At 47.5% G+C, this 131,530-nt stretch overlaps 2 protein-coding genes and 1 pseudogene across 5 annotated transcripts; 1 reads left to right on the plus strand and 2 right to left on the minus strand.

The window, feature by feature from the left end:
* Nucleotides 1–2,463: 2,463 nt before the first annotated feature.
* Nucleotides 2,464–85,333, minus strand: COG7 (component of oligomeric golgi complex 7). 2 transcript variants are annotated; one of them, XM_013048893.2, is made up of 18 exons: nucleotides 84,947–85,333; nucleotides 79,463–79,611; nucleotides 79,178–79,294; nucleotides 76,316–76,484; nucleotides 57,622–57,704; nucleotides 56,771–56,893; nucleotides 48,501–48,699; nucleotides 42,609–42,736; nucleotides 41,290–41,444; nucleotides 35,490–35,606; nucleotides 27,798–27,863; nucleotides 23,200–23,386; nucleotides 21,555–21,695; nucleotides 16,675–16,758; nucleotides 12,927–13,041; nucleotides 5,640–5,783; nucleotides 3,021–3,121; nucleotides 2,464–2,672 (listed from the first exon to the last, which is right to left on the minus strand). In XM_013048893.2, exons 1-18 carry the CDS (start codon nucleotides 85,113–85,115, stop codon nucleotides 2,670–2,672), a joined length of 2,250 nt encoding a protein of 749 aa, XP_012904347.1. In that variant the 5' UTR covers nucleotides 85,116–85,333; the 3' UTR covers nucleotides 2,464–2,669. The 2 variants fall into 2 exon arrangements, with proteins under 2 accessions (XP_012904347.1, XP_004778381.1); XM_004778324.3 differs by lacking the exon at nucleotides 2,464–2,672 and having other exon boundaries at nucleotides 2,700–3,121.
* LOC106004274 lies at nucleotides 28,531–30,447 on the plus strand (annotated as a pseudogene).
* A 9,909-nt stretch (nucleotides 85,334–95,242) lies between the features above and the next one.
* On the minus strand, nucleotides 95,243–130,947 carry GGA2 (golgi associated, gamma adaptin ear containing, ARF binding protein 2). Of its 3 annotated transcripts, none has more exons than XM_045072727.1 (17): nucleotides 130,747–130,944; nucleotides 122,321–122,405; nucleotides 121,436–121,511; nucleotides 120,491–120,589; nucleotides 118,432–118,555; nucleotides 116,682–116,785; nucleotides 115,283–115,363; nucleotides 114,685–114,822; nucleotides 110,943–111,024; nucleotides 107,893–108,018; nucleotides 107,013–107,135; nucleotides 106,283–106,311; nucleotides 105,777–105,910; nucleotides 103,630–103,787; nucleotides 100,632–100,801; nucleotides 99,177–99,287; nucleotides 95,243–98,643 (listed from the first exon to the last, which is right to left on the minus strand). In XM_045072727.1, exons 1-17 carry the CDS (start codon nucleotides 130,847–130,849, stop codon nucleotides 98,533–98,535), a joined length of 1,854 nt encoding a protein of 617 aa, XP_044928662.1. In that variant the 5' UTR covers nucleotides 130,850–130,944; the 3' UTR covers nucleotides 95,243–98,532. The 3 variants fall into 3 exon arrangements, with proteins under 3 accessions (XP_044928662.1, XP_044928663.1, XP_044928664.1); XM_045072728.1 differs by lacking the exon at nucleotides 130,747–130,944 and adding an exon at nucleotides 128,843–130,642; XM_045072729.1 differs by lacking the exons at nucleotides 95,243–98,643; nucleotides 99,177–99,287; nucleotides 100,632–100,801 and adding an exon at nucleotides 106,719–106,753 and having other exon boundaries at nucleotides 130,747–130,947.
* Between the last annotated feature and the right edge of the window lie 583 nt (nucleotides 130,948–131,530).

The following is a 131,530-nucleotide window of genomic DNA, read 5'->3' on the forward strand; positions in this document are numbered from 1 at the left end:
CAAGCCAACCTCCCATGAAGTACCCACAGTGGCACCTGTGGAGGAAGGCGGTGCCCCAGACTTGGTGCCACTCCAGCCAAAGACAGCGCTGGGAAGCATTGTGTGGGGAGGGCCTGGGGGAACAGGGTTTCCCAGCTCGGGGCCAGGCGAGTCTGCAGGCTGGGGTCCAGTTCTCGGTGGCTGCCACACTAACTCCCACGACTACTACTTTTATTACTAGGGATAGTTGTCACCACACAATGATTATTTGTTGTGGTTATCAAACAATGGCTACACTGTATCAAACACCACATGCCAAGCACTAGGCCAAGTACTTTGTACGTCTTTTTTCAATTAATTCTCAGAATGACTGAGAAGCATTATCATCTCATCTTAAGGGTAAGCACATTGAGACTCAGGTGAAGTCAGGTGCCCCAGACACTTCCCCACTAGGTGACGAAGGTGAAACTCCAGCCTCATCCCCTCGCTGCCAGCAGTCACAAGAATACCCTTCTAGGAGTCCAGAGCTTTCCTATTTTCCGTCTCATCTGAAGCTGTGGGGCAGGCAGAGCAGTGGTTATTATTGAGCTCCTTTTGCCAGCTCTTGGGTCACACTAATTCGAGCTGACTTAAGCTAAAAGAGGAAGTCCATTAGTTCTTGTAATAAAAGTCCAGTGATTTCAAGTACGGCTGTTCCTGGGGTTCACCTAGATCTGGTGCTTTCCCCAGCTCCGGGCTGACTCAGGTGACTCCATGTTGATGTCCCTCGCAAACAGGTTCCCTCCACGTGCTGCTCTTCCCCGCACAGTTCAGGCTCCGTTCCCTCAGCTCAGCAACTACACATGGTGGGAAGAAACCTTCTTCTTCACAGTGTTCCAGCAAAAGCCCCAAGAATGGAGGTCACTGAATCAGCCCGGGACACACATTCATCCTGAGCTGTGAGAGGTTCTGTTCAGAGACACTGTGAAGCAGGAGTGGGAAGGGGCACTTGTTACATGCCTTACCCCTGCCGGACCTCACCAGTTCTTCAAATAACCCTGATTAGGTACTACTGTGGCTCCCATCTTTCACAAGAGGAAATGAGGCTCAGAGAGGGGAAGCTACTTCCCTAAGATCACACAGTCGGGAGGTGGTGAAGCCAAGAATCAAACAGGTCTCCTGGACACTGGCACAAAGGTCACCCCAAAGAGGTTTCCACTTTGCATAGTACATTCTGCCTTCCAGGTTTCCAGCTCTCACTTCTTCAAGGCAGGACCCAGGCTCGATCCCTGCCAGGGACAGCCCATGATCCACCACATGAGAAAACACAGTATTTTTCTTGGTGCGGGTTCTTTCAGGGCCAGTGTATGTGGACAGAACGTGGGGAAACCCTAGATGATAGGAACAGCACGGCACTGGCCCGGGCAGCCTGTGAGGGCCAGTTTCCGAGAGGCTGTGCGCACAGTGGTGCCACTTCGGAGGGCCAGCACAAGCTGACTGTCCTGGCCAGGATAGGTGTCCTGTGCTCGCCTTGCGTCCATCCCATGGTGAGGAGCACAGGCGCCGCGGGCACCAGGCAAGCCCCTAACCCGCCCACACCTTAATGCCTTTGTGTGTAAGATGGGAATAATCCCCGGGGCCGCTGAGGCATCCCAGAGAGAAAGAAGCCTTTGCTGCAGCAGGAACGCCTGACACATGAATTCCAACAAAGGACCCCACAGACACAGTGGTGCCCCCTTCTCTTGTTTTAACAGAAACCGGGCCTGCACATGGCATCAGGGCGCCCAGCCTAGGCAAAAAGTCCTGCCTGGTCCACGTCAGGATTTCCATGCTGGAGGGGAGTCTGGCCCTTGGGCACGGTCCGGAGACCTTTCTGGCTGTCCCAGCTGGACAGCGCCACCGGCGTCTGGTGGACAGAGGCCAGGGATGCCACTGAATGCCCCGCGACCATCCTGCCCAAGAGAACCCCAGCTAGACGTGTCCTGCTGCCCGCGCTCCCAGCCTTGCTTGCTGCTGGGAGGATGCCTGGTGGCCAAGAACCCACCAGAGCAAACGAGGAGACAGCCATGGGGGCCCCTCGGGAGGCCTTTGCCTCCAGGGTGAAGCGACGGTGTCCCTTCTGCCATCGTCCCTCCCCCTGGACCGCGGTGTGATGTCTGCGGCTGCAAGAGTCACCCTGCCCGGGGGAAGGAGCCGGCACGTGGAGGAAAGGTCAAAATCACAGGAAGTGCTGGTCCTGGTCCTGACTCCTCCAGCCACTGAGTTACTGCCCAAAGCTGGCGCCACAGGACTTCCTGCTCTTGAGAAAGCTCAGATGCTATTTTCTTGAGTCACTCAAATTACCTTTTTCTGTTCGTCTTAACAGAGAAGCTACTGGCAAAAACACCTGAGAGTCCCCAACACCCGCTGAGTTTTCGAATGAGACAAAGTAAAAGCTCGAATCCTCATCATGGCCGGCAGGCTGGTCCATGATCTGACCCCCAGCTCCCCTCTAACCTGATTTCCTACTTCCATGCCGCTGACCTTGGATGTGACCCAGGGCCTGGTCTGCGTCGGTCCCTCGCTGCCAGGCATGGCTCTGATCTGTGGGTCTGGGGGCTGCCCTCCACCCTGATGCCTCTTCCTCGCTGGTTTCTCTGGTGATTCTCCCCCCTCCTTTCTGGCCTGTGTCCCAAGGCCTGGAGCACAGCACATGGAAGGCACCCAAATATTCACTGAGCAAAGGAAAGAAAACAGCCTTCTTTCATTTCACGGTATTTATCAATCTTCAGATCGGATCATTCAGAAAATCATCTGAAAATCCTGCTCTAATAAATAATACGCCTCTAATTTACATCCCCCCCCTTTTGATTATACAAACGAAACAAGTCTTTTTGAAATGAACTGTGCCCAATCCCAGGCAGAAGTTTTGAACAAATCCATTCTGGAGAGCTGTTGTGACCCCGGAACCCCAGCCCCGGGCCTCTTCTCAACCAGGCTGGGGGACTGGGGGGCTGTCAGTAGTCCACGCTGCGCATGGTAGCCACTGTGGCGGCCAGGCGACGGGGCAGGCCTTTGCTGACCTGCCTGTAATCCTCCGGTTTGATCTTCAGGAGGGTCACGATATTCTGAAGGGTACGGGACGGCTGCAGGCCAAGGGCATCCATCACGTTGATCAGGTAGTCTGTACGGATGGGGAGCAGACACACACAGCTCAACAGACTGAGCACCAAGTGGGACGGAGACAGACATCCACCCTGAACCCCCCAAAATGCCAGGTGTCCACTCTGCCCCGAGCAGCCAGGCCTTTTTACTCTGAGCGGTTTTCCAAGAGGATTAAACCTACTGTCAGCTTAGGAGCACCTGGGGGACCCAACTAGTTGAGCATCTGATGCCGGATTTCAGCTCAGGTCCTGGGATCGAGCCCCGCGTCAGGCTCCACACTCGACACACAGTGTGCCTGAGATTCTCTCTCTCCCTCTCCCTCTGCCCCTCTTCCCTGCTCCCCTGCACTTTCTCTCTCAAATAAATAAATTAATAAACAAAATCTTAAAAAAAAAAAAAAAAAAAAAGAAGAAGAAGAACGGAAAAGAAACCCTGTCAGTTTGGCCCAAATCTGGGAGTTCTAATTGCATATAGGACTGGCCCTCCCCCACCACGCACTGCACACTCAGCTCTGCAGCCGGACGAGCCCACCCCCTACAGTGCTACACTGGGACTCCTGAGCTATTGACCACACTCCCCAGGGGACCCCACTGACCACATGGAGACCCCAAGGAGTCCGGGGACACACGGGTTTATACGCGCAGCGACTAAGACTTCCCAGCACAAGCTCCCCGTGTAGACAAGGACGGTGTCCGGGTTGGGGGCCTGGTGCGCTGCACGTTCCCACACTTCCCGTTTCACCCCTTGGGGCCCGAGCTAGAGACCGATTCCCGAGCCCGCCCCAGACCACATCGGTGAGAAACTCCGAGAGAGGGCCCAGGATCCTTCTAAGAGAAGCCCCACGACTCTAACCACCAGGCAAGCTTGTGCGACACTGGCAGAGTGCGGCAGGTGAGAACTGGTTTCCAAGGTTGGGGTGAGCTCGGTGAACCCCTCTCTCTGAGGCCCTGCATCCATCCGTCGATGCTGCACTGTCAAGAGGATGAAATGGGCCAAAGGCCACAGGAGCACCCGATGTGTCACAGGTAACAAATGAGTGCTGCCCTGACTTCCTCCCCGCAGGGCACATCTGAGCCAGACCTGAGGGGAGTGCTCTGTGGTGTCCTCTGGCTCCGCCTTCATCCCGTCCTCAAGGGCAGCGAACAGCACCCCCCCACCAAAGCCCCTGCTGCCCTTCTGTCCATGGCCGGCTCCAGCCACAGCCCACCGGAGGTGCCTGCTCTGCCCTGGCGGGCTGGCTGGCTCACGTCCAACTCAGGCTGAGCGGTGTCCCAGCACCTGTCACCCGCATGAGTTTATCTGTAAAACTGAGCTCCGCTCATCCGGGAGCCCGTCCTGGCCACGCTCCCCGCTGCGGAAGCTCAGTAAGCCCAGGGAGTGGCTAAGGCTCCAGGCTCTGTGGCTCACACGGAATGGAATGGCTGCTTGGTCAGTGCCGAGCGGGACCAGAGGTTCAGAGGGAGCTGAACACAGAGGGAGAAAGAACAGGGACCCCGGAACCTGCCGGCAATGCCAGCATCTCGCTCGTCCCGACTGGTTCCGTCCTCAGTGCGCCTGCCTGTACCAACAGGCGCCGCCTCCGGGCGCCAGGATTGCCTCATCCTTCCTCCCTAAACACAGCCCAGAGCCACAGTGAAGAGCTGGCTGCTCTCTGCGACTGCGCAGGGCTGACTGTGAAGTCAGGACACTGGACTCCAGGCCTGGCTCCGTCCCTAGTGGCCCGTCTCAGGACCCGGAGGAAAGCACCTCACTTCTAGTTCTTCTGTAGCAAAATAGCCTGGTTTGGCCCCATGGATGTCCAGGTCACAGCTCTGTCTGGGTCCCCAGGGAGCTGATCTCTAAGGCTCCTACGACCCTCTCCCCACCACCCCAAGAGCTGCTTCAGGTAAAGAGGAGACGGGTCCACGGAAGGATACCAAGACCCTGGGGAGACTCCCCTGCCTCCTGCCCACAGCATCCACAACCTCAGGGCCCCGCCTGCGGGGGGGCGGGCGCCAGCAGGAGCAGGTGGGCATGTGGCCCTCTGACCAGGGAGGCACACAGGCATCGTATGTGGCCTTGTTATTCAGCTGTCCTATGCCTCCGTGTCCTCACCAGCACTGGGGGCGGGGGGGACCTCCATTGTGCACCGACCTCACAGGGGGGCCCTGAAGGTGGCCTTCAATGTGGGTACAAGGGTTTGGCTCAGTGCCTGGCATGCCTGGGACACAGTGGCAGCCTAATCAGCACTGGTTCGGGGAATTATACAGAAGCAGCAGCAGGCCAGGCAGCAAAGGCAAGTCTGTGTCACTCACTTCAACCCACCTCATGGAAGCCCCCCTCAAGGGCAGCCTACCAGCATCCCCCAGGACGTTTTTCAAAATACAGATGTCCAGCCTTCAACCCAGACTTCCAGGTCAGAATCTCTGGGGACGAGGCCCAGAGAGTCTGCATTTCTAACAAGCTCCGCAGCCAAGCCCAGAGCTGGAGGGTGGGGGCACCGACCGATGCGATGGGCCACAGCCACCCCTCCGGCCGCCTGCCCCGGGGGCACCCACCGATGTCAGTGGCCAGCTGCTTGGTGGAGTGCGGGGTCAGCTCGGGGATCTGCAGGATCACGTCGCAGTAGGTCTGCATCGTGGCTCTGGCGATGGAGCCCAGCCAGTTGTCGGCCATGTTGTCCAGCTCGGGCGGTTCGTCCCCTGGGAAGGGAGGAAGGGCATCAGAAACGACCGTGGTCGGGAGGACCCCATCGGCGGCAGGTCTCGCCTCCAGGCGGCCAGGCCCATGGCGGGGGCCAAATACCCGCACACACCAGGGAGCTGCAGTCTCCGTGGGCAACACGGGGACAGAGAACAATTGGTGGTAAGGACGGAGTACGAAGATGATTCCGGAGAGGGCGCAGTCAGGTGAGGGAGAGAGATCTCCGCGTGCCTGAAGGCGAGGGGCTCTGTGCAGCCACGCAGGCCGGGAGGGGGGGCAGGAGGGGGACCCCGGGAGAGGACACGCAGCCCATATGAGCTGAGAAGGTGGGCGAGCCAGCACGGCCCACAGGAGACAGACCCATGGCAACGACTGACGCACAGGCACCGCGGCAGGAGGAGACCCGGACCAGGGCCCCCACCATGGATGAGCTGCGTGCTCCCCAGCCTCTGAGAGCCCAACTCTGCGGGACTGTGGTGAGAGTCACGTGACGCCTTGGTCTGGGCCTCAAGCATGGAGTGTGTGACACACTCCCAGTGCCGCACACGTGGTGACTCTCCGTGTCACATCACCTGTGGGGAAGGGGGAGGAGTCTGTATACAGAGCAGGAGCGGGCAGGGTTGGGGGAACAGGCCTGGGTCGATGAGGGCGCCCTTAGAATCGTAGGAACCCCATCTCAGGGCAAACAGACAATGACTGTAGGTCAATAGCAAGGTCGCGAGAGCCAGTCAGGCTGGGGCAGGGAGATGGGGAGAGGGAGCCGCCGTCCTGGCCCGACAGCCCTTGCACCCTGAGGCCTGATAGTAAACAACAAAAAAAAGCAGGCGGACAAGTAGAGAAAACAAATACATGTAGAAGAAGATAAGCAAAATGCTGCTATATCACCACCAATAACAACAGTAGTAATACAGAACACAAAGCTACAAGTCAAATACCATCCGCACGTGGGAAAATGGAAACCCCACGGTGTTCACCGATGGGATGTCATGGTTTTTCTTTCTAAAATTGTGACCTTGTTTTACATGTAGCATCTGTACAACAAACACAAACCAGAAAGTTAAAAACTAAAAATAGGATGAACATAACTGAGCACAAGGCTAAGAACACGAGGTCTAGGGCCTCCACCCTGGAAATGGACCGCTGGCCCGGTGGTCGTGTGGCCGGCAACGCAGCCAGGCAGGGTGGCTGGTCTGGGGCATAACCCTCCCTCCCTGAGACCCTGGCCCAGGAAAGGATAAGCCTACCAGGCCTGGGGTGGCTCTGTGGGGTGGGGAACGGGGCGCCCATGCGGGACCGAGAGAGTGGCAGGTACTTGCTTGCTTGCTAACTGGACGAGTCCCGTCTAAGGCCCTGCCAGGTCCACACTGCCCCCGGCCCCGAAGGCAAACTCTGGCCGGGGGACAGACAAGGCCCCATCACGCAGCCATGTCGGGGCTGTAGCCAGGGCGTCGCCAAAGACCAACAGGAGCCCGGAAGTGAGAGCTCATCCCCGGGCTTCCTGAGCACGAGGGACAGTTTCCCAGACACACGGGAGGAGAAAGGGCAGTCGGGCAGATAGCGCACACACACGGGTTTACAGAAGCGCGCGGGACAAACAGGGCACGTGGGAAATGGTCCTGCTGCTGACATGCGTGTGCACACAGAGCTGCAGAGAGAGGCGCCCCGGGCAATCACTCCTCGGATGCTAGTGGGACTCTCGGGGCAGGAGACTTTTACTCAGGAAAAAAAAAATCCTCTGAGTGGCTGGGGTGTGAGCACGTCGGGGCGGGAGATGGGGCTGTGCACTGTGGGATTGAGAAGGGTCTCCAATGCGGGCCAGGGAGGAGCAAGATCTCATCCCGTAGGTTCTAGGGGATCTGTGGGTTTTCAAGCAGGCAGGAATAATTAGAGGGCAAGGACAAGAAGCAAGATATGGGAGCAAGATACACAAAATGCAGGTGAGAAAAGAAATCTCAAAACGAGGGGCTGTTCGGATTGCTAAGGAAATGTTGAAAAAGAAAAAACTGGGGCGTCAGGCTGCCTGATTTCAAGCTTTACTACAAAGCTGCGATCACCAAGACAGCGTGGTACTGGCACAAAAACAGACACATAGACCAGTGGGACAGAGAAGAGAGCCCAGCTATGGACCCACAACTCTGTGGTCAAATAATCTTCGACAAAGCAAGAAAAAATATCCAGTGGAAAAAAGACAGTCTCTTCAATAAATGGTGCTGGGAAAATTGGACAGCTATGCATAGAAGAATGAAACTAGACCATTCTCTTACACCGTACACAAAGATAAACTCAAAATGGATAAAAGACCTCAAAGGGAGGCAGGAATCCGTCAAAATCCTAGAGGAGAACATAGGCAGTAACCTCTTCGACATCGGCCACAGCAACTTCTCTCAAGGCAGGTCTCCAGGGGCGCCTGAGTGGCTCACTGGGTTAAAGCCTCTGCCTTCGGCTCAGGTCGTGATCCCAGGGTCCTGGGATTGAGCCCTGCGCAGGGCTCTCTGCTTGGCAGGGAACTTGGTTCCCTTCCTCTTTCTCTGCCTGTCTCTCTGCCTACTTGTGATCTCTCTCTCTCTGTCAAATAAATAAAAAAATAAAAGAGATGTCTCCAAAGGCAAAGGAAACAAAAGCGAAAATGAACTTTTGGGACTTCATCAAGATCAAAAGCTTCTGCCACAGCAAAGAAACAGCCAATAAAACAAAGAGGCAACCCACAGAATGGGAGAAGATAGTCCCAAATGACACTACAGACAAAGGGCTGATCTCCAAAATCCATAAAGAACTCCTCAAACTCAACATCCAAAAAACAGATAATCACGTTAAAAAATGTGCAGAAGAACATGAACAGACATGTCTTCCAAAGAAGACATACAAATGGCTAACAGACACATGAAAAAATGTTCATCGTCACTAGCCATCAGGGAGATTCAAATCCAAACCACCTTACGCCGGTTAGAAAAGCCAAAATTAACAAGACAGTAAACAACACGTGTTGGAGAGGATGTGGAGAAAGAGGAACCCTCATACACTGTTGGTGGGAATGCAAGCTGGTACAGACACTCTGGAAAACAGTGTGGAGATTCCTTAAGAAACTAAAAACAGAGCTACCCTATGACCCTGCAATTGCACTGCTGGGTATTTACCCCATACAGAGGTAGTGAAAACAAGGGCCATCCGTACCCCAGTGTTCACAGCAGCAACGGCCACCGTCGCCAAACTGTGGGAAGAGCCAAGATGCCCTTCAACAGACGAATGGATAAAGAAGATACGGTCCATACATACAATGGAGTATTATGCCTCCATCAGAAAGGATGAACACCCAACTTTTGTATCAACATGGATGGGACTGGGAGAGATTATGCTGAGTGAACTAAGTGAAGAAGAGAAAGTCAGTTATCATATGGTTTCACTTACTCGTGAAACATAAGGAATAACATGGAGGACATTGAGTGAAGGACAGCCGAGTGGGCTGGGGGCAATCGGATGGGGAGAAGAACCATGAGAAGCTGTGGACTCTGAGAAACAATTTGAGGGTTTTGGAGGGGAGGTGGGAAGGGGGTTAGGAGGGCCTGGTGGTGGGTATTAAGGAGGGCACGTACTGCATGGAGCGCTGGGTGTGGTGCATAAACAATGAATCTTGGAACCCTGAAAAAAAAAAAAAATTAAAAAAACAAAAACAAAAAAGGAGGAGGGTGTTAAAAAGCCAGCTAGATGAAGCACCAGGCTCGGCTTCTGTGTCTGATTGTGGGAATGTGTAGTCCCGACCTTCCTGGGCCTCCCCATAGGGCCACTCTGTGTCAGGGCCTACCAGCTGTCCCCTCAGCCCGTAACCCCAGCCACACAGAAGGAAGCCTCCAGGGGGCCCAGCACCACACCTAGGCAGCACCTTTGCCCTGCATCCGGCAGGTGCGAGCCACCTCTGGGGGACCCCACCCCACGGCAGCCCATCCTCAGCACCCCCACCGAGAGCGCGGACGTGGTGGGCACAGGGACTGCAGTTTCCCTGCAAATGCCCCTGCTTTAGCACATGCTGTGTGTGACCTCTGGACACATCACTTCAAAGTTCCCAACATTCCATCTCCTTGCGGGAAAAAGACTTGTAAGGATTTTTAAAACTACCTTCTAACTACACTGATTATGAAAAGCCATTTATTCTAAGCCTCAAAGCTCCTACTGGCGGCTTACCATCTAGTTCTTAAAATGTGCAAATGTTAACATGCTAGAAATCCCCTGGGTAATTCTTCCCAGTTTTCTCTCTGAAATTTTGCACAATATGATGTTGAGAGGGAAAGGCTTAAAAAAAAAAAAAAAGGAAATACCTGGAAAGACCTGTTGCTGTTTTCCATCCCTGCTACAAGTTTACTTTATGGCTGGAGTTTCTTCCCTCCTGACAATGCCCCAAACAAATGCCCAGCAATTAGTAACAGTTTGGTAAGTGAATGAATGACTGAAAACAATTGCAGTTTAACTAAATGTGTATGTTATTTCCTTGCAGTGGGACAATAAGGCCTTCCGCTCACCCAGGTGTGCTGTAACAGACATAGACACAGCACCACTATTTTCTTGCCCAAGAATTTGAACTTGAACATAATCGGCATCAATAAGAGATACATGTTGGTGGGGCACCTGGGTGGCTCAGTTGGTTGGGTGTCCGATCTTGGATACATGATGGTGTATTTGTGCATGGAATAATAGGATGCGTGGGATTTGACTTAAATATTCTTGAAAAAAATATGAGAGGAACATAAGAAACAAGAAGCCAGGGGCGCCTGGGTGGCTCAGTGCGTTGAAGCCGCTGCCTTTGGCTCAGGTCATGATCCCAGAGTCCTAGGATCGAGCCCTAGGATCTCTGCTTGGCAGGGAGCCTGCTTCCTCCTCTCTCTCTGCCTACTTGTGATCTCTATCTGTCAAATAAATAAATAAAATCTTTAAAAAAAAAGAAGAAACAAGAAGCTGTTCTGGAAGCCAGACGAGCAGAACCTGGGACTCCAGTGTAACTGGTCTCACACCCGGCATGTTTGGGTCTGTGTGTAGGCATGTGCATGCACGTGTATCAAACTCCAAAAATCCAAACTGCATAATTTAAACGGCTCTCCTCCGTGCTTGCCAACATTCAGCGCAAACATACATATGTGTATATATATAAATCTGTATATATTTTCTACATAGTCAGTCTGATAGGTTACAAAATGGCATACATTCAGGGAGCCTGGGTGTTTCAGTCGGTTAAGTGTCGGACTCGTGATCTCAGTTCGAGTCTTGATCTCGGGGTTGTAAATTCAATCCCTGCACTGGGCTCCACATGGCGTGGAGCCTACTTTAAAAAAAATAAAGGCCTACATTACTTTCCTCACAGCCATTTGAGGATTACTAAAGTTACACATTTCTTCCTGTTTTGAGGTTATTTGAATGCCTTCATGTTACTTACTTATTTTTCCGTGGGGTGTCATCTTTTTCTTACTGATCCGTGGGCACTTTTATACAACAAGGATATGAACTGCCACTACCAGCCATGTCGCTGTTTTGCTTTAGTCTCTCACATTCAACTTTCAACTTCCTTTAGCTTCTAGCTCTCCTTTCAAAGAGTCTTCCCTTCCCTACCCCTGAGTTGCGATTCACTCGTACTGTAGCTAACTGTGAAATTTGTATACAATTATCCTTTCTTTCCAAAAATGATGAGTTCCCTTAATGTGTATGACCCTATGAAACTCACAGAGATTTTATTTGTAACATCTTCACAAATGATTTACAGAAATTTGACAAAGCCTATTCTCTGTGGGATTAAAAAGCCCAATGTACTGATGTGATCAAGTGTATTGATTATACTGAGTAATTCCTCTTTTAGCCTCATTAATTTTCCTTTCAAAGCCTGAAAGAGAGGTGCACGACATTCTCAATACTCACGTGGTTTTGTCTCTCAAAATCATAAAATTTTAGGATTATGACACCAAATAGTTTAATGGGATAGGAATAACCAAGTTGGCATAAAATGTATCAATAAGTCACTTTCCTTTTGTGTAATTTCCATCTTTAGTTTTAACTTTCTGTATTTCAATTTAATTCATTTCAAATTTTTATAGTTAATATAACTTGCTAATAATAAAAATTTTTGTCATATGGACAACATAATCAATAAAATGTAATGTATACCAAAATATAAAATTGATTTTTATTTTACATTCAAAAACAAAAGCAGCAAATCAGCTTTAATTACAACTTGGATTTCAAACGCTTATCAAATGTAATAAAATATGTTTGGCTGATCTAACCAAAAAAGAAAAAAAAGTTTCTCCTATTTTGGGTAGCTTCTCATTCACAGCGCTCACTGCTGTGCCACCTGACATGTCAGTGTACCTGACTGTCACAGGCTCACTGTGGGATCTGCCTTTTATCAATGTAATGACTCACTTTGGTCCCATCTGTTATCTTTTGCTCTGATTCAACATCACCTTCTTGATTTCTTTTTATTTGCATTTATATGGTATGCCTTTTAGCATCTGTTTAAACTTTTCAGTGTGATTTTATTCTCAGGGTTGTACCTTCTTGTAAGCTGCTGAAATCTCTTCTATACCATCTGATTTTTCTGTTTGCTCAGCCTTATGGAGGCCTATAAAATCCCTTATTAGGAATAAGAGGATTTTTGATCAGAAAGTATATGGTCTCTGTTCAAACGTGTCAGGGCCCAGATAATGGGAAAAGGAATAGTTTTAATTACTGTATCTTCTTGTCAGTTTAGAGATCCAGGAGCCTCGGGAGAGCTAGGAACAAGCTCCAACCAGAGGCGTCTGGACAGAAAACATCACTTCTACAGTGAAGAGTTTGTTTTTGTCCTAATGAGGAAAACTCTTCTTGCGGGGGCCATTTTACTCGGCACATGGTCCAAAGAAGGGGCTTGCACTGGCCAGGTGGGACCCTTGCCTGGAGCGCTAGCTATAGATGTACCTCCCGTGGGTACATCTAATTTACCCTGGGACCTCCTGCCCCTGCCTCCCCACCCGAGGGGCACTGCGGGAATTCCTCCCTAATCCACTCTGTGCTGCAGAAGTTCCCCAGGGGGATAACACGTGGGCCCCAGGGGGATAACACGTGGGCCCCAGGTTTGCATGGGGCTACAGTGAGCCTCTCCTGGCCTCCAGGCAGGCCCTGCTCACCTTGCTCAGGAGGAAAGGGCAGCTTCCCAGCGTGCAGAGCCAGCTCCAAGGCAGAGTCCTCCTGAGTCACAAAAGGCTCAAGATTCAGGGGGAGGGACATGATGTACTGCCCAATCTGAAACAGAAGAAAGCACTTTCAGCCCCACATTGCCACATACGGTCATTATTTCTGCAGCATGTTCGTGTGAAGGCAAACCGGGGGCAGACAAAAGCATGAAGCCTGGGGCAACCCCAACTCTGATCTTTCCAGCCTGTGCTAATACTGCCATGACAGGACCCTACAAAAATCAACGGCAATTTGCATGGACGTCACAGATTCACCCTCACACTCATGGCCCCACTATTCTTGGAATGCACTCAGTGCAATCTCTACCTGAAATGAGGTAATGGACACTGACAAGCAACTGTGCAAATAAACATAAATGATGACTATTCATGGGTGCAAAACCAGGAAAGTGCTAACACCCAGAGGTGCCCGGCCAAGCAAGAATCTGAATCCTGTCCTCTGAACTTGGCTGTGCGTCTCCCCTTTAGAAGGGATCTAAGAGAAGGAAGGAATTTTGTTGGGAAGAAATGCCATTTATAATTATAAATTAATTTGGAGGGAACACTACTGATTTCATAATACAGAGTCTAGAAATAAACATGGACAACGCCTTCTTGGCTGGTGGGGAACTGCAGAAGACAGGCGTACAAGACATTTGGGATAAGCCCACAAATACCACAATGTTTGTCACATCTGTCGGATGCACATGACTGTCACCACGGGTATACTTCAGACGCTAATTTCTATTCAAACTCCTGTTTTGTGTTTTAAGGTAAGTATATGTTTTTTGTTTCAAAATAAGGTTGATTTTCAGGTTACAACAACATACTGCTTTTGTTTTTTGTTTTTTGTTTTTTTAAAAAGTCTTTGAGCCTGGGTGGCTCAGTGGGTTAAAGCTTCTGCCTTCGGCTCGGGTCATGATCTCAGGGTCCTGGGATTGAGCCCCGCATCGGGCTCTCTGCTCTGCGGAGAGCCTGCTTCCTCCTTTCTCTCTCTGCCTGCCTCTCTGCCTACTTGGGATCTCTCTCTGTCAAATAAATAAATAAAATCTTAAAATTAAAAAAAATTTAAAAAAAAAAAGGTCTTTGAGCCTCTTGCTTTTTGTTTTATTTTGTTGTTGTTGTTGCTGCTGCTTTTTTTTGGTTCTATATTTGTTCCATACCTTTAAACTTAGAGTTGATACTGATTCTGTCAACTAAAAGCCTTAGGATTATCCAAGTAAGATCTTCCTGTCCTGGCCTCACACACACCCAGACTCCCCAAATCTCCCAGCCCAGAGGGAGATTCCAAACATTTCCAAACACTGAACGTGGGCTGACTCTAGTTAAGTCCCAACATCCTCTAGTCCATCATGCTAACGCAACAGGGTTAGTCTGCTCTTCCTTTAAGGAGGCACACGGATGGTAACATAAATCCAATCAGCATTTTTTCTTTGCATTTCCTTAGTATGATCCCCTACTCAAAACTAGGCATCTGGGCCACTTTCCTCACTAGTCACAGCTGTCACTGTACACGGCACCTCGAACACGGCAACAAATGCATCATTTCCCCACAAGGCCGGAGGAAGAGACAGATGCTGGTTTCTGCGCTTGGATCCCTCCATTCTAATTCCTCGTGGCAGGCGTTCCTGAACACCTACTATGTGCAAGGACCCCAGGCATACTCCTGTGTTTGGTACGGCTTTCCTCTGGGGCCATACCTTCTGGCTAAACCCACACACCCAGCTTTACCTGCAGTGAGATGTCAGGATCGTTATACCTTACATCTATGTTGTTTTTCATTTTTCAGAGTCTTATCTCCCATGGGGCCCCTCTAGAGTGCCCACGCGGCTCTGCGCGGGAAAGGGCATCACCGGCAAGGCAGAGTGTCGCTCGGGGGCAAAATTTCAATAATCTGACATCTCAAACTTCAGCTGCTTGGTTGAGCTTGTGGGGACCACTGTGGTTGCTAGACAGACCCCACGACTCCAGGTCTCCCTCGGGAATTCTGTGCACATTCATCTTTCTGCAGTCAGTGTGCAAAGGGATGCCTACCGGCTCAATGAGGCCGTTTGTCTGCTCTTCCCACGTATTCAATACACACTCCTTGCTGTTCGGTTTGGGTAAGCTCAGTGACACTGGGAGAGTGAAGAGCTCTGTGGTCAGACAGCCTTGGGTCTGAGTTCTGGCTCTGCTGCTGTGTGATCTTCCTGGGATCAGCATCTCTGACAGGAGGACAGTCTCATACTGACTTCAGACAGCTGTGCCAAGGACGATACATGCACAGAGCGCCCGGCATCCTAACAGAGCGGCCCCTCTCCATTGCCCAGAAGCTCACTGCTTGCCCGTGAACGCTACCGCCACCCAGCTCACATGGTTGCTGTCAAGATAAAAGTCTGTGTGGACCATGCACCACCTCACGGCGGTGATATGAGCCGCGCACTGTCCTTGCACACAGCGTGTGTCCGGTAAGTGCTCATTTCCGGAGTTCAGCTCATCAGCCCCCAGGTACAGACCTTAACTCATGGGGGGGTTACGGCAGGTGGACAAGGGCCCTGGCCTGGATACTAATCTGGGCCTCCCCTACTCCTCCAACAGCTCAATTTCCTCAACTGTAAAATCGTTCAACAACCTCTCCAGTCCCTTCCAGCAACATCATTTCCTCAATCCACTCCGACTGTAACACACAGCGTCTCAGTTCTAAAAATAAGAGGATTCCCATTGGTTGGAAGAACCGACGCTCATCTTCATAGTTTCATCAGTACAGCTTTATGAGGTCATGCCCTGGGAAACAGGAGGAGAGGGATTGCCATTTTGAACTCGACGCTGCTCCCAGTGAACAGAGCGAACAAGGCCATCCTCCGCGCCCAAGGGATCACCAGACACTTCCAACTGTACCACAGCTATTTTCAAAATCTAAAATTCCTTTGTACCTCTTACAATAGAACCATAACTTAGAAAGCAGTGGGTTCTAAGTGACAGCCTTAGGCAGAAGAAATTGCTTATCTCAGAATGGCCCTGGAGAAGTCCAGAAGTCTCCCACAGCGTGAGGTGCCCGTGGCTGGAGTCTTCTACTCCTACCTGGTATTTAAGAGCAGCCGAGGTGGATGCGGGAAGTTGCAACCAGAAAGGCCACGTGCAGGGGGACCGTTGCCTCCCAGGGGTGAACGGAGGAGGAGGAAAAGGACTCCAAGTGCCCGGCTCCCCTGTAGGGTTTATTCTGTACTTTGTTAATATGGAGTCTCCAGAACTACAATTCTTAAGAGATATCTTTCCTGTTGTGAAATTACTCAGGAGAACACTCCACACCATGCCTGGTGCACAGTGGCTGTCACTACACATTGGCTGAATTTGAATTCAGAACCACACACACATTGTTCCTCTGAAAAGTCGCGGAGAAGAATGTGGCCACCTGCTTCCTGTCCTCCCAAGAATCTCCTCTGTGCACTCACACTGGGATGCCCTTAGGTGCCAGCCACATCGCCCATCGGGGGAGGGGGAGGAGGGGTACGTGTTAGGTTTTGAAATCAGCCTGTGTTTCGTCCACTGATTGAATAAGCCTGTCCTTAAAGTCCTGGATATGGAAGGAAACAACCCAAAAGTGAAGGTTCACACAAGCACCAATGTGGTAATGACTGCTTTCCCCAAAGGCCCAGAATCCAAAGACAAGGCAAGGTCTGCAAGGTTACAACTGCCCCGGAGGAAAGCGCCCTACAGCTCTTACGTTGCTGATGTACTCCAGAGGCGTGAGACTGAAGGTGGGCAGGTCGTCGGTCAGGGTCTCGCCAATGCCTGCTGTGTTCCAGCTCTAGGGCGGGAAGGAGAGAAAGCGATCAAGGTCACTGAAACCAGGAGGCCCGGGAAAGCACCCCATGCCGGAAAATTCTCGAAGAATGCAGCCTTCCTAGAGGTGCCTTTGCTCAGTGACAGTCTTGGGAATCGTCACTATTCGAGAGACCAGGGACTTCTCTTCAAGTCATCAGCCTGAAGCCCGCCTCTCTCTCCGAGTTCCTGCAGACCCCTCCAACGGGAGCTGCTGCCTTCTCAGCAGAACTACCTGATGAGAACAGATCCCGTCTGGTGCTCCCACTCAGACCGTGAAGCGAAGAGCCAGTTACCCTGTGGTTTGAGTTTCTCTACTTGGGTGGGCACACCAGGTTAAGAGCTGCCTGGGTCCTCAGCACTCTAATGAGACTAGGAGTGCCCCCAAATCCTCCACAGAGACCCCACATAAATCCCACATTCCCCCACACTGTTTTACTGCTTTTATTTCTACTTGCCTTCCAGATCTATTTCTAAATGGATTCAGAGCTCAGAGGGAAAGGGATGGGGGGGAACCTCCAAACCCCACCAGCTGCCCCCTGTCCTCTCTGTGACCCCTCTGTCTGGGGAGATGCTCTTCCTTTCGACATTTCAAATACAGACTGTCTACGGTATCGTGCTGTGAGCCCTCCCAACGGGCTCTCTAGAGCCAGGCAAATTACCAGCATGTACGTGGTTCCAGAGTTCAGCCTGGCACACCTCACAGAAATCTAGTTTCTTAATTCCAATCTGAGTCACCCTAAAGCCAGCCTGGAAAACAAGGCCCTTGTTACCGGGAGTAACTCCCAGGTCACCCTGTAGCTGCCCTCCGCAGCCACCTGATGCCATCCAGCTGCCTGATCCTTTAAGCAACGTTCCGGGAATGTCATGGTCACGTCCACCCCTGGGCTCCCAGCCCAGCCTAAGCCTCAGCTTCCCTCCCCGTGTTCCCCAGCAGCAGCTCAATTCTTATTTTCTTTGCTTGAGACAAGTTCTTTCCTTCCCCACCTCCGGCCCTGGTTTTCTAAACTCCTCGTTCTTGTTCGAGAATCCTCCTCTGTTTCAAAATAGCCTACTTTTCATCAGTTAACTCCCACCCACGGAGAGGAAGCACTGTGATCACCCCCACACACTGCGTGCCCAGGACGCGCACAGCCCTGGGCCCCCCGTGGGGGAGAGGAGACCAAAAGAGGTAAGACTTGGTGCCTGCGCTCCTTGGGAAACCAAGAGCCGGTGACACGCTCCCGCGCTGTGCACCCCCATGCGTTCCCCCACGTGCACGTGCACAGGTGTCCACTTGGGAGTTCTCTGAGGCAGAGGCGAGGTGTGGTGCCGTGAGCACCGGTGAGTACAGGAGGAGTGGGCTGCAGGGTGCCTGAGGGGCGGAGAGGGAAGACCGGAAGGACGCGGCACAGCTCCGAATGGGCTAAGAGAGGGCTTGATTTTTAACAGATCCACTGCAGAGAGAAGGGGAGGGGAGGCGGCATGAGGAGGCATGAGGAGGTAGCCTGCACTTCACAGAACACACATGGACCAACCCCAACGTGCAGAACAAACCTGGATCCTGCCTCAAACAGTGAAATTATGACTTTTATGACAACTGGAAATTTGAACACTGATTAATGGTATTAAGAAATCATTTCTAACTTAGGGGTGATTTGGGTCCTGTGATTATTTTTAGCGTTGTTATGCTTTAGAGAAAGGATATATGTACAAGACGGACGACCCACTGACCATGTCGAAGGGGCGTGATGACGACGTAGGGTTCGTTAGACTCTTCTCTCCACTGTACGTTTGTGTGAAAACTTCCCTAATAAACTTCTGACAGACCGCTCTGCTGGGCCTGGGGAGCTGTAGGGATGGGGCAGACGTGCGGGAGGGGGGCGCTGCCCGTGAGAACGGGAGCCGCACCTCGGGGCTGGGCTGCAGGGAAGGAGCGGTGTCCCCCAGGAACTTGCAGGGGACGAGCACAGCGGGCAGGAGGCCCTGGGAAGGCTCCATGGGGAGGCAGGAGGAGAGTGGCCAGGCAGAGGGCGGCGGGGGCGGCGGGGGGGCGGCCACAATCAAAGGGGGTTTTGCAAGAAGGGCAGGTGGACAGTGGACAAACCAGGAGGCGCTGAGCAAGTAGGGCGACCGGGAAATGCTGCAGGGTATTTTTCAATTGTTCAAAATCTAATTGAAAAGTTCCTTCATAGGGGCTTTTCCGTCTCATCTGTCACCAGGTGATGTGAGCAAACGTCAACAGTCGATTCTGAAATGGACTGCAGTGTTGGTTTATATTCTTCAGCTGTGAAAGGGGAATACAATTCACCGGCAAACATTAAAAGCAAACACTGAATGACCAGGGTTTAATTTTCAAATCCTTACGGCCGAAGTGTTTGCGTTTGTGCTGTGTGCTTTCCCCCTGGCGACTCTGGGAGAGCTCCTCCTAATCTCTGAGCTGCCTGTCTCCGTTCCCAGGGTCCCGCGGTGTCACAGCGCGGCCGGAGTAAGGTCAGATTCAAGCGACCCAGAGCCCGAGCACAGCGAGGCGGTGGAAGAGCAGCGGGAAGAGCGGACCTTCCGGGGCGCCCGCGTGGCGCAGGGGATTCAGCCTCTGCCTTCAGCTCAGGTCATGACCTCAAGGTCCCGGGATCGAGCCCACCATCGGGCTCTCCGCTCGGCGGGGAGCCTGCTTCCCCCTTTCTCTCTGCCTACTTGTGATCTCTCTCTCTCTCTGTTAAGTAAATAAATAAAATCTTAAAAGAAAGAAAGAAAGAAAGAAACGACCTTCCAGTACAGAAGGTCACGACATTAGGATCTGGGGTGGGGGAATGGGTGACACAGGTGAAGGGAACCAAGAGCATACTTTTCGCGAGGAGCACTGAGCCGGGGACACTGATCACTGCACTGTACGCCTGACACTCACGTAACACTGTATCTTAATTACACTGCAGTAAAAAAGAGGTTAAAAAAAATATCCTGGTTCTTAACATTCCCATGAATCACTTGTTTTATCCTACAATCCACATGAAATCGTTTCAAAACTACAATGGCATTACTACTAGCAATAAAATGACTGGACAAAGTTAAAAATTCCTTTTTAAGCTCTAAGAAAAATAATAAAGCAGCCAGCTCTGGGGGCGGGGGATGGGAAGTATGAAGAATGCGAAGGGCCGCAACTTTCCCAGCAGCTCCACGAGCACCAGCAGCTCCGCAACATGGAAGGGTGACTAACCCAAAACAAGGACCCTGGCCTTTTAACAGTTTTCATAATCCTTTTCGTGCAACTTTGGAGAGAACTTCTGGGTGCTGATACCTTTGTCGGGAGGAGCCCGTTATCTCAGGCTCCACCACTCCTTTCACTTCCTGTCTCCCTTTTCTAGTCAAGTTCAAATAACTGTTATATTGTATATATTTTGGTTTTTTAAAAAACAGCACATGTAGTCCAGTTCCATTTCTTCTACAGATCTACCTGCCCAGTGGTGCCCATCCGGCCGTCCAGAAGAGGCGTCTAGGGGATAAGTACCACACGTTCGTGGCATTTCTACGTTGTGGGATTCTGAAGGGATTTACTGCTTTTTTCATTGTACTATCCTGTATTGCCTGAATTTCTGAAAAGGAGTGTGTGCAATTTTTACTTTAAAAAACTGTCATTCCTCTTAAAAAATGAGAATCACAGAGAAAAAGAAAACCAGCAATCATTAAGCATGTACACTGCGGCAGCTGTAGGGCTAAGTCCCATCGTCTATGAAATGTCATGTGATCCTCACACATCTGCATGGTCAGAATCAGTGTGTCCCCATCTCATGAGGCTGACACAGGAAGCCAGGCCCATGGGACCGTGTCAGGGACATCATTTCTCCAGTTTCGCCCACCCCCGCCACTGTCCGCCCCCCCGCCAGAAACACAGATCTGACTGCAGCAGATCGCATGGCATTCTGTGGGAAAATCCACTGTCCAACCCCACTGTTTCACAGATGGGGTTTCTGAGATCCAGAGAGATCCACAGACTGGACCCAGGTCATACAGTGAAGAAACGAGTGCCCCTTGAGCCCTGGTCTTATATGCTTTCCAGAAGGCAGCAAGAAGCAAAGAACTTGTAATGATGCCTTATGGCTTCTTGCTGCCTTCTAAAAAGAATCTCCCAGTTATTAAAGGCCCACAACTGGATCCTTCTCACAATCCCAGCCCAGAAATCCAAACATCAGTGAAGAGACCAGAGCCACAGGAGTTAGAGCAGGTAGAGATCTGACTGATGGGTAGTCCCTTAAAGGAGTCAGGACAAGCAGAAAAGGGTATCAGGTGAGGGAAGGGAGGCGCCCCGGGAACAGCCAGAGAGCAAAGCCATCAAGGACAGAAAACAGCAGCCCCCTCAAACCCCATCAAAATCACCAGATCAGATCTGGTAAGACACTCTCCTGGGCAAAGTTCCAGAACTAATGCTCATGAAAAGAATGCAATCTCACGGCACAATTAGCTCCTCTGACCTGCCCCAACCTATCCAGTGGCACATAATCTGCCTCACTTCTCCCGCAGAGGGCACAGCTACGCTGCTCCGAAAGGTGAAAGTTAATCAAGCAATAATAATCATCCCAGGAAGCAGGATGAAAATAAGGCATCACAGTGACTCCAATTAAGATAAGACATTCTTGCTAAGCAGTGAGTTGCAAGGGAACAGTGAGTCTGCACTGTGGGACTTCCAAGTCAGGAGAGTTAGAGAGCTTCCTCCTAAAGCTCCTGGGGGCCGGGCGGGGGTGGGGGGGTGTGGCGGGAGGAGCCGGGGCCCAACAGGGGGATGTCTGCGGTCCGTGGGAAACTCACGTCCATCTTGGAAACGAGTAGCAGCTGCTGTTTGATGCGCAGGAACACGGAATCGAAAGCCAGCTGGTGGGCCTGCTGGTTAAGGCGAGTCAGGGCCGTGCGAGACGCAGACAGCAGGTTGTGGTTACTGGACCCTTTTTCCTAAGACGAGATAATGCAAAAAAATATTAGGGCCTGGCTCTAACCAAGGCGATCAGCTCGTTCAACATTTTGAAAAGCCCCTGAAAGGAAAAAACTGAGGTGGTGGTTCAGTACAGCAGTGGTTCCCAAGTCCGACTATGCCCCAGCACCCCCTGTGGAAGATGCGGGATTATAGATGCACTCAGAGCTACTGAATCAGAGCCCAGCAAGGTTCTGGGGTGCAGGGAGCATTTTAGCTCACTTTTTCATGTAATTCTGATGCATCTGCTAACACAAGCTCAGGGACTGGCAGTTTAGGAAAAAATTAACTGGTGAGTGTCCCTCAGGGATAGAGGCAGAGGGAGAAAATGATCAGAAGTGTCAGGTATAAACAAGACTGAGGGACAGGAGCCTGACCTCCCAGCGAGGTCAGCTCAGTCACACTCGGTCGTACGGCAGACTACGCACAATCTACATGAGTTCCAAGGAATTCCAAACAGCCTGAGAAAATACAGAGGTGGAAAATGTAACCTTAGTTTTGCTATTATAAATGAGCCGATTACAACAAACTAAACCAGATCAGCAATAAAGATAAACAGAGTTGCTTTAACCTAATCACGGAAACACGGATGAATGAATCTGCACAACTGTTTTAAGTGTTTGTCAAGCTCTAGTGCAGCCAACTGGCGGGCCAAAGTGCATGGCGATGGGGAGACCGTGTGAGGGCAGATGAAGGCTCAGATACGTCCAAAGGCTCACTGGGCCGTCACCCCCAGAGCTCAAGGCCCACCAGGACACGATGAGATTGTATTTGGTTTCAAGGGAACAGCAATGTCTCCTCTGCCTATCACCAAGACAGGTGGGGGGATGGTTCTGGAAAGGATGCTACAGTCCACTTAGGATCTTGGGGCCATTCATAGGTTGTTGTGTGGTTCACTCCACATGTTGGGAGGTTCTTCCATCCCTGGAGCCCCAAGGGGCCCAGAGTTCAAAGAGCAGCACTGTGATAGGCATACCAAGAGCTTAAGCTAAAGGGATGGCCAGAAGGGAACACTTATCCTCAGGTCCTCCTACTGCCACGAGGAGGATCGATTTCCCTCCTGGCAGGGTTGGGGGCCTCCTTTGTGGGTTCTCCTCACTAGCGGGCAGTCCACATTGTAATCCCCTCTCTGCCGTTCAGTAACAGGGGCCTGTCCCTGCCCTGGAGTCAGGGGCTACCCAGCCATCCTCCTGGCAAATCTGACTCTAGAGGGCAGCACGGCAAGCCCATCACCACACACCTGAAGTCATGCTGTCCGTGAGGGCTCTACCGCCTTCCGTCAGTAATAAAGCTCCACTTCTCCAACTCCCACACCTATACGTCCATTCGTTCCCACCCAGTTTAGTTTTTTAGCTCCTTAAAACGCAACAGAAACGAGACCGAGAGGAGGCAGTAGGGCACACGGCAGACTGCGGTCCACATGCAGAGCCAAAAAGCCTGGATCAGGGAACGGGTGACAAGAATGCCATCAGTCTGGTCTCATACCTTGAGGGTATATAGTATTTCCATTAAACTGGCATATTCAGCAGGGTTATCCTTCTGGAGGTAATTATATTCTTGCCATGGGTTCTTGGCAGAGCTCTTCTTGTCTGTCAAGATGCTATCCTGAAACCCGGCCAGGCTCCGAGGGCTGTAGGAGTCAGAGAGATACTTGCCAGCTGTAGACAAAATCCTGAAATGAAAGTGATGACCATTATGCCCTGAGCTATTTGTATGGAACCTTCCTCTGGGAGCATTCAGTTTGCTCCTTCCTAAATCCCAGGATATCCTGATGAGGGAGACTGATTTTGGGTCCATTTGCTAATAAAAGGAAGACATCCCACACCGCTGAGGAACAAGCTGGACCTCGGGTGCAAAAGAGACCCCAGGTGCTTTTAGTTCCTATTTAACACTCAGTCCGCCAGCACCTGCCACCTTCCTAACGTGACAGACAGCCTACATAGGGGCCGTCGTCAGTTTATTACGATCTGGGACACTGTGCATTTTCTGTGCAGCACTTTCTGGCTCCGCGGGCATCACCATTTGGAATGAAGCCATGGGGAGCCACCGGCAGCGGGGGAGCCGGTCGTGGGAGAGTGGGGACAGCAGCTCGAAGCACGCTGCTAGCCACATGACTCACCGTCACACGACTGGGCCGGTGTGGGGTTCGTGTTCACCTGCCCTGTATAGTTTACTTTTGTGGTTTAGGTGCCACAGAGAGCTCTACTGTGAGAAGCCAGCACTGTCCCATTTCTCAGGAAGAAAAAACGCCTGGAGAACGTTCTAGGTGACGACCAACCTCTAGGGCTTGCACCTCTATCTTCTCTTTCCACCAAGGCCAAGGACAGCCTTCCCTGACAGATGCTGCAAAGCCTCTGCTGTCCTCCCTGAGCACAGGGGGACCGCCCAGAACCAGGTGAACATACGCAGGACCATCCCACGTGTGGCTGACTCCCCGACCCCTCCTTGACCATAACATGTTATGAAAAAGGATCGCCCTGGCAGCTTTCTGGCTGAACTCACTTTTTAAAAAAACAAGTCCAGTGAAGCCTGTCAAGGCACACGTTTACCTACAGACAAACGAACGCGTTTATAGCACCTTCCTGGGGAGCCACAGCCGACACAAGCGGCCGCCTGTCTCTGCCACTAAGCTATGGTTTTCCCTGATGCTTAAGCCTCCAGGTCGCTTCAGCTGGGTCTCTTCTCTGCCAAACCGCGGCCTGTTCCTGCCATCACCCTTTCTTCCAAGCCTTCACGATCTGTGAGGACCAAACAGGGTGTTCTTCCCGTCTAAATTCCAAGCACGGAGCACAGGGCCTGGCCCACGGGGGCTGACCCTGGGTTTAGTGAGCAAGAAGCTGAGAGCTGCCTCTGGGAAATCAGCTCCCCTGTTGTGCCTCCCCTGGGTCATCTAGGAGGAGACTGGACCCAGTATGCCATCCACGCTGAAGGAAAATAGGTATGTCAGGAATGGTTTAAATATTAAAGATTACAGTTTAAAATGTTAGAACAGTGTGCTCTAAAATAAGAACCAGGGCACCTGAATGGCTCCGTCGGTTAAGCGTCTTGCCTCTGGCTCACGTCATGATCTCAGGGTCCTGGGATCGAGCATTTCCCTCTCCCCCATGCTCGTGCTCTCTCTCTTGCTATCTCTCTATCAAATCTTAAAAAAAAAATAAAGTGAGAACCAAATTAAAAAAAAAAAAAAGGCAGAATCGGTTCCAACTCCCAAGGAATGAACCATATCTCTTCCTCCCTAGCCTCCTCTTAGATGAACTAATTATAATTAGTTCATTAGATGAACTAATCATCAGACTCAGATTTCCTAGGATGTGTGTTCACTAGTACTATGAGCTAAACCTTACTGAAATGAACACTTGATTTCTACACTCACAAAGAAATGTTCTCTCATTGCTGGAACAGGAGACAGCAGATAAGTAAATAGTCCTCACCCTCAAGAAGCTCACGGATTAAGGGGGGAATCCGACCTGCACTAATGTGCTAACGAGTGTTCGGGGAGACAGCAGTGAGTACACACAGAGGAGGGAACCCAATGTCACACTTACAACCACTTCAACTCATCTCCTTTCACGGGAGGTTGTTACCCACTTCTTTACAAGCCATGGAAACTTGTAAATTTACACTGGATCCCCCAAACCTGATTTTCCCATTAAACTGTCCCATGAAGACCTTTTCCCAGGGAAACCATCACTGTGCAATGAAAGTATAGAGGAGTCATGTCTATCTCTCTGTAGCTCACCCGACTTGCCCAGTGCACCAGAAAGTCCTCCAGTGGCACTCAGCCCATACATCACAAAACGATCTTTTTCTGCAAGGAAGTGATCTTAAGAGCCCCAAAGCCAATGCCACTCTTGTCGCCAAAGTAATCTAGAGTGTTCTGAGCTACTGCCTTTGTCACCTTGAGGGGTGGTGGGAGGCGTGGTCCTTGGGCCGAGGGAGTCTGGGTTCTGCAGGGGAGATTGAGGGGAGATTGAGAGGCAGATAAGATAAGCTTTATAGGCAGCTGCCACACCTGTGCCTCCCCGATGGGAACACAGATGGTGACTGTCGCCATTTTCCCTTTCCAGGCTCAGTGCTTCCAAGAATGATGTCACCTCTTAAAGAAGCTCCCCTGGATACGCCCCGTCCGTTCTCATCTCATGCCAAAGCTTGGGTCAGAGTTTCAGCTTCTCTGGGCTGCAAAATGCTGACAGAGAGGCTCATCCTTTACCACTACCGGGTCAACTTCCTAACCAGACCCCTCTCTTCCTCTAAGAATGTAATATTCACCTTCACTACAAGATTGAGGAAAGCCTGTATGTCCTGACATGGAAAGGTGTCTGCCGTACACAGGCAGAGGAACCCAAGTCCAGGGTGGGACACTAATCTGTGAGAAAGATGGTGTGGGCAGTGCAGGGCTGACACACTCTGGACGGCTCAGCTCACGTCCACGTTCAAATCCCTGCCTCGTGGTCCCGTGACCTCAGCTCACGTCCACGTTCGAATCCCTGCCTCATGGTCCTGTGACCTGAGACGCAGCTATTTCCACAGATCATTTCTTTCACTTGAATTACTACCTGTGCCAGACTTGATGCCTCAATGTTCCTTCATTTGTAAAATTACAGACGGATAGTACCTACCTCTTTGGTCACGGGGAGGATTAAAGATTTAATTCCTGGAAAGTCCCTAATATCAGAGCTCAATAAATATTATAGGTGGGGGCAGATGTTAATAATGTTTCTTCTAGAGAGAATATTGAGGGTGAGTGGTTTCCCTTTTTATTTCATACACTCGTGAACTTTCTCATTTTTGCCATGGGCTAGGGCCAGGCTAGAATTACTACTTTACTTGAGAAAGTAAGAAGTGGTATGCCTTTCCTTTAAACATAAATGTTACACTTTCAGCTCTTCCCAGGAGTCCTCGAACACTCGGGCCCACTCGCCGTCCACTACAGGCGCACTTCACCACGTGTGCGTTTTCGCACGTCGGCATGAGCGTGTGCAGGGGGTTATGTTCACGGCGTTTATATTATTTACACACACTCCACTACGCACCTGTGCTGCTTGGGTTCTACTCCGCCCGGCTCCGGAGTTCCGGACAGCAGCAGCTGCCCGTTCTACCCCGCAGCGAGACACTGCCCAGAACGGGAACCACTGTGGGACACGGTGAACCTGAAGACAGTCCCTGGGCTCCGAAATGAAAGAAGACAGAATGTGGCGGGACGGAGGAAGCGCTGCCGTGGAGCACTGACCGCACTCCTCAGCCACTCACCCCACCTTCCACCAGGCGGCTGTGTCACCGCGCACAGCCCACCCCACGCGGACCAGGGCCAGAAATTCCCTCCCCCCCACATCACTTTAGGACAATAAGGAAGTACCCAAGAAAGAGGCGACGGGGCTGCTGCTAGGCCCTCAGACAACCGTACAAAATGGACTTCTTCCCCCCAACTCCTGGAGAACACAGAAATCACCGGCTCCAAGGAATTGACAGATTTAGGTGGAAAAAGGAAGGAGGGAAACCTGGGAGGCTGGAGCCCTCTGAGGGGAAAACCGGTTTGAACGGGATGACCTCCGGGCAAGGGAAACCCCGGCAGGTATCAGAACAGAGAAAGGAGGGGAAGAAACTTTTCCTAGGGCTGACCCCAGAAATCCTCCTTTGACACAGACTGCCCTTGGCAGCACAGAATTCCGCTGCAGAACCCAGAAGGCTGGCGAGTGAATCCCGATTCTGCGGGCTGCCCCAGGGCCTTCACCACTACCTATAATGCTGCTTCTATGGAGAAACTTAAGAGTCCCAGTAATTCACTTACCAACAAGCAGTGGGAACGCAGCCCATTTATAATTTGGAGACAACGCGTATGGTCTCATTTGGGCTGCAACTTCCATATCTAACAAAAACTTTGTGACCACTGCCAAGGAGCTCAGAGCCTTATCCCTTTCAGGTGCTCAGTAAATGTTTAATGATGACATGATGACACTTTGTATCTAGGTACAGACAGTCCTTGGGCCTGTGACTTTCACATTTGACCGTATGTCGTCATTGTGTGCTGTATCAGGTTCTTCCCCAGCCAGGATCCCGGGGAATCGCCCACAGCTCTGGCCTACCTGTTTGCTAGCTGCTGCTCGAAGTCCCCACATTGCCGCAAGAGCTCACCACAGGTGGCTATTATCCTAAACAAAACAAAACAAAAGCACTTCAAGTTCAAGTATCTGGAATGTTGACATTTACCGGACAAATACTGTCTCATTCATAAACATTCTAACTATTCACTCCTTTTGGGGGTGCTGGGTTCTGGAGAAGTGGTTAACCATTGGACAATCTACCTGACATGTCTCCCTAATCAGTAATTCGTGGAGAAGGGAAACTCGACTTCGTTCTAACATCCTCGAGACCTCTCTGCTGGGAATCGGGAGTTCTGTGCCACACGTCTGAAATAATCTTACATTTCCCAAATACTGAGGTGTGCTTTGGGGCTTTGTCCTTAATAAAATGGGTTGGAAATAGTTCATATCTAAAATTGTAAACGGGCACCTGGCAGGCTCAGTCTCAGAAGAGCATGTGACTCGATCTTGGGGTAGTGAGTCCGAGCCCACCTGGGGTGTAGAGACTACTTATATTTAAAAGCTTTAAAAAAAATAAAATAAAATTTAGAAATCAGCAATACATTTAAAAAATCATTCACCACAATCAAGTGGGATTATTCCAGGGATGCAACAGTGGTTCTATACTTGCGAATCAGTCAACCTGATACATCACATCCACCAGAGAGAGCATAAAAATCATACAAGCATCTCAAGAGATGCGGAAAAAGCATCCGACAAAGTACAACATCCATTCATGACAAAAACTCTCAACAAAGTCGGTTTAAAGGGAACATACATCAACATAATAAAGGCCATATATGAAAAAATGAAAAACACACAGCTAATATCATCCTCAATGGGGCAAAACTGAGAGCTTTTCCCCTATGGATCAAGACAAGGAGGGCGGACGGCGGCGGCGCACACTGGCGTAGACACTCTTGGGCCACGGTGGTGGTGGCACCCGCGTAGAGCCCGGCCGCCAGGGCCCCCAAAGTGCTGCTTCTGTCCAGCAAGCCCGCTGCTGCCGCTGCCGCCACCACCGCCGCCTGAGCCCCGGCCGACCGGGCTCTGCCACTCATGGTGCTGGGCCCGCGAGGGGCCAGCCGCGAGGGGCCAGCCCCGAGGCGGCAAGCGGGAGTCCGCCCCAGGCACGCGCCTCACGCGCCTGAGCCCCGAGGAGAAGGCGCTGCGGAGGAAACTGAAAAACAGAGTAGCAGCCCAGACTGCCAGAGACCGAAAGAAAGCTCGAATGAGTGAGCTGGAACAGCAAGTGGCAGATTTGGAGGAAGGGAACCAAAAACTTTTGCTAGAAAATCAACTTTTGCGAGAGAAAACTCATGGCCTGTAGTTGAGAACCAGGAGTTAAGACAGCGCTTGGGGATGGATGCCCTGGTTACTGAAGAGGAGGTGGAGACCCAGACCAAGGGGAATGGAGCGAGGCCAGTGGCCGGGTCTGCTGAGTCCGCAGCAGGTGCAGGCCCAGTTGTCACCCCTCCAGAACATCTCCCCATGGATTCTGACAGCGTTGACTCTTCAGACTCAGAGTCTGATATCCTGTTGGGCATTCTGTTCAACTTGGATCCAGTCATGTTCTTCAGATGTCCTTCCCCAGAGTCTCCCAGCCTGGAGCAGCATCCAGAAGCCCATCCAGAAGGACCCAGTTCCTTACCAGCCTCCCCTTCTCCGTCACTGGGGACGTCATCAGCCAAGCTGGAAGCCATTAATGAACTGATTTGTTTTGATTAAGTATACACCAAGCCCCTAGTCTTAGAGATACCCTCTGAGACAGAGAGCCAAGCTAATGTGGTAGTGGAAATTGAGGAAGCACCTTTCAGCCCCTCAGAGAAAGATCACCCTGAATTCACTGTCTCAGTGAAGGAAGAACTTGGTAGAAGATGACTTCATTCCAGAGCTGGGCACCTCAGATCTTCTTTCATCCAGCCACTGCCTCAAGTCATCTTCCTGTCTACTGGATGCTTACAGTGACTGTGGCTATGAGGGCTCCCCTTCTCCCTTGAGCGACATGTCCTCTCTGCTTGGTGTAGACCATTCTTGGGAGGACACTTTTGCTAATGAACTCTTTCCTCAGCTGATTAGTGTCTAAGGAATGACCCAGTGCTGTTACCCTTTTCTTTTGACCATTATACTGCCTGGCAGATAGCAAAGAAGCCTGTGCTTCATTTAAAAAAGCCAAAGTAGAGGGTGTACAGTGCTAGGGAATTCCCTTAAAGTATTTGTCTGTTAAACTGTATAGGTCACCCCAAGTATTGTCTTTGTCATCCAGCAGTCCAAGATACTCAGATACATTACTACAATCCAGAATTACAGTTTTTGAGGTCATACCCTTAAGGGCAGTAGTCTGCCCTAAAATTCTTACGTAAGGGTCATCAGACAAGCATCTTAGACATGAAATTTATGAGTGGCCCTTTAACATTTCTTTTACTCCTCTTGGCATCCCAGGCTTGCCTCCAATTTTAAGTCCTTTAGTTTGCTTCTGCAAGCAGAGAACCTACCTGAGGGGGCTCCTTTCCCTCATGTACAGTTCATGTAAAGATCAAGAATCTTGTGTAAAACTATGGAAATTTACTGAGTAAATGCTTGATGGAATCTTTCCCTGCTACTGTAATTTTTGGAAGGTGCTTTCTCCATTTATTTAAAACTACCTGTGCAATTACAAAGTGCAATGCAAAAAAAAAAAGAAAAAAAAAAGACAAGGATGACCACTCTATCCACTTTCATTCAACATAGCACTGGGAAGACCTAGCCACCGCAATCAGACAAGAAATAGAAATAGAAGGCATCCAGACTGGTAAGGACAAGGTGAAGCTTTCACTATTTGCAGATGACATAATATAATATAGAGAACCCTAAAGACTCCACCAAAAAACCACTAGAACTGATTAATGAATTCCATTAAGTCAGTGGATACAAAATCAGTGTACAGAAATCTGTTGCATTTCTTGCACTAATCATGAAGAAGCAGAAAGTGAAAATTTCCAACTGCACCAAAAATAATAAAACACCTAGAACTAAAAACCAAACAGACAAAAAGACCTATATTCTGAAAACTATAAAACACTTATAAAAGGAACTGAAGATGATACAAATGGAAAGAAGTTTTATGCTCATAGTTGGAGGAGTCAATATTGTTAAAATGTCCACACTACCCAAGGCAATCTACAGATTTAATCCAATCCCTATCAAAATACCAACAGCATTTTTCACAGAACTAGAACAAACAACCTAAAATTCATATGGAACCATAAAAGACCCTGAAAATAGCCAAGGCAACCCTCAGAAAGTTGAACAAAGCTGGAGGGATCACAATTCCAGATTTCAAGATACATCAGAGTCATCCAAACAGTACTGGCACAGTAACAGTGACTAATCACCAGAACAGAATAGAGAGCTCAGAAATAAACCCACACATATATGGTCAATTAATCCTCGACAAAGGAGGCGAGAATAAACAATGGGGAAAAGACAGAATAAATAAACATCTTCAACAAATGGCGTTGGGAAAACTGGACAGCCCCACGCAAAACAATGAAACCGGACTACTTCCTTACACCACACGCAAAAATAAATTCAAAATGGATTAAAGCTTAAATGTGAGGCCCAAAACCATAAAACTTCCAGGAGAAAATACAGGCAGTGTTTCTTTGACATCAGCCATAAAAACATTTTTCTAAATATGTCTCCTCAGGCAAGGGAAACAAAAGTGAAATTTAACTATTGGGACACCACCACCAAAATAAAAAGCTTTTGCTTTTTGCGAAGAAACCACCAACAAAACATAAAGGCAATCTACTGAATGGGACAAGATGTTTGCAAATGATATAACCGATAAGGGGTTAACATCCAGAGTATATAAAGAACATATGCAACTCAACACCAAAAAAATGAAATAATCCAATTAAAAAATGAGCAGAGCAGATTTTTCCAAAGACGGACAAACGGCTAACAGACACATGAAAAGATGCTCAACATCACTATCATCATCAGGGAAATACAAATCAGAATCACAAGAGCTTTCACGTCACACCTGTCAGAATGGCTACGATCAAAAATAAAAGAAATAATAAGCATTGGAACACCGGGGTGGCTCAGTCAGTTAAGCATCCAACTATTGATTTCGGCTGAGGTCATGATCTCAGGGTCATGAGACTGATCCCCGCATCAGGCTCTGTGCTGAGCCCAGAGCCTGCTTAAGGTTCTCTCTCCTCCTTCTGCCTCTTCCCCCAACTCACGCTCGCTCGCTCTCTCTCTAAAAAATAGGAAGGAAGGAAGAAAGAAAAGGAGAGAGAAAGAAAGGAAGGAAGGAAGAAAGAAGTATTGGTGAGGAGGTGAAGGAAAAGGAACCCTCTTGGGGCGCCTGGGTGGCTCAGTGGGTTAAGCCGCTGCCTTCGGCTCAGGTCATGATCTCAGGGTCCTGGGATCGAGTCCCGCATCGGGCTCTTTGCTCAGCAGGGAGCCTGCTTCCTTCTCTCTCTCTCTGCCTGCCTCTCAGTGTACTTGTAATTTCTCTCTGTCAAATAAATAAATAAAATCTAAAAAAAAAAAAAAAAAAGGAACCCTCTTGCACTGTTGGTGGGAATGCAAACTGGTGCAGCCACTCTGGAAAACAGTACGGAGCTTCCTAAAAAAATTAAAAACAGAATTACCATATGCTCCAGTAATGTCACTATTGGGTATATATCAAAGAAAACAAAAACCCTAATTCAAAATATATACCCATCCCTAAGTTGACTGCAATGTTATTTACAATAGCCAAGATACAGAAGCATAAATGAATGGACACAGTGTGTGATACATAGATCGACAATGGACTCAGCCATAGAAAATGAGATCTTGCCATTTGCGATCACATGAATGAACCTAAAGGTATTATTCTAAGTGAAGTAAGTCAAAGACAATTGACCGTATGATTTCACTCACACGTAGATTTTAAGACACAAAGCAAAACAAAAGAAACAAATAGACTCTTGAGTACAGAAAACAAATGATGACTGCGGGGGGGGGGGGGGGGGGGGGGGGATGGGTGAAACAGAGAAAGGGGGTTTAAAAAAATTAAGTTAAAATTTAAAAACCAAAAGTCATTACTTAGTATTTGTTAGATGTCTGCTATTTGCAAGGCAAAGAAAACTGGTTTTAAGCTGTGTCTCTCTCTGGTCCCATGAAAGGCAGATGAAGAGTAATCTATTTGGCTTCTCAGAGGTAAGACTGAATGACCGTCATGCCTTTACTTAATAATCTTTTAATTTTCAAGTAATTTTATGCGAGGCCCTAAAGTCCAGCGACCGAGTCCTTCAACACCAAACTATAAATGTCAGGACAAATCCAAGGATTAAAAACATCTTAAGTCTAGTTAATTTTTAACTTCTCTACAAGTGCCTATCCATCACCAGGGTATCTAGGCATTCCATCATAAGAAAGGTTTATGAGAAAATGAAATATTCCACTTTCCACTTGCCTCGAGTGCAACAGAATAACCTTGTATGTAGTATTTTCCAGTGTACCAAGCCGCCACACATGCTAGGGGGATACAGTTAGCATCGAGAACATTAAATTTCATCCCCCAAAATTAGAAGTCCAGATCAGAGCCATGAAGAAATTATCCGAATGGCCCTGGGAGGTGCTGGATCTGCTCTGATTAAAGACAGCTTTCAGGGGCGCCTGGGTGGCTCAGTGGGTTAAAGCCTCTGCCTTCGGCTCAGGTCATGATCCCAGAGTCCTGGGATCGAGCCCCACATCGGGCTCTCTGCTCTGCAGGGAGCCTGCTTCCTCCTCTCTCTCTCTGCCTGCCTCTCTGCCTACTTGTGGTCTCTGTCTGTCAAATAAATAAATAAAATCTTTAAAAAAAAAAAAAAAGACAGCTTTCAGGGGTGCCTGGGTGGCTGAGCTGGTTGGGCATCTGACTCCTGGTTTCAGCTCAAGTCATGATCTCGGGGTCATGGGATTGAGCCCGGAGTTGGACTCCATGCCATGGAGTCTGCTTCTCCCTCCCCCTCTGCCCCTTGCCTCGCTCTCTCACTCCCTGACAGAGAATAAATCAATCCTTTAAAAAAAAAGAAAGAAAAAAAGACAGCTCTCAGAGGATCTGGACGTGCTCTGGTGTGGACCACCACCACACTGAGAACTCCACGCGTCGCAGGCACCCTGCACACACTACCTAGGCCAGGGGTCAGGCAAGAGGGTGAAGGTCAACCGCCCTCTCCAGAATGTACAACCATGAAGAGTGGTTTTAAGGAAAAGAAATTCTGGGTTGTCGTTTATCTCAGCCTAAGAGTAGAGCAGCTGTCCCACCGTGGTAGCAGAGCAGCGGCACAAGAGAACGTACGGCCAGGCTGGCGGGGACTTCAGCGACCAGCGCCGGGGAGATGATGCGAACCCATTGCTTCTAGGGCTTCCAGGGTTTAGGTGATGTTAGAAATCTGGATTATGTTAAATCTGGATTATGTTAAATCTGGTTTATAAATGTGGACAACGAACCCCAAATTTTGTAAATGATGTGATCAAACCACATCCATAGGTCAGGTCTGGCCATAGGCCAGCGGTCTACACTTTCTGGCTGGACCTTCTCAAGGGCCAAACCCTTGCAGGTCACTGCTGATCACACTCCCACCAGGGCTCAGGGCTTGGGGCAATGGGGTCTATCTAGTGGCCCACAGGTCACAGGGACTACCCCAGGATCTAGCCATCAACCACCACTTGGAAGAGTGACCACAAAGCCTGTTATGAACTCTAACATGGTCCTTTAAGGCCAGATAATGTTGCCTTACCACTTAGAGGTATGGTGTTTAGATTTAAAAAACAAAATCTGGGGTCCCTGGCTGGCTCAGTCAGTGGAACGTGTGACTCTTTATCCGGGGCTTCTGGGTTTGAGACCCAAGTTGGGTGTAGAGATTACTTAAAAAAAAAAACTTACAAAAAATTTTAAAAATTTTAAAAATAATAAAAATAGGATCTAATTAGCTACATATTTTCTAAAATATAAGTTCCAAGTTATTTTAGCCTGAAAAATTATAGGCTAAGGGGAAAATAAATCTCAAGCCAAATATAAAAAAATATAAGTCACCTAAGGAGATGAGGCATACACAAAGACTAAAATGCTTTAACAGTGAGAGGGGGTCTCTCTGGGCTGCTGTTATCGCTGCTGCTGTTTTTAATTGGCTTGTTTTTAGAGTTTGCTTTAAGATTATTTATTTATTTATTTGAAAGACAGAGATCATAAGTAGGCAGAGAGGCAGACAGTGAGAGGAGGAAGCAGGCTCCCTGCTGAGCAGAGAGCCCGATGCAGGGCTCAATCCCAGGACCCTAAGATCATGACCAGGCACCCCTAGAGTTTGCTTTAAAAAAAAAGAAAGCAGAGAGGGAAAAAAAAAATGAACCCCTTAAAAGCACACTCATCAGGGGCGCCTGGGTGGCTCATCAGGTTAAAGCATCTGCCTTCGGCTCAGGTCATGATCTCAGGGTCCTGGGATCGAGCCCTGCATTGGGCTCTCTGCTCAGCGGGGAGCCTGCTTCTCCCCTTCTCTCTCTGCCTGCCTCTCTACCTACTTGTGATTTCTGTCTGTCAAATAAGTAAATAAAATCTTTAAAAACAAAACAAAACAAAACAACACGCTCTATAATGCAATTTTACGTATTCTATAATGCATGTTTCTGCCTACTACATGGGGCACACATTTAAGTTACAGCCCTCATTTTTACCTGATGGAATTCTGAAAAGCTGTCCAATCTTCTTGAAAAAGTGAGTTGGGAGGAATATCATCGAGCTTACACTTCTTTCGTATTGACTGGAGAGTACTGGTGAAATCAGACACGTACCTATGCGGAAAGAAAAAACACCCGACAGGGATGTCAGCAAAAACTCCTCGGCTCTAAAGACACCTGGAATCATGTGGCTTTGGGAAAAGGGCTAAGACCCAGCAGGGTCTTCTCTGTAGGGCCGGACCATCTTTTTCACCTGGAAGGGAGATTTAAGAGAGGTGCTCAAGACGAGACAAAAGGAGAGAGCCACTAAGACGAAGATTCTGGTGACCCACCAGGTGAGAGGTGGTGCTGAGAAATGACTCCCCGGCCCAAAGAACTGTCCTGACATGTCACAGGCCCATGATGATACCTGACCGCCACCGAGCACACTGTAAGGCAGCTCGCCAATGCACAGGGTACTCTTGCAGGATTCCCGGCCCCCTCCCCGCCCCCCAGTTTAGATTAAACAGCCAAGCTCCACAGCAGGCAGGTTCCCGGCTTGAATGGCACAGGATGTGAAATGGATTCGAAGCTGAGGCATCTCTCTCCCCCCCAGGCTGCTGTCTGCTCCCCCAGACCCCAGCTGCTTCCCTGCCCAGCACGCAGCACAAGTACAAGTCCATCGCTTCTTTACTGTGTGTGTTTAATGTATGTGCTGTCACCAGGTTAGAAGCTCCGGAGGAACAGGGACTATGTCCTTGTGGCTCATAAGTGTCCCCCAGGAAGGAGCACAGAGCTGGGAACAAAAGAGACACCTGGAAACAGTTCCTGGATGAATGCAAGACTTGCACTGGGGCCCTGAGAAAGCATCTGGGTGTCTTTGGGACTGTTTTCTCATCTTTAAAATGGACTTAACGAATGGTGTCTTCTACATTGCCTCAAGGAATTGTGATGATCAAATAAATGAAATAGGGGTTTCTGGGTGGCTCAGTCGGTTAAGCCTCGGACTCTTGGCGTCGGCTCAGGTCACAATCTCTGGGTCATGACGCTGAGCCCCACATCGGGCTCTACGCTCAGTGTGGAGTTTGCTTGTCCCTCTCCCTCCTCTCGAGCAAGCTTGCTCTCTTTTGCGAATGAATAAATAAAATCTTTAAAAACTAAATAGATGAAATAATATATACAAAAGCTCTTTGAAAAGAATAAAAGGAAAGCTGCTGTGGGGTGGCGTTGTTTTCTGAGACGTACACTTCCTGGAACAGGAACGAATGTGTGCACGTCCTTGAGAGGGTACGGTGAGGAGGACACGGGTGAGCAGGGTCTTGTTCTCTGGAAACCACGAGGCTCCCTGAAAACCCAGGACATCTGTGTGCATCCCAAGACGCCTGACCTTGCTCCCTTCCCAAACCACAAACCCTAAGTGAGGAAGGTGGGTTGTGCCCCGCAGGGCACAGCCCTGAAGTCAGCTTTCTTGGGGACATCGGTCCTTGGTGGATGGGGAGGGGCCTCAAGGACCACCTGACAAGAGGGGTGCTGAGGAACATAATCATGCTTCAGCGGCAGGTTGAACAACTGGGCCACCACCCCACGACTATGACAAGTGTGTCTTACAAGAGTGTGCGACCCGCCGCTGGACCTGCTTGGCAGCAGCTCATGGGTGTTCCCAGGTTGCAGAGTGGGCAGCAGAGCACTGGAGCGGGGATGGGGGTGTCCCCCGTTCAGCCTCAGTGCGTATCACATCACATTTTCATCACATTTATGCCCAGATTTTCCAATTCTCTCTCATGATCAACATCTCCAGGTGTCTCCACCACGTAAGGGTCACCGTGTTGGGGGCTTTAATTACCACTTTCACTTACTAGCCACGAACGCCATGGGGAGAGCCTCATCACTCAAAGAAAAGATGTCAGGACACCAAGACATCCCAAGCAGTAAGCAGCAGAGCAGTGAGCCGGGCAGGGCTCCAACACCAGAGCCCACAATCCCGGCAGAGCTGGGAAGCCCCTGATTCTGAAACCCGTTCTCCCCTGTTACACCCTTCGACCTCGCTCTGGTTCAAGTTAGGCCAGGCCCCTCCTGCCTCCCCTGCATGCTCCGTCCTGCCGTCCCCAATACCCCTCCCTGTGACTGAACGGTGTCCCACCTCAACCCCGCTCGGGTGAGCTTCACACTGATTGTCCTCATTCTACAGACAGCAGCTGCTGGGGTAGCTTCCAGATCTTCCCTTCGCGAGGTGACCTAGTTTCACCATGGCCCCTCTCTACAGTTTGAATTTTTAATATAGATTTGTGTTATTTTTTTTTTAATGAAGTAATCTAAATAACCAACAGAAGAACTATCTCACTCACAACAGCTGAGAAGAGCAGGGGACAAGAGAGAGGAACAGCCTTATATACATCAGTTCCTCAAGATACAACAGTAAAGGATGGGATGCCTGGGTGGCTCAGCGGGTTAAGCGTCTCCGTTCAGCTCAGGCCACGAACTCAGAGTCCTGGGATTGAGCCCGATGTGCTCAGCGGGGAGCCTGCTTCCTCTTCTCTCCCTCTCTGTCTGCCTCTCTGCCTACTTGTGATCTCTGTCTGTCAAATAAATAAATAAAATCTTTAAAAAAAAAAGATATAATAGTTAAGGTTGATTAAAAAACTCCTTTAAAGTACGGAGGAAAGAGCTGAATGTCTTCTTTTGAAGGAATAAAAGCAAAATGTTCAAAAGTGGTTATTTTGGGGTGCCTGGGTGGCTCAGTGGGTTAAAGCTTCTGCCTTCGGCTCAGGTCATGGTCCCAGGGTCCTGGGATCGAGCCCCGCATCAGGCTCTCCGCTTGGCGGGGAGCCTGCTTCCTCCTCTCTCTCTGCCTGCCTCTCTGCCTACATGTGATCTCTGTCTGTCAAATAAATCAATCTTTAAAAAAAAAGTAGGTATTTTTTTAGCAGAAAGACTAAGGGTGGGAGGAAGATTTTCATATTTTTATACCTTTACGTGTTTTTTAAAAATTACTCTAATGCAGGCGCCTGGGTAGCTCAGTTGTTAAGCGTCTGCCTTCAGCTCAGGTCATGATCCCAGGGTTCTAGGATCAAGCTCCAGATGGGGCTCCCTGCTCAGCGGGAAGCCTGTTTCTCCCTCTCCAACTCCCCCTGCTTGTGTTCCTTCTCTTGCTGTCTCTCTCTCTGTCAAATAAATAAATAAAATTTTTTAAAAATTACTCTAATGTATTATTTTTGTTATTTCATAATAAAATCTTTAGATCCCAATAAAAAAGTTCTTTCTACCCACAAGATCTTGGTTGGTGGTAGAGACAGAAATTGGCCAATTCTGTCCAGTAAGACTTACTGCTCATACTCCTCTTTCTGCAGGCACACATCTGGGTTTATCTGGTTACTCCTCGATCTGAGAGCAGTGCCTGTGTTCTTGGCGGCCCTAATGCCTCCACCTTGAGCTGCCCTCTGATGGTGCTGACCTGCTGCGGGGACTGAGAGCTCTGGCTCCATGGACCTCAGAGCTCACAGGGGCGTGCCCAGTATTTCTGGAATGACAAGAGCTCCCTGAACTTACTATAGGAAAACAGCATTCTGCTCAATTAAAAAAAAAAAAAAAATTCTTGTGGGACACCTGGGTGGCTCAGTTGGTTGAGCATCTGGCTCTTGATTTTGGCTCAGGTCATGACCTCAGGGTCATGAGATCAGGCCCCACGTCAGGAGCCACGCTGAGTATGGAGCCTGCTTAAGATTCTCTCTCTCTCGGGCACCTGAGTGGCTCAGTGGGTTAAGCCACTGACTTTGGCTCGGGTCATGATCTCAGGGTCCTGGGATCAAGTCCCGCGTTGGGTGCTCTGCTCAGCAGGGAGCCTGCTTCTCTCTCTCTCTCTCTCTCTCTCTCTCTGCCTGCCTCTCCATCTACTTGTGATCTCTCTCTGTCAAGTGAATAAATGAAATCTTAAAAAAAAAAAAAAAAGATTCTCTCTCTATCTCCCTGCTGCCCCTCACCCCACCCCAAGCCTGCACGCTCTCCCTCTCTCTAAAACAAAATAAGAAATAAAAATAAATTTCTTAAGACTGAGGGCAACTATAATCTAGAACAAGCTACCAAGAGAAGGGCTTTGGAGAGCCCGAGAATGTGTCTGTGTGTAAGCCGGAGACTGCAGCTCTGACCAGCGGCGGGCTGTGGCGCATGGACTGCGCAGGTCCGAGAACCCAGCCTCATGCCTCCTGCTCGCTTGTTCTGTCCCCTAACTAAATGTCACTTCGCATCCTCTTCTTTCTTCCTTCACACAGCTCTGCTGCGATGTAATTCACACACTGCACAATTCACCCATTTAAAGAGCATAATTCAACAGTTTTCAGCGTAGTCACAGAGCTATGTGACCGTCACCACAGTCGACTTCAGAACATTTTCATCGCCCAAAAAAGCAGCCCCGTCTGTTTTAGGAATCACCCCCCATCTCCTCCAGGTGCCTACCTCTCCTCAGCCCGAGGCAATCACAGTCTGTCTTCTGTTTCTATCAATTTGCCTGTTTTGGACACTTCATATAGACAGAATCATAAAACACATGGTCTTTTATGACTGACTTCCTTCACTTAGCATGTTTATGTTTTTTCATCTTATATTTTTAATTACGTAAACAATGTGTGAACATATGCTCTCTTCTAAAAGTCAGAAAACAACAAATAAAGCTGAATTCCCTATGAACACCACACTACTCCTTCCCTACCTCCCCCACCACCCGATGTTTTGAGTTTGTGGCCTAACCTTCCACACATCAGGGCTCAGCAAAATTTTCTGCTAAGGTCCAGATATTTTAGGCATTGCAAAGCCCAAGGTCTGTCTGTCGTAACTACTGAACTCTACCTTCATAGACCAGAGGTAAGTGAAGGGGCATGGTTGCATTCCAATAAAACTTTATTTACAAAATCAGAGGGCAGACCAGGTTTGGCTCATGAGCTAGTTTGCGGACACCCATTCTACAGGAATATATAACGCATGTTAAAGCATTAAAATAGATCCAGAACAGGGATTGGTACTTTCGACTTTTTTGTAAGAAAAAGTTTTCCTGACATACGGTCACACCCATTCATTTACATGTCATTTACAAAAGTCTCTACTGACTACTCACACGGCCCACAAAGCCTACAATGCTTACCATCTGGCCCTGAGGAAAAAGCTCGCTGAACCCCACTATGGAAAATATACCTTATTTTTTGTATGTTCTTTTTACATACTGTATTGGACTCTACATAATATTCTGCAACTTTGTTTTTTTCACTGGACACCATATTTTGGAGATCCATCAATGTGGATATATGTTGATCAAATTAAGGCTGTAACTGCCAGAGTTCCCTTGTATGAACATGTACATTATTTAGTGATTGCCAAATTCTTGGACATTCAGGTTGCTTCAAATGTTCTACTGTCGGTAATGGTGCTACAAGGAATACCCTTAAGATTGCCTCCTCAGGGGGAATAAAAACAAAGATTGCCCCTTCGGGGGATGGGGGGTGGGGAATGCCTGAGTGGCTCAGTTGGTTAAGTGTTTGCCTTCAGCTGAATTCACCATCCCGGAGTCTTGGGACTGACCCTCCCCCGCCCCCCACGTCACGCTTCTTGTTCAGTACTGAGCCTGCTTCTCTCTCTCCTCCCCACTCATGCTCTTTCTCACGATCTCTGTCTCTCTCTCTCTCTCAAATAAATAAAATCTTTAAAAAAGATTGCCCCGGGCTCAGGCACGTGTGCTACTCCAGGGCTCAGAGCAGGAACACAGAACACACGCATTTTTAACTGGGGCAGACAGCACCCTCTGTGTTGACCTGTCCCCACACCCCAGCCTTACTTGGCAAAGAGGGATTTCAGTGCTGCCAGCAAGCCGCAGGTCCCCAGGCCGTTGGTGAATCTGACGCATCTGTCTACGGCTGCAGAAGCCAGACCAAAGAGCTTGTTCACGGAGTGGCTCAGCTCCTGCACGCAGTCAATGACTTCCCCGTGTTCCTGGTCAGCAAATATGGACAAATGAGGGCCGCCTCGGACTCAAGAACAGATGAACAGACATTAAGACGGAGGAGATGTCTAAACCTCCTGGCACGTGGTCAGGCAGCAGAAACGCAGCCCCAAAGCTGCGGAGCTCTTCCAGAGCCCGAGCCAAGGGCAGGACATCTACATGGCCAGTAAGATCACACACACCAATCCCTGGGAGAAAAGCCTTCCATTTTTCACCTCTTTCCTCTTTTTCTGTGATTAAGATGGCATCTCCCCTTTGGCTCTAAAGCTAGAATTCAGATTCTCTGTATCGGACACTCCAAAAGAATGCAGCGAAAGGAAAATCTTCCTTCAGGGGCAAGCACGTAACTGAGGCGGAGCAGACTTTCTAGGCACATCACTAGAAAACGGAAAAATGGCAGGAGGCAGCAGAGTTTAACTAGTGGGAGATCTGCTCTTAAATGTCAACTCGCAACATGCTAAATCACCACAATACTGGCGACGGGAATGCCTTCCCTCACCCTCAGAGGCCCGCCCGAGGGAACCTGCCCCTGGGGCACCGTCCCTGAGTGCTCGGTTCCTGTGCCCATCTGCACCCAGGCTCTGAGGCTTTGAGAAGCCCAGTCTAAGTTCACGGATTGGTCCCTGCTTCTCAGGGCCAGAAACCACTGCCAGCAACCAAGCGAGGACACAGAGGATTCTCCAGTCTCAAAATAGGACCCTGACTATAAGTTCCTCAAGGGCAGAACACACCACTTGTTCGTGCTTTTCTAGTTTCCAGCATTTAAAGTAATGTCAGTATGCAGTAAGTGCTCAGTAAATGCTCATCAAGTAAAAAAAAGAAAAAGAAGGGGGGGAGCCTGGGTGGCTCAGTCATTAGGTGTCAGCCTTCAGCTCAGACGGAAGACTGCCATAGTAAAAATTCATTATCTGGGAGATCATCAACTTCCCCCCAAAGATTTAAGCCTCTCATTCTGCTGGACCTTTATTTGAGATTTTAAATAGAAAATCGGTAGCATCTCCATGGTCTCACTTTACACCTGGATTGCAAGAGTCCACTGGGTACTTGAGCCTGTTTTTTGCCAGCCCCCCCCCAGTCTTTGCACCCCACCCCCCTCCCTGGGGCTGGCAAACCAGAGGCCCCCTGCCTGGCCACCGGGGGGACTGGGCCATTACCAAGGGCACCGCGCTGATCTGGATGAGGACGTTCTTCTCTTCCAGGTCGCCGTACTTCAGCTGGTAGGGTTTGTATGGACCATACACAGCCTCCACCAGTTCCGTGACTTTCACCAGGTTGTACTCATCTTAAGGGGATGAAAAATTAAAATCGATAATGAACAAAGGGGCCGAAATTGCTGGAAAGCAACGGCTGATCGTACTCTGCTGGAACTTGTCTGGCTTCACCTTAGGGGTGACTGACCGCATTTTGTGAACGTGCTGTGGCTATTCATGGAAGCTGCAGCCATCACTTCGGTAAATAATTCTGCGGAACTTGGGCTCGGGGTGTAATGTCTAGAGCGCTAAGATGCCAACTCCCTTCGTCCCACAACCCACCGTGGCTAAGAATCACTTCAAATGATAACTCTAGTCAAGGGCCAGTTCCAGAAGTGCTGCAGAGAAAAGGGTCTGCTGGAATATTTTCCCAGGACTTTAGAGACGGGATACCTCATATACTAGGCATCCCCAAAATTCCTATATTCGCCTACATAAAAAAAAATAATAATACAAAGCATGTTTGTACCAAAAATCGAAATGGGCACCTTCCAAGAATAGCAACTCAGCTTCTAGGCTGAATACTGACACCCAAGTGACTTCAGCATCCACTGATAAGCCTTGCCTGAATAAACTTACACTGCTGATTATAAAATGATTTCCTAATCCTCTCGTTTCTTCTAGATCTACTTGCAGGTCTTCTCTTACAAAGAAAAAATTTTCCTTTGTCGCTCTCTTTAATATAATAAATCCCGTGAACCCGTAGATTCTTCCATATTCACGGTGTTAGGATCCACTATTGTCATTATCCGCTTTGATGCTCAAACTGTTTTGAATTTGGTCCGCGGGGGCCCTGCAGGCTGCCTCCTGAAATCTTTCTGACACGTCTCTCCCTAATCAGCCTCTGAGTGCCTCAGCTGGAATCCAAAATCTTTTCTCTAGGCCGCAAGGCCCCACGCAGGCTGACCTCGGGAGGGGAAAGACGCAAGCAGTGGCGAGGGAAGGCTCTTCTGTCCAGGCTCCCCTGCCTCCTACTTACGTGACTGTGTACAATGACAGAACTCTGGAGGCCTGTTTCCTCAGCTATAAATTAAGATTAATAAAGGCATCAATCTTATAAGGCCTTAGTGGGGACTACATAAAATCTGTGTCTAGCCTGTGGGAACACTCCATAAAAGCCAGCTCTTTCGGTTTTTAACTGCCCCAGCCTCTCCTCTTTACCATTGCCCTGGCCGCCGCCTTCTCTCAGCCCCTCGGACACACCGGGCTCCCTTCCGGTCGTGTGCCGATGCTTCTGTCCAGAAGGATCTTGTTCTCCCTTATCCTCCGGCATCTGGTCACCTCCCCGTTTTTCTTCCAGGACTCACTCAGCTCAAGTCCCCAGGCTCGATCAGTTTTGTTGGCTCACATATGCTCCTAGAACCACTGTGTTTTTCTTCAAAGTACTCATCTCATTTTGTAATTATACAGCCATTACTATGATCATTAGGTTATCTCCCAACGGAACAGATGATGGGTGACAGCAGGGACGGCCTGGTTTTGCTCGGCACAGCAACCTCAGCGTCCAGCATTCCAGAGCTCGTCCATTTGTAGTTGAACAGAATAAATTAAACACATTGTGATCTATCTATAAAGCAGTCACGAAAAATAATTGGACATCTACATAGACAAAAGACACACACACAAGTTGGGAACCAGAGGTGCAAGTGGGAAGACAGAAGCTATGAACCTGTGGTGGTGGATCTGCTTTGGAACGATCTAGAACAATCCACAGTTCCAATTCTTTGGAACAAACCAGAAACATGCATTTCCTAGCTCTGTTCAACAAAAGACCCTAGGAGCCCAGCAACAAGGAGTACCCTCAGTGTCCAGACCTTGTTCTAAATACCATTTACCACTAGAAGAAACCAGGCTCCTTGGGAAAACACAGAGCTGAGGCAGGGAAGGTATGTGTTCCTGGAACAGTTTGTGCCGAACAGCAAGAATGCACTTAAAGACTGATGGGGACACACTGAAAAGATCCAGGAGGCAGCCCAAAGGGGGCAACCACTGACCAAATTGGAAATAATTCAAGCATCAAAATTAATAGTGGCAACAACAAATCATAACACAATGAGTAAAAAAAGAATCCAGGAATTCACAGTGATATGAAAGTGAGGAAAGGGGCCACCAGGCTGGCTCAGTCAGAAGACCACAAGACTCTTGACCTCAAGGTTGTGAGTTTGAGCACCACATGGGGTGTACAGATTACATAAATAAATAAAACTTTTTTAAAAAGTGAGGAAAGAAAGGGAAATCTCTTTTTTTATAAAAGAAGGCCACAAACAGATGTAGAAGGAAGCAGAGAATTAGGAAATCATCATTTTACAATCAGCAGTGTAAAAGTTTATTCAGGCAAGGATTATCGATGGAGGCTAAAGTCACTGGGTAAATATTTTTTGAGGATTAGTATATTTCTATGGGCTCAAGGCATCACTCCATGGGTTACTTAATTTTTTTAAGATTTTATTTATTGACTTGAGAGACAGGTGGAGAGTGAGAGAGAGCATAAGCGGTGAGAAGCAGAGGGAGAGGGAGACTCCCCACTGAACAAGGAACCAGATGTGGGACTCAATCCCAGGACCCTGCATGACCTGAGCCAAACGCCGACACTTTAACCGACTGAAGCATCCAGGCACCCTTAAATCCACCCTTAAGTAATCCTTAAGTAATAAGGATTACTTATGAGTTACAAAGAGGAAGAAGTACGTTTATAATGGAGAGATCTAGTGGATACATCTACTAAGTGATTAATCCAACCATCACCAATGATTGGACATTATGTGTCTCCTGACGTGGTGCCACAGGAAACACACCCCATCATCAATGCAGCATTCTTGCCAAAATATTTCATCTAAATCTAATCTTGAGGAATCAATCAGACAGTTCCAGAATATGGGACATTCCACTAGAAAACTACCCTATATTCTTCAAAGAGGTCAGTGTCTTGAAAGACAGAAGAAAGAGGAGATGACTATTTCAGATTAAGAGATTAAAGAGACAAGACAACCAGATACAATGTGCATCAACTGATCTTAATGGGAGGCAGAAGTGGGGAAGCAGCTATGAAGACTTTAGTGGGGAAAAAAAAAAAACCTTTTGTGGAACAAATGGAAAAATTCATGTATTAGGTGACATTATTGAGTAAATATTAAATTTGAACGGTTTTTGTCCCTTCCCCCTAAATTTGAGGGGGTTAATACAGTAACAAAATACTCTATTAACAACATATTTAAGGGGGCACCTAAGTGGCTCAGTGGGTTAAGGCCTCTGCCTTCAGCTGAGGTCGTGATCCCAGAGTCCTGGGATCGAACTCTGCTTCTGGCTCTCTGCTCAGCGGGGAGCCTGCTTCCCCCACTCCTTCTCTGCCTGCCTCTCTGCCTACCTGTGATCTCTGTCAAATGAATAAATAAAATCTTTAAAACAAAACAAAACATATTTAAGGAGTGGAACCTGAGTGGCTCAGTCAGTTAAGTGTCTACCTTCAACTCAGGTTATGATCCCAGGGTCCTGGGATCAAGTCCAGCATCACACTCCCTGCTCAGCAGGGAGCCTGCTTCTCCCTCTGCCCCTCCCCCTGCTCCTGCTTTCTGTCAAATAAATGAAATATTTTTAAAAGATTTTATTTATTCCTGGCATGCCTAGGTGGCTCAGTGAGTTAAGCCTCCACCTTCGGCTCAGGTCATGATCTCAGGGTCCTGGGATCAAGCGCCTCGTCGGGCTCTCTGCTCAGCGGGGAGTCTGCTTCCTTCCTCTCTCTCTGCCTGCCTCTCTGCCTACTTATGATCTCTCTCTCTCTTTCAAATAAATAAAATCTTTAAAAATTTAAAAAAAAAAAATCAAGGATCTGATACTTAACTGACTAAGCCACCCAGGTGCCCCAATAAATAAAATCTTAAAAAAAAAAAAATTTAAAGCACAGCTGGATGGCTCAGTCAGTTAAGCGTCTGCCTGAGGCTCAGGTCATGATCCTGGGTCCTGGGATCACGACCCAGATCAGGCTCCCTGCTCACGGGTGAGTCTGTTTCTCCCTTTCCCTCTGCCCACCAACCTCCCCTGCACCAATGCATGCTCTCTTGCTCTCACTCTATCTCAAATAAATAAATAAAATCTTTTAAAAAGGTAGTTAAGGATACAGAGACACGGTCATTCACACAGAATCTGCACATGTATGTAACACAAAATATTATTTCTAGATGGGAGATGGAGAGTGACCTTCCTTCTTTGTCTTTTCTGGTTTTTTAAATAATGAATCCTGTTATTTATTAATTATAAAATAAATTATTTTTAAAATTTCATTTTTCTATTGCAAAATCTTTCATGTATTTCTAATCATGCCATGTACATGCATTAATTACTAAAACAGAAACAATGTTAAAGGCAAAATATAAAGTTTGAAAATATTTCTGCAACATACTTGATAAACAACGGGAAAAAAATCCTTACTCTATAAGGATATTTTGAGGAGATACACCAAATTTTTAACAGTGGTTACACATGTATATATTTTCCATTTGTGGAAAATGTGTATTTATATTTGAATTACTAGGAGAAAATATAACAGAAGGCTGCCAGAGGCTCTCTCTGAGTGCTGAGGTGATGAATCATTTTTATGCTTCTGTATTTTTATTTTTGTGTAGTGAATCATTTTTATACTTCTGTATTTTTATTTTTGTGTAGCGAATCAGTCTTATTCTTCTGTATTTTTATTTTTGTGTGTTTCTGAAGTATTTTTAGATTTAAAGAAATACTTTTTTGAATCCTTAAAAACTGAAATTTCTGTGGCTAGCTAACAAAGCACTTCCACATCTGATTCTGTGGAGGGTGGTCCTCTCTTCTTCAAGTACGTCCTTCACCAGCGGGAGGAAGGCGACCAGCCCTTCTGTACTTTGCCCTACCTTCATTCTACTGGGCCCGAGAAGGCAGCATGTCCTATGCTCTAGCCACTTGGACACTGCATCCCGGTCCCCTGGAAGCTACCCACATCCCCCCGGCCTCTCCCACGACCGAGACCTGCCGAGTGAGTGAGCCAAAACACCTATGAATCATCCGGAACTCGAACAATACACACTCCCTGGAATGTACAAAGTAATTATACACAAATGTAATTAAAGAGAATAACTATTAAATAAACCAAGGTAGTGACACACAGCAGCCAAATGGCAGAACAAAGCTTCCTGAAGTGATTTCCTGATTTGACAGCAGCATGTGTCACGAGATCTGTGCTACTTAAAAGTTTATGATGCTTTTGACTTACAGGGAACACAGGTAACGTACCACTGCTGTGTTCCCAAATAGGAGTGAGGAGTGCTTTGTTCCCAGATACAGCTGGGGAAATGCCCAGTTCCCCCATTACCACCCTTAGTCCTGACATAGCCTAACCCTGTCCTTCAGAACTTGCTGGTGCCCCATCAAAATCTCCTCTAACCTATCTGTTCTCTTAACTTACTTTTTAGGTTGAGTTGTCTGAGGTTTTATGATGCCTCAAAGGGAAGAGGACTCTACCCTCCCAATGTAGCCGGCTGCCAATCCAAGGCCACCGATGTCCAGCTATCTCATGTGTATTCTAAGCCCCTGCCGATGTACCCATCACGTTCCCAGAGCATGCAAAGCCCCTAGGTAGCACTGGGCTTGGTTAACAGGCAACAACCATTTCCGCAATGGCCATGCTTTCATGGAAGCGGCTTCTGTATCTACTGAGAAGGAAAACAAGGATCCCTTCCAATTCTGCAAGATCAGTCATCTAAAAGATGGGAAAACCCAGGCCCCAGAAGCTTCAAAAAGAGCAAGTGAAGACAAGCCAGAAGGAATGTTTACGTGGGTGGGGGAGCTGCGCCATCTCCAATCCCTTGGCAAAGTGGGCGGTGGCGTCATAGAACTCCAGCAGCTTGAGAAGCTCCAGCTCAGGCCCTGCCCTTTCCAGGCTGGAGCTGAGGCAGTCGGGCAGAGTGGGCAGCAAGACCCCCAGAGTCTGAATCAGCAGCACAGTCACGACCTCGTGGGGGTTCTTGAAAACCTGCAGCGAGACAGAGGTATCGGTGTTAGCACACAGGGCCAAAGAGAAGCACACCTGTTAAAGAAACAGTCTCTTGGGTTGCTCTCAGAGGAATCCCTCCAACAGCTGGAAAGTGACCTGGTCAAGAGCTTTAAGCCCCAACCGATCCTTATCCCAAACTTGAGCAAGCTCAGAAGGCCAAGTAAATGGCAGAACTTGCAACCTGTCCAGGACAACTGGCTACTTCATGTCTATCACTGGCCCCAAGTGCCTCTTTCCCCATCTGTCACGCAGAGTATGGAGATGGCCACCCAAAACTGGCCAGCGAGGACTGTGTGGATGACAGTGCAGAAACTGGGAGGAGGTGGGAGGTGGGGAACAAAATGGAATTAAAGAAGAGCAATTCGCTGAGTCAGGGCTGGAGGACATCGAGCCAGATTTGCAGAGCAGCCCACAGCCACCTCTCCCCTGGACACAGATCTTTGGTTAAGATGGATTTATCTTTTATTCTAAGGACCACCAGGAAGAGTGTGTGCAGGGCCTTTAAGATTACAGATTTAGTTATTCGCTAAGAGTCTTTTCTGTTTCATATACTAATGATCTCTTGTGGGCAAAACTGGAAGAATGCACACAGTACATTTAGAGAGGGGTTCTGAGGGACACCCCTGTCTGTGATGCTTCTTTATCATAAAAATGCTGTTTTATCATAACATAACTTAAATAGGCCCAAACATGAAAACAAGATATAACGCCATTCCTAGGTAACTCTAAGGCCAAAAAAGGTGTAAGCTTAAAAACTGTAAGATCAATAAACTCAAATTTTTAGGAGAAAATACCCTGAGAGGAAGGAAAATGAAAGCACAACTTCTCCAAAGTTATGGGACACAGCAAAAGCAACACTAAGAGGGAAATTCATAGCTTTAAACACATACATTAAAAAGGAAGAAATATCTCAAATCAATAACCTAACTGTACACATTAAGGAAAAAGAAAAATAAGAAACTAAACCCAAAGTTAGTAGAAGGAAGGAAAAAATAAAGATTAGAGCAGAGGTAAATGAAATAAAGAATAGAAAGTAATTTTAACAATCAACAAAACTAGTAAATTTCTTTGAAAAGACCAATGAAACTGACAAACCTGGTATCTAGACTGACCAAAAAAAAGAAGCTTTCAATTACTAAAATCAGATATGAAGGTGGTACATTTATTACAATTTTACAGAAATAAAAGGGATTGTAAGAGAATATGATGAACAATTATATGCCAACAAATTAGATAACTTACATGACACAGACAAATTCCTAGAAACAGGGACGCCTGGGTGGCTCAGTTGGTTAAGCAGCTGCCTTTGGCTCAGGTCATGATCCCAGCGTCCTGGGATCGAGTCCCACATCAGGCTCCTTGCTCGGCAGGGAGCCTGCTTCTCCCTCTGCCTCTGCCTGCCACTCTGTCTGCCTGTGCTCGCTCTCTCTCCCTCTCTCTCTCTGATAAATAAATAAAATCTTAAAAAAAAAAAATTCCTAGAAACAAAATTTGCCAAAACTGATTGAAGAAGAAACAGAAAATCTGAATAGTCCTATAATTAACTAGGAAGGAGGCAGAATCAGTAATCAAAAACTGTGTTGCCCCCAAATTTATATGTTGAAGTCCAGATCTCCAGTATCCCAGAGCGTGGCTATCTTTGGACCTAGGAGCTTTAAAGAGGCAATTAAGGTAAGATGGGTCATCTAGGTGGGCTCTTATCCAATCCGACTGGTGTCTTTATAACAAGAGAAGATCAGGACACAGACACCAATAGGACACCAATAGAAAGAAAACATAGGTAGAAGACTGCCACCAGCAAGCAGAGAGAGGTCTCAGAAGAAAACAACCCTGCCAATACCTTGAGCTTGGACTTCTAGTGCCCTGAACCATAAGAAAATAAATTTCTAGGGACGCCTGGGTGGCTCAGTTGGTTAAGCAGCTGCCTTCGGCTCAGGTCATGGTCCCAGCGTCCTGGGATCGAGTCCCACATCGGGCTCCTTGCTCAGCAAGGAGCCTGCTTCTCCCTCTGCCTCTGCCTGCCATTCTGACTGCCTGTGCTCACTCTCTCCCCCTCTCTCCCTCTGATAAATTAAAAAAAAAAAAAAAAGAAAAAAGAAAATAAATTTCTATTCTTAAACCATCCAGTTTGTGATATTTAGTTATGATAGTCCTGGCAAACTAATATAAAACACTTCCTAACTCATTCTATGAAGCCAGCATTAACCTGATACCAAGGCCAACCAAATACTAAAAGAAAATTACAGACCATTTCCTTATAAATACACAATCAACAATACCCAACAAAATAATAATAAACTAAATTCAGCAACCATATTAAAAGGCTTATATACCGGGGCACCTGGGTGGCTCAGCAGGTTAAAGCCTCTGCCTTCAGCTCAGGTCATGATCTCAGGGTCCTGAGATCGAGCCCCGCATCGAGCTCTCTGCTCAGTGGGGAGCCTGCTTCCTCCTCTCTCTCTGCCTGCCTCTCTGCCTACTTGTGATCTCTCTCTCTGTGTCAAATAAATAAATAAAATCTTGAAAAAAAAAAAAAAAAGGCTTATATACCATAATTAAGTAGAATGGATCTCCAAAATGAAGAGTGGCTCAATATATAAAAATTAATCAATATAATGGACTACATTAACAAAATGAAGGGAAGAAAACACACGACCATCTCAGTTAATGCAGAAAAAAGCATCTGATAAAATTCAACACATTTTATGTTAAAAAAAAATAAGATAAACAATAAACAACCAAAAAACTCAATAAACTAGGACTAGAAATGAATTTCCTTAACATGATAAAGGTCACACAAGAAAAACAGCTATCATACTCTACGGTGAAAGGCTGAAAGCTTTTCCCCTAAGGCCAGGAACAAGATAAGTATGCTATTTTATTTAACACAGTATTGGAATTTCTAGCCAGAACAGTACAACAAGAGAAAGAGATAACAGGCATCTAAATTGTAAAGGAAGAAAAAAATCATCTCTGTTCATAAACTATATGATCTTATATATAGAAAACCTTAAAGAATTCACACACACACAACCTATTAGCATTAATAAATTCATCAAAGCTACAGGATATAAAATCAACAAACAAAAATCAGTTGTGTTTCTATACACCAGCAATCAACAACCCAAAAAGGAAATTAAGAAAACAATCCCATTTATAACAGATGCTGGTCCTACGGCAACCATGTACATAATCCAAACTACCATTTTTTTTTTTTAAGATTACTATAATAATAGAAAACTCACAAAGCTTCAGTGAACACCTGTTTAGTTTGAGAGACATCCCTGCTGGAGTCTGAGAGGTAGGAACAGAGGAAAGAACCAAACAAGCCAACGAGGAACGAAATGACCAAACTGTGGGAACCTTCCCAATTTGTACTCCTTGAGCGACAGTCTTCCATCCGTCTCCTGTACAACACCGCTGAGGCAGCCACTCTTCCTTGGCATTTAAGTGTCCCAAACTAGAATTCATTACTGTCCCCATGACCTTCCCAGACCTGCTTCCCTCAACTTGTGTACTTCTGACAGTAACACCTCCCTTCTGACACAGTGAAAATCTCCCCTCGGACTTTTCCGTTATCAGTTACTAGGTCTTAACAACTGTCCACTCTTCTTGAACTGGGTGCCTTCTACTATGTTTCCATCATGCAAGGCCAGACCAAGTTCTTGCCTTGTCTCCAACCTCTCCTCATCAGATCACTGCCTACGCTACCTCCAAATTCGTTATTTTTTAAATGTTATTTTTAAGACTTATTTACATTTTAAATATTTAAAATTGCAAGATTCATCAATTACTAACATCCTGTCACAACTGCTTTATTTCTCTAACACAGGTCTAATGCAGGCACCTCAGCATGTACCTCCTAAAAACAGGGCCATCCTAGGGCAGCTGGTTGTCTCAGTCAGTGGAGCACGTGACTCTTGATCTTGGGGTTATAGGTTCGAGCCCCATGTTGGGTGTATAGATTACTCAAAAATAAATTCTTTAAAAACAACAGCAGCAACAAAATGGGGGCATCCTCTTATATCACAACACTACAAGTAATCAAACTTATTCTTGAAATACCTTTATGGTCCAACTATCCCTACATGGCTTTTTTGTCATCATGCAGAATCCAATCAAGGACCATGCGATTACATTTAGTTGTCATTCTTTTTTTTGTCTCCTTTAATCTAAAATCAAATCAACTTTTCTTTTTTTTTTTTTAAGATTTTACTTATTTATTTGTCAGAGAGAGAGGCACAGCAAGAGAGGGAACACAAGCCAGGGGAGTGAGAGGGAGAAGCAGGCTTCCCGCTGAGCAAGCAGCCCGATGTGGGGCTCGATCCCAGGATCATGACCTAAGCTGAAGGCAGACACTTAACAACTGAGCCACCCAGGTGCCCCAACTTTTTTTTTTTTTCTTTCACCACACTGACATTTTTGAAGACTCCAAGACAACTGTTTCACGAAATGGTTCTGCATTTGAATCCGTCTGCATGTTCCCTCATGATAGCATTCAGGGTTAAGCCTTTTGGGCAGGGGAACTACTCAGGTGATGTTCTGACACCAACATCATCCTTAAAACGGCAACGTCATCACTCAGTCTATGGCTCGAGACTCTCACTACCTTCTTGAGAAAGCCACGTTCCTGCCTTGGCTCCACAGTTCGTCCGCCGTGTGGCTCCGCTGCCCACACACACAGCTGCACCAACACGAACCCTCTTGTCTCCAGCCAACGCGGTCCCTTCACTGTCACCGAACAGGCAAATGTCAGAGAAGCATCGAGAGCTTCAGATACCGCTCAGCCCAACGTCCGCATCTGACAGAAGAAACCGGATAGAAGAAATAGAAGAAATCTGACAGAAGGGACCCAAGGAAGAAAGGAAAATGGATCTTGTCTAGAAGAAGGTATCCTGACTCCTCACCACGTCTGGTGAAGCGGGACTGCGCGGTGAGGATCTCCTTCTCTCTCATCTCCTACTCCAATGACCTGGGGCAGGGGAAGAAGGAAACTAAGTCGCTCGGTTCTAAGGAGCTCTAACCGGTGGGTCCGCTGAAGCTACGAAGGCAGATCCTAGACCTTCAGTGGCATGTTTTTTACGCATTTCAATTAAAACACGCTGGGTCGCTTACACTCAGAGGTGTCCCCCGGTCCTCGGAAGTGATGTGGCGTAAGGATTCTCTGGTCATGGGTCAAAGAACCACCACAAAGTTCCCAGACTTACCAACTTATCAACTAGGGCTTCAGAAATCAACCTCAAGAGCCCACCCGACAACAATCTGACCTGACCTTACACTATACAACAAGGCCAATTTCAAGACAGACCACAGACGTTTCTGTACAAAGTAAACAAACTTCTAGAAGAAAACACAGCAATCTGGGGGTTTGTGATAGTTTCTTACAAAACAATTAAAAAAAAAACTGAAAAAACGAAGCCTCATCAAAATCAATACCTCTGTTTAAGCCACAGACCAGAAAGCAGTATCTACAAAATATATCTGGCAAAGGACTTTTAGATTTTATTTATTTATTTGTCAGAGGGAAAGAGAGACAGAGAGAGAGTGCGTGCAGATCACACAAGCAGGCAGAGGCAGAGAGAGAAGCAGGCCCCCTGCCAAGCAAGGAGCCTGATGTGGGATTCCATCCCAGGACCCTGGCATCATGACCCGAGACAAAGGCAGCAGCTTAACCCACTGAGCCACCCAGGTGTCCCTGGCAAAGGACTTTTATCCGAACTATAGAAAGAACTTCTACAACTCAATAAGAAAAAGGCACATAAACCAATTTTCTGTAATGGCCAGAAGATCTGAACAGACACCTCACAAAGGAAGATACAAGTACACTGAGAAGGTGCTCACCAGCCTTAGTCATCAGGAAAGTACAAATTAAAACCACACTGAGATACTACAACACACCCACCAGAACGGCGAACTTAAGAAAGACTGACATCACCTACCATTGGCAAAGATGTGGGGCAATCAGGACTCTCGCATCCTTGTTGTGGGAGTAGAAAAAGTACAACCACTTTGGGAAAATGTCTGGCAGTTTCTTATAACTCTAAATGTACACCCGCCTGATGACCCAGCTATTCCACTCCTAGGAATTTACCCAAGAGATATGAACATGTGAATCCACAAATAGACTTAGAGAACAATGCTCAGTAGCAGCTTCATTCGTAATAACCCCAAACTGAAACCATCCCAAGTGTTCCTCAATGTAAGTATGAATAAACAAACTGTGGTCTAGTCATGCTACGGAACAGTATTTAGCAATAAAAAGGAACAAAGTACTGATTCACGCAATAGGAATAAATTCCACAAACATGCTGAATCGAAGAGGCCTTATGGAGAGAACACATACCATACAGTTCCATCTACAGAAAATTCAGTAGCAGGCTACTACTTTACGGTGGGAAAATACCAGAACAGTGGTTGCCTTCAGGGGTACTGGTATGAAGACCGACCAGGAAGGAGTAAGAGAAATTTCTAGAGTGCCGGTAAATGTTCTCTACATCTTAACAGAGATTAGGGTACATAGAATTTGTCAAAAATAAATCAACTGGCATACTTAGGATCACCACATTTCACAATTTTATCTCAAAAGAATAAGGGAAATCAACACTGAACTCTAGTCACTGACATGCATGTCAGTGATGTTTATAAGTTCCTTGAAGTCAATCAAAAAATAAGACTAATGAATGGATAGATACATGGAGAGAAGGATAGGTTTATAATAAAGCAAACCTAGTGAAATATCCATTGCAGAGTGCACGAAGTGGATATATGGGCGTTCACTACACAATCCTTTCAACGCTTTCATATGTCGAAAGTTTTTCATATTAAAATACTGGGGGGTAAATCAGCAGGGGCCACATTTACTGTGGTGTCTTCTGTTTTCTTTTGCATTGTACTAAGCCTCAGGAGATGACGGCTTCTTATCATGCTTACCTCCTGAAAAGGAAATGGGCCACGGACAAAAAGTATAGACTAGCCCAAACTCACACCTTACAAAATTTAGAATGAGGCCTGAACAAAAGTCTGAAAAGTCTAAATCCTTTTTCGGAGATGATGAAGGGCATTTGCACATGCGGCCGTGAACTGGTTTTATCCTCACCACATGAGAGACAGCAGAAGACACAAGGGCACAGAAATGAGTGGGCATCGACAGGGTCACTGAGAAGCGACGTTCACATCAACGCCGAGGAAGGACTACAGGAGGCTGGGTTTTGTGTTATTGTGACCTAACTGAGTTCTGCTGGCTCCAGGGGAAAGCGACAGGAGTTGGAGCAGAGTGCTTTAACCAGCGGGAGAGACACGACCCTGTCTGGCGGGTTCTTTCCAGCTACAGCTGAGCTCATTCCAATGGGAGACAGAGACAGATGCACACTGTAGGCCGAGCGCACAACTCACTCTGAAAGCAAAAAGACAAAAAAACCAAGCCACACAGGCCCAGTGAGTCACAGCTTCTTCTGCCCTCAACGAAGGAAAGAGGATCTGGGGCACCTGGAGGCATCAAGACAAAGGAACAGTGGTTCATACCCTGGAAGGCGGAAAATGCCATGCCGAGAGGCTCTGGGAAAATCAATGACGCCAAGTGTCCCCTGGCAATGAAGTTCCTCTGCCTCATCGGTCCCCTACGTCAGAGGGCGCCTTTCAAACGGCCGTCTTCCTCCAGCTCTGGGTGTTCTGTGTGAATAAGGGAAACTAACTCTAGGCCAGGTACATTTTACCTGAAGTTAAGATAAAAACAATCTTGTTCGGTCAAACAGCACCTGACCAAGGGCCTCCTGCTTCTAGATCAGGAGATAATGGCCTTCAGGAATTCCACAGGCTCCCTGGCTGAACACCATGCCACGCTGTCACATTAGATTCTATTTAAGATACAGAGAAGCACGATAACAAGAGTCTTAAGGAGACCTAAAGGTTTTACTGCCTTGGGTTTCGAGGCTTATCTTTAACTCCTTTGGTGAGGGCAGCAAATAGGGAGATGTTCTGAGCAGCCATTAAAGTGGGAAGACACCATTCCCGGGGCAGGCACCGATCCCCTAGGACCCACGCGAGCAGTTACCTGTGTTGCCCACTGGATTTGCGTGTGCCAGGCCCCGAGCAAGGCATCATAGAACCCTGTGAGCTGCCGGTCCAGCGGGAGGTCACTCTGGCACAGTTCTTGCCAGGTCGCTAAGAGCTGCGCCTGCAGAGGCAGAACAGAGGGGACCTCACTGAGGAAACAGGATAGCCCTATCACCCCAGCAAGGCAAGCCACATCGAGCTGCCCACTCCCCAGGGCGAGCGGGTGCCCCCTGATGACCATTCACTGCAAACAAAAGCGAGGGAAACAAGACTTCGGTGCCAGCTCTGATCAACAACTCGAGTGACTCCGCTGCCCTCCGGGTGCTCCCTGCTCTTTTCACGTCACCCCAAAGCCTGCCAAGGTCCTTCCACCAGGCATGCTACACTCTCCAGAAAAGACCTCAAGGTGGGAGCGTGTGTGCCCTTGAGCCCCACGGCCAACAGCACTGCTTAAAACACACAAGCGCTGGACCTGGAGGAATTCAGTCAGCCCAGAAAGCGGTCAGGTTTTCAGCTCATGTCAACAACTCCAGAAAACAAAAAAATTCTTCAGGCTTCCTGAGGGCATAAGACAGGACTCTCCCTTGAAAGACAAAAATGCAAAAAATTTAAACAACTTGTCAGTGTGGAAGTGAAATTCAGCTACAAGAGGCCGAAAGGGAGGGCTTGTGTTCCCAGCGCCGCGAAAATGAATCCACGGGTTGGACCGAGAACGCCCCCTACTGGCGAATCAGAAGAAAAAAGCCAGAGCGCACAGAGGCCAGTGTCTCCTCCTTGGAGCTTGCAAATTGGAGCTCGGCAGCCCAGCATGGGAGCATTCCACAACTGTAAGCACCCCCAGCTCCTCACCTTGTGGCATTTGTAGTAGTAGGCAAGCAGCTGGGGCATCCGGTCGATTTCAGTAAACACCTTCACAAACATTCTGCACTGATCTAAAGAAGAACAACATCAAACATGGCCACATTGGAACCAGGCTTCCTGCTGCAGACCAGAGAAAGAATCCCTCCGGCTAAATGTGGACATATGTAAGCTTGCCTTCTGAACTGTCTACCTATACAGTGAATTAACTCACGCACAGAGAATACAGATACGAAAAATAAGCATAAGGGCAGAATATGTGACTCAGATGCCACAAGCCTTGGCTTGTTTAGATAACGCATCTGTACGCTTCAGCAAGGGAACTTAGATTATACATCAGCAAAGTCATTGTTCCACGGGAACCAGGAAATGAGTTCGAATCAGGCCTGGGCCAGGGGCAGGGGTGGGACGGGGTCGGTGGTAGGAGCTAAGCCTGGGCTGCAAAACTGAAGGAGACTCTCGTGCTCAGGGTTGTGCAAGGGCAGAGCGAGAGCCTCCTTAGATTTTCTGCTTTAGGCAATTCACCTGTCTCACCTCCTCCTGGGCCAGACTAAAATCATAAAATGTCAGCGACAGAAAGGCATTTGAAAAACCATCAATCGAACTCATTTTACAGGGGAGGAAAGGGCAGCCCAGAGAGCTTCAGTCACTTGCAGGCCAACGACAGGACTGCTCAACCACAACATGGATGGAACTATATAAAACTACTGCTCTTCAACCACTTGACCCTACAAAAGCAGCAATCTCATAGGACTCAATCTAATATGTATATGAACTAAGAAATACTGACACAGCTGACCTTCTGCCAGCTGCAGAGAACAAATCATGCTCTTTTCTGCCCCAGGGCCTTTGCACTTACCAGGTCTTGGATGATCCTTCTGGCTGTCTGTGTGGTTCTCCCCTTCCCTTATCAGGTAGGCCTTTCCCAATCAGCCAACCTAAATTGGGTTTCTCCTGTTATTTATTCCCCATCACATCTTTCCCTTTGTAGAATTAATTAAAATCTGTATTTTTCTATTTAGTTCCTGTATAACAGTTTGTTATCTTTCTCATCCTCAGAAATACAAGGTCTATGAGGCTGTGACCTTTCCTGTCTTGTCTCACTGTTCCTAGAAATTAGCACAGCATATGGTACACACACACAAAATGTAGTAAGTTGGGGCACCTGGGTGGCTCAGTGGGTTAAGTCTCTGCCTTTGGCTCAGGTCATGATCTCAGATCTCAGGGTCCTGGGATAGAGAAAGCCCTGCATCAGGCTTTCTGCTCAGCTGGGAGCCTGCTTCCCCTGCCCCATCCCTGCCTGCCTCTCTGCCTATTTGTGATCTCTGTCGGTCAAATAAATAAATAAAATCTTTTTAAAAAATGTGGTAAATTAATGACTGTTTTAAATAGCATTGCTTTTCAGAAATATAAATAGTATGTTCGGGGTAGAAAAAATGGAAAACAAGAAGAAAAAACTGCCTATCACACTCTATTAAACACTGTCAACATTTTGGTGTATATTCAAAGAATGCTTTTAGACAGAAACTGCTACAAGGTTACTAGTCCAAAAATATAATCACAACTTTAAAAAGTTTCCACCCCAGAGTAGAACTTGTTATTTCTTGAAACAAATAATAAACAGAATAACACAGAATTTGACCACACAGCAAAGCGTTGGAAAACTTAAAGGTGACATGTGAATCTTCAGCCCTTACAGAGGAATTCGAGTTTTTCAAGGTTAGTACATTAAATTAAACATAAACATGTAACACTGGGGGAAGTTCCTGATTCAGACAAGAGAAAGAAAAAAATGGGAAACTCACTTGGGCAACCATAAAACACTTCTAGGCTCTTGCGATACCACCGACTCCATGCAGAAGGCACTGCTGAGCCCTTGCCTGGTGAAGGCCCTCTGCTGGGTGCTGGGGTGGGGGTACAGGGGGTGGGGTTCTGATGGCAGACGTGTTGTTTTGCAAACATATCCCACTGCCCTTCTGCTGACAGAGCTCTAGGCGTTCTCTGAGAGACCATGGGCCTGCCTCCCCTTCCCCCATTTTTCTGTTTGTGTTTTTAGTTTTTTTCTTACCAGGCAAAAAATTTAGGTTTTATTACCGAGTAACACCACTAGCACTTTCTTACAGCTGCTAGTAATTACACATACATAAGACAGAGCAGATGTCGGGGCAGCTGGGTGGCTCAGTCATTAAGCGTCTGCCTTCGGCTCGGGTGGTGATCTCAGGGTCCTGGGATCGAGCCCCACATCGAGCTCCCTACCCTGCAGGAAGCCTGCTTTTCCTTGTCCTACTCCCACTGCTTGTGTTCCCTCTCTCACTGTGTCTCTCTCCATCAAATAAATAAATAAAATCTTGGGGCGCCTGGGTGGCTCAGTGGGTTAAGGCCTCTGCCTTTGGCTGGGATCATGGTGCCAGGGTCCTGGGATCTTAAAAATAATAATAATAATAAATAAATAAATAAATAAAATCCTTAAAAAAGCCAAGAGCAAATGTCAATTGTCTTTTTTTTTTTTTTAAGATTTTATTTATTTTATTTGACAGAGAGAGAGAGATCACAAGTAGGCAGAGAGGCAGGCAGAGACAGAGGGGGAAGCAGGCTCCCCGCCGAGCAGAGAGCCTGATGTAGGGCTCAATCCCAGGACACTGAGATCATGACCTGAGCTGAAGGCAGAGGCTTAATCCACTGAGCCACCCAGGCGCCCCGTCAATTGTCTTTATGAAAGAACACTTTGGTTTTGTTTCTAGTTTTACTGAAATGACATCACTGTGTAAGTTTTAAGGCATACATCATGCTGGTTTTATCGACACATACTGTGAAATGATAATAGGTTCAGCTAACATCCATTTCCTCATACAGACATAGGAAAAAGAAAGGAAATAAGGAAAGAATAAAGGGGAAAAAATTATTCTAGTGATGAATACTCCTAGGATTTACTCTATTAACAACTGCCCTGGTATCTCCTACAGGGTTGTTATAGGATTGTTATACATAGGATTGCTATAGGACAGTTCACTCCAATCATCATACTGTATGTTACAGCCCTGTACTTGTTATAACTGCAGTTTGTATCTTTTGACCATTTTCCATTGAAGTGTTTCTAGTGAAGCTGACTCTACTCCAGGATCCAGAGTTGGCCAGCCAGAGCCTCAAATCCACCTGACGAAGTAAGTGACTCAGAAGGGCAAAAGCCTGCCAATCAATGCAATCAAGATTAATGCTGGGCTCTCTTCTTAAGCTGTGAGGACAGAAGCCTGGAAGTGTACAGGCCACCACCTGAAGAGGGCACCTGGAAGAAACTAACACCAACACACAGAGAGACAGAATCAAGAAATGGCAAGAGACACGGTCCTAATAACAACACAGTCTGTCAGTCTATGCTCAGCAAAACCTACTCCAGAACTTCTCAGTTCTGTATGCAACAGACTTTCTCTGTCTCTCTCTTTTTCACATAGGCCAGTGTGAATTGGGTTTCTGTCACTTGCCGTGGAAGAATCCCAAACTCCTAGAGGCCTCATGTGAATAAGATGGGGCCTCTAGTCTCTATGCCATAGAGGGCATAGAGGGCCAATGGACTCTTATTTCAAATCAACAACTGATTTTAGATTATAAACAAGGTAATATTAACAAACATATAGCACCAATGGGAAATTTTGCTTACGTTTCTTTTGCGTATGATTTCACATTTTATTTCGACATATGGAAGTACTTCTCACACAGTGCCCTGCACATAGGAGATCTGTCATAGTTATCTATGAAGTGAAGTAAGTATATGGGAAGAAATGCTCTGAAATCTCATCCTAAAACATCTCCCCCACTGCATCAGTCAGCACCACTCTGCCCTGGAAGGCTTCCCTTCACCCATGCACCACTCTCTAGACTCATTCTTCCTGGGGAAAGAGAGCATCTTGTATCAGAAAGTATGTGAATGTATCAGTAAAATAAACAGAGGTGAGGCTAATATCAAAGGCCTCCAATATACAATGTAGGTAAAAAAAACATAAAAAAAACCACACCATCTAGAAGCTTCTGTCACACTCTTACATTCACACTTCTTCCAAAGCATCTCCCATTTACAGAATCTCACTTCAACCCCAGTGCAACCCTACTGAGGCCAGAAGACGGAGAAACTGGCATCAGAATAAATAAGCCCGTCCAGATCACACAACCAGAAGGACCGAGACCGTCTCTCAGTTGGGTTCCTGAGGCATCATTTAACTCAAGTTAACTATCCAAAATGACAAATGACAGATGCAAGAGTTTAAATCTCAGATCCAGCAAAGAAATTCCAGGAGCTCTGTTGGTCTGGTTCAGAGAAGAGGAGCGACTTCTAGAAGGAAAGTCTCTGGGATGAAGGGGAAAGGAACTCAGAACCCCTTACTCCCATTTTGGAAAAAAATGAAGGCCTATGGATGGTAGCAGGAAAGAGAGGAAATAAAAAGGCAACCAGAGGGGTGCCTGGGTGGCTCAGTGGGTTAAGCCTCTGTCTTCAGCTCAGGTCATGATCTCTGCATCCTGGGATCAAGTCCCGCATCGGTCTCTCTGCTTGGCGGGGAGCCTGCTTTCCCCCCAACCCCCCGTCTGCTTCTCTGCCTACTTGTGATTTCTCTGTGTGTCAAATAAATAAATAAAATCTTTAAAAAAAAAAAAAGGCAACCAGAAATTTAAGGATAAAGATTAAAATCATAGTACCTGACCTGATTCTGCAAAAATGCACTAAGCTTATAAATTTGTGATAAAAGAAACATTATTTACTAATTCAATTAAAAACCATGATATACGAGGCAAATGCAAAAGGAGAGACGAGGGATATGAGAGTGAAATCCTTAGCTACAACAATAGGAAGTCAATAGACAATGCCTAAAATTAATATACAAAGAAGTAAAATAATAAATGTATGATGCAAAGGGGCACCTGGGAGGCTCAGTCAGTTAAGCACCTGACTCTTGATTTCAGGTTAGGTCATGATCTCAGCGTTCATGGCCTCGAGCCCTGTGCTGGGCTCTGTGCTCAGCGGGGAGTCTGCTTGAGAGTCTCTCTCCCCCTCTGCACTGCTACTCCCCCTCCCCCTACACCATGCACACATGTGCACGTGCTCTCTTGGAAATGAATAAATCTTTAAAAATAAGTAAGCAGGGCGCCTGGGTGGCTCAGTGGGTTAAGCCGCTGCCTTCGGCTCAGGTCATGATCTCAGGGTCCTGGGATCGAGTCCCGCATCGGGCTCTCTGCTCAGCAGGGAGCCTGCTTCCCCCTCTCTCTCTCTGCCTGCCTCTCTGCCTACTTGTAATCTCTCTCTGTCAAATAAATAAATAAATCTTAAAAAAAAAAAAAATAAGTAAGCAGGGGCGCCTGGGTGGCTCAGTGGGTTAAAGCCTCTGCCTTCGGCTCAGGTCATGATCCTGGGGTCCTGGGATGGAGCCCCATGTTGGGCTTCCTGCTCCATGGAGAGCCTGCTTCCTCCCCCTTTCTGTCTCTGCCTACTTGTGATCTCTTTCCTGTGTCAAGTAAATAAATAAAATCTTTAAAAAATAATAAAATAAAAAAATAAAAATAAAAATAAGTAAGTACATTCACTTATCCAGAAACACAAAGTGAAATGCCAGAGAAAACAGTTCTGAGAATTAGAAGTGCTCTCCTGGGATCAGGATTGGGGAAGGAAGCAGTAGAGGGAAAAATTGTTCTTTTCCCCAGTAAGACTGCCACTGTTTTTTCAACAACCTCCAGTTTTTTCAACCTCCAGTTTTTTTCAACACTGTTGGTGAGGAGAACAAATTTTAACTGAATTTAAGAAATAGAAAAATGAAACCAGTGAAGTCATTTGTGGGTCTGGATTCCAATTTGTAGTGTAGCTCCATATGCTGAGCTAAATAGAAACTTCATGAGTTGCCGACTGGTCTCTTAGGACTTACTCCCTTTGGGTTACTGTGAGAGCCATGAAATCTTGAATGGGGGTCCAAAAGAAAGGAATAACATTCACAGAGTGCCTTCCCTAAGACCAGGAAAGTAGGAATCATAGGGTGTGTATATTCCATACTCCCTTTTCTAAGAAGGAAATTGAGGTCTTATTGCTAACAGGCAGCAGCCGTTGGGGCGCCTGGGTGGCTCAGTCATTAAGCGTCTGCCTTTGGCTCAGCTCATGATCCCAGGGTCCTGGGATCAAATCCCACATCAGGCTCCCTGCTCAGTGGGAGGTCCACTTCTGCCTCTCCTCACCACCCTGCTCATGCTTTCGCTTGTTCCTTCTCTCTCAAATAAATAAAATCTTAAAATAAAAAAAAAAAGGAGGCAGCAGATCCAAAATTGGTCTGTCCATTTCCGAAGTCCACACTCCTTCCACTTGGCCAACAGCCCTCATCAGACTTACTAGTAAACTGCTAACAGCCATGAAATTCTTCCCCAGATAGAAACTCCTCAGTCTGTTCAAGGCCAGCTATGCTCTCCTAGCTCTCCTGTCCAGGCTCATCTCTGACCATTTCCCAACATCCACGCCACTGAAATAGGCTTAACTATTATTCCCACAACTGCCCCTGAGTCTTCCCATTCCTACACTACTCATATGTATGTTGTTCCCTCTGCTGGAAACATTTCTCCCCACCTATCAAAATCCTACACCCATGGGAAAATGCTCACGGGGAGAAAAACAAGGTACAAAATTGTATATATTCAATGGATAGTCCTGCCTTAAAAGATACAGGTAGGTACACACTCACAGGAAGAAACTAAAAGGAAATACTAACAATTATATCTGGGCGTTGAGTTCATTGGTAAATCATCTTCTTTTTTATATTTGTATATATCTTCCCATTCTCAACAACCTGTGTTACCTTTATAATTGAAACAATGGGGCACCTGGGTGGCTCAGCAGGTTAAGCATCTGCCTTCGGCTCAGTTCATGATCCCAGGGTCCTGGGATCGAGCCCCACATTGGGCTCCCTGCTCAATGGGGAGCCTGTTTCTCCCTCTCCCTCTCCCACTCCCCCTGCTTGTGCTGTCTTTCACTCTCTATCTCTCAAATAAATTAATAAAATCTTTAGGGGCACCTGGGGGGCCCAGTCATCAAGTATCTGCCTTCAGCTCAGGGTCCCGGGATCAAGTCCCACAAAGGATTCCCTGCTTGGTGGAAAGCCTGCTTCTCCCTCTCCCACTCTCCCTGCTTGTGTTCCCTCTCTAGCTGTGTCTCTCTCTGTCAAATAAATAAAATCTTAAATAAAATATTTTTAAAAAGGAAACAATCAAAAATTTTAAAAAATTCATTGTTCTTTCAAAGTTCTGCACATATGTTAGTTCGTTCAGAAAAGCTTCCTCGATTTTCTATCATCTTTTCCCTTCATCCCAGGGATGGCTAAAGCAACTTTCACATGCCATCTTGTAATAAAATTATTGGTGCACCTGTTCTCTCCTGGCCTCACCCTCAACCAAGCTGTAAAGTCCCTGAAGGACAGCAACCTTATCTTATTCATCCTTGCCTTCCCTGCTGTTCCTCACATAATCAGTATTTTAAAACAATATCTAAAAGGGAGTTATCCTTTTGAAATGCCTACTTGGAATTACACCAGACAGGAATTATACAAAAGCAAACAAACTCAACAGCTTAGATGTTCACATATTTGGTGGCTTGAGGATAATAAGTAAGTAATTTGGTAAACATCAGCATTCCACACATAGCAATAGACTCTAAGAGCCAAATTCTGGCATTTATATTAAGTAGTTTCTTACATATTTTCCTAAGGGCAGAGGAAAGGACTGAACGGAAGCTCCCGCTTCCAGGCTCACTGCTGAGAAGCCAGGGCGGCAGCCTTGGGACAGGCCCTCCAAAGCACCACCTATGGCACTCGTCTGCCCCCTTCTGGCCAAAACTCAGATGCCACCGTCTCAGAAGGAAAAGAAGAAAGAAAAATTTTAACTGCACAAACTGGTAGCCAACCTTTTATACTTGCTGAGAAGAAAAATCTGTGAGGGCAGTTATTGTGATGATAATCCAGCTTTGGAAATCTGATAGTAGATCAGGTTTGATGGGCAGGAGTCCATGAGTTGGAAGATGGCTTTTTGCCCCTAAAATGCTTATTATTTTCCCATGATCCCTTAGATCAAATGAATCTCCCTGCTATGTTTAAAACTGCTATAAGGGACGCCTGGGTGGCTCAGTTGGTTAAGCAGCTGCCTTCGGCTCAGGTCATGATCCCAGCGTCCTGGGATCGAGTCCCACATCGGGCTCCTTGCTCAGCAGGGAGCCTGCTTCTCCCTCTGCCTCTGCCTGCCATTCTGTCTGCCTGTGCTCGCTCCCTCCCCTTCTCTCTCTCTGATAAATAAATAAAATCTTTTAAAAAAATAAAAAATAAAACTGCTATAAAAAGTTGCTTCAGGGACGCCTGGGTAGCTTAGTCAGTTAAGCAACCGCTTTTGGCTCAGGTGGTGATCCAGAGTTCTGGGATCGAGTCCCACATTGGGCTCCTTGCTAAGTGGGGAGCCTGCTTCTCCCTCTGCCTGCTATTCCCCCTGCTTGTGCTCCTTCTCTCTTTCTCTTTGACAAATAAATAAATAAAATCTTTAGTAAAAGAAATCTGCTTCATCTGCCTTAGGCTCAGGTCATGATCCTGGGATCCTGGGATTGAGCCCCACATCGGGAATCCTGCTTGGTGGGGGGTCTGCTTCTCCCTCTCCCTCTGCTTGTGTTTCCTCTCTTGTTGTGTCTCTCTCTGTCAAATAAATAAAAATTTTTAAAAGATTTTATTTATTTATTTGACAGAGAGAGAAATTACAAGTAGGAAGAGAGGAAGGCAGAGAGCGAGGGAGGGAAGCAGGCTCCCCGCTGAGCAGAGAGGACCCTGAGACCCTGGGATCATGGCCTGAGCTGAAAGCAGAGGCTTTAACCCACTGAGCCACCCAGGCGTCCCTAAATAAATTTTTTTTTAAAAGTTTGCTTCAACATAACTGAATTACTGGTTGGTTGTGTAAACAGAGATAGGCATATGAGGTTGGAGAATGTCACTCTGAGCAGAGATGGGAAGTGGTAAGGTGTTCGGGAGGTACTAACTTAGCAGTGATTCCCCTCCTGATTTTTTTAAGTAGGTCAACAGAACCCCAGACCCTGAGAACAAGAGTCAGACGCTTAGTCAACTGAGCCACCCAGGCACTTCCAGAGATTTCCCTTTAAAAACAGATAGGGATGGGGTGCCTGAGTGGCTCAGTGGGTTAAGCCTCTGCCTTTAGTGCAGGTCATAATTTCAGAGTCCTGGGATCGAGTCCCACTTTGCACTCTCTGCTCAGCAGGGAGCCTGCTTCCCCTTCTCTCTCTGCCTGCCTCTCTGCCTAGTTGTGATCTCTGTCAAATAAATAAAATCTTTAAAAAAAAAAAAAAAGGCAGATGGGGTGCCCGAGTGGCTCAGTCGGTTAAGTGTCTGCTTTCAGCTCAGGTCATGATCCCCAGGTTCTGGGATCAAGCCCTGCATCCGGCCCTTCCTCGGTGGGGAGCCTGCTGCTCCCTCTCTTTCTGCTGCTGCTCCCTGCTTGTGCTAATGCAAAACTTTTCTCTGTTGAATAAATAATCTTTTGAAAAATAAAAACCATCAGATAAAAAAGCAACTAGGCCTACCAGGAAAGATATCTGATGAGAGAATACATTACTTTGGGTGGGGTGGGGAAACTTCCTGATGCTCACCAAAATTCACTACCATGAGAAAAATACAACCACTTCATCTGTGCTGAAGCCGAGGAAATATGTGTACTGCAGAACGTTGGAGAAAGGAATCAGAAGTCAGATATTCAGTCACCTTGGCCCATGGTGAGTGGGGATTCCAGAAGCCTGGGAATGTCACCGGGAGCAGCTAAGCATGGCAGGACAAGTTGGAGACAGGGTCTGGTCCAGGCCAGCGGAGAAGGCTTAGTTCCGCATCAGCCCAGAAGAGGCTAAAAAGAGCCATCCTGCCTGCAGAGAGTGGGTCTGGAATCGGGCCTGATTTAAATCTGAACAAAGGTAATCAAACATAGCTTGCCCTCGCTACCAAGGCCCATAATCCTGACCCAGAGGGCATCCTCCAAACCTCATTCTAGCAGCAAACCCCTTCAGCAGGAAGGGAAAATCATTCAAATTCATGGAGCCACCGCCTCCCCACCCACCTCCATTCCTAACTTCTTCTCCAACCCCACGAAGCCAGAGGTGCACCCCTACCATATCCGTGAGCTCTGTGGGCCTCTAGCCACAAAAACTCGTGACAAAATGGGAGGGACAAAGCTACCAGATGGTGACTTTCCACAAACCAGCTCCAGTCCTAGGATCCTAAAGAGGCAGAGAACACTCCAAACAGATGACTGACAAGAGGGTAAAGTCATGGAAGGGAAAGGCTGGAGGTGGGTACTGAAGCCGTTCTCTTTAGGCAGCTGAAGAGCACAGCACGGAATGGAGCTTTTAATTCAAGGGCAAGGCGATAGCTCTCAACAAAGCCCAGGTAAACTAGGATGGGCTTCTAAGGAGATTGCACGTTATTTTCCAGTTAAGAGCAAGCCCAGAAAAAAGCAGCCACGTAGAAGTATGACTAAGCAGAACGAAAACAAACTAAAAAAAAAAAAAAAAAAAAAAACAAAAACCCCACAATAGGACCTATGCAGAAGTAGCACAGGGAGGGGAGAAAAGAAAAGGAACAGAGCGTGCAGAAGGCACGTCATGAGAGCACTTCAAGAACAAGGAGAGGGAGGATAATAAGGAAGTCAAGGACTTGACCACCACCATAAACCAATTAGACCTAACACACACACACACACACACACACACACACACACAGAGAGAACACTCCACCCAGCAACAGCAGAATACATATTTTTCTCAAGTGCCCATGAAACATTCTCTAGGACAGCTCACAACTGAGGCCAGAAAACAAGTGGAGGGATAGCTGGGTCACTCAGTTCGTTAAGTGGCTGCCTTTCGCTCAGGTCACGATCCGAAGGTCCTGGGATGGAGTCTCACATCGGGCTCCTTGCTCAGCAGGGAGCCTGTTTCTCTCTCTGCCTCTGCCTGCCACTCTGCCTGCTTGTGCGCTCGCTCTCTCTCTGACAAATAAATAAATAAATAAAATCTTTAAAAAGAAAACAAGCGTAACTAAGACGGAAATCATATATCCTTTCCGATCATTATGAAATAAAACTAGAAATCAAAAGAAGAAAAAACAGTGAGAAAATTCACAAATATGTAGAAACTAAACAACAGTCTTAAACAACCAATGGGTCAAAGAAGATACCATAAGGGAAATTAAGAATTATCTTGAGACAAATGAAAATAAAAACACAATATACCAAAATATGTGGGATGCTGCAAAAGCAGCACTAACAGCTAATTTATAGCTGTAAATGTTTGGGTTAAAAAAAAACAAAAAAGAAATATCTCAAGCCAACTGCCTAAACTCTACATCCTAAAGACCTAGAAAAGGGGAAAAAAAAAAAAAAAAAAAGAACAAACTAAACCAAAAGGTAGCAGAAGGGAAGATAATAAAGATCGGAGCAGAGATCAATATAATAGAGCAAAACAAAAAAGAAAAATCAACAAAACCAAGAGGTGGTTGTTTGAAAAGATGAACAAAATTTACACACTTTTAATTAGATTTATTATGAAAAAGAAAGAAGACATTTCAAATAAAGTCAAAAATGAAAGAAAGGACACTACTTCTGATCTTACAGAAATAAAAAGGATTATAAAAAAGTACTATGGGGGGTGCCTGGATGGCTCAGTTGGTAGAGTGTCCAACTCCTGATCTCAGGCCTTGATCTCAGGGTTGTGAGTTCAAGTCCTGTGTTGGGCATGGAGCCTACTTAGAAAAAAAAATACGGGTCCCTGGGTTGTTGAGTCAGTTAAGCAACTAACTTCAGCTCCGGTTCTGAGAGCGAGCCCCATGTCGTCTTTGTGCTCAGCAGAGTGTCTGCTTCTCTTTCTACCTCTGCTCCTCCCAAAGCTCGTGCTCACTCTCTCAAATAAATAAAATATTTTTTTAAGTAAATCAATTAATAATAAATTAATAAATAAATACCAACAAATTGGATAAACTAGATGAAATGAACAAATTCTTAGACACACACAATCTACCAAGACTGAATCATGAAGAAATAAGAACTCTAAATGGATCCAATACTAGTAAGGAGACTGAATCAGTAATCCAACAACTTCCAACAAAGAAAAGCACACCAGGACGCCTGGGTGGCTCAGTTGGTTGGGCAGCTGCCTTCAGCTCAGGTCATGATCCCAGCGTCCTGGGATCGAGTCCCATATCGGGCTCCTTGCTCCGCAGGGAGCCTGCTTCTCCGTCTGACTCTGCCTTCCACTCTGTCTGCCTGTGCTCGCTCTCGCTCACTCTCTCTGACAAATAAATAAAATCTTTAAAAAAAAAAGAAAGAAAGAAAAGCACACCAAACAGCTTCACTGGTGAATATATCAGACATTTAAAGAAAAATTTATACTGCTATTTCCCAAACTCTTCCAAAAAATTGAAGAGGAGGAAACACTCTAACTCATTCTATGAGGCCAACACTCCCCCAATCCAAAGCCAGACAAAGACAATGCAAGAAAAGAAACCCACAGACTAATATCCCTGAAGTTTTTTTTTTTTGTTTTTTGTTTTTTTTGACAGAGAGAAAAGACACGTGCACTGAAGCAGGGGTGGAGTGCTCAAGCAAACTCCACACCCAGCACAGATCCCAACACGGGGCTCGATCTCATGACCCTGAGACCATGACCTAAGCAGAAATCACCAGTCAGACACTTAGCCAGCTGAGCCACCCAGATGTCACATCCCTGAATAGTGATGTAAAAATCCTTGACGAAATACTAGCAAACCAAAATCAGCAGCATATTAAAGGATGATACTCTACAGCCAAGTAGAATTTATTCCTGAGATGCAAGGATGGTTCAATATACAAAAGTCAAGCAATGTATTACACGATATTAACAGAATGCTGGAAAAAATCCACATGATCATCTCAAATGGTGAAGAAAAGGATTTGTTAAAATTCAACACTTTTCATGACATAACTCAACAATCCAGGAATAGAAGCAAACTATGTCAACATAATAAGGGCCCTGGATGAAAAGCTCCCAGCTGACCTAATACTCAATGGTGAAGGACTATTTCAAACTCTTACTCTGAGATCAGGAACAGGACAAGAATGTCTGCTTTTGCCACCTTTATAAGCCTAAGTGCTGGAAGTCTTAGCCAAAGCAATGAGGCATGTAAGAAAAAAGCATTCAAAGAGAAGAGGAAGAAGTAAAATTGTCTTTGTTTGCAGATGATATGATGTTATAATCAGAAAACCCTAAATATTCCACAAAAAAACCTGTTAGAATTAATAAGAGAATTTGGCAAAGTTGCAGGACACAAAATCAACACATAAAAATCAGCTGTATTGGGGCACCTGGCTGGCTCAGATGGTTGGGTATCTGCCTTTGGCTCAGGTCATCATCTGCGGGTCCTGGATCGAACCCCACACTGGTCTCCCAGCTCAGTGGAGAATCTGCTTCTTCCTTCCCCCTGCTTGTGTTTTCTCTGCCTTGTCTCTCACTCAAATGAATAAATAAAATCTTTTTTTAAAAAAATCAGTTGTTCTTCTACGTACTAACAATGAATGATCTGAAGAGGAGAAAAAATTCATTAACAGTAACATAAAAAAAATAATAAAATACTTAGGAAAAAAATTCAACAAGGAGCTGAAAGCCTTGTACTCTGAAAACAACAAAACACTGATGAAAGAAATTAAAGACGACACAAGTAAATGAGAAAACATCCCATGTTCTTGGATTGGAAGACTTAATACTGTTAAGATGGTAATATTACCCAAAACCATCTACGGATTCAATGCAATCCCTATTGAAATTCCAATGGTGTCTTGTGGAGAAACAGAAAAACCCGTCCTAGAATTCATACAGAACTTCAAGGGACCCCAAATAGATAAACATTCCTGAAAAAGAAGGGTAACATTGATGGTCTCACACTCCATGATTTCAAAACTTACAACAAAGCTACAATAATCAAAACAATATGTATGGACCAGTGGGGGTAACGGTGTGGTACTGACATGAGGACGGACATGATCAGCGGAAGAGAAGAGAGTGCCCAGAAATAAATCTTCACATATATAGTCAAATGACTTTCAACAGGGTGTCAAGGTCATACAGTGGGAAAAGGACAACAAATGATGCTCAGAAAACTGGATATCCACATGCAAAAGAAAGAAGTTGGACACTTACCTTACACCATATAAAAATTAACTTAAAATGGATCAAAGAGTTACACATAAGAACTAAAACTATTGGGCGCCTGGGTGGCTCAGTGGGTTAAGCCGCTGCCTTCGGCTCAGGTCATGATCTCAGAGTCCTGGGATCGAGTCCCACATCGGGCTCTCTGCTCAGTGGAGAGCCTGCTTCCCTCTCTCTCTCTCTGCCTGCCTCTCCATCTACTTGTGATTTCTCTCTGTCAAATAAATAAATAAATAAAAATCTTTAAAAAAAAAAAAAAAAGAACTAAAACTATTAACTCTTAGAAGATGGGAAAAGTTTAATGACATTGGATTTGGCAATAGTTTCTCACTTGTGACACCAATAACACAGGCAACAAAATTAAAAACAGATATATCGGACTACATAAAAATTTAAGAACTGTTTATCAAAAGACACTATAAAAAGAAAGAAAGGACAACGCAGAGAATGAGTTTACAAATCATATATCTGAACAGAGATTAATATCCAGAATATATAACAAACTCCTACAACTGAACAATAAAAAATAAATAACCTGATTTATTTTTTTTAAAGATTTTATTTATTTATTTGACAGACAGAGATCACAAGCAAGCATAGAGGCAGGCAGAGAGAGAGAGAGAGAGGAAGCAGGCTCCCTGCTGAGCAGAAAGCCCGATGCGGGGCTCGATCCCAGGACCATGGGATCATGACCTGAGCCGAAGGCAGAGGCTTAACCCACTGAGCCACCCAGGCGCCCCAAATAACCTGATTTTAAAATGGGCAAATGACTTGGAACGTCTGGGTGGCTCAGTCGGTTAAGTGTCTGTCTTCGGCTCAGGTCATGATCCCAGAGTGCTGGGATCAAGACTCCCACTGGGCTCCCTGCTCTGAGGGGAGCTTGCTTCTCCCTCTGCCTCCTGCTCCCCCTGCTTGTATGGTCTCTCTCCCTGAGAGATAAATAAATAAAATCTTTAAAAAAAAAAAAAAAAAGGACAAAAGACTTGAATAGACATTTCTCCAAAGATACTCAAATGGCCAATAAGGATATGGCCATATCCAGTATCAGTAGTCATTAGGGAAATGCAGGTCAAAATCACACTGCGATATTAATACACACCTATTAGGATGACTACTATCAAAAAAGCAGAAAATGGGGCGCCTGGGTGGCTCAGTGGTTTGGGCTGCTGCCTTCGGCTCTGGTCATGATCTCAGGGTCCTGGGATCGAGCCCCGCATCAGGCTCTCTGCTCCGCAGGAAGCCTGCTTCCCTCTCTCTCTCTCTCTCTCTCTCTCTCTGCCTGCCTCTCTGCCTACTTGTGATCTCTGTCAAATAAATAAATAAAATCTTTTTAAAAAAAAATTAAAAAAATAAAAAAAGCAGAAAATGACACGTGCTGGGGAAGATGTGGGGAAACTGGAACACATGTACATTACTGCTGGGAATGTAAAAAGATGTAACTCCTTATGGAAAACATGATTCCTTGAAAAATTAAAAGTAGAATTCTCATATGATTCAAAAATTCCACTTCTGGACATACACCTGAACGAACCGAAAGCTGAGACTCCACCAGGTATTTGTACACTTGTGTGCACAGCAATACTATTCACGACAGTCAAAAGACGAAAGTAACTCAGCTGTCTGTGGACAGATAAATAAATGAAAGGTGATATATACATATAATGGAATAATATTCAGACTTAAAAAGGAGAAAAAAAATTTTTTTAAGATTTTTTTTTTTAATTTCTTTGACAGAGACAGAGACCACAAGTAGGCAGAGAGGCAGGCAGAGAGAGAGGAGGAAGCAGGCTCCCCGCTGAGCAGAGAGCCCTATGCGGGGCTCGATCCCAGGACCCTGGGATCATGACCTGAGCTGAAGGCAGAGGCTTAACCCACTGAGCCACCCAGGTGCCCTGGAAATTTTTTTTTTTTAAGGAGGGAAATGTTTACACATGCTAAAACACAGAAAAACCTTAATGATACATACTATGTGAAATCAACCAATCACACAATGACAAATGCCATGTGATTCTACTTCTATAAGGTCCCTAAAGTAGTCAAATCTCTAGAGACAGAAAGAGGATGGCAGATGCCAGGGGCTGGGGGTGAGAGAGTAAGGAGTTAGTATATATTTTTTTTGTTTTAAGATTTTATTTATCACAGAGAGAGAGAGCACAAGCAGGCAGAGGCAGAGAGAGAAACAGGCACCCCGCTGAGCAAGGAGCCCAATCCAGGACTCGATCCTGGGATCCTGAAGGCAGTGGCTTAACCAACTGAGCCACCCAGGCCTCCCAGGAGCTAGTATTTAATAGCACTGAGGAAGATGAGGAGTTCTGGAGGTGGCTGGTGGTTATGTTTGCACAACGTAAATATACTTCATGCCATTACCTTGTACACTTAGAAGTGGTTAAAATGGTAAATTATATGCTATGTGTATTTTACCATAATTTAAAAAAAAAAAAAAAAACTCTTTTTAAAATAGAGAGCACTTCCCCATACCCCTGGGGCTAATAATACATGATATGTTACTTAAAATAATATTTTTAATTAATAAATAAATAAATAAAAGAGAGAGCACTTCAAAAAGTTAGCCTGGGGGGCGCCTGGGTGGCTCAGTGAGTTAAAGCCTCTGCCTTCGGCTCAGGCCATGATCCCAGGGTTCTGGGATGGAGCCCTGCATCGGGCTCTCTGCTCAGTGGGGAGCCTGCTTCCCCCTCCCCGCCTGCCTCTTTGCCTTCTTGTCATCTCTGTCTAATAAATAAATAAAAATTAAAAAAAAAAATTAGCCTAGGAAAGAGAAGAAATTTGAAGCTACAACCACTTCACACTCAAGGAAATTACATACGGTGTGCTTTCCCTAACAGGATCTAAGTTTCGGTACCTGGCTGGCTCAGTCAACAGAGGTGCAACTCTTGATCCTGGAGTTGAGTTTGAGCACCACATTAGGTGTAGAGATTACTTAAAACAGTAAATATTTTAAATAAAGGGGGGTTGGGGATCTAAGGTATCACTATGAGATATAAAAGGACACTGGGAAAACACTAGAAAGTAAATAATGATCTCACAAAAGTAAAAATTAAACAGAAAAATAGCAGAAATGCTATTTTGGAGTACCCGGTTGGCTCAGTCAGTTATACATCAGCCTTTGGTTCATGTCATGATCCCAAGGTCCTGGGATCAAGCCCCGAGCCAGACTCCCTGCTCAAGGGAGAGTCTGCTTCTCCCTCTTCCTCTCCCTGCTCCCTGTTCTGTTTCTCTCTCAAATGAAGAAATAAAATCTTTAAAAAAAAAACCGTAATAGAGGGGCGCCTGGGTGGCTCAGTGGGTTAGAGCCTCTGCCTTCAGCTTAGCTCATAATCCTAGGGTCCTCGGATTGAGCCCCGCCTCAGGCTCTCTGCTCAACAGGGAGCCTGCTTCCTCCTCTCTCTCTGCCTGCCTCTCTACCTACTTGAGATCTCTGTCTGTCAAATAAATAAATAAAATCTTTAAAAAAACAAAAAAAACAAAAACAAAAAACTATAATAGAGTAATAAGGAAGAATGAGGGGCGCCTGGGTGGCTCAGTGGGTTAAAGCCTCTGCCTTCAGCTCAGGTCATGATCTCAGAGTCCTGGGATTGAGCCCCGCATCTGGCTCTCTGCTCGGCGGGGAGCATGCTTCCTCCTCTCTCTCTCTCTCTGCCTACTTGTGATCTCTGTCTGTCAAATAAATAAAATCTTTTAAAAAAAAATAACGAAGAATGAAAGCTTCCCAGCTGTTTCTATGACATCAACACAACCATGATACTAACCCCCGACACAGATATCTACTAACGAGCTCTCTATGAAAAAGTTCTAAATAAAGCATCATCAAATATCCAGTAGGATTTTAACATGCACTCACACATGTGCATGCGCACCCACACAGACATCTCATAAACGTGTGGGGCTTGATCTTGAGGTGCAAAAATAATAGGATATTAGGAACGCTATCAATATGATTTCCCACATTAGTAGATCAGAGGAAATAAAAATCGTATTTGACAAGGGTCAAACGATAGACTTAAGATGTGTGCATTTCCTTAAAAGTAAATTTTACCCCCTCAAAAGAGAATCTTAAACTGAAACTGAACTCTAGTTGTTGATATGAATGCTGAAGCAGTTAAGAGTGAAATATGTTGATATCTGTAAGTTACTCTGAAATGCACCCCCAACAGAACCTGGATGGACAGAGCGATGGATGGGTGGGTTGATGTGTGACAGAGCTAATGTGCTGAAACACCAAACTAGGATCTAGATGTTGTTTGTTGTATGCTTATCTCGACATTTCCGTATGCTTAAAAATATTCATATGAACTACTGGAAAAAGGTAACCCCCATTAGGTTACAACTTAATTCGCAATTACATAATTTAATCCAAAGTAAGACACTCAAAAGGTGGAAGACTTGGAAAGCCTTACCCCTGTGGGGGGGTGTGCAGCGAGGAGAGAGGCCGGCACTTACCTAAAGACGGGGAGGCGAAGGCCGTGACAATCTGCGGCGAGGCCAAGGCCTCCAGCCTGTTCTTCAGCGCCTCCAGGTGCACACATTTTTCTGAGTAGTCTGGCGTATCAACAAGCATCATTAAGCTGTTCTGCATACCGGTCAGCTTGGCAGAAATCACAGCTACGTCCTACGAAAGGCCAGAACAGAAGATATTTATTTTAAAAGACCCCAGGTCCTTCAGGAGCGCCTGGGTGGCTCAGTTAGCTAAGCATCTGCCTTTGGCTCAGGTCATGATCTCAGGGTCCTGGGACTGAGTTCTGTGTCAGCCCCCGGCTCAGCAGGGAGTCTGCTTCTCCCTCCCCCTCTGCCCCTCTCCCCTGTTCATGCACTCGCTCTCTGTCTCTGTCTCAAATAAATAACATCTTTGAAAAAAAAAAGAAAGAAAGAAATGAAAGACCCCAGATACTTCGATAAGAACAGACAAAATACAGGAAAAGACAGTCCATATAATAAAAAAATGGCCCATAAACTTATTATGTTCAATATGATTAGCAGTCAAATCAATGGAAATTTATTTTTTATTTATTTTTTTTTTTTAAAGATTTATTTATTTGACAGAGAGAAATCACAAGTAGATGGAGAGGCAGGCAGAGAGAGAGAGACAGGGAAGCAGGCTCCCCGCTGAGCAGAGAGCCCGACGCGGGACTCGATCCCAGGACCCTGAGATCACGACCTGAGCCGAAGGCAGTGGCTTAACCCACTGAGCCACCCAGGCGCCCCTCAATGGAAATTTAAACAAGAGTTTTCTTCCTAACAAAGTGGAAAACCCTAGAGAAAATTATGATAGCTACTGTTCGTGAGGGTGTGAAGAAGAAGAGTCTGGTCCCATAAATTTGTACTGTCTTTCTAGAAGGTAATTTAGCAATTTGCATCAATAATTGAAAATTATTCGGACGCCTGGGTGGCTCAATTGTTAAGCCTCTGCCTTCGGCTCAGGTCATGATCTCAGGGTCCTGGGATCAAGCCCCACGTTAGGCTCCCTGCTCAGTGGGGAGCCTGCTTCTCCTTCTCCCACTCCCTCTGTTTGTGGTCCCTTTCTCACCGTGTGTCTATCAAATAAATAAATAAAATCTTTTAAAAGAAATGGAAAATTATTCACACGATTTTTTTATTAAAGATTTTACTCATGTACTTGAGAGAGAGAGGGTGCCGCGCATGAGCAAAGGGCTGAGGGGGGCGTGCAGAGGGAGAGGGAGAATCAGACGACTCGCCAAGCACAGAGCCCAATGCGGCAAACCTCAGGACCTTGAGATCATAACCTGAGCTTCACGAAGGCAGATGCTTAACTGACTGAGCCACCCAAGCACCCCTCACATCTTTTGACCTCGTGTTTCCTTTTCTAGAAATTTGTCCTAAAGAAACAATTGCGGGGGGGGGGTGCCCAGCTGGCTTAGTTGGTGTACCATGATCTCAGGGTGGTGAGTTTGAGCCCAACATTGGGTGTAGAGATTACTTAGATATAAAATCTTTAAAAAAACAAAGAACGAACAATCAGAGGGACACAGAGATAGTCATGGATTCTAATTAATTAATGTGATTCTAGTGTTGTAGTAACGAAAGCCTGGAAGCAACCTAAATCCTAAAGGACGAGTCACTCATAATGACATGCGGAATACGTGCACACATTAAAAATCATGTTTTTGAGAAGTATTAATTACAAAGGGAAATAAGACTTTCTATTAAGTAAGAAATAAGACATTAATTTAAGTAAGATCTTGTTTAGATAAAAAATAGACACTAGAATATATGTAATGTCTTTATATCAGTAATACATAATATATACAAAATACATAAGCACAAATATGGAAATAGTAGGAAAAAATACCCAGTACACATTAAAAAAACTTATCAGTGTGCACAGGAATAGGATCATTTTGTTTTCTGCCTTGTACTTTCTGGAATTTTCCAAATCTTCTAAGACACACATAAATTATGTTTAAAATTAGAAAAATAAATGCTGTTTTTTAGAAGAATTCAAGGTATAGTAATTGTGTTTCATTTCATCACTCCACAGGTGTCTATATCATGTCAGACACCGTGTTAGATGCCTGAGACACACAGAAGCTCACACGGCAGCCCCTGAGTTCACAGCGTGTTGGGACAGTAAGATGAGGACACAATTTAAGGAGTACGGATCAGGAGCCAGCGGCACAGGGAGGGAGCGAATGAGTTTGCCCGCGAGGGGCCAGGAGCCGGCAGGGATGCCAACTGCTCCAACGGTTTGGCGGAGGGACAACGGGCAGCAGGACCAGAGCGGTGGCGGAGGAACCCAATGAACAGACAACCACAGAGAGGTCCCGGGATGGGAAAGGCCCCCCAACCTGTGTTCCACACTCCCATTTCATCCATTTTCTCTGCCTTTTCCATGGAGGTTTCTCCCGAACTCTGTGACTGAGAAGGTCTTCTGTCAGGTGGGAGACACCAACTCCAGAAGGTGGAAAGACCCAGAGCTACTGCAGGTCTTCCCACTCTTTGCTTGTGTGTGTTTCCACGTGCTGCGTTTTCCAATCCCTTGCGGGTTCGGGGAAATGACTTTCTTGTTTGTGCCTCTGAACCTCAAGCGCCTGCCTACCTGGCCTGCGGACATGCCCTCAACTAAAGACCTGAGTCTTTTTTTTTTTTAAAGATTTTATTTATTTATTTGACAGAGAAAGATCACAAGTAGGCAGAGAAGCAGGCAGAGAGAGAGAAGGTGGGGGAAGCAGGCTCCCTGCTGAGCAGAGAGCCCGATGCGGGGCTCGATCCCAGGACCCTGAGATCATGACCTGAGCTGAAGGCAGAGGCTTACCCCACTGAGCCACCCAGGAGCCCAAGACCTACCTGAGTCTTGAAGGTCTCCTCAATGTCGGCACTCAGGGTGCTCCACTTGTCCGCTTCCTGAAGGGATTCGGCCGCGAGCTGCATTCTGGACTTCACCTGGTCGATTTCTACCAATACCTAAACGAGAGACGAGAGGACAAACACTAAGGAAGTGGCAGTTCCTTCATCTCTGGCCTCCGCCTGTGACCGGAAACATAAGCGTCACAGCACGCGCCTGTCTTGAGGGAGCTTCTGTGAATGTCTCCCCAAAACAAGAATCGGCCTGAGGGACAGGAGCCGAAATACCTGCATTGACTGAGATGTATCCTGTTCAAATTTTTTAATGTCCTCCTTGACAAGAATCATCTGTTCTTTCAGAAAAGACGCTTCCTGTTTCAGGGCTTCGACATCGCGGAGCACTTTGGGCATGTTCTGAAGAGCCTGGTGACTGGTTTCTGTAGCAAGAACCCAAGAACAAAAGGTGAAACTCGGACCGGTCACCAGTGGACAAGATGAACAGATCGTGAGACAGGAAGGGATTCTGCCCAAAGCACCCCCAACCACACAAGTTTTCTGTGGAAGATGCGGAGGGAGAGGAGGAGGGCTGGGAGGCGGGCTCTGCCAGGACCATGTTCTCCCAGACCGCCGGACGTGCGCCATGTGATTTGACAAGGACGGAACCATCAACCTGACCCAACATGAACGCTTCTCCACGACTGAGTTCAATTGAAAGTCCCTTCGTGAGGAGAGGAGGTGAAAGAATCTGACACTGGGTCAATGCCAACTATGTAGCAGGTGACCTACGAACATTCTAGCACTGAATGTCCACAGGAATCACCAGCAGCCACCTGTTACAAATTGGGAAACTGAGGCTCAGAGAGGCTGAGTAACTGCCCTCAGATTTCACAGAGCTGAAACCAAACCTTACATATGTCTGGCCCCAATGTCCGCATTCCATGGTCTTTTTGAAATAGAGTCCATAGACGGCCAGCGCCAACTGGGGCACAGTTAAATGCAGGTCTCTAGGCGCCTGCCAGAGTTTCTCATTTAGCAAGTCCAGTAGGAGACTGGGTGACATTAAGAAAGCTGCATGTTGTAAACAAACGTCCCAAACACAGACTACAACGTGCACATCTCTGGGCCCTATGATGTGTTACGTGGAATTGGGAGAGCTAATGGCGCACCCTTGACCCTTTAAAGGGCAATGCACCGGGGAATCAGTAAGTCCACTGTCTTCTCTCTACCAGTGCGGTGAACGGAACCTGAACTTCTTTTTTTTTAAGATTTTATTTACTTATTTGACAGACAGACATCACAAGTAGGCAGAGAGGCAGGCAGAGAGAGAGGAAGGGAAGCAGCTCCCCGCTGAGCAGAGAGCCTGATGCGGGGCTCAATCCCAGGACCCTGGGATCATGACCTGAGCCGGAGGCAGAGGCTTTAACCCACTGAACCACCCAGGCGCCCCTAGAACCTGAACACCTTGAAGAAGTATTTCAGGAACCTGTTCGTCCAGCTGTGACATAGAATAACAATCTGTTTCCAGCACTGACCCCAGGTAAAGTTCTAGGACTAAGAAAACAAAGACAGAACAAGGATTTCTTTCACACAGAGACGGACTTTGAACAATGCTGACTTTTAACAACATTTTTATAGCTCCAACCTTCTGCTTGCTAAGCCTCAGTCACTCTTCGGCCCCTGCTGATCCCTCATTTTCCTTCTGCACAACCCCCCCCCCAAACTGAATCCACTCTTTCTTCTACTTTTTTTTCTTAAGATTTTATTTGACAGAAAGAGACACAGTGAGAGAGGGGAACAGAAGCGGGGAGAGTAGGAGAGGCAGAACCAGGCTTCCCACCGAGCAGGGAGCCGGATGTGGGGCTCGATCCCTGGGATCAAGACCTGAGCCAAAGACAGACGCTTAACGGCTGAGCCACCCAGGCGCCCCTCTTATCCCCATTTTAAAACTCTCACTTGCAGTGGTTGCCTCTGGGAGGATAAGGACCAGATTTACTGTGAAGGGGAACGGAGGCACTTTCTTGGGTGACGGCAATATTCCCCTTGACAGAGATTTAGGTTATCCCAGCGTACACACTGGCCAAAACTCATGATGCTCATCAGAACAGATCTGTGCCTTTCACCTTATGTAAACTGTATTCAGTTGAAAAATAAAGAGCTGTAAAATAAGTGCTGAATTCTACTGTTTAGGGTACCAACTGAAATGTACAGGGGTAAAGCATACTGACGTCTGCAACTCATTTTGAAACACGTCAAAAAACAGGATGGATGGGGATGCCTGGGTAGCTCAGTGGGTTAAAGCCTCTGCCTTCGGCTCAGGTCATGATCCCAGGGTCCTGGGATCCAGCCCCGCATCGGGCTCTCTGCTCAGCGGGGAGCCTGCTTCCTCCTCTCTCTCTCTCTGCCTGCCTCTCTGCCTACTTGTGATCTCTGTCAAATAAATAAATAAGATCCTTGAAAAAAAAAAAATTATGGATGAGTGGAGAGAGGGACAGATCTGTAACAGAGCAGAGCAGTACACTGTTCGCTGCAGAATCCAGGTGATGGGCTATGGACTCTCTTTACAAATTCTCTCACAGTTCCCGACCGCGTGGGACCTGCACCCACAGTCACTCAGCTCAAGAACCTGCTGTCATTCTCGATGCTCCCCCCGCTCATCCCTCCTTCCAATCCATCAGCAAGTTCTTCCCATTCCTCCTCCTAAAAATATCTTAAATCTACCCATTTCTCACCATGACCACCGCCATAACCCCACTTAAAGCCACTATATGACAGTCCATTCTTCTGGACAGCTGCTTTTCAAACAGAGACAAAAACCCATCCATGTCTCTCCCCTGCTTAAAAATCCTCTGGTACATACCCTTTATATTCATTTTGTATCAACTCCAAAGTCTTTAATGTGACATTAAATGCCTGCATGAGGGACGCCTGGGTGGCTCAGTTGGTTAAGCAGCTGCCTTCAGCTCAGGTCATGATCCCAGCGTCCTGGGATCGAGTCCCACATCGGGCTCCTTGCTCAGCAGGGAGCCTGCTTCTCCCTCTGCCTCTGCTGCCATTCCGTCTGCCTGTGCTCGCTCTCTCTCTCTCTCTCTCTCTGACAAATAAATAAAATCTTTAAAAAATTAATTAATTAATTAATTAATTAAAAAAAAATAAATGCCTGCATGATCTGGTCCCTGTTTGGTTTTTGTGGGTTCCCTCCACCCGCCCCCAACTTGATTAACTGATCCAACCTAAGACTGGGTCTGTTTTTTTGTTTTGTTTTGAAGATTTTATTTATTCGACAGACAGAGATCACAAGTAGGCAGAGAGGCAGGCAGAGAGAGAGAGAGGGAGGAAGCAGGCTCTATGCTGAGCAGAAAGCCCGATAGGGGCTTGATCCCAGGACCCTGAGATCTTGACCTGAGCTCAAGGCAGAGGCTTAACCCACTGAGCCACGCAGACGCCTAGGACTGGGTCTTGTTCAACACTGTATCTCTGGAACCTGGAAACCAGTTTGTGCCCAATAAATGTTTGTTGACTGAATGAATGAACAAATCCATCCTCCAATTTGGAGGCCTCAACACCCCCCCTCGAGCCTCTGCAATAACACCTCTTCACTGCAGACTTGAGCCCTCGCCTCACCTTCCATAAAAATACAGCTTTAAACCTCGGAAGGCGGGCGCCTGGGTGGCTCAGTGGGTTAAGCCATTGTCTTCGGCTCAGGTCATGATCTCAGGGTCCTGGGATCGAGTCCGCATCAGGCTCTCTGCTCAGCAGGGAGCCTGCTTCCCTCTCTCTCTCTCTGCCTGCCTCTCTGCCTACTTGTGATCTCTCTCTGTCAAATAAATAAATAAAATCTTTAAAAAAAAAAAAAAAAACACCTCGGAAGGCTTCCCACTGCCTAAGGGCCAAATTCCCAACTCCTTAGGATGACCAAAAGGGGACACCTGGGTGGCTGAGTCAATTAGGTGTCCCACTCTTGATTTCCACTCTGATCATGATCTCAGGGTCATGGAATCAGGCCTGCTTCAGATTTTCTCTCCCCCTCTCTCCCTCTGCAGCCCCCTTCCCTGGGTGTGTGTGTGTGTGTGTGTTTGTGTATCTATCTGTGTGTAAAGAATAAAATAAAATAAAATGATGGGCAAAAACGCCTTTCATCCCAACCTACTTTTTTGTCTTATCTCCAGAAGTCTTCCCCTCCCCCGGGGGAAAGTGTGATCCTATAACAATAATATTAATGACTAATGTTTGTTGATGTTACTGATGCAGCTCTGTTAGAATTTCTCACTCTTCTGTGGACTAGCTAGGCCTTCTTATACCCACGTGGCCCTGCGTGTGCTCTTCTCTGTCCCCTTCATACCAGAGGGAGCAAGGTATAACGGGTAAGAGCCCTAAACTCTGGGACCAATCCTTGGCTTCAAATCCAAACTAGAAACATGATGCTGGGTCCGTGATTTCACTCAGCCACAGTCTCTGCAACTATGAAGTGGGAACCATAACTGCGCCCACCTCCAAGGATTATTGCCAGGTTTAAACTGGATAATTACACTGAAAAGGGGCAACATTAGCATTCTGGCCAGGACCGTTCTTCATTGTGTAGGACTACCCCAAGCATGCAGGACACTAAGCATCGCTAGGTATTTCCACTAACTGTCCCTCATTGTGACATTCCTTCCCATCGCAAGGACTGAAAAACACACCCCACAACATCCAGAAACTCAGGGGATGGTGGGGCTGGAAGGAGGTGACATGACCACCCCTGGTTTGAGAACCACTTAGTTAATACATACAAAGCATTTAAAAGAGTGACTGACACATACCAAGGACTCAAATATTGCTATCACCGTTATTAATGTCCTTTCTCTCTTTGCCCTATTAAGTCTTCCTTCAAGGCCTAACACAGTTGGAAAACCCTTTATGATCCTCCCAGATTAGGGGTGACTGCACGCTTCTGCCAGCTCTCATAGCCCCTGGTCCTACTTGCAGAAGAGCCATCCCTCATTGTAACTCAACTGTTTTGTATCTTCCCCACGAGGCAGCCATCTCCTGAAGGGTAAACTTTTTGCCCCTGGCCCCGTTTCTGGGCACAGGTGTGGCAGATGCTCAATTATGAGTATTAGAGGCAAAGCACAATAAAGAACCTGCAGTGAAATAAAGCTCCCCTCCCCCCCCCCCCCCCCCCCAACAACAGCCTTTTCTTAAACACTGGACCCATCTCTAAAGGAAAGTTCTATTTACTGGGTCATAAACTTCCCTGCGGGACCTGTCTCTCTCCCACCAAGCCTGGCAGAGAGACCGGCGTCCAGGAGGCATCTAATGAACGGACGGCGAGTAAACATCGAGTGGAGGAGTTCATGGGAAGGTTGCTGGTGTGTATTGTTTTTCAGTTAACTCTCCTGGAAAGATGGTTCAAGTCTCTATTCAAGCCAGCCCACCTCCAAGGGCATGAGGGTCCGCTAAAAAACTACGCTCCCCAGATCTGTGTCATTCCCACGCCGCTTTGATATGCTTTTGCGAATTTAAGGACCAGGTGACGATCAGTTACTATTCTTGAAATTCACTCTTTGGGACGTCAAGGAAACCTGCTGGCACCGCCAGGGGGAGGAGGCAAGCCCCGGCCTCGGCAGGCGTGAGACAGGCGGCAGCGAGCGGAGACCGGCCCCCGGCTACCCGCCCCCCCCGACCAAGGGTCTGCAGGAGGGGGAGGGGCGGGCCGGGCTCGCCTTCCCACCGCGGGGCCCGCGCCCGCCCGCCGCCCGCCGCCCCACGCCCGTCCCGGCAGCTCGGCCTCACCCTCCACGGCGTGGTTCACCTCCTGGATGAACAGCTGCAGCTTCATCACCAGGGTGGCCGCGTGGCCGTCCGCCTTCCCCGCCGCCGCCTCCTTGGGGCCGGTCCTGAAGGCCGCGTTGATCCACTCCTTCACGTCGAAGTCTTCCGCCAGGAACTTAGAGAAGTCCATGGCCGCACCCGCGCTCAGCCCCGGCGTCCGGCGGCAACGAGGCTGTGGGGTCGAGCGGCCCTGAGAGGGCACCGGGGCTGGCCTGGTGTGGGGGGCGGGGGGCGGCAGGCAGAACCCCCAGCGCCCACTAAACTCGTCCCTCCGCGTCCCCTCTGTGAACTCGCGGAGCAGCGGGCTCCGAATGGCCCTCGCCGCGCGCCGTCCTTCTTCCGGAAGTGGGTGGCCGTTACCATAGCGACGCCGGCGCTTCCGGGCGCTCTGCCGAGCTGGGGACCGGAGAAAGGCTCCCGGCGCAGAGCGGCTCGCAGCTGCTCTTGCTAACTTGAGTGCACGTTGAGCGCTGAAAGTATATGCTTGCTCTGAAGCCCTTACGTGCCCTGGCGCACTTAAAGAGTTCACTGTCCTCCGGGGGCCGTTATTCTCCCCCAAGGTAAAGATAAAGAATCAAGAGGCCGCTGAGCAACTGGTCCAGAGTCAGGTCGCCGGAAAGGGGGACTGTGGGGCCTTGAACTGGGGCAAGCGGGCCACTGGAGCTCGAACTCTTTACCACGCTTTCCTGCCTTCCTACGGAGAGCGGAGCAATCTACGCCATCCGGCCTCAGCCCTCCCCATAGCCACATTGACCTCCTGTCCTTTCCCGAAACGTACCACGCTGGAACTGGAACTGACCGGTTGCACCTGTTTTCTGTAGCCTCGTAGGACGCCTCGGAAAAGAGAAGGCTTCAGTGTCATGAGAACCGAAAATTTAAAAAAAAAATGCTTTGTGTGTAATTGCGAATAGTTTTGCCACTTACCCTTCTCACGCCAGGCATACTCCGACTCGATGCATATGGTAGTTCTTGAAGACTCTGTATATCTAAGAACCCCAATCCACAAATCAGGAAAAGCTAGTATACTAGTATACTGTTCTTGGTGGGAGCGTTGGAAGCCTTAGGCGCCTCTACAATATATCCCCTGGCCTCCCTGATGAACATTTTAAAAATAGCTTTACTAATAATTTACAGGATATAAAATTAAACCATTGTGGGATGCCTGGGTGGTCAGTGGGTTAAGCCTCTGCCTTCAGCTTGGGTCATGGTCCCACATCAGGCTCTCTGCTCAGCGGTGAACCTGCTTCCCCCTCTTTCTGCCAGATGCTCTGCCTACTTGTGATCTCTGTGTGTCAAATAAATAAAATCTTTTTTTAAAAATTCACCCATTGTAACTATACAATTCAATGATTTTTTAAAAATTTAGAGTTGGTCTATCTCCACAAGAACATTTCCATCATCCAGAAAAGTTCCTTCCTCCTCATTTGCACTTAATTTCTGCTTCCACACCAGGCCCTAGGAAACCACTCATCTGCCATCTCTATAAATTTGCCTTTTGCAAACATTTCAGATTTCCATCTGGCTTGTTTTCGCCGAGCGTGTTTTTTGAGGTCCCTTTGTGTTGCACCATGTATCGGTTTGTTCCTTTTATGTTGTTGAATAGTATTCCATTGTGTGGATATGACATATTTAGCCATTCACCAACTGATGGGCATTTATGCTGTTTCTAGTTTAAAGTCATTATGAATAATGCTGCTATGAATGTTCGGCCACATGCCTTTGTGTAGACAAGTTTTCATCACTTTTGGTTATATTCTTAGAAGTGGAATTGCTAAGTTACAAGATAAATTTATGTTCAACTTTTTTTTTTTTTTAAAGATTTACTTATTTGACACAGAGAGAGAGATCCTAAGTAGGCAGAGAGGCAGGCAGAGAGAGAGGGGGAAGCAGGCTCCCCGCGGAGCAGAGAGCCCGACGTGGGGCTTGATCCCAGGACTCTGGGATCATGACCTGAGCCGAAAGCAGAGGCTTTAACCCACTGAGCCACCCAGGCGCCCCTATGTTCAACTTTTTAAGAAACTGTCAAATTTACCCAGAGTAGCTGATACCATTTTACATTATCATCAGTAACATGTGAGGGCTCCAGCTTCGCTGTACCCTTACCTATTTCCGGTATATAATAGTCACTGTTGCTTTTGTCTGCATTTCCCTAACAACCAACGATTTTTTTTTTTAAAGGTTTTATTTATTTATTTGACAGAGAGAAATCACAAGTAGATAGAGAGGCAGGCAGAGAGAGAGAGAGGGAAGCAGGCTCTCTGCTCAGCAGAGAGCCCGATGCGGGACTCGATCCCAGGACTCTGAGATCATGACCTGAGCCGAAGGCAGCGGCTTAACCCACTGAGCCACCCAGGCGCCCCACAACCAACGATTTTGAACATCTTTTCATGTTATTAGCCATTCTTACATCTTCTTTGGTGAAACGTCTATTCAGATCTTTCACCCATTTTCAAACGGGGCTGTCTTTGTCATATTCAGCTGTTAAATTTCTTACATATTCTGAATTCCCCTTTTTTAAAGATTTTATTTATTTATTTGACAGACAGAGATCACAAGTAGGCAGAGAGGCAGGCAGAGAGAGAAGAGGAAACAGGCTCTCCGCTGAGCAGAGAGCCTGATGCGGGGCTCGATCCCAGGATCCTGGGATCATGACCTGAGCTGAAGACAGAGGCGTTAACCCACTGAGCCACCCAGGCGCCCCCTGAATTCCCTTTTTAATATGGTTTACAACTATTTTCTTCCAATCTGTATCTTGTCATTTTCTTAATGGTGTCTTTGAGGTGCAAGTTTTTAATTTTGATAAATTCCATTATCATTTGTTCTTTCTTACGGATCCTACCTTTTGTCTCATTATCTAGCAAATCTTTGCCTAACATGAAATCGTGAAGTTCTAAATTTTCTTCTAGAAGTTTTAAAGTAGTAGCTCTTCATTTATGCCCATGGTCCACTTTGAGTTTTTTGTGTATTGTGTGAGGTAAAGGCCTAAGTTTATTTTTTAAAGAATTAAAGTAACCTCTATACCCAGTGTGGGGCTCAAAGTTACAACCCCAAGATTGAGCGTCACATGCTCTACTGAGCCAGCCAAGCGCCCATCTAATTTTTTACATGCACGTATACAGTTATCCCAAGATGATTTAGAAACTTTCCTTCTCCACTGAATTGCCTTAATGTCTTTGTCAAAAATCAAGTGATGGGGCACCTGGGTGGCTCAGTGGGTTAAGCCTCTGCCTTCGGCTCAGGTCATGATCCCAGGGTCCTGGGATCGAGCCCCACATTGGGCTTTCTGCTTTGCAGGGAGCCTGCTTCCTCCTCTCTCTCTGCCTGCCTCTCTGCCTACTTGTGATCTCTGTCAGATAAATAAAGAAAAAATCTTTAAAAAAAAAAAAGACAAAAATCAAGTGATATAGATATGAGGATTTCTGGACTTTAAATTCTGTTGCATTTTCTATATTCTTATAGTACCAATACCAAATTGTCTTGATTACCATAGTTTATAGTAAGTTTGGAAATCTGATAGGGTCGGTCCACCCACGTTATTTTTAAAAATTGGGGCACCTGGGTGGCTCTGTGGGCTAAAGCCTCTGCTTTCGGCTCAGGTCGTGATCTCGGGGTCCTGGGATCGAGCCCCACGTTGGGCTCTCTACTCAGCGGGGAGCCTGCTTCCTCCCCTCTCTCTCTCTCTCTCTGCCTGCTTGTGATTTCTGTCTGTCAAATACAGAAGTATAATCTTTAAAAAAATTATTTTGCAGGGTGACCCGGTTGGCTAAGCATCTGCCTTCAGCTCAGATCATGATCCCAAGGTCCTGGGATTCAGCCTTATGTTGGGGTCCCTGCTTTGGGGGGAATATGTTTCTCCCTCTGCCCCTCCTGCCCTCTCTGGCCTGCTCTCTCATGTGCACTCTTTCTGAGATAAACACAATAATTTTTTAAAGATTCTATTTATTTATTTGAAATAAAGAGAGAACATGAGTAGGGGGCTGGGGAGAGGGAGAAGTAGCCTCCCCGCTGAGCAGGGAGTCCGATTTGGGGCTCCATCGCAGAACCCCGGGATCATGACTTGAGCTGAAGACAGACACTTAACTGAAGAGCCACCCAGGTGCCCCTCAAATAAATAAAATCTTAAATAAAAATAAAAATTAAAAAAATAAAATCTTAAATAAAAATTAAAAAATTTAAAATTAAAAAAAAAAAGAGGTCTGCTACTCCAGACCTCTTGCATGTCCCTATACATCTTATAACCTGCTTATCAATTTCTACACAAAAATGCTGCTGGAATAAGGATTTTATTGAACTTACACATCATTTAGAGAATCGGCATCTTGACAATATGGAGTCTTCCAATCCATAAATGTGAAATGCCTCTGCATTTATTTAGATCAGGATTTTCAACCTTGGTGTCATTCACATTCATGGCCACGTAATTTTTTATTGTTCAGGCTGTCCTATGTTTTGTACAATGTCAGAGGCATCTCTGGCCTCTACCCACTACTACAATACCAGAGGCATCTCTGGCCTCTACCCACTAGATCCCAAAGCATCCCTTCCCCCAAATTGTGGCAACTAAAAATATCTCCGCACATTGCCAAAAATTTCTCAGTGCGAACAATCACCCCTGGTTGAGACCTTTAACTTAATTCTCTCAGCAATACCTTTTGTTATACATTGTAAATATCTTGCACTACTTTTGTTAAATTTAGTCCAAAGTATTGCATTCATTTTAATGCTATTATGAATGTAATTAATTTCATTTCATATGTTCTTGCTATAGGAATCCAATTGATTTTTGTATATGTGTCTTGTACCCTTTGGACATTGATCAGTTCCAGTTATTTCTATATGTATTGCCTGGAATTTGGCTATGTACAGGTTCATAACATCTGTGAATAGAGATTCTCCTTTCTCTTCCTCCTACTAACTGCACTGCTCAGAATCTTCAGCACAATATTGAGTAGAAACGGCCAGAGCAAACATCTTGACCTTGCTCCTGGTCTTCGGCGTCCCTTTCAGTCCAATCCCTTTCTCAAGATGACCAAGTTCCCTTCTATTTCTAGTTTCTTAAAATGTTGGTTAAAACACATATACCTTTTTGTATCTACTGGAATACTTGTGTGGTTTTTGCCTTTTATTCGACTCATGTTATATAGCAATTAACATTTGGATGGTAAACTGACCTTGCATTCCTAGGATAAGTTCTACTTGGTCATGATGTAGAATGTTACCAGATTTGCTTTGATACTATTTTGTTGAGGACTTTTGTGTCAATGTTCATGGGAGAAAACTGGTCTGTAATAGTGTTTTTGTGATTTTTCTCTAATTTTGGTTTAAGGGTAATACTGGTCTTAGAGTCTTTTGGGAAATGATCCTTCCTTCTCTAGCTTCAGAGTTTGAGAACTGGGGAAGCCTCTTCTTTAAAAATTTGGCAGAACTAACTGTGGAACCATCTGGGCCTGGCTATTTCTTCTTGAGAAGATTTTATGAATTCAACTTAGAGACCTATTCAGATGTTCTATTTCTTCTTAAATCAGTTGGTAATTCATGGCTTTCTAGAAACTTCTCCATTTCACCTAAGTTGGCATAAAATTGTTCATAGTATTTCTTTATAATCCTTTCTGTAAAATCAGTAGTTATGCGTCTTCTTTCCTGATTTTGGTAATTTGTCTTTTATTCTTGGTCAGTCTCTTATCTTGAACCATAAAATGTTCTTAGTAATAGAAGTCACTCATAGCAAAGCAACAAGACTGAAGTCATCTGGGTGCCAGACATCATATGGACTGCATACAAACCCTAATCCCACTACCTCCAGGGTTTTTGAATTTGAGAGAATTATGGTTGACTTATGTCTCAACTTAGGCATGAAATCCTAATCCCTAGTCCCTCAGAATGTGACCTTATCAATAGCATAATACAGATATAGTATTATATCTGTATTAATACACTACAGATATAGTTAAGATGTCCTACTGGAGTAGGATTGGCCCTTAATCCAATATGATCAATAGAAGATGGTCATGTGAAGACACACAGGGAGACCACATGACCACAAAGGGAGAGGGAGGAGTTCCGCAGCTGCAAGCCAAAGACTGCCAAAGATCATTGCAAATCACCACAGTTATTTGACAGGTTTCAGAGTGAGCATGGCCTGATTTAAAACTTCTCCAGAACTGCCAAATGTCTGTTGTTTTTAAGCCACCCCACTCACTGTATGTTGTTGCAGTTGTCCCAAGCAGCCAATACAGAGACGTAAGTATCTTTTGTTTAACCAATGCTTCTTTGGCCTTACCCGTTTCTTGCAGCTGATGAGAACCTTGACAGAGATGGAGGGGATGGTCAGATTCTATCAAAACCACCAAACAGGGCGCCTGGGTGGCTCAGTGGGTTAAGCCGCTGCCTTCGGCTCGGGTCATGATCTCAGGGTCCTGGGATCGAGTCCCGCATCGGGCTCTCTGCTCGGCGGGGGGCCTGCTTCCCTCTCTCTCTCTCTCTGCCTGCCTCTCAGTCTACTTGTGATTTCTCTCTATCAAATAAATAAATAAAATCTTTAAAAAAAAAAACCCACCAAACATTTTTGTAGCCTTAGCAAACATTAGGTTAGTAATATTAGCAAAATTTTACTGGTTTCCATGAAAACAGAAAAGGTTGTAAAATGAACCAAGTGACAAAATGGAAGTCACCACAGTTACAATCGTAAATGAATCTCGGGTATGGTGATTTGAGGAGAAATGATAGCACCTACAGTTACAGAGTCCCTATTGTGTCTGGTATTTTGTTGACCTTATTAAAACTGCATCTAGGGCGCCTGGGTGGCTCAGTGGGTTAAGCCTTTGCCTTCGGCTCAGGTCATGATCTCAGGGTCCTGAGATCAAGCCCTGAATCGGGCTCTCTGCTCAGCGGGGAGCCTGCTTCCCCCTCTCTCTCTGCCTGCCTCTCTGCCTACTTGTGACCTCTCTCTCTCTGTCAAATAAATAAAATATATTTTTAAAAAAACCTGCATCTAAACCTAAGAAGTAGATTTTTTAATATTTTCACAATTTAACAATATAAAAACTGAGGCCCAGACTGTTGAGTGTCCTGCCCAAGATACTACAGATGGCAAAAAACTAGAAATTGAACCTGACTCCAAAACCCATACCTGTTTCCACTCTACAATGCCGGGCTGACAGAAGTAAGGCAGGGAGTGGACTGCTAGAGAAGATGGAAGCATGTCTGGGCCCATGGAAATGGAACCAGGGTGAGGGAGAGACTGGAAATACACAGGAACTACCAGGAAATTCATGTGCCAAAAATACATAGAACTGATTGATCCCATCTGCTGTCAGGAGATGGAATCCGAGAGCTGCTTTTTCCTACTAAGCAGCAGCATGACATTATCTCCAAGCTACATCATTACATCTAAAAACAAAACAGGGGCGCCTGGGTGGCTCAGAGGGTTAAGGCCTCTGCCTTCGGCTCAGGTCATGATCTCAGGGTCCTGAGATCGAGCCCCGCGTCGGTCTCTCCGCTCAGCAGGGAGCCTGCTTCCCTTCCTCTCTCTCTGCCTGCCTCTCTGCCTACTTGTGATCTCTGTCTGTCAAATAAATAAATAAAATCTTTAAAAAAAAAAAAAAATAAAAACAAAACAAATCAAAACAAACAACACTCCAGTTCATTTGAGTATGCCCAGAGTATCTCCAAGGACGTAAGAGAACGAGTAACACTGTCTCCTAGAAGAGTAATCAGGTGGAAGACTTTCCACCTTTTAAAAATCTGGAAAAAACATTAAGCATAAAGATGTTTTTTTCAGCCTAGCAACTTTAGAAAATGCAAATAAAATTTAAAGAAAACCCATTTACAGGGCTCTGGGTGGCACAGTCGGAAAAACGTCTGACTCCTAGATTTGGCTCGGGTCACAGTCTCAGGGTTGCCAGACTGAGCTCTGTGTCAGGCTCCACACTTGGGTGTGGAGCCTGCTTAAGCTTCCCTTTCCCTCTCCTCCACCATGTTCTCGCTCTGAAATCTTTAAAAAACTCATTTGCAATTGTAGGACCCGAAGATTATCAGTTATTACATATGCACACATTTACCTAGATTGCTTGGTTTTTAAAGCGGGCTACGATAAATATATAAGTATGGGTTTTGAGGCACCTGGGTGGCTCAGACATTAAGTGTCTGACTTCGGCTCAGGTCATGAAACATGGGCTTGGGTTTTTGTTTTGTTCCATTCCACAGTAGTTCAAGGACAGCTTTTTTCCCTCCAATAGATGGCCCTAGTATCTTATGGTAGATAGCTAATCCTCTACAAATCCAGTCTTCCCTTCTTCCTTGGCCAAAACCCAGTTTTGTGAGGTGTGGCACTGTGCGCAAATATGACAATTTCTCAGCCTTCTTTGCTCAAGTTGTGGCCATGTCACCACACAGCCAGTTAGATGTGGATGCAAGTATCACATGAAACTTACGGGAAACCTTCCTTTCCTGTGTCCCAATCTCAAGCCATCACCACGGGACATGCTGAGGAGAGTATTCGTGGGCGAGGGTTTCGGGCTGGCTGGAGTCTGGATCCCTAATGACTCTGTGATGCTTTTATCAGCAATGGTTTCAGACCACATCAGGTCTTTTTAACAAGAAAATAAACCTCTATTTAGGCCACAATACTCTCTCCTTATTAAACATGCTACCGGTCGGTTTTTGGTTTTGGTTTTTTAGTATTTTAGCTGAGACCAACAGCATGAGTTGCTCAGGTCAGGGAGGGAGAGGGAGCAGCAGACTCCACACTGAGCAGGGAGCTCCATGCGGGACTCCATCTCAGGAGCCTGGAATCATGACCTGAGCCAAAGACAGACTCTTAACTGACTGAGCCACCTAGGCGCCCCTGATCATTTATTTTTATTGGGATTAAACAATGAATAATTTAGAAGGACTTTTTCTCCATCCATGAGATGACCAAATAGTCTGGTTGCGCGGATGTGGTTTGTACCATATTTTCTTTCAGTAGGCCCCGGGCTGTACGGCAGTGTGCCGCGTGTACGGCAAAAACAAGAGCAAACTACACTGCCTGCTCCAGACCTGATGTCAGGGCCATACATTCTAGAATGCACACCTTTGTTCACAAAAGTAACTGAATGTCTTCTAGGAAATGTGTTCTGCTACAGAATTCATCTGTTGATGAAGCTTGGGGATGTGTTTCAAAATGGCAAGAAGTCTTTTGGTTTCCAATGAACTTTTGATTATCTTTTTATCCTTGATGTTTTACTGTGTCTCGGTATTAGAGACTTATCAAAATTTTAAATATCTGCTTTTTACTTTAGGAGATAAACTTTATAGTTATGGGCAAGTTGACTCTATTCACGTGCTGGAAGGAAACCAGGTGGACAGGCCAACAGCAGACAGTAAATGAAGTAAGTCTTAGCTAATTTAGTGCCATGCAATATTGTAGTCACTTTACATAGTCTTTTTAATTCTCAAAAAAAATATCTGTTATTCACTACACGGAGGAGGAATCTGAAGGCGGCAAATTACTTACCCACGATCACATGGCTTCATGGAGGCAGCAATGCCACTGAAGAGCCGAATTGGAACTAAGGGTGAACTTAAGGATTTCAGTGTTTCCAGTTCGAGGCTTCAGAAGATGGTCAACGTCAGTATCCTATGCATCCGGGGCCTCTGACACTGCAGTATGCTCTCACAATTTTTTTTTTTTTTTAAAGATTTTATTTATTTGACAGAGAGAGATCACAAGCAGGCAGAGAGGCAGGCAGAGAGAGAGGAGGAAGCAGGCTCCCCGCTGAGCAGAGAGCCCGATGCGGGCCTCGATCCCAGGACCCTGAGATCACGACCTGAGCCGAAGGCAGCGGCTTAACCCACTGAGCCACCCAGGCGCCCTGCTCTCACAATTTTAACTTCTAAAATCAAAGTGCTACTTCTCTAAGTGGGATGAGGTATTTAAGAATGAAAGCTGGAAGGAACAGAATGTTCACTTTTTAAAATGCAAGCTTTTTCAGAGTGAGCACGGCGTCATCAGGAATGCATTGCGCAAGGGGGACTGGATTTTTCACTCGGGCTGACATTAGATGTCATGAGAACTCTGGACTCTAAGTGCCTCCACTATGTCACGAAAGGCTTGGCTCAGCTCACCTGAGGTCTCCTTTGTCCTACCTGGCTTCCCCTCTTCACAGATCACAGGTCACATCTTTATTAAAACAGCCACCACCACCACCACCCCCAAACCATGGACATTCCAGGACACTCTCCTCCTGTTTTCTTCAAAAGAAACAAAACAAAACACCTAGTTCACAGAACCTTGTATTTTGGAGCTGAGTCAGCGTCTTCTACACTGGATAGGAAGAATTTGATTTGTAAACACTGTGGTAATCAAGCAGTACTTGTATTTTAGAATATCACCTTTGCTTTCTATCCTGAAGGTTTGGTCATTGTGAACTCACCACCCTGAGATGAAGACCTTAGCTGAGATCAAGAGTCAGACGCTGAGCCACCCAGGCACCCCATACCATTTTCAATAACGAATGTGCATGTTCTTTTGGTCATTAAGTCCTTTATCCTGTTTTCAACACTTCCCATCTCCAAAGCCCATTTATGCTCACAGTGACTCACAGATAAAGCAGGGTTCTAGCCTAGTCTTAAATTCACTGAAGAGATAAAGGGAAAGGAGTTGCCTCCTAACGTCATGAAAAAACATGGCATTGTCAAAATACGAAAGGACGTACTTGTGGCTGTGGCAAAGTGCTCATCCTGGCAGGTGCCAGAAGAGTAGGGAGCACACCAAGTTAGTGAATACTTAAAGGGCAGTGAATACTTAAGCACTCAATTGGGTTGTATCAACTTTTAGGGCATTGGGAAGCCATTCAGGATTTCTCAGCAAGGGGTCAAGGGGCCGGATTTGTCGGATAAATCTGGTGGCAGCAAGTCTCACAGTTCAGAGAATTGAGAGGCAGCTAACTGCACCACCCCGCCTCACTGACCCCCCTCCGCCAGCCAAAAAAGCCAAACCAGGGCAGTGACCATGTGAATGCAGGGGAGGGCAAGATGTCCTATTTAGAAGGAGACTAAAGGAGACAAAGCTACTGAGTGGTTCTAAAACGAACAGGAATCAAGAATCCATGAAGGCTCAAGACAGGTGCTTTCAAATAAAAGAAAATGTAAGGGGAAGGGGCGAGGGGAGGAGGAGGCTGGGTTCTGTGCTAAGCTTTCCAAGCTTGAGACCAGAGTGAACCTGCAAAAAAAAAACACTGATGAATAGGGATCGGATGTCAGCAATGAGGCAGAAGCTTGAGACAGAGGTCTAGGACCCATCTAGGGGTTAGCTGCCCAGATGTGCTTAGAAGAATCCTAAACCCTGGGGCAAAGCACATATAAGGGGCAGAGGAAGAGAAACAGTCACAAAGTCAAGTCAGGAGACAGGGGTGAGCAGAATCTTGGAGGAGGAATTCAGGATAGGGGACAAATACTGATCATCGGCGCCATCCCCACCAAGAACATCATGGATCTGTCTCTGCACTAGAAGAGAAGATCCACGAGGGCAGGAACCTTCTGCTGCTGTGTCTGCGATGCCTACCAGAGTGCGCAACTCTTGGCAGCTGCTCTGCAACTGCTTGTGGAAGGAACGGAAAGATACCGGTCAGGCCTTCAGTAGCTGCAGAACTTGATCATCAGAAGGCACTGATGACAAACACCAGGGCCACTATCAGGAACTCCCCCCGCCCCCCAAAACAAACACACACATCCCTACCCTGTCCAACTTCACCAAAGCACTGCTGGGAGTCTGGCTCCTGGAAGACAGAAGGCTGAGACACAAGTTCACCACTGAGCCGGGGGTAAAAATCTCGTTAAGTCTCATTCACCCACCTTGATGGAAGTTCCGCATAGGCAGGCATCATCATTACGACGGGTTCCTCTTAAAACCCTTATGAGATTATCTAGAGTCCATAAAAGCTATAGAGAACACCTGAACATGCAAGAAAGTTTAGATAGAATGAATCTTATGGGAGTCATGCCAAACGAGGAAGTCACCCATCTCATCGGTTTTAGGAGTTTTCACATTTGCTTAAAAATGAGCATAGCTAGATGATCTTTTACAGCTCTGATCCCTGCCAATTAATGTTGGTGGGATTCTAACTGTACGTAGAAGTTCAAAGATCAACCTGGAAAGTATGAGACTTTGTGATAAAGAGCCCCCAAAAGAGTCTCATGGTTCCTGAGGTAGAATCGTGCCTCAACAGGTGAACGGCTCAGATTTCGAAGTCCTTAATCAGGCCCCATCGGCAAAGCTCAGCTTGCTTCCCCCATGACCAGCAAAGCAGGACTACAGAAGATGCCTAGCACACAGCAGGCGCTCAGTAAGAACAGGTGATGCACCTGAGTTTTCCCTTCAAACCACGCACGTTAACAATCCATCTCTCCAGCTTTGTTTGGACCCGCAGGGCCTCTCCCTTCACTGAAGTCACTCTTCAGGTTCCACAGCAAGAAGTCTTCCTACTTCCTCCACAGGCAACAGGGCCCTTCAGGCTTGGCGCCTCCGAATGGAACAGGCTCTGCGTCTCCTACTCACAAGACTCCACAAAGCGTATTTGCTACACAGTTTTATTCAAGGACTTTCTATATTCACCACTGAAATCACTGCTAAGCTCTTTTCTTATCTATTTGTGTCACAGTTCTCCATGCTGCATGGTGAAGACAGGCGACGGCGAGCCTGTCTGTTAGGACTGACGACGGGCATGGCGTCACCATCGAAGAGCTCTGAGAGTAGACGCTTGTGGAGGAGGAGGAGGAGAATGGAGAGGAGGGTCCTGAGGAAGGGCCGAGACGGGCTGCCCCACCCACAGAACCCAAGGCCTGCGTGAGGCCTGGGACCTGCTTTCCCCTCTGCCCCGGAAGGTCTTCTCTGGGTGATTCTAAGGCACAGTGGTGAAGGACGTTGAGTGGCCCACCCAGTGTGGTCCTCTGGTCTAGTGGCAGCCCCTCGCCTGCCAACAGTGCACTGAGCATTCCGTTCTGAAGATCTTCTCAAACACACGCAAGCAGCATTCTCTAATGGAAATGGAGACAAGGTCTTTCTTGGAAGAGAGTGCCCCAGAAGGTACTCTCTGCCCCAAGACCAACCAGGTCCCTTTTAAGGTCCCTGAGAACAGCAGCCTGGGAGCAACCAAGACTTTCAAAGGCTGACAAGGCACAGAGTGGATGAATGAAAAGGGAACAATACATGGAAAAAAACAAAACACAACACAACTTTGGCTTATAAAACCTCCAACCTGAGGTGGGGACATCCGTGTCCACAAACATGCAGAAACAGATGACTGTAGCAGATGGTTGTCAGAAATGCTTCAGCATTTCCCACACTGTCCACACCCCAAGCCCTGCTCTCCCCTCCCCCAAATGCCCTTGCAACACACACACACACACACACAGTATGTGCAGAATAAGTCAGAGGTTGGGATCCAGAGCCTGACGTCAGGATAGAACTGTTGGCACTCCGCACTATATCACCATGATTAGTCCTATCTAGACAGCAAAATTCACATTGGCCTAAGCTTGAATGGCGGGGTCTGTCTTCTGAAAAGTTAGGCTGCACCCAAGACTGCCAGATCTGGAAAGTCTTTCACTTCTCCTACTTCGCTGAAAGGCTGTCCACCCTGGTTGAAGGTCAGCTTATACCGTAACCGGATGGGCTCCTGCACAAAGACAGAAGACATTAAATTAGTGGGGAGAGACACAGACCAGCCCACTCTAAGAGTTTCTGCCCACTCAGCAGTCACCAAGGAATAGCAATATCACACTAACTCCATGTCAGTAAGACCCCGAAACAACTGTACAACAGGGGCCCCTGGCCAGCGCCCTCTGAGACGACAAATACAAGGGGAGCCAGCCATGCATCCTGAGAGAACTCCCCCGCCTCTGCAGTCCTGAGGCGGACCACGACTCAGACCAGTTGAGGAGGACAGGCAGGCCTCACCCTTTCAGAGGACTCATGGTCCTGGGGGGAATTTGTGTCACTCTTGGTTCCCAGCTATGGCACCCCAGTCAGAGACCTTCCTCCAAAGAGCCCCGAAGAATACAGACCTCAGCTGGGAATATCCCACCACCACTCCCAACCAGACACTTTAGAGCAAGACCTAACTAAACCTCTTTCAACCTACCATGCTACCTCCCGACAGCCCAGGGCCTCCCTCCCCATCCCCCTGCTATCAAAGTTACCAGAACATACTTTATGAGGATTGTCAAGCAATAGCATCTGAGAGATCACAGCTGGAGGCGTCAGCGGACTGAAGGCAGGGAGCTTGGAGCTGGATGCCGGCTGCAGCTTCACTCTCATGGACTATGGTGGGGGGCAGAAAAATCCAGTATCTAATTTGTTCCTAATAAAGTACAGCTTCAAAGAGGGAGTTATGGTAAACAGGAAAACTTGACCTCCACCCACCAAATAATTAAAGGGTCCCAAAGTCCTTTCCTTCCAGAAATCGAAGCTGTGTGGTCAATGGTTGGCTTCTGAGAGGCAGCATGAAGAGCTAGGGCATACCTTGGGCTGAGTTCTACTTCTTACTAGCTCTGGGACCTTGGGCAAAATACTTAACCTTTCTGAACCCATGGACTAGAAGTTTATAAAATAAGAGATAACAATAACACATGGCCCACAAGACTACCACAGGGATGAGAGAATGTGTATTTTTACTTTTGCTTACCTTGAACCTTTCCTTTCAGGACATCCTTTCCCTGTCTTTTGTGATGCTGTTAGTCATGGGGCCCTACTTCTCTCGAAGAGGAACGGATGTCATGTCTACACTGGTCAGAGTACCTCTATTATCCTTGAACACAAGGTACTGGTCCCAATTACCCCATTACCCAAGTAATGCCAATGGGGCCAAACCTACCCCTTTCTTGGGTAATTACTATGCATGCCTCGTGCCAGACGGAAGTTTCCCTCTGTGATAAAAGAGTTCAGGAAGGAAAGGACTATGTAATTCTGGGGCTGCTGGTAGCCATTTCCATGCTCTTTGGAGTCTGCTGGAGAACAGGCTCCCCAGAAGAAAGCGAAGTCAAGAGGTAGAAAGAAATTCTTTTTTTTTTTTTTTTTTTAAAGATTTATATATTTATTTGACAGAAAGAGATCACAAGTAGGCAGAGAGGCAGGCAGAGAGAGAGGAGGAAGCAGGCTCCCCGCTGAGCAGAGAGCCCGATATGGGGCTTGATCCCAGGACCCTGGGATCATGACCTGAGCTGAAAGCAGAGGCTTTAACCCACTGAGCCACCCAGGCGCCCCCCTTTTTTTTTTTTAAAAGATTTTATTTATTTATTTGACAGACAGAAATCACAAGTAGACGGAGAGGCAGGCAGAGAGAGAGAGAGGGAAGCAGGCTCCCCGCCGAGCAGAGAGCCCGATGCGGGACTCGATCCCAGGACCCTGAGATCATGACCTGAGCCGAAGGCAGCGGCTTAACCCACTGAGCCACCCAGGCACCCCAAGGTGGAAAGAGATTCTTAAGGAATCATTTTAAGAACTTATCTGGATTCGGTCACATCTAAAGTCAGATATTCAGAAATCCCCAGTTCAACAAGCCAATAAACCTCCCATTTGATCTTAAACTCCTTTGAGGATTTTGTCTCTTATACCTAACTCAAAGATCATGTCCTAGGTTAGGGAGCTGGCCAGCAGACGGCTCACCTTCGGCACGGCAACTTGAAACATGATGTCCCAGACAGGCTGGGTGGCAGTGCTCATCATGGTCAACAGCAACACCTGCACCTCCGGGTGGCCAGGGGCCCCCGTCTGGGAAAAGTGGAGCAGAATTCGGAATCCATTCCGGTCATACACGATAAGAGGCGGCAGGCTGCCTGGTGGAGAAGGACCCAAGCAAAAGGGTTAGCATGACCACGAAGTCACCAACGCCTGAAAGATGTGCATGTTATCACCCACTGCTGCCGCTGCTTCTCCAGTCAGCACAGCTCCTGGACTAACCTCCTCGGAACCAAGCTTTCGGTGCTGCCGTGATCCAGCTCTCACTACTCCCAACCTGGACTCCTAGTTCCCCTCAAACTGATCGCTCCCCACCATCCAACCCCCTGAAGCACATCACCAGTTGTTTTGTTTTAAAGATTTTATTTATTTATATGAGATAGAGCGAGAGCAAGAGAGAGGGAGAGAGAGAGAGAGAGGGCACAAGCCAGAGAGGGGGGAGGGCAGAGGGAGAAGGAGAAGCAGGCTCCCCGCGGAGCAGAGAGTCAGCTCGGGGCTCAATCCCAGGACCCCTGAGATCACATGACCTGAGCTGAAGGCAAACGCTTAACCAACTGAACCACCCAGGCGCCCCAGCATATTACCAGTTTAAAAAAAAAAAAAGGAACTTTAAGGGAGACAGGATTAGGACTCAAATACTATGAACATGACAGAAAATACAGGATCTCATAGAGAATGAAATAAAAGACACCATTAATTCTACGCAGAAATCAAAGTATTGCTAACATTTGGGCCTATTTCCTTCTGGTCTCTCTTCTATGACTACATGCACACACATCTCTCGCATTTAATTTTACAAAACAATAAAGACACATCTCTTCAAGTCAGTAGGTTTAGTGACGTTCCAATGGGCTAAGGCAAATAGGGTATGGGGGGTGGTGCAAGACTTCACATTTATGACAGGGGAAGGGCGACCTGCAGCAGTACATACTCGTAAGTACACAACTGAGTGAAGTAGAAAACTACGCATGCAGAATAGACCTAATGAGAGAATTCTAGAACATTTATTTCAAAATCAGTGGCTGGCTCACTACAGTGGAAGACAACTACATAATTTGGGAAAAAATTTCTAATGAAGATCCTTCACTGATGCCAAAAATCACTTACCAAAGTGTACATTCAGTAGGTTAACATTGATACCAACAAAGTGTACGTTCAACGGTTTAACACTGAAACTGACAACGATGTAAAAGTCTGCAAACTCCTGAGGTACGGTGGTGAGGGCACAGGGAAAGAGGCGACCTTTGTGAAGGGATCTTGCTAATGCAGATCAGAATTTCAAATGTCTATACCCAGCACTTCTAAGAAGATCCTGATGAAATAATCAAGAATGTTTAAACATAGAAGTGTCCAGAGATGTTCGGCATAGCAGTTTTAACAGCAAACAACTAGAAACAAATTATCCTTCAGAAAGGAATTGAATTCAGGCACCCGGGTGACTCAGTGAAGTGACTTGAGTTTAGCTCAGGTCGTAATCTTGGGGTCACGAGATCGAGCCCAGGTCCGTGCTGAGCACAGAGCTTCAGAGTCTCTCTTTCCTTCTCCCTGTGTCCCTCACCACTCAAGCTCATGTGCTCTCACTCCAAAAAAATGTTTTTAATTAAAAAAATTTTCAATGAAGAAAGGAACTGAATAAATGAATGACAGTACCATGATTATAGATGTATGGAGACATTTAAAAAGTAAGGGTTTTGAAGAATAATTCATGGCATGAAAAAATGCTATGGCTTATAAAAGTAAAGCCGGCTGTAAAACATTCTAAATATACTGCAGTGCCAATTTATTAAAAAAGTATATATATATACACATGACTAAGCAAGAAGACACATTAAGATATTAATAGAACTTCCATCTCTGGGACCAGTATAGATGATTTTAATTTTCTGCTCTGTTTTTTTCTAAAATTTCTACTTTGAGGGGCAACTAGGTGGCTCAGTCAAGTTAAGTGTCCAACTCCTGATTTTGGCTCAGGTCATGATCTTGGGGTCCAGGGGTCAAGACCAGCATCAGGCCCTGTGCTGAGCGTGGGGTCTGCTTGAGATTCTCTCTCCCCCTTTCCCTCTGGCCCTGCTCTTCCCCACCCCCCCGCCAAATGAATAAGATCTTTAAAAATAAAATTTCTACGTTAAATGTGTTTTTTCATTTTTGTACTTTTGTAATAATTTCAGATTTATAAAATGTTATAAAAACACAACTCCCATACACCCTTCACCCAGCTTCCTCAAATGTTTACATTTTTACAAAGATTAACATTACGTAACATGGGACAGTGATCAAAACCAGGAAATTAGCACTAGACAGCTATTATTTTTAAGGTCAAGTAAGTATCACAAATGGCTCCTACTGCATACTGTTTGATTCCTCTGCCTGGTTCCAGATGCGACATCAGCACACAGAGCCACAGGAGAGCTGTGTGCCCAGAGAAAAGGGCCTGTACTGTACATCCGAGCACCCTGGGTGTCTCCTGCTCCCATGCCGGTATGCCGACCGCATGCAGTCACCTTTCCTCCTTCGTAAGGAGGGAACCTCTGCTCTCCTGCACTGAGGACCCCCCATGGTAGACGGCCACTAGCCAAGTTCTTCCTTTCCACCTAATCCCACCTCTTCAAAGTTATTTCTGCCACACTGGACCGGACATTCCCTTCAATTTCAAATGAGTGAGCATCATGTCTAAAAAGACTCGAGTCCCCTCATTAAAGTCTGCCTGCCAATATCCTTCACCTTTAGTGTCAACCCCAAGCCAGAAAACTTTATGAAAAATAGTAGGTAAGAGACTGTGAAGCCATCTCCTTACCCTCTGCCCCCAGGCAAAATCCTTAGCACTCACCTTCCCCAATTTAAGAGCCACCCCCTACCAGTCCAGAGCAGATAAAGCTGGGTATTTAATAGCAAGGGTGGGGGGTGGTGAAGGTAAAACTGTACTTACTGGGCTTGACAGACTCCAAAGGGACAAACACTTGAGCCAGCGATGTATTCTGGGTGGATGGGGAAGAAGCCAATGGCCCAGCTTCCCAGGACCAACCTGGAGAGGACTTAGTGCCAGGGGGCACTTCCTTAGGAATGCTCTTCTGTGGAACATAATTCCTACAAAGAAATGAAAAAAATATCAAGACTAGCAAAAATAATACACAATTTCAGGAATCTGATTAGGCTTTCTGAAGAGTTAGGTAAGAAAGAGAGAGAAAAAGAAATACATATGTGTGTGTGTGTATTTTAAAGGGGTAAGACTTTAGATGGGTAATTTCACCTGTGCCTCCATTTTCTCATCTGTAAAATGGAAATCATCTAGCATCTACCTCATGGGGTTGTTATTAGAATTAAATGAGAAAATATATGTAGGGCGCCTGGGTGGCTCAGTGGGTTAAGCCGCTGCCTTCGGCTCAGGTCATGATCTCAGGGTCCTGGGATCGAGTCCCGCATCGGGCTCTCTGCTCGGCGGGGAGCCTGCTTCCCTCTCTCTATCTCTCTGCCTGCTTGTGATCTCTGCCTGTCAAATCAACAAATAAAATCTTTAAAAAAGAAAATACATGTAAAGAATTGCAGGGACTGTGCAGACCTAAGACCCCAGTAAACTAGAGCTATTATTAAAGGAATGAGAGTTGTAGTTGCCAGGCAGCCTCTGAAATGTTGTTCAGGTGAAGTTTCCCATATATGGTATGGGCACTAGGAAGATGCTAACACCACTACACAGACCGTGATATTCACATTTCATGATTTTGTCCATTTGGAATGTAAATTGAGAATATTTTATAAGTAGGCTCCACGCCCAGCAAGGAGCCCAACTCAGGGCTCGAACTCATGACCCTGAGATAGAAACCTGAGCTGAGGGGCGCCTGGGTGGCTCAGTGGGTTAAGCCGCTGCCTTCGGCTCGGGTCATGATCTCAGGGTCCTGGGATCGAGTCCCGCATCGGGCTCTCTGCTCAGCAGGGAGCCTGCTTCCCTCTCTCTCTCTCTCTGGATGCCTCTCCGTCTACTTGTGATTTCTCTCTGTCAAATTAATAAATAAAAATCTTAAAAAAAAAAAAAAAAAAAGAAACCTGAGCTGAGATCAAGAATCAGATGCTTAACGGACTGGGCCACCCAGGCTCTCCAAAGACATTTTCAATACAAACTGAAACTACAGTGTAGAATAACCCACACAGATCAGGAAGATTACCAGCCCCCAGCTGAGTGGTTAGAAGGAGAAAATGAAAAGATGACTCTCTGAGTGCAAACGAGAATGACGTCCCAGCACATCTTCCTGTAGGCCAGGGCCCTGTGTCTCTACCGCAGATATGGACGTGCTCAGGCTGTCTACGGGAAGGCAAGCCACCCCAGCCCTCCAGAGGCAAAGCAGCAGGATCTACGTTCACATATTTAGATTCACATGCTAGAGCACTTCTACCTCTAGGAATCCGCACTGTAACAAAGCTCCAAGTGCCTCTGAACTGAAAGGTATTTAAACACCCACAAGAGGGCAGTGACTAAATATATGAGTATTATGTGCACGCGGATTATTAGACCACCAGAATGCGACAAATTTATAGAAACGGACATGGACATGTATCAAAGATGCGATGTGGAAAAACCACACTGGGGAACCCTTTGTAAATGATGATCCCATGTGTATAAAAAATAAACAACATAACCCGTTACACACAGAGAGAAAAGCAAAGGGACATTCGACATTATCTTTAGAGAGTGATAATTGGGCCTTTCTATGTTATCTAGTTCTCTAGTGATCAAATTTTGCTTAACTTCATTGTAAAAAAAAAAAAAAAAAAGCCTGTGAACACCAAAACCATCACCTACTGCTGCTACTAGTTAAAGCAACCCCTTTTTGCAGAGATCCTAACCAAAGCATGTTTTTTTTTGTCTGACTTGGGATGGGGAGTCAAAGGAGACAAGGGGAAGCACACACAGAACCTGGGGTAGGAAAGCAGCAGCCTCCCCAGGGAGAGAGGGCTCCGGCTATCTGCAAGCGTGCCCCGTGTTACTGTACACTAACACGGCCCATCAGCCTGCCCCCCACACGATGAGCAGAAGCACACGCACGGAGCCCCTCTTCTATGTTCCTTGCCCACGAGACTCACAGAGGCCCTGGACATGGCTGTGGGGAGAGGAGATCCAGCAAGTTCCTTTCTGCAGAAGGGCTCTGAACATCACCACCTGGCAGCATGCTGGCGGGGGGATTCTTCTTTTCCTTACAGCAATTCTGACCAGCAACCTGTGAAAGCAGGAATGCCTAAAATAAGGCCATGGTATGCATGACCAGGAGCCATGGTGACACCAGGACAAAGGCTGACTGCATTTCCTGAGACAGGAGGAGAAATAGGGCCAGAAAACACAGGAGTCCTGATCGGACATTCAGTAAGCGGGAGCCTGGATACCACTGCAGAGGGTAGGAGTATAAGGAGAGGGAAAAATGTGTCTCTCGGGGGGTTGAAGCCAGACAGTAACAGTAAGGAAGAGGCTCCGGACCTCCAAATCCAGTCGCCGCAGGCTATGCTGGGGCCTCCCCCCACCACCCAGGCAGCACTGCCCTCAGGAACGCAGGTTTGAGGGACCTCCTTTCCAGCCCTAGGAAGAGCTTCCCTACCTTGTTGGTAACCGGAGCATCACCGAGTCCTAGAAGGAAGAAACAGAAAGATGCGCACCAGTAACTCTACCTGACAGGAGCTAGAGATTGATACCATGTTCACCCTTTCCAGAACACAGAGAAAGCCTGGGCAAAGCAATTACCCAAAATCATTCTCAAGTCATCCGTGGCAAATCTGAGACTAAACGCGATGGGGACCTCCCAGGATGGCAGCGCCCCTTTATTCATTAGGGGATATGTTCTAAGACCCCGGTGGATGTCTGCAAAGGCAGATAGTAGCAATCCCTCCATATACTATGTTTTTCCCCACACATACATGTCTATGATTAAGTTTACTTTGTAAGTTAGACACTGTAACAGATAATAAAAATAATATGCTGCAGTAAGAGTTATGTGAATGTGGTCTCGCTCTCAAAATATATCATACTGTACTCACCCTTTGTCTTCTTGTGGTGGGAGATGATAAAATGCCTACGTGATGAGAGGAAGTGAGGTGAACGAGGTAGGCATGGGACGCAGCCCTAGGCTACTAGTGACCTTCTGACCAGAGGTCAGAAGGAGGCTCATCGGCTTCCAGACCACGAGTCACTGAAACCACGGACGAGGGGGCTACCGTATACCCAGCTCCCTCTGAAAACAGGCATAGTCTCCCGAAGCGGAACCAGATCACTCGCTCTCCCTGGGAGTCAGGGCCATTCTGGGCCTGCTCCCCGTAAACACCCTCCCTCACCTAAGGCTGCCAGGTCCTGGTGAAGCAAGGATGGTGCCGCAGTCCCGGCCTGCTCAGATCCACTGTCCACCTCCAAGTCAATCAGAGGGCAGCTCTTCGTGCAGCCTGCGGGTTTCTGAAAGACTACACAAGAGTCCGGAAAATGTGTCAGGATGTGAGCACAGTCTCCACTTAATGCCCGTCAGCTTCCCAGAGGCGTCCTCCCAAACAGAAGACATCACACCGCCCCTCAGTGCCCCCCGTGGTGGGTAGCCTGTGCCGACATCTGGAACAGGACAGGACGCAGCCAGAGGACTGCCTTCCTACCCCAGCAACTGGTGTCCTCTGCTAGGCATCCAGTCAACCTGGCCAGCAACACAGCTGGCGTCTCCGCCTCACAGGCTTTTTGACAACAGCTCATCACAATCACTGGAGTGCTTGATAAAAACACAAACCCCCAGGCCACGTGCTAAGGAGCATTGATACAGAAGCTCCAAGCTGAAGACCTAAGAATCTGCGTTTTAGCCAGTATTCCAGATGATTCTGATGTAGTTAGCCACCAACACACAGATCTTTTTTTGTTTTGTTTTATTTTTTTGTTTTGTTTTTTTGGTCTCTAGCTCTCCTGAGTAAGCATTCATGAGAAGAGGAATCAAAACCTGGGTGCAAAATACCATGTGCTCCTGTGGAGAGCCAGAGACGGGCTCCAGCCCGCCCATCAGTTGGTGATGGCACATGTGGCAGAGGCTGGCTACATAAAACCAACTCTTGAAGGAAAGGGGAAAAAAGAGCAAGGCCTCTCATTTCCACACCACAACCCAGAATATTCTAAGGATCCATTTCTTCTCCAGGATTTGCAGGATGTCCGGGCAGAAGGTAAGAGAGGCTTCTTTGCACATACCTGTGGAGACAGCTAGGTCTCCCACTGCGCTGGTCACTGTGTTCCCAAAGATGACTCGGCCCTCCATCACCTGTTTGTACAGCAGAACTCCCTGGGTGAGGAGGTCATTTGCCTGGAGAATCTCCGCTGAAGGAGGAGGGGAAATTGAGAACACCCCTTCAGTTATCCACCAACAATCTCAGTCTTTTTAAAGTCATTCCAGAAAGCAGCGGCCACACAGCTCTACCAGGTTCAGTAGATCTATGCCTCCTGCTGCCAGATCATGTGATCAGACCCCTAGCAGACCTAGTTATTCAGTCCCTGAACCCCAACACCTCTCGTTCAAGATGCAGGAGAAACCAAATTTCTTCGCCTTCGTTCCCAATACCTTCCAACACAAGGATCAACACTTGAAACATGGCTATTTCAACTAAGAAACTAAAACTTTAATATTTAATTAACTTAAAAACAGTTTTGTCAATGTGAATGTGAATATTAAAGAGTTTTTCAGGGGGCGGCACCTGGGTGGCTCAGTCGGTTAAGCAGCTGCCTTTGGCTCAGGTCATGATCCTGGAGTCCTGGGATTGAGCCCTACGTCATGCTCCTTGCTCAGCAGGGAGTCTGCTTCTCCCTCTGTCTCCTACCACCACCCCTGCTTGTGTTCTCAAATAAATAAAATCTTCAAAAAGATTTTTAAAAAGAGATTTTTTTGGTACTTTATTCACTTATTGGAAAGCTTTTAAGTGTGTAGGGAACAAATATGAATGTATGTTTACCTGTAATTTCATAAAATCTAAATATAGATCAAGTACTTCTGATGAAAACTTGGCATCCAAATTAAAATGTCATCTAAATATAAAATACACACTGGATTCCAAAAACTTCATAAGCTTTTGTGAAATTGGCTTCTGCCTATTTTCTTAACCGTGGACATAAGCTACAACATGGTGGTGTATTCACCCGGCAAAATGTTTTAGTTGGCACAGGCAAGTTGCTTAAAAATTTGATTGTTTTTGAGCTTACTGCAATCAGAGAAAATGATGGGTTCAGACCATAATCATGAAGAGATCATCAGAAACCAGGGGCCTCTTGACCACTACCCACGAAGTGTTCTTGCTTCCCCAATCCCTATTCTAACTGATCCTGAATCCGATCAAGCCCCTGATGCACTTTATAAGAAATATCAGCAATTTGTAAGAAGGGTCAGATATGGAAAAACATTAAATACCATGGGGCATGCCATTAGAACATTGAGGCCTAGAGAAACTTTGTAGGTCAAAGGGCATGTTTTTCCAGTCAAAACCAAAAGACAACTGACAGAATGGGAGAAGATATTTCCAAATGGCATATCAGATAAAGGGCTAGTATCCAAAATCTATAGAGAACTTATCAAACTCAACACCCAAACAAATAATAAACGAATCAAGAAATGGGCAAAAGACATGAACAGACATTTCTGCAAAGACGACATCCAAATGGCCAACAGTGAAAAACATGAAAAAGTGCTCAACATCACTTGGCGTCAGGGAAATACAAATCAAAACCACAGTTAGACACCACCTCACACCAGTCAGAATGGCTAAAATTAACTAGTCAGGAAACGACAGATGCTGGCGAGGATGAGGAAAAAGGCGAGCCCTCCTGCATTACAGGTGGGAATGCAAGCTGATGCAGCCACTCTGGAGAACAGTGTGGAGGTTCCTCAAAAAGCTGAAAATAGAGCTACCCTAAGACCCAGCAATCGCACAGCTGGATATTTACGCTGAAGATACAAATGTAGTGATCTGAAGGGGCATGTGCTCCTGAATGTTTATAGCAGCAATGTCACAATAGCCAAACTGGATGTCCATTAACAGATGACTGGATAAAGACGTGGTGTGTACAAACACACACACACACACACACACACACACAGGAACCCATCCAAAAGAAAAAAAAAAACAACCACGAAATCTTGCCATTTGCAATGATGTGGATGGAACTAGAGGGTATTATGCTAAGTGAAGTAAGTCAAGCAGAGAAAGACAATTATCATATGATCTCTCTGATAGGAGGAATTTGAGAGGGAGGGTGGGGGGCTGTGGTTGGAACGGAGGGAAAAATGAACTAGATGGGACCGGGGAGGGAGACAAACCGTAAGAGACTCTTAGTCTCACAAAACAAGCTGAGGGCTGCTGGAGGGGAGAGCAGTGAGAAGGAAGGGGGAGCCGGGTGATGGACACCGAGGAGGGTATGTGCTAGGGTGTGCTAGGGGGCATGCTTTTCATCTAATAACAAAGAAAAAGAACAGAGGGGCTATCCATTAAAAAAGGGCTTACAAAATAGCAGCATGGCTTTTCTGAGTGATTCAGAACTTTAAAAAAAAGGGAGGGAGGAGGAGGCGGGAGGGTTAGCACGAAATGTTGAGAGAGAAATGCCCAGGGAAATCTTAACACTATTTGATTACCTTAAAACATTTGGAATTTGCTTCAGAGAGAATGAGCGAAGGGGGTAGAGCAGTACATATGCAACAAGAGGAAAAAAGATGGGTCATGTGCTAGCTGGTGGCTGTTACCCACAGGTGAAGGGCACACAGGGCTTATCCCACTATTTCCCTGCACATGTCCTGAAATTTTCCGTAACATAAAGTATAAAATATTTTAATCCCTGTCCGCAGGTACGAACATTCTCCACAGCCCCTACCATCACCCCCTCCGCTCCTCCTCAGCCTGCCTCATTGAGGTTGGTGGCCCAGCCCCTGCGGCACTCAGGTTGGGGAGACCTTCGAGATGCAGCAGTTCCTCAGACTTCCGTTAATCTTCCTTCGAGCATCTCCCTTGCGCCCAACCTTCACCGCACGTTCCCACCCCTCTCCACGCTTTCGGACCTGCCGATGACTGCTCGCTCGGGCCTCGAGCATCCTGGAAATCAGTTCTAAGCCAACACGGGGCACGCCCTTCGGAAGCCCAGCCGCCACAGAACCTGAAGCCCTTCTGTCTGGTCTCTGGCACCACCGCAGCCCAGCAGGAAGGGGCACGTGTGTTCTGCCCTCCGTGGTCCCGGCTGCGCCCAGAGGAGGGGGACCGCCTTACCCAGCGCGTCGTCGTCGTCCGTGGTCTCACTCGCCAGCCGGAACAGCGTGGGCCGCAGCTTCTCACAGCGCTCATACACGACCTGAGGAAACAGCCTGGTTTCACAGCAAGGCCCCAGATGCCTCCAATAAGCATACAGCAGAGTCTAGGGCTTCTGGAATTCTCCTGAGTCCATCCTAAATGCGTGACTGCAGGTTTGAAATGACATGGCTGTTACAGTGTCAGAAAAAGTTTGGGCTATAGTTACCTGAATTTTTAAAATAGTTAAAAAGATGACAGAAGCCTAAGAATCTCCCTTCTGAGCATGTACGATATTAGCTCTTCTCCAAGCTCCTTTCCTTGCCTCCTAGAAGAGCTTTAATAGTGGGGTAACCCCACATAGAACTCTGAAGAGATTCCTCTGCTTTAAAACTAACATCCAGAGGGCACCTGGGTGGCTCAGTCATTAAACGTCTGCCTCTAGCTCAGGTCATGATCCCAGGGTCCTGAGATCAAGCTCCACATCAGGCTCCCTGCTCCACAGGAGGCCTGCTTCTCCCTCTCCCAGTCCCCCTGCTTGTGTTCCCTGTCTCACTGTGTCTCTGTCACATAAATAAAATCTTTAAAAAAAAAAATAATAAAACTAACATCCAAACTCCCCATCCAACTGTTGTCTGATGCCAGTCTTCCTTTTCCAAAAACACTCCCTGATTTCCACTGCAGGTTCTCCCAGGACTAAACCTCAGTCCGCACCAATAACACCTGGGAAGTCTCACTCTCCTGATCGCAGGGAAGTGCTCTGGACAGCGGCACCCTCCACATGCTCGGTGTTGAGGAGGACGCTGGCTTCTGTGCACGTTAGACTTCCTTGCAAAGGAACCCAACTAACTGAGCACCGCAGTCCTCCCTGACGGCAGTGCTCCCCGCCCCCTCCCTCAGGGCTGGTGAAATGACCTCTCTGCTAGGGGAGTCCGGGAGAGGTGTAACCGTCCCTGAGAAGAACACACTGACCAAACATGCTTAAACATGTACTAGCAGCAGTATCCTCCTCTGGGGAGGGGACAATACACAATACACTTTCTCGAAGCCAAGCAGCTGGGGATGCCCGGCACCCGCTCAGGGTGGACGGTGGCCTGCATCTTTTTTCTGTTACCTCCCCTTCTCCAGAGATTGCCTGCAGTTCATTAGATGATGATGATTAGGTGATCTTATACTGCTTGCTCAGGCGCATCCTGCTTATCTATAATCTCCTTCCAGTCCTTTGTTGATTGCTATCTTTACCTAACAAATACTGGACTGAGGGGTCGTTCAGGAAGACAGTCTTCTCAACAGCTGGCCCCTGCTCCCTTTGTCTTGAAGCTGATTTGTTGGTGCCTCATTCTTGTCCTCTGCGCCATCGGGAAGTGGCAGGAGGAAGCAGGAAGGACCCCTCTTTCCTGCCACTTTGCTCTTGAGAGCGCCCTGCCTGTACGCAAGCGCACATCCGGCTCCACTCCCACCAGCCCTACGTTTTAGAGAAGGAAGCCCCTTGTGGGGAGAACAGCGGTGAGCCAGTGCTATCTGAGCAGTAGGTAAACCTGCCTGATTCGGCTTCCGTATTGGGAAGCCACTTGCTAATATTTATGTGCCGTTTTCCCCAAAGACGGCTCTGCCCATTACAAGGAAGAAGTTTTGTTTCACGCCACGTCTCTCCTGTCTCCTAGCTCGTTACCATCTTGGGTGGGGAAAGCTGTGCTATTTAGAGGCCCAGCATGCCAGCCTTGCTGATAGACTCCGGCACAAACTCACCACAGGGAGCTGGCTTTGGAGCATCTGCCCAAGCCCAGTAACCCTTCTGAGTACTGTCCCCACCCCCCCGGACGCAGAGGCCAGCATGATCTTCTCTGCAACTCTACCCAGTTCTGGCTATAGCTGATTGACCTGGGGTAGGTACGGGAGCCTTGCCGGACAAACAGATTGTTCTCTCAGGAATCTGGGCTTAGGAAAGCTACTAGTTTGTTTCTGCTAACTCTGTGAAATGGAAGGACAGGGAAACTAAGGAGCTACGTGAAAGCCATCTTTCCTGTGCAGAGAAGCACAAAAAGCTGGAAGCAGACAGAGAAGACAAATGTAGCTGGCGGAAGGAGGAAGAAGAGCAGAGCTGCAAAGACAGGCTTCGAGCGGCTGCCTCGGACAGCACTCCGCTCCCACCGCCATCTGTCTGCACTGGCGGTGGTGGCGCGGCTAGGACACCGACAGCCCCAGGGACAAAAGACAACACACAGATCAAACTCCCAGATTAAAGGAGAAAGTCCGACAAAGGACTGGTATCCAGGATATATAATGAACCCTTAACCACTCAAAAGAGACAACCCAATTAAAAATTGAGCAAAGGATCTTCAGCAAGAGGTTATACAAGCGGCCAAGAGACCTAGGAAAGAAAACTCAGCTTAACTCACCAAGGAAATACATTTCAAAACCACAGTGAGATCCCACTTTACACCCACCAGGAGAGCTATTACCAAAAGACAGGCAGTAGCAAGCGCTGACAGGATCCGGAAAACTGCGCCCTGCCATCTTGCTGGTGGGCCTGTAACTGGCACCATGGTTTGGCACACGGCTTGGCAAGGTGCTCAGACACTGAAACAGACCCACTAGATGATCTGGCAACTCCAGCTGCAGACACAGATGCGTACTGAAGAAAATCAAAAGCTTACACTGCACACACAGAGAACTGGTAACAGATGTTCTCACAACATCATTCATAATAGCCGAAGTGGAAGCCCAAATGCCCAACTGATGGAACCGACAAACAAAACGTGAGCCAGTCATGCGGCGGAAGGTTACTCGGCCAGAAAAAGGAATGAAGTTTTAATACACACTAGGAGGTAGAGAAATCTTCCAGACGTTAAGTGAAAGCAGCCAGACTCAAGGCATGGTGTAGGATTCAATTTATACAAAATGTCCAAGGAGGAAGATCTACAGACACAGACCATGGATCAGTGGTTGCCAGGAGCCGCTGAGGTGGGGGGTGGGGAATGGGGGGCTGAGGGGAGTGGTGCAGATGTGTGCTAATGGGCCCAGGACTTCTTTTAGGGCTGATTAAATTCTTCTAGCCAGTGCTAATGGCTCCTCTTAGGATAAGTAAATTCACACTAAAGGTGTTTTAAAAAAAAAAAAAAAAGATGGAGGAGCCCCTGGGTGGCTCAATTGGTTAAAAAGCCTCTGCCTTCAGCTCAGGTCATGACCCCCAGGGTCCTGGGATCGAGAATCCTGTACGCAACTATACAATTGTTTATAGCAGTTTAATTCACAATCACCCAAAGCTGGAAACAACCCATTAACTATCAAAAGACAGATATATTGTAATACACACAATAGAATACCAGTCAACAATAAATAGCAAACTATTGATACACACGCCACGAATGGATCTCCGTTATGCCAAGAGGGAGAAGCTAGAGAGAGAAGCCAGAAAGATAAAAAGAGCAAGAAGGAAAGAAAACTCTTGTTCCTTTCATTCAAGTCTAGGAAGTATAAGCTAATCAGATCACGCAACGAGGCAATGGTTGCTTGGAGGACGTGAAGACACACAAGGAGGGGAGGCTAACGCAGGGGATGCGGAGATCCTGGGGGACAAAGGACATGTTTACTGTCTTGATTGTGATGATGGCTTCATGGACACACACATGTCAAAACACATCGAATCCGCTTGAAATACGTGCAATTTCTAACGTGTCACTTACACTCAATTCTACTTGAACTGATTTTGTAAAACCAGTACCTGCAAGGCCTCCTGGTCCGGCGGGGCCTGGCCGGGCCGGCGGTACACGCTCAGCATTTCCTGCAGCACCTTCACGTGGCTCCGTACCTCCTCCACAGCACTGACTCTCTTCGACACTTTCTCAGTTTTCTCTTGCTCCTTTTAGAGGAGAGGACACGGAGGTCAGGAGCAAAGGCCTGGCTAACGCATGAGCGACGGACGGGAAAGAGGCACTGAGCTGGCAAGCTCAGGGAAGTCACTAGAACACCAAGTGGGTGGGAATGTCCACTCAGTGGCGAAGAAAACGCGGAGCCCAGAATTCCTGCAAAAGGCAATGCAGTCCAGGGACCAGATGGCCAAACTGGACTCTGTCATTGGGACAGACACTGGGGTCTATGACATGCTTGGGGCTCTCGCAGAGAAGTACTTGGAAAGTGCACAGCAGGATTTCTGCTTCCCCTCACCATCCTGCTGTTCCCCTCAGGGAGCCCGCGGCTGTGTCCCCCTTCTGGGCCCAGAGGACACCACTCTCCTCGGCCAACTGTATACCCACTCCCTCCAGCGCACACACAGCGGAGTCAAATGCTGCTTCTGCAGAGCCCCGAGGAAAAACGCCCACCTCCTTGACCAAGTTCTTGATCAGCCTGTTTGCAGCCTGAAGATCCTCCGGGTGGTTGCTCTTCAGAAGCCTCGTCAGAAGCTGCAGGGTGAACAAGAGGCGGTGAGACGCCGTCCCCCCGGTGTCAGAGGGCCCAGAGCAGCAGCCGCAGCAACAGAATGCGGACTTCCCACACGTTCTCTTACCAAGTCCTCACAGTGAGGCCATGGAGGTATTCGGACTCCCCCCACAGACCCATGGGTTTCGACAGGGTAGGCAGGTGGAAGAAACAGCCCCCAGGAGACATCTGGCGAAGACTGGAGACCTTTCTGATTGTCACAATTGGAGTGCTACTGGCATCCAGCGGGTAGAGGCCGGAATACTGTAGACTCCCTACTCTCAACAGGACAGCCCCCAGCAGGAAAATTATCTGGCCCAAAATGTCACTAATGCTGAGGTTGTCCTGGCCCAGGCACCCTCTGATACACCTCGGTGATCTTGCAGAATGCCATGCCCGTGGGAGTCACTCAGTCTGCACTGATGGAGTAAAGGCTCTAGGGAAGCCCAGAGCATCTCGTAGCTTGCCCCAGGGACACAGGATTCTCTCTTTCTCCGAAGGCTGTGCCATCCCTCCTCTTCCTACCCTCTGCCTCTGCAAGGCACCGGCAGGAGAGGAACCAGAGGGAAAGACAGCCCAGAACCTAACATAATCCTGCTTGTTCTGACCCCATGGCCACTGAACCCCCAGGTCCAAGGGAGGGTGCAGCTCAGGGGTGCAGTCAGAGGCAGAGGGTCCCCAAGCCTTTGTCTCTACACTGCCTGGAGCTTCCCTGGTACTCATTTCCCAGACCCTGTGAGTGACCAAGATTGGTAATGTCCCAACACACGGCCACCACCAGTGCTCAAGGGCCCTCTCCCCATGCAGAGGCACTCTAAAGCTATCCCCAGTTCCTCATCCCTCTCCTTCCTGATGTCTGAGGAGCAACAATTACTGGACATGGTAGCAGAAGGAAGATGGGTAGGATCAGGCTTACTGGCACTGAAGAAAAAATGTGAGCGAACACACAGCCAGTTCTTTCCAGCATCTTCCCCCAATACCACACATACACTGAATACAACCACCCACCCACCTGGCCCACTTGGGTTATCCTTTTGTACCTTCCTTCCCTCAGGAATGCTCGTACAGGTAAGGCAGAGGGTACATTAACATGGCATTTACTATTTGGCCCATCCATAGAGAAGACATCCAGACCTTATGCTACCACTCTAAGAGCCTGCTCCAGAGAGAACTCACTAACCCACCTCCTCACATCCCCCCCCAACTTTGGTTCAGGGATCAGAGCACATCTCAGGGGATATTTCAGGAAAATCCCTAAAAGAAGGGGTCTGCTGCCACCAAGGTCAGAGAGGGGCTCCTTACCTTGGACTTTTCTTCATCGGCATCGAAGATAGAGCTCTTGGGCCAGGGAGAAGGTGGAGGCAAAATTTTATCCACTGGTAGTTTAGGGTCTTGCTTTACGATGCCTAGAAGTTAAGATATGGTTATGGGTACCCACTGACCTCAGTAGGAAGCAGCATCAAGTCCAGAAACTCCTAGTTTCTGATGTCCCTGTCTTGTGCTGGTTCCTTGAAGTCAGCTGAGGGAGGATGCAGAGGCTCGGTCATACCCTGGGTCTGTTCCTTTAAGGTCATCGACAAGTGTGTTCCCAGTGGGACATAAGAAACTAGGAGTTTCTTATCAGCACCAGACCCTAAGGTTAGTGGGACACGGGCCTGACGCTATAAGAACACTGATCATTACATGCAGGTACATAACGTCCCAGGGCCCAGAAATTACTGTAGAAGCCACGACCCTTGACCCTCTCAACAACAGTGAGTACATGTGATGGAGAAAAACAGTCCATCCTGAATCCAGGTTCCTGTTTTTTTTTGTTTTTTTGTTTTTTTTTAAGATTTAATTTTTTATTTGACAGAGAGAGACAGCAAGAGAGGAAGCACAAGCAGGCAAAGGAACAGGGAGTAGCAGGCCTCCCGCAGGGAGCCCAATGTGGGGCTCAATCCCAGGACCTTGGTCATGACCTGAGCTGAAGACGGACGCTTAACAACTGAGCCACCCAGGTGCCCCATCCAGGTTCCCTCTTCTACAAGGCTCTGTGGACTCCCGACTTCTGCTCAGGACACAGAGAGGTACAAACTGCGTGACTCTACCTCCAACAGCACAGCACTGGACAACCTACAGATCGACCACTTTTCCTGAATCCATCACGGTGGAAAACACAGGGCCAAGAACGACCTGAAATCTAAGGGAAGGCAGGGCCTCCGAGGAAAGACGGAAGGCAACACCAAGGCGAAAAATTCGGATAAAGTGGTTTCTCAATTGTTTACAGGCTGGAGTGAGCAGGTGAGAGAGCACAGAACCTCTGAGGCCCACAGCAGCGCAGGAGCAACAGGCTCTTCACGAGGCCTCACCGGGCCCTCATGCAGAGACACGGCCAAGGCCTGCGGTCCCACTTCCGTCCTCTCTCCTCCAGAACAAGCACCTTCAACGGCTGGGAAGGACAACAAACCGTGCACCCCTCAGCTGTGGGAATAGACTGCAGCTTCCAAACAGAAAGGAAAGCCTTCTGGCCCTGGGGGGGGGGGGCAAGATCACAAACAGGTGCTACCGAGACCTGGAGAAACAGCTCGGTTAAGCCTCTGCCTTTAGCTGAGGTCATGATCCCAGTGTCCTGGGATCGAGCCCCACACTTCTCCCTCTCCCCATCCCATCCATCCATGCTCTCTCTCAAATAAGTGAATAAAGTTTTTTAAAAAAATTAAACAATCTTTAGGACACCTGGGTGGCTCAGTGGGTTAAGCCTCTGCCTTCAGCTCAGGTCATGATCTCAGAGTCCTGGGATCGAGCCCCACATTGGGCTCTCTGCTCAGCAGGGAACCTGCTTCCCCCTCTCTCTGCCTGCCTCTCTGCCTGCTTGTGATCTCTCTCTCTGCCAAATAAATAAATAAAATTAAAAAATAAAATAAAATAAAACAATCTTTAAAAAAATCATTGGTCTCAGACTCTACTGTCCTACGCAAGATGCCCAGCTTTCACCGAGAAAACCACAAAGCACACAAAAAAAACAGAACGACTGTGACGAGAAAATGCAATGTAAGCCACGGAGTCTGACCCTGTTTCTTCAGCATCTGGTAAGCATCTCGGATCTTGACATCCTCTGGAAACCAGACAGTCCAACTGAAGAGTATTTCGAGGACTCTTCCTTTAACCTTTTCTGTGGTCCAGGACCCCAGGTACTGAAAATAAAAAGGAAAGAATTATAGAGCTCAAAAGGACTTAGCCAGCACACGCTACCACGGCAGAGATGGCCGCTGAGGTCCAGGGAAGCAAGCTGCCCCAGGCTGGTGGAGATGGGCAGCAAGAGAGACCAAACTGCCTGGTGCCCAGCCCCAGGGTGCCTTCTGGATTTCTAGGAGTCAATGTCTGTAACTGCTCAAGTGAAGCCCACCGTATACTGGGCTAGGTTAGAGCCACAGGGGACACTCAGTTTTTGAATGAGGCAAGATCAGTAAAATGTATTTGGTCTTTATCTCTAGTTCCCAGCACAGTTTCAAAAACCCCTGGAATATCCTAAGTTTTAGGAATAGCTTTTATTATTCACCAGGAGCTCCCTTGGACCACATGTGAGTTTACGTTCACCATTCATGGTGGGCACTTAGTTTCAAGGGAAAGACTGGCCACTTCAGAAAAACCCACCAAACAACAACAGGGTCGGAACGTTCAGCCCAACTCCCAGGAGGGGCGGGGGCTGGAGACGGAATTCAAGCCTAGCTAATGGTTTTTTTTAAAAAGATTTTATTTATTTATTTATTTCAGAGAGAGAGAGAGAGTGAGAGAGCATGAGAGGGGAGGTCAGAGGGAGAAGCAGACTCCCCATGGAGCTGGGAGCCTGATGTGGAATTTGATCCCAGGACTCCGGGATCATGACCTGAACCAAAGACAGTCGCTTAACCAACTGAGCCACTGAGGCGCCCAAGCCTAGCTCATGATTTAATCAAAATGCCTACATAACTTCTGACAAAAACTCTCCAGCAAGGAGCTTTGGGGAGCCTCCTGATTAGAACACACGGAGTTCTGGAGGGTGGTACGGGGACTCTGCTCCCCATTCTCCCCAAAACTTTGGTCCCCGGATCTCTTGCACTTACATCCTTTATAGCAAAAGGATAATAGTGAGTATTGTGCTTTCCTATCTTTTGTGAGTCTTTCCAGTGAATTATGAAACTATGGAGGGAGTCATGGGAACCCCTGAATTTGTAGTTGGTCAGAGGGCAGGAAGTAACCTGGGGACACCTGAAACCCCTTGCTGGTATGTGACGGAGGCAGGTCTAGGTAGGACCGAGCCCTTTGTGGGTAGGGTCTATGATAACTCTGGGTAGTTAGTGGCAGAACTGAAATGAACTGAACTATAGGACCTACAGCTGATATCAGAGAATTACTGCGAAGTATCCAAGAAGGGCTCCATCCGAGGACGGTGTTGCTGCCACAGGGGCTAGGAGAAGAGATGCAGAGAGCAGGCCAGAAGGGACATAAAACTGAAAGTCACACCTGCTATCTCTTGCCATCACCACCAGAAAACCTGTCCTCAAGCTTGAAGTTCCTCACCCTTCTAGATCAGCCACCCCAAGGCCATCTTTAAAGCGAGAACATGACAATGTTGACAACCAAAGGCAGGACTCAGCTCACGAACATGACCAGCATCCTAGACCTTGGAGAGTGCTGGGGAAGGCCATTGAGAAAGATGTGACTGCCGGCTGACCTGTGAGCGGACTTGGGCAAACTAAGGTTTCTCACCCCTTCTGCTGTCCTTGGAATGTGGACACGGCCGTGACATAGTGATGTGGTGTGGGGAACACCTACACAGTACCTGTCCCTTAAGGCCTCTGTATCACTGAAGATGTGGCAGGGGTGGAGTCCTGCCACCACCCAGGACAAGTGTCATGTTCAATTCCAGATCACACTTGGGAAGCTCCCGAGGTTACAAACCAACAAGAGGAAAGCTGTCCCACGCAGATGGCCATCCCCTCTGTTCTGTCGCAAACCAGTGATCAGCCGACAGGCTCTGTTGTGAGCAGGCCTAGCTCTGGACCAAGAAGGAGCACAAGAAGGTCTGGAGGCTGGGGTAGGTACAGCGCGGCGAGCAAGTGCAGTCCAGCCAAGCCCAGGCTGCTCACCTTCGGGGACAACACTTTGATCAGCTCATTCAGGAAGCGGAATTTGGCCACCTCGTTGTGGAACTTCTCCCCACAGTGGTTCACACACATCTCCAGCACCTGCACGGACACAGGAGCCCCATGAGGAAAGGGAAAACCACTGGCTTCAGGGCTCATCTCACAGCCAATGAATGTCTGCTGGAATCATGGCTGGTGTTTCCTCAAGACGACAAAGACACTGAAGTTTGAGGAAGGGTGACATTTTAAGATGAAGAAAAAATGCTACCTGCCTGTATGATCTGGCTATAAACACCAGATCTGTGCCCAGGAGAAAGCTCAGAGACTGCCCCCCCTTTTAAGGAGACCAGGGGGCAGGAGACACTGGCTAGAGAATCCCGCCCTGCTCAGAGGCAGACACCTGATCTGTAGCGCACAAGGACTATTACACCAGAGGCTACTGGCTGGCACTCAAGTGGCAAAACGGGCCTGCACACATCTTCTTTGGTCCACACTCTTGTTTAACATTTACAATTAGTCACAGACATTGATAAATTCTGAGAACAGATTAAAAAAAAAAAATCTGGATTTCTGATTTCTCCTGGAAAGCTAAGTTTTAGCAACACTGGGCCCAAGTGGTCCTGTGCCACAGCTGCCCTCACACCAGCCTCGCGCTCTCCGGGGTTTCCATCCTCACCCAGCAGCTCACCAATTCGTGTGAGTGGTCAGGCCCCGCTACGTGTGGCGCCTGAACCCGCCAGCCCTGGTCTCTGGAAGATGAAGGGAAAGAAAGCCTTCTCTTCCCCCAAAGGAGGCTCAATGCTGCTTTCTCGAAACAGACCTAGGATGGGGCCACCCGAGTGCAGAACTCGCTATTGGACACTCTCTGGCACGTGCAACAGGCCTGGGGTCCAGCGCTCTCTAGCTGCACAGGAGGGAAACTTAAGCGCAGGGCCAAGCCAAACTCACCGTTAAGGCATAAAGAGCTTCTTTCTCTTGCGGAGACTGGATCTTGTGGGCTAGGAGCCAAGGCGCGTGGGTTGGGCTAAGGAAAAACAGAGAGACCTGGGTTGTGGGTGGAGAGGAAGAAACCAACTGGTATGGCTCAGTACACTCTGTCACGTTGCCTCTTCCAGAAGCACGGGTCCCAAAGCAGAGGTGGAGTGACAGGCCCACAGCCCACACACCTGCCTCTGAAGGAGGCCCACCCAGCCCTGCTGCAGCTAGACTACCGGCCATCCCGCTCCCCGCAGCCAACCCACGCCGACAACCTCAAGCTGTAAGCTCAGGGCCAGACCTGTGTGTAACAAGGTCGTGAGCGGCAGACCCTGTTAGATGACAAACACTCAGTACACACTGGAGTAGAAAGTGTGATCAAACTTTTCACTGAGTTCGAGAGGCTGACTACGCAGCAACATGTAGATTAAACATGCGGATGGCTGGCATGATTCCTTAGCTCCTAGCTAGATGCTTTGGAAACAGAAGTAATATTAAAAACAAAATAAAAACAAAAACCAGAAACCCACAAAATCTCACCTTTTTCCTACATTTTCTTAAGAAAGAGGACACTTAAATAACGGAGAACACACTGATGTCTTTTGCATTGTCACATAACCTAGCTACATTCTATCCCTAACATTCAGGGGTCTCCTCAGCATTAGTTACTTAGAACACTCCATTTTTTTTCCCATTTGCTATCTCCAGGAAAATAATGTTCTCAGATCATGGAGAAAAAAAAAAAAGGAAAGAAAGCCTCACTTTCTTTCTCTTAGGTCAAACAGATCCAAGAGACTGAAGCATGTACTCTGTCTGAGGTATCCTGAGTCAAGTGCATGTGTGTGAAGGTCACCTTACCCATTGGGATCGGTGTTCACCTGGTCACAGAAATTCTGGATAGCGGACCAATCCTGTTCTGACACGCTTGGGTCTGTGGCTTTATCTGTCAAGGAAATATAAATAAAGAATGAAAAAAAATATACACCCGCCCCTCCACAAATAAAGTGGTAGCCAAGAACGGTTCTAGCACACCTCCAGGGGATCAGACCCAGCAAGCAGAGAGCTGAAACGGATAGGACCATGGCTATGCTATTAGCCACCATCAGGCACAGTGTCTGGCACAAGGTATGGCCTCAGTGAAGACTGGCTGGCTGAACAAGCAAGCTTTAGTCCTGCAACAAACTCCCCTTCCGTGCAGCGGCTGGCCTACAGGCGCCTCCCTCATGCCCCGTCGGGACTCCCCACTTTGGCCCTGCAATGAAGATGAGTGAGGGCCAGCATCCAGGAGGCTAACCCCTTTTTTTCTGAGAGAGAGAGTCAGAGGGAAAAGGAGAAGCAGACTCCCATTGAGGAGGGAGCCCAATATGCGGCTTCATGCCATGACCCTGGGATCACGACCTGAGCCAACAGCAGCCGCTTAACCAACTGAGCCAGGCAGGCGCCCCGCGGGAGGCTCCTTCTAACTTTCTCAGCTATGTGATGGTAAGGTCAGAATACACCACAAGGCTCTAGGTGGCTCCACTTGGTCATCTCATCCCCTCCTCAAAGACAATACCCCTATGTCTAACCCTCAGCTTACTGAGATCCTCTCTGACCGTCTCATGTCAGAAGCTTCGCCATGCGTCAGCGACTTGTGCACTCTAAAAAAAGGACCTCCTTGTGTTCATTTCTCAAAATGCTGTTCCCTTCTGGAAACCTAGACATTCCCAGGGACCCCCGGATCCAATCACACTATGATCCCCCAATGAAATGTGAGGACACTACGCACTGAGAGGCTGGCGGCACAGCCAGAGATCCCTGCAGAAGGGGAATGATAAGAAGGCCTAAGGTAAGACCAAGCTCTGCTGAGGGGAGGGGTCATCGCTCACCTTCCTGGTGCTGGATGACAGGCTCTGCTCTTGCACAAAGGAGCTGCTGGAAGGCCGCTGTCCTATGCTTTCCTAACCACCCCCACTCCTTGCTGCCCTCCTCCTGGGGGGCTACCCATCCCTCCAGTGAAAGACCTCCCTGAGGGCTCCTGAGAGAGAAGCTCTTCCAAGCTCTGCAACTGGCTGATTCTAGGGTCCTGTTTCTGCTATTATTCCTTAGGCCTGAACATTCACTCCTCTCGTCTCCTCGTAAAATCCCATCCATTTTAAGGCCCATCTGAATTTCCACCTTCTGGCCAGACCTCCTCCAGGCTGCTCCAGACCTTGTGATTCTCCTCCTGTGCCGGATTACAGAAGAGTCCAAGGTCAAGCAGAGTTTAACCTTTCCTGACTGCAGCCACACTTCTGTCATGTGGAAGTCATGTGTCTCCCTAGCTCAACTGTGAGAATTCAAAAAGCCAACTCCGTGCGGCGCCTGGGTGGCTCAGTGGGTTAAAGCCTCTGCCTTCAGCCCAGGTCATGATCTCAGGGTCCTGGGATCGAGCCCCCATCGGGCTCTCTGCTCGGCGGGGAGCCTGCTTCCCCCTCTCTCTCTGCCTGCCTCTCTGCCTGCTTGTGATCTCTCTCTGTCGAATGAATAAATAAAATCTTTAAAATAAAGAAGCCAACTCCATTCTAAGTGAAAAAAGACAGCAGGGGGGAACAAAGGCACCCGGCTGCCATGGTCTGCATTCCCTCGCCTGTTCCTCCTCAAAGCGCTTTCCTACGCTGGACCGCAAACCCCAGCCATCCTGTGAGCCCCAATTCAAATACCACTTCTTCAAAAAGACTTCCTCAATCTGTCTCTCACCCCTGCAAAACAGAAGCCTCTCTTCCTTCTCAGAAGGCCCACATTTTACCTGCCCCCCCCTTTTTAAAAGATTTCATTTATTTATTTGACAGAGAGAGAGATCACAAGCAGGCAGAGAGGCAGGCAGAGAGAGAGGGGGAAGCAGGCTCCCCGCCGAGCAGAAAGCCCCTACCTGCCCCCTTTCGATGGAGACCTCTGGCTCCAGTCCTGACTAGCTTCATGTCCTTGGGCTCTCAGAGCCTCAGTTCCCTCTACTATAAAGGAAAAGAGCACCTTCCTCACGGGACACTCCTGAGTTTGTGCGATAGTGTCTAAAGTGCCTGGTATGGTAGCAAATATTAAAGTAATCAGTAAGGGGCGCCTGGGTGGCTCAGTGGATTAAGCCGCTGCCTTCGGCTCAGGTCATGATCTCAGGGTCCTGGGATCGAGTCCCACATCGGGCTCTCTGCTCAGCAGGGAGCCTGCTTCCCTCTCCCTCTCTCTCTCTCTGGCTGCCTCTCTGTCTACTTGTGATTTCTCTCTGTCAAATAAATAAATCTTTAAAAAAAAAAAAATGAAGTAATCAGTAAGAGGGGTGCCTGGGTGGTTCACTGGGTTAAAGCCACTGCCTTCGGCTCAGGTCATGATCTCGGGGTCCCCTGGGATCCAGCCCCGCATCTGGCTCTCTGCTCGGCGGGGAGCCTGCTTCCTCCTCTCTCTCTGAAGTAATCAATAAAGGACAGCTCATCTTATTGTTCATTATAAGGCAAAGTCTCTGCCTTTTACTTTAAAAACACACGTATGTGTGACTTATTGCACCTAAAGGGAATAAAACTCTGGAAGGCAAAAGCCCTGTGTTCCTTGCAGTGCTTAGTACAATGCCTTCCTCCAAGGCACAAAATAATTACTCATGAAATAAATTATTTAAAGCAGTGATTCTCAGAGAGCCTAATCAAGAATGCCTGACTCATCTTAAATAATTCTGCTGGATTTTAGCTTCCTGAAGTTTTAGTTCACTGCCAGGTCAAGATTGATGCCTCTGGGCATTCAGAAACTCAATACAGGACTGGACCTAGAGCGGAGAGCAGCAGGACCCAGCCATCCTCCTCACCCCCCCTCGGCCCCGCCACTAAGTGAAGAGAGTAAGACAGCCACCAGTTTTTCCGAAGAAAGGAAGAAGGACACTTCTATGAGGTTAAGTTAGGTTCCAAACCCTTAACCAAGGCAAAACAGGAAGATCTATAAAATGTAAGTTTATTTGTAACATGAAGATTCCTTCAAAGTTTATCTCAGCCCCCAAAGAGCAAGAGTAGTAGTAGCTGCCTTTTTTCTTTTCTTTTTTTCTGTTTTGTGAAGAAGTTACTGTTGTTATCAGCCACCAGGCTGAGTGTTTCCCAAGCCTCTCCTGGGTCCAGCTCGGAAGGGAGAGTGCTACTATCCTCTCACCGTTGAAGAGGCAGAGAAGCCTGCCCAACCACAGCTGTTGCTGGAAAACAGCAACCAGGGCCCAAACCTTTCTCGCGGTTTCTTGGCCAAAGCAAGGCCTCTTTGGGAACTAGCTTCAACCTCCTCCCCACGGTTACCTGCTCCCTAAAGCAGGAAGACCTGTCTCATCCACTCACATTCACATCCTCCAGAATGTCATGCACACAAATCTCTGCTGAATGAATGATTCGCCTTTCCCTCTGCAGAGCCTGGCCAGTTGGCTGGATTGATTTCTGACTCCAGGAGAGGGCCAGCCTCGTTCGGAAATAACAGGGTCTCTCATAACATGATGCCAGCGTGTCCGGCTGGTTCAGAATCTTCATGCGACTCCAGAGAAAACGACCCTCCAAGGCCCAGCCACTGGGTCTCATCAGACCATAGCCCCAGTCCAGGGTGCAGGACACCCATGTGCCCCAAGAAGTGGCAGGTGGCCAGCAGGGCACGACCAGAAAGACTTCTCAGGACTGCTCCAGGCATTAAAGTGGCTGCTTCAGCCGGCACTTGGACAGGACAGAGAACACTAGTGCCATGTATCTGCTTAATAAAAGCTGTGTTCCGGGTGCCTGGGTGGCTCAGTGGGTTAAAGCCTCTGCCTTCAGCTCGGGTTGTGATCCCGGGGTCCTGGGATCGAGCCTCTTGTCGGGCGCTCTGCTCAGCAAGGAGCCAGCTTCCCCCCTCCCCAAGCCTGTCTCTCTGTCAAATAAATAAAATCTTTATTTATGATTGTGATCTGTGATCTGTCTGTCAAATAAATAAAATCTTTAAAATAAAATAAAAGCTGTATTCCTATGCATTTTAAGCCCGCCACAGGGTGAGACTTATTAAGAAAACAGCTGAGACCTCCAGCGGTGAGTGAATGGGTCATCTAAGAGTGACTAAATCCGAAGCCAAATCATCTCACACCAGCTGCCAATGAACCACGAGAGTCTGACTGTGGCGCCAGGAGCAGCCTACACTGGACAGGGGAACCCTGAGGCTGTGGGGAAGCGGTCACCTCAAGGAGCACTTAGAATTCAATTGGGAAGTACCCACCGACCCCTACCGTCCAGCAGTCCTTCCGTTAAGCCCACGATGGGAGCGCGAGACCCACCATAGGAATGCCCTGTGCTAGACTCCGAGATAAAGAATGAGCTAGCCCTCCAGAAGCAGGGAGAGTAGAGACAGACTGCAATCTGACCGTGCCCGATCCCCAAGAGAACCACAGAACTGAGGCTGGAAGGAAGACAGGACATATCACCTGGGAGCGGGTTGAGGGGAGGAAGGAGACAGGACTTTGCCAAGCACCCCACCAAAGGCACGTAAGATGGCCCTGGGCCCCTGGCAGCACCTCTGTGGTGGCTACAGTCCCAGAGACCCATGGGGACCCAGCGCTGCTTTCAACATCCCACTAACAGGGAACCGGTTACATCAATCATAGTACACCTCATACCGTGGGGCATCTGCTCTCAGAAACAAGAATGAGGCAGCTCTCTGGGAAGGCATGGGGAACCATCACCAAAAAATCAATGGAGATGGGCGGTTGCAGAATGCACAAAAGCGATTTCCTTTTTAAAAGATTTTATTTATTTATTTGACAGAGAGAGAGAGGGAACACAAGGGAAACAGGAGAGGGAGACGCAGGCTTCCCACCAAGAAGGGAGCCTGACATGGGGCTCGATCCCAGGACCCCGGGATCATGACCTGAGCCGAAGGCCGAGGTTTTAACCCACTGAGCCACCCAGGCAGCCCCCCACCCCAATTTTTATTAAATTCTGGTTAGTTAACATATAGCATAATATTGGTTTCAGGAGAATTCAGTGATTCATCACTTCAGCTTCCTGATGTTCCTTTGAGGAACTACTCCCCAGTTCTAGACCCAAAGTTTTTTTTCCTCCTGCTAAGCTGGTATGACTTTTGCCACTCGCAACTGAAAAAAACCACTAATGGTAATAATATCTAACAGTCCGTGCTGGGCACCATTCTCAGTGTTGCACATATATTAACTCTACGGTCAGATTACTACTATCCACATCTTCAAGACACAGCCGCCCTGCTTTGCTAAGGCAAGGTCTCCTGGTGACCTGAGCTTGGCAGTCCTCGGACCCCCCCTACAAGGACTTCCTCCCCGACCCCGCCCAGACTCGCAGCGCATTCCTTCAGCGACACTCCTGTCCTTTGTACACCATCAACCCTCCACCTCCTCAGCCTTCCATCGAATCAGCTCCACTGCGCCCCACATCCCAGCAAATCCAGTTTAAACCATAGTTCGCCTCCTCGGATCCTACTGGGGTGGAGAATCACAAAACCATGAAGACTACAGGAAACACTTCTGATGTCCAATCAACACTCCAAAGTCCAAACTCCAAGGATCTCAAGTCTGAGGGGGAAGGTGACCCTGCCACTTTCCTCGAGGGGACATTTGGCGATATCTGGCAAAGCTTTTGGTTTAATGCGGGCATTCCAGTGTGTGGAGGCCAGGGATTCTACTAATGACCTTACAAAGCACAAGACAGACCCCCCACTACACAGAATTATCAGACCCAATATGTCAACAGTGTCCAGGCTGAACCCCTGCTCTCAAGCACCCAGGTGGGTGCCCTTTTGTTTCCCTCATCTGCTGTTCCCGAACTCCCCCCACCTCCTTCCTCAAGCCCCCTATTCCGTTTCAGGCCCCGACACTTAGCAGGGAAGGGTGGCAGTCACCCGGAACCTTATTTGCATGTGTAATCATCTTTATCTCCTTCCCCATTCAGAAAAACAAAAGGTGCCCTTTCTCTCTGGAAGCCCGCTCACCCCTTTCTGCTCGGGCTCTGACCTCCCTCAGCATCTTCAAGACCCTCGCCCACAGCTCCAGCACTGGACTTGGAATTTAAGGCCAGTTCCCAAAGGCACAGCAGCGAAAAGAGAGGCTTACAGGTGCCCCTCTCCTTAAGAGATCTCCTTTACACCTAAACTCCCTCTAGCTACCTCCCTCCCTCCTTCCTTTTGCGAACAGCACTTAAAAAAAGAAAAAAAGAAAGGAAGACAAAAGGGCTGGTGACCAGGGGCTACACCCTCCCGACATCAAACAAACTTTGTATTTCAAATTAGTTGTTGCCAACTCTTCAAAACTCAAGAGATTTTACATAAAAATACGGTTCCAGCTCTACCTGAAAAACCGGAAGATCTAGCAGCTTTGGGACCACAACGGCCTAAAACAGTGGGGGCTGAAGAACCTACCCCCTGGGCAGTCAGGTTCCCTGCTCTCGCCGGCAGCGGGTCAGCTGACCCTGTCCTCTCCGCCCATCCACCGGACTCTGTTTGGCAAACCCAGTCTAGGCCCCTGATCTACCCCCTCTCAACGGCCCTCCCCACCACTTACCGCCAAGATACCTCATCAGTAACCTTTTAGTTGCCAAATTCAAGGTCTCCCTTTGTGCTGCCTCACACTACTCCATCTTCCTGCCCACCGACTGTAGCCCTCCTTTGAGGTGGGTCGCTCCCCACCCTCCTAGCTTTCTCCTGCCCGTGTCCACTCCGCCTTCCACGTCACGCTGCTTTTCCCACGTGCTTCCTAAGGGCTGAGGTTCTCCATGGTCTGTGTGCAAACCTCTGCTCTTCCTACCACCGCCTGCCTGGACAAGCTCTCTGCCAGTGAACCAGACTCCCACACCAGCCACCAGCTTCTCCCCTTTCTGCAGCTGACCACCTGCCCTGAGGGTCTCTTTTTGGCTGTGCCACGTGTACCTCAAACTCCACAACTCAACCATCTCTTCCAACGTAAACTAAGTCCTCCTCACAGGTGAGACATTTCTAACGAACCAGTTACCGGAGCCCGAAACCTGGGATCCATCCTGGCTTTCCTCTAGTCTCCATTCGAAGGCATCAAAGGCTGCTGATGGTGCCTGCTAAGTATTTCTAAGGTCAGTCCCAATGCCTTTGTCCTACGTCAGCCCCTAAGCACTACCCAAAACAGCTTTTAACTTACTCTCCCTCCTTGGCCTAGCCTCCTTAATCAGTTTGGCTCCACATGGCTGCAGGTGAGGTTTTTAATAAGTGCACCCGATCAGATGCTCCCGCTGAAAATTCCACCTCCACCCCACCACAGGATAAAACAGAAATTCCTTCCTGCAGCATACAAGCCCCAATTAGCCCTGGAGCCTCTTTTCCAGGCTCTTTGTTCTCTAGGCCTTACCCTCCAGCAGTTCCCACTCCTGGTTCCCAGAACTGCTCCACGCCCTCCCGGCCAGCTTTTTGCACCTGGTTTCCTGGGCCTGAGTGCCTGAGAAGTTGTCACCTCCACTCTCCACTCAAATGCTATGTCTGCTGTGACAATCCCCAGGTAGACCGATCAACTCCTATCGCAGGTAAAGCAAACACAGCCGCACCCCCAATTTCCCATAATTACAGCAAGGTGCCCTTCCTGCAGGCTTGGACCCACTAAACAAAATCTTTCTGTTCAAGGACCCTGTGTTAGACATCTCAGGATTCCCAGCACCTAGCAAAGCCCTATACAAGGCGCATAGTCTGTACGTTCCCTGAATTTCCATTTCTCATCGGTTACCCCTACCGGCCAGGACTGTCATGAAGCTCACCATACACATGCCAGGCCAGAGTAAACATACACAAAAAAGGTATAAAGGTCTTGTTTTGACATTAACAACAGGGGCCTGATAGAGATCTGTGCCAGCTGCAGAGAGACCGCAAGAGGCTGCCTGGCTTGCACGAGTCTCCTTCGGTGGAAACGTCCTCTTCTCCAAAACCGGGCTAATAATAGAAACTGCCTCTTGGGGTCGTAGTGAGGATTAACAATGGCTGAAATGCTTCTCGCACAGGGCTTGACACAAAAGAAAAGCTCCACAAACGCTAGCCATTACATGAATCCTGTGGATGCGCTGCGACGACAGTGGAGGTGGGCAGTGGCAGGGGGCCGAGCACCCAGTCCCGGGTTCCGCCGCCCGGCGGGCTCCTGAGGCTCCTCCGGGGACCCCGCGGCGATCCCCGCACCCACGCCCGGCCCCGGCCCCGGCCCACGGCCACCTGCCCGCCGCCGCCGCCGCGTCAGAAGAAAGACCCCGGGAGGCGGGAAGCCAGGCCTCACGTGTGGTGCTGGGCCCCCGCCGAGGGGTGGCCCCGCTACTCACTGAGCCACAGCTCCAGCGCCGCCGCCGGCCCCGGGGGCCCCTCGGCCGACTCCGCCCCCGCCGCGGCCCCGGCCCCCGCGGCCACTGTCGCCGCCGCCGCCATGGCCCGTGTCCCGCTGCTCAAGCTGCGACCGTCCCTGCCGTCTAGCAGCCGCCGTCCGGCGCGGTCCGGGGCTGCCGACGCGGCAGGCGAGGGTTGGCACGTGACGGGGCGGAGCCTACTGCGGCCCCGCCCAGGAGCCAAAGCCCCGCCTCCTTGCGGGCCCCAGGGCCAGGGGTGCCGCCTCGCAGAGATGCCTCCCCTCAGCAGAGGCTGAGTTTGCACAGTCTACTTCTAGACCAGCAACGGAGTCAAAACCTATCAACCAGCGTCGCGAGGCCTGCGTGCTCTGGTCCTTCTGGAGTAGGCTTGTTGGATGAGATGCAGGATACCCAGTTCAACTTGATTTTCAGATAAACTAGAAATAGTTTTTGAGGGGGCTAGTTTTTTTTTTTTTCAATATTTTATTTATTTATTTTACAGACAGATCACAAGTAGGCAGAGAGGCAGGCAGAGAGAGAGGAGGAAGCAGACTCCTCGCTAAGCAGAGAGTCCCATGTGGGGCTCGATCCAGGAACCAGAGACCATGGCCTAAGCTGAAGGCAGAGGCTTTAACCCACTGAGCCACCCAGGTGCCCCTGGGGGCCTAGTATTTTTACTCAGTGGGAAGTATCCAGGAGGGTCTTCCCCTACACCACCTTCTCTGAAATGACACACCTGCTTTCCATCATAATACCTTCTTTT

The sequence above is a fragment of the Mustela putorius genome, unplaced genomic scaffold (assembly GCF_011764305.1).
Source record: "Mustela putorius furo isolate JIRA1106 unplaced genomic scaffold, ASM1176430v1.1 tig00004041_pilon_pilon_pilon, whole genome shotgun sequence".
NCBI lineage: Eukaryota > Metazoa > Chordata > Mammalia > Carnivora > Mustelidae > Mustela > Mustela putorius.

What these genes read in the sequence shown, in the direction of transcription:
- COG7 (XM_004778324.3), bottom strand. Translation starts at nt 85,115, where the DNA reads ATGGACTTCTCTAAGTTCCTGGCGGAAGACTTCGACGTGAAGGAGTGG. An exon ending in GGTGAACCACGCCGTGGAGG is followed by an intron (nt 79,612 to 84,946) that starts GTGAGGCCGAGC and finishes TTCTTGCTACAG; the next exon opens with AAACCAGTCACCAGGCTCTT. An exon ending in GAGCAGCAGCTAGCAAACAG is followed by an intron (nt 23,387 to 27,797) that starts GTAGGCCAGAGC and finishes CTTTCATTTCAG; the next exon opens with GATTTTGTCTACAGCTGGCA.
- GGA2 (XM_045072727.1), bottom strand. Translation starts at nt 130,849, where the DNA reads ATGGCGGCGGCGGCGACAGTGGCCGCGGGGGCCGGGGCCGCGGCGGGG. An exon ending in TCAAGAACTTGGTCAAGGAG is followed by an intron (nt 114,823 to 115,282) that starts GTGGGCGTTTTT and finishes CTCCTCTAAAAG; the next exon opens with GAGCAAGAGAAAACTGAGAA. An exon ending in ATGCTCCGGTTACCAACAAG is followed by an intron (nt 105,911 to 106,282) that starts GTAGGGAAGCTC and finishes CTGCTTTCACAG; the next exon opens with GTTGCTGGTCAGAATTGCTG.